General features: G+C 42.8%; 5 protein-coding genes across 20 annotated transcripts; 4 read left to right on the plus strand and 1 right to left on the minus strand.

The window, feature by feature from the left end:
* The first annotated feature begins 222 nt into the window (after nucleotides 1–222).
* On the plus strand, nucleotides 223–58,588 carry ncam1b (neural cell adhesion molecule 1b). Of its 10 annotated transcripts, none has more exons than XM_078098491.1 (21): nucleotides 230–542; nucleotides 24,604–24,678; nucleotides 25,439–25,648; nucleotides 26,966–27,109; nucleotides 28,095–28,232; nucleotides 28,592–28,709; nucleotides 30,559–30,719; nucleotides 31,676–31,818; nucleotides 33,148–33,171; nucleotides 38,582–38,611; nucleotides 41,722–41,872; nucleotides 42,012–42,199; nucleotides 42,525–42,621; nucleotides 43,950–44,120; nucleotides 44,717–44,845; nucleotides 48,577–48,701; nucleotides 49,040–49,220; nucleotides 51,416–51,614; nucleotides 52,894–53,010; nucleotides 53,790–54,900; nucleotides 56,566–58,588. In XM_078098491.1, the coding sequence occupies exons 1-20, from the start codon at nucleotides 491–493 to the stop codon at nucleotides 54,880–54,882; spliced, it is 3,546 nt and encodes a 1,181-aa protein (XP_077954617.1). In that variant the 5' UTR covers nucleotides 230–490; the 3' UTR covers nucleotides 54,883–54,900; nucleotides 56,566–58,588. The 10 variants fall into 10 exon arrangements, with proteins under 10 accessions (XP_077954619.1, XP_040029310.2, XP_077954617.1 ...); XM_040173353.2 differs by having other exon boundaries at nucleotides 53,790–54,866; XM_078098494.1 differs by lacking the exon at nucleotides 53,790–54,900.
* A 1,733-nt stretch (nucleotides 58,589–60,321) lies between these two features.
* zbtb16b (zinc finger and BTB domain containing 16b) lies at nucleotides 60,322–79,497 on the plus strand. Of its 3 annotated transcripts, none has more exons than XM_040183888.2 (8): nucleotides 60,322–60,466; nucleotides 60,766–60,984; nucleotides 62,134–63,407; nucleotides 65,852–65,949; nucleotides 68,200–68,286; nucleotides 74,956–75,126; nucleotides 76,203–76,370; nucleotides 76,985–79,497. In XM_040183888.2, exons 3-8 carry the CDS (start codon nucleotides 62,230–62,232, stop codon nucleotides 77,212–77,214), a joined length of 1,932 nt encoding a protein of 643 aa, XP_040039822.1. In that variant the 5' UTR covers nucleotides 60,322–60,466; nucleotides 60,766–60,984; nucleotides 62,134–62,229; the 3' UTR covers nucleotides 77,215–79,497. The 3 variants fall into 3 exon arrangements, with proteins under 3 accessions (XP_040039822.1, XP_077954624.1, XP_077954625.1); XM_078098498.1 differs by having other exon boundaries at nucleotides 60,325–60,466; nucleotides 60,728–60,984; XM_078098499.1 differs by having other exon boundaries at nucleotides 60,366–60,466; nucleotides 60,822–60,984.
* Nucleotides 79,498–85,174: 5,677 nt separating this feature from the next.
* On the plus strand, nucleotides 85,175–90,390 carry tmprss5 (transmembrane serine protease 5). Its single transcript, XM_040193381.2, has 13 exons — nucleotides 85,175–85,467; nucleotides 86,272–86,410; nucleotides 86,538–86,618; nucleotides 87,089–87,202; nucleotides 87,566–87,701; nucleotides 87,924–88,037; nucleotides 88,123–88,166; nucleotides 88,340–88,502; nucleotides 88,649–88,833; nucleotides 89,168–89,266; nucleotides 89,348–89,490; nucleotides 89,588–89,740; nucleotides 90,234–90,390. The coding sequence occupies exons 1-13, from the start codon at nucleotides 85,465–85,467 to the stop codon at nucleotides 90,240–90,242; spliced, it is 1,383 nt and encodes a 460-aa protein (XP_040049315.2). The 5' UTR covers nucleotides 85,175–85,464; the 3' UTR covers nucleotides 90,243–90,390.
* A 67-nt stretch (nucleotides 90,391–90,457) lies between these two features.
* Nucleotides 90,458–92,440, plus strand: pih1d2 (PIH1 domain containing 2). Of its 2 annotated transcripts, none has more exons than XM_040183769.2 (5): nucleotides 90,458–90,917; nucleotides 91,192–91,318; nucleotides 91,397–91,627; nucleotides 91,767–92,041; nucleotides 92,195–92,440. In XM_040183769.2, the coding sequence occupies exons 1-5, from the start codon at nucleotides 90,735–90,737 to the stop codon at nucleotides 92,336–92,338; spliced, it is 960 nt and encodes a 319-aa protein (XP_040039703.1). In that variant the 5' UTR covers nucleotides 90,458–90,734; the 3' UTR covers nucleotides 92,339–92,440. The 2 variants fall into 2 exon arrangements, with proteins under 2 accessions (XP_040039703.1, XP_040039712.1); XM_040183778.2 differs by having other exon boundaries at nucleotides 91,767–92,002.
* Nucleotides 92,441–93,035: 595 nt separating this feature from the next.
* Nucleotides 93,036–101,283, minus strand: dixdc1a (DIX domain containing 1a). 4 transcript variants are annotated; one of them, XM_040183791.2, is made up of 16 exons: nucleotides 100,791–101,283; nucleotides 100,508–100,689; nucleotides 97,546–97,694; nucleotides 97,296–97,441; nucleotides 96,560–96,649; nucleotides 96,326–96,379; nucleotides 96,193–96,243; nucleotides 95,879–95,983; nucleotides 95,729–95,782; nucleotides 95,545–95,637; nucleotides 95,076–95,153; nucleotides 94,590–94,751; nucleotides 94,386–94,452; nucleotides 94,093–94,201; nucleotides 93,781–93,889; nucleotides 93,036–93,584 (listed from the first exon to the last, which is right to left on the minus strand). In XM_040183791.2, the coding sequence occupies exons 2-16, from the start codon at nucleotides 100,528–100,530 to the stop codon at nucleotides 93,501–93,503; spliced, it is 1,374 nt and encodes a 457-aa protein (XP_040039725.1). In that variant the 5' UTR covers nucleotides 100,531–100,689; nucleotides 100,791–101,283; the 3' UTR covers nucleotides 93,036–93,500. The 4 variants fall into 4 exon arrangements, with proteins under 4 accessions (XP_040039725.1, XP_077954626.1, XP_077954628.1 ...); XM_078098500.1 differs by having other exon boundaries at nucleotides 95,545–95,634; nucleotides 100,791–101,249; XM_078098502.1 differs by lacking the exon at nucleotides 95,076–95,153 and having other exon boundaries at nucleotides 95,545–95,634; nucleotides 100,791–101,249.
* Between the last annotated feature and the right edge of the window lie 10,138 nt (nucleotides 101,284–111,421).

The following is a 111,421-nucleotide window of genomic DNA, read 5'->3' on the forward strand; positions in this document are numbered from 1 at the left end:
TTTTATTAACTCTGATTTATTAACTCTGTATAAAATGTGGACATTAAAGACATTAACCATTTGGTGTTCTCTCAGAAAAACGTTTCTATTAATCACTGAAAACATATCTGTTATGAAATATTCCTTATATATTTGTTTTCGTTAAAACGATTACCGCAGGCGCTCCCCGTTCCCTGCATCCCGCGCACTATTTAACAGGAGGTCCTCGGTCCTCCGCGCAGTAATCCACGTGCGGTGAGGAGGCTCCGCTTGTCAGTCAGACTTTGAACAGCGCGCTGGCGCTCATCATCACTACTAATCTTCGGCCGCCGCTTGTCATCAACGAAGGCAGCTTCTGACAGTCGTCCCCTACCGGCTTTAGAAATATAGATTAAGATGAACAGTTGCTGAGACAGGGCAGGAAACCCGAGGGCAACACTGCGGGGACCGAGCGGAGATAAAGAAAACCCACCTCAGCGGCGCCGTTTAACGCTCTTGTTCGGGAGTTGCGATGGTCCAGTCAAGGGATGTTTTTCTAGCCTTGCTTCTCGTGGGCTGTACAGGTAAGAGAAACCTCACAATCGACATGGAAATGTTAAGGTTTCGTTTTTGGAATATCGCCGCCTTTAAAAAAAATATCGGTCCGTAACGGCCGGCGGGCATCCACGCGCCTCCCGGTGTCCCTCCGCCCGCGGCCCCTCCGTTCAGCAGGTGCAACGGTAAGGCGACTGCGACTCTTGCTAATTAGCTTCCCAACGAGCAGCGGGGATGAGTGAACAAAAAAACAAAAAAAAGTAAAGTAAAGACATCGTGCTGACATTTTCTCCGGACACACGGACACATAATGCATAATAACCCATTTAACTCTTTGCGTGACCAGCGTCCACCCTGCTGATTTAGCGCTATTCTGCATTAAATAAAACATGATGTCCAGAAAGGGAAAACGCCTGTACATTGCGCGGGAATTAATGTGAGCATTTACCGTAACGTCACGTCATGTTTTTGGGGATTTTCAAAAAGCATATTATGTTGTGCCTGTTTTAATGAGCGCGTTGGCGTCTCCCTGCATGGGACGTGTTTGTTGTTGATGGGCAGTGATGCGGGGCTCCTTTTTGGATTTGTGGACGCGCAGGCGCACCCCCCCCCCCCCCCCCCCCCCCGCCCTCCTACAACCCCCCCCGCACCACAGGCTCCAAAGCGCCTTCCCGGGGAAAGTCACGTTCTTCTCTGTTAAAGGTGCATTGCACAAAACGAAACACATGGCATGTTTTTGGAGGTGCATCCTGGAACATGACCCGGTGTTAAGGCACCGACGGGGGTGGGGGGTCGTGACTGGATGCGCGTCCTGCACGTCCACCGAAGGCTCTGTCGTGTGTGTGCGTGTGTGTGTGTGTGTTTGGTCTCTCGTGCCCACTGATGCATAACAAGCACAACTTCTACTCTGAATCATCTGTTATGTAATCTGATGCCACGATAAAGGCTTTGAAATGAGAGCCTCTAAGTTGGTGAAATGTGCCCTTATGTAATTGTATTTGTAGGAGTTTTGTGTCAAATTGCGTTTTTTAATAGCCGTTGCAAGCCCGTTTTTTTGATTAAAATCAGTCATTTGACATGAGAGGCGATTATGGTGGGTGTAGTACTCTCTGCTGGACTCAGGCTCAGGGTTTTCAGAGGACAGCCTTTTTAATCCTGTATGTACAATCCAGTACGTGTAGAGGTGTCCTCGGGCGAGGGAGGGACACGCGGGAAGTCGAGCCTTCACTACATTGTAATGGTAATGCAATTTCACTTTGGCTCATTGGAACATTTAATGTTGAAATGTCCATTTTTTTTTATCAGACCTTTATGATGGGATTCAGTCTCCTCCAAATTTAATTAAAGAACATTCTAATGAATTGGACACATTATTTACGGCCAATTGCCCTTAAACTCTGACAATGACACGGACAATATATTAAATAATAAACTCAACTAAAATTCTCCTTTCCTGTTTAAGGGAAAATATCTTTTTAGATTTTTGCTTTACATGTAATCTTCAACCATCTGAAGCTAATAAATGTGCACTCAAGTTATTCGACTGACTCAAAGGCAAGGCAAGGGAATTGTATTTGGACAACAAGGCAATTCAAAGCGCTTCACATAAAACCATTAAAAACGTCCAAACACAAAGCGAGGAGATTTGAGAACAGCTAAGAACATCGATTGGAACATGAAAAACAATCATTAAAACGATTTAAAAGAAGACAATATTAAAAACTAAAAATAGAATAAAATTTGCAGAGTAGTTTAAAAGCACCAACATTTACAAATGCAGAAATGGTCAATTAAAGGCAGCAGCTAACAGAAACCTCTTTATTCTGTATTTAACAGAGCTGAGGGATCAGCAGATCTGCAGCTTTCTGGGACTGAGTATATGTGGAGCAGAAAAGCTGTTTGTTTCTTACTCTGGGAAAAGAAAGTAGACCAGTCCCAGACGACCTAAGGGGTCGTGGCGGTTTATAAGGCATCAGCGGATCAGAAAATTGCCCTAAACCATGCTTTCTTTTGAAACCAACAGTAGTATTTTGAAGTTGATTCTTTGTTTGACAGTAAGCCAGTGTAAAGACCGGAGAACTGGAATGATGTCATCCACTTTCCCGCTCCTAATTGTGGCACTATTTGTAAATGACAAATTGAAAACTGTAGTGACAGTTTCTTGTCACTATATTAGCCTTTTCTGCTGAAGCCTACTTGTGGTGCATGTACATGCCTGGCAGACTTGAATTGCACAATGTTATTGGGACAGGCAAAATAGGGTTCAGCTGGAATAACCTGAGACATATTCCCTAAATATATAATTATGTACAATATAAGGTCGAAGATGAAACCATTAGTGTTGAATATGGAGATGACAGAGATGAGATGATTCCGACCTTTCAATAGACAGATCTCTTTTTCACATAACTAGGCCACCACTGAAACTGAAATAACAATGTTTTTTATCTACTCCTTTCATTAATATGTCTTCTATTGTAGAGTTTTGCGCTGCACAAATGTTAGAAATAGTATAAACGACAGTTTTGGTGTTTTATGCAGAACAAAGACAAATTGCAAACTGACTTCATAGATGATCTGGCCGAGTTGCTGTGCTCATGGCTGAACTGAGATTTGGAAGGGCTTAACATCTTTCTCTTTCCCTTTCCCTTCTGCTGGCTGCATGCTCAATGGGCCCGTTGAGCCTTTTGACATAGTTATTAATTGATCCTCTTCGAACTGATAACTGCAATGTGGAGGAATTTCGAGACTGCATTTCTGACACAAAATGAAATATAGACACCAGAATCCAAATAAAAATGAAGCGAAGCGAAAACCAGGCCAGCGAAGAGAAGAGTTTCCAATGTCCTCCACCTGTGGGATATGATGAATGAAAGGCAATCTTCATCTCACCACATGACTCTTGCTTCAACGGCACAAGTTGGCACGCTGGTTTACTGCAGGATTGTTTCACTTAGCACGTGTTACATCATCAGTCGGACCACGCGGGAACGATGACGTACGCCGCTTCATCTACAAAGCAGGATGGAATCATGGCTGACTGCAGGGCCGACTTATAAAACCTCCTGACTTCTTCGCGTCTCACTTCACTTCATCCGGAAGGAAATTAACTTTGCCAAAAGCAATGGCTGAAAGTCCAACGGCTCCAACTTGATAGAATGATTGCTTCTGAGCAGTGTGTGCAGACCGTGCACCGCCAGCAGTCCTTCCCAAATACTGTATAGTCGAGAAGTCAAGAGAATGCTCACATTTGAGAAGCTGGGACCAAGCAAATGTTTGGCATCATCTGTTAATCAGTGACTCAAACGATTAACTTATCCTCAACATTATTATCAGTTTAGTTTTCTGTCAAGTGAGTTTGGCCTTTCAACACTACATGGGGTTGTGGCTCTGCGCTTCACTACGCCAATAATGCAACACCTCATCAAGCATTTGATTGAAACCAACCTTTTTATGAAGCAAAGCAGCAGGAGAGGTGGAACTGTCATCTGCCGTTGCTTAGCGTGCCTTCCAATAGGAGCGTCAAGCCACCCCCTGCAACATCATATTAAAGTCCGACAGATGTTTGAAGAAAGGTACATTTGGGATATCCAACCAAAACCCAACCCAACGATATCTGAGAAACAACTGTGAGCCACAAACTGTTTTATCTAGGCCTATTTGGTCAAGTCATTTGAACAAATCCACATGTGCACTCGGCTATCTTAACCGGGGAGTGAGTGAAATAGCGGTTCCCTTTCAACCCGACTACGCTGCAGCGTTAAAGCTCCCATATCTCTTGCACATCATAGTACATGCTCCGTTTTTTTTTCATTCAGCGTTCGCAGGGGGAAGGAAGAGAGAGAGACAGAGACGGTGGTTTTGTTCCAGCCAGGGCCGCTTAACTCTTTTAGTGATAGGGAGAGGATCGGACAGATCCAGGTCTGAGGCAGTTGATGGGAGCTGCTTGGCCTTAGGACTGTATAAAAAGATGACATTACACATGCATGTGACCCTGTGATGCATTGTGGGAGCAGCGTAAACATCCTCTCCCCAGGGTTAGCTCACCCATGAGGCTTAGTGTTTTTTTTTCCTCTTTTTTTGGTGATTACTTCGTTGAGGCCTGAGATATTATATTATACATTAGGGATCATTTTGCAGAAGAGGTTAAACACAGCATGTCGCCCGGCAAACTAGCTTGTTTTTGTATCCTGTTACTATGTACGTGAGTACTTAAACACCTGCTTCACATCGCTTGTTAGCTCAAGATTGGAATCCCACTAACGTCAGACCACGGCGGGTCTGCGTCTGTCAAAACTGAAAACGTGTTAAGATCTTAGAGCAATCAGGAAATTAGAGCAGCGTGTCCTCGTCATCCATCGAATCAAAAAGAGGCTGCCGCTGCGAACACTGGATCCCTGTGGACCTGTAACCCTAGTTTGGGAAAACCTTGAGGCATTATACGGCCTCTCTCCACTTTGAAGCATTTATTCTGTGGGCCAAAAAATCCTTTGGCAGGGGGAATGTTTTTTTTGCTGTTTTTTTGCAGGTATTTTTCGATGACAGCGATGCCATTTTCCTTTCCAATTCTCAGTTGAACCGTCACCTTCATCTGTGTAAATGACGGGTGCACTTGGCGAATTGTTTTAACCTTTTTCTCTCTATGGTCATGCACCTGCAAATGAAGAATGATTCCCCAGTTTCCTTTGGCTTGTAAGAGCTCAAGGCCCCGTCGGTCTCCCCCTGTCTTTTTTGGGTGTGGGAAAAGCAGGGAAAAGCAGGGAAAAGCAGTCATCACAGTGTTGTATCGTTGCCCAGGTTGTCCACGGAAGAGAAAAATGGCTTCCGAAACAAATGCTTACCATGCCAACTCCCGAAAGTGAGCTTCACAGTGTGACCAATTTTAAGCAAACGAGTGCACGTCTCATCTTACCACATTAAAGTTACTTGCTGTTGGCTAGGATTTAGTTCGCAACTTCTTTTAATGGGTGTGAGAGGAAGCAGCCTGTGTGCGCTCTCATGCATCCGTGCACATCATGGTGCATTCATTATTGAAACACTAAAGGAGGCATCGCCATGCACAGAGCTTTCTTCTCATACAGTCACCATAGTGTGTCACCCAGCCCTCCGATGTCATACTCCCCTACCAGCTCAGTCATCGCCTGGCAATTTAGAGAAACGTTTGCTTCATGCATTAATATTACTATAAAAAAAGCTCTTCTTATCTAATTAGATCACACAAGTGTATTGTGAGCACTTTCTATGAAATCATGCACAGGTAACCCTCACACTTTGCCTTCAATGTGTCAACTCTTATCCAAAATCTCCTTATTCACATAAATGGTCCCTTACTTAATATAAAAAAGATGGTGTGTAATAATCACCTTCTTATAAATTAATAATAACTTACGTCCACCGGGATCAGTTTGGTGGCTCATTATTCTAAAGATGATCATATTTTATGAGTACATGTCAGTGTTAGGATTTTAGAGGACTAGAAGGAAAAGGGAAATTCAGAAAATGAAAGCATTGGGAAGGGAATTAACCTCATTTAAGCATCCGTGCATAGTAATCTAAAATTATGTAACCGATATGTCCAAGGATAGAAAGAAACCTGGGCCACATGGCAACATAGCTCCCAATTCTAATTTTGTGGTGGAACTGTGTAGCTCCTGTAGACGCGAGTGCTTGAATCATTATTAACTGTTTCTTTAAATTTGAACTGCTTAGTTTAAATTTGAACATTGGAACAGCTCGACCCATTTGGCACAGTGCAGCCTGCACCCCCTTTGACTTTTTCTATTGGTAAATCCTGTACAGTCCGTGGGTTACTGACCCAAATAACTAATAAATGAGTAATGTTAAGGACACGCTCTCATACCAACATTTGACATACTTCTCTCAATGCTGCACTCTCCAGCTCTGTGTGTGGAGAAACATTGCCGCATTCCTGGTCTTGTAAGAGATGGCTTTGGGACGTTCATATTATTACATGTCTTTTTCCCTTCAAATTGAGGTAGAGGTAACCCTTCACTTACCTCCTTAACTTAATAAACATGACGCCACTGCACACTTTTACCCCAACAGTAGCTTTGCCAGAAAGGTGCTACACACTTGGAGACTCCATCTCTTTTCACAGACAGACAAAGAAGGAAAGAAGGACCCTTCAACAAGCAGAAGGTAATTTTTCACTACGGCCATTGCATTGCTAACATTAACAGGCAATATCACTGTGAGCTGAACGTAGCACAGAATTCCTGAACCCAAAGAGACCGGAGGCATAGCTGGAAGATTGTAGGGGATTAAGAGTCTGTCTCTTATTCAGAGGTCACTGGAGTACCGTAGTTAAGTGGTCAGTGCTGGAGTCCGGCTGCTTGATTAGATTTTTCTCAAATACTGAGGCTGTTTGTATTGTTTGGCCCCATTACCGGTGTGTCTTCTGATTACTGTGTGGTTGCACTCTTGAAACTATATTAAAAGAAATACCAGCCTATCGTTGAACCTTATATTCACCTTTTGTGTGGAACAGTTGACCAGCTGTTAACCCGGTGACAGATTAGTGGGGTCATGAGGATTTGCTCTTCCGTCGTCTGATAAGGCTTACCGCAGTGTCTCCTGTGCTATAGAAGGTCCGGGGGAGTGCTGCAGGTAATTCATTCGCTGTCAGGGTTAGGGCTGTCAAAATTGCTCAAAAAGCATGTTTGCATATTCGCTTTAAAAAAAGACATATATTTGAATATCTAGTTGCGCATTAGGCACGTCAATAACAGGACAAATTTATACTACTTGTATAGGTAATTTATTTAAAGTTTAAACATATTTAAGAACATATTACCATAAGTTTTTTTAAAGTGAATATTACATCATTTTTGAGCAATTTTGCTAACCCTAACCCTAGTGCTGATCAAGAGTTTTGTGCAAGCAATTTAAGGTTGTGATTCTTGTCCCAAATATGGCAGGCTTCATTCAGTTATTGAAACTGAAAGTTTTACAGTACTGACATTGAACGCTCGGCTGTGCTGGTAAACACGGAACCTTTCCTTTTTTTATTTTTTTTTATTAGCCTATCACCAAACCATTTCTGACCCTTTTTATCTGTTTCACTGACGCAACCAGCTGACGGCTTGAAATCCCACGACTATAATCACACTTGTATTCCAACGCAAGTTTTTATTTTATTTTTTACCAAAAAAAACAAACACAGCTCTCCTCTTGGGCACCAGTTCTCTTTTTGCATCTCCGGCCTCCATCTACCATCTGTCCTCCCTGTTCTTGTGCAGCAGTGCCGAAGCCCTCTGCCAGCTGTTACAGACTGTTGTGCTACCTGGCTGGCTAGCAGCTGTATCGTGACCCTGCATGCCGTTTCATGGTGTCATTTGGAAAATGTAGATTCTTATCACATGAAATTATGCCCCTTTTAAAACATATTCAGAATTTTAGCAGTTTTTATCGCAATATTTAGTCCTGTGTAATTATGTAGTGCTTAATGTTGAGATGTGAAACACTGCTAGCTAACCAGTGGGACACGCTTACGTGCACTAACGTGCTCTAAGAGCACGGACAGCAGGACAAAGCAATGAGAAACTCGGATTAAAGCACACACACACACACATTTTCATTCTCTACTCATATAGACATTACACAACTATAGCATTACATAGCACATTGCAGTTTGCTGCCACATGAATGCTTAGGATCTCGTATATGGCTCCTTTTAACAAATTATAAGCTGGTTCTTTGCTTTTTAAATTTAAAGCCAGCATGCTGCATCTCTATATTGGCGACTGAGATTTTATTAAAATAGTGTGCAATAGTGAGTGAGGAGGTCCACGGGGAGGAAGGAGCCCTGCAAGGTTGTAGACTATAGCCCCCGATGTGAATACATAACGGTTGTATTTTAAGAAACACACAATTTTTTGTGGAATCTTTTTGAAGTCATTTCTTTCTGTTTGCCGTCTTGTCTGTGTTGGTTTATTCACCATGTCTCTCACGCCCCTCCCTGGAGGATCTCCTCCCAGTATGAGTCTTCCACGACCTAAAAGCCGCCTTGCTCTCTTAGCCAGCAGAAGCCGGATGTGTCACGATGAGCCCCGTTGTGCATCTTTTCCATGGATGTCACCGAGCGCAAAGGCCGATGACAGGCCCTCTGAACCAAATCAAATTATGTTACAGCGCTGCTCGCAGTATCCAGGCCACCCTAGAGCGACGGGATACCCACGCACCCTTGAACTGTTTCAAAACGTCGCACAACCTTTGGCAACATTTTGAATGATCTAAAAACGTTCCCCATCCATGTTTCGTTACTGGCCTAAAGACATTTACTGATCATTTTGCAGTAACGGTGAAAGTAGATTCACGTTTATGGTTCGCGTTTGTGGTCCAAAGGCACACAGCGCAGGTTTTTTACTTACCGGCAACGTGCGGCCCGCCACACTCTCATTTGTCTCACTACAGTTCATATCAACACAAAATATGTTTTTCCTGGCATGGGCCGGTTGACTGTAACACCCACCACACTCTCACCAGATCCTGTGGGAAACACTGCAATGCAGTAAGCTAGTGTTTTACAATGTACCCGGCCAAAAGCTGCCTTTGATGCTGCTCACACTGAACTCCCTAAAGAGTATTTGGGGTATCTAGTCGTTTTCAAGCTGGAGACATGTTTGAACCATGGTGGAGATTTTGTTGGCAAAATACATTTTGTAAATCTCTATTTTGAGGGACCTATTAGTAAAGAGAGAGAGAAACAACAACTGTGCTGCATGTATGTTGTTAACAAACAGGGCTCATGGCTGTGATCTTATTGGCATACAGAGGATTTGTGTATCTGCTGCTACTGTAGATTCCTTCCCAACAGCCATTAGTGGGGAGACGGGATATGCCTTTAGAGGGCTGTTCTCTGCCGTCTGACAGCACGTGGCTGCTTTCCTCCGCCTGACTGGCTGCAGTAACGCACAGCAGAAACACATTTTGACTGAACAGGGTCGGGACGCAGTTTCACCACTTGATGTAAGCCACCACGCCGCAGCATTAAGGATGTTTGACATCAGCTGCGGCATTCGTGTCATTTGTCGGTCTTACTGCACCGTATTGGAAAATGTGTCCACACAGGGTCCCTGGTTTGTGACATCACGGGGCGTGCCGACAAATAGACATCCACCTACGTGGTGGTATAATGGATCGGGGAATTCTGTTTTGCCTGAGGTTGTAGATATGTATTCACTGTTGGGCCACAATGTGGCCATGCTGTGCAGTGCTGTAGTGGTAAAATTAGAGGTGGGTAAACTCAGAATTTTGTGATCGTACAGACCTTGACGCGATGCAACGCAACACAAAGCGTCGCGACTCTTGTAAGGCTGTCCTGGCTATGTTGCATTATGTTATCAGTAAAAGTCATATACAATCAATGACAATGAATAAATGTGTTAGTAGTTTGTAGTATATTAAAAATGTCAACACAACAAGACAATTGCAGATTAAGAACTATCTACATACGGAGTCTCCTTTTTACAGTAGTGCCCAGAGGGCCTCCTTGTCCTCCACGTCAGGTCCTGCCTTGCACAGAGGAGCCATGAACCCCAGAACACGTGTTCTGGGGTTCATGGCTCCTCTGTGCTTCTCCTCTCTCTATTCGACCTGGTTTTTCTCCTCTCCCTGTGCTCTCTGCATCATTGCCTGTCCTATCACTGCCTGAAAAAATATGTTGAATTTAAGAGTTGAGAGTTAAGAGAACTGACTTGTTTTCTAATCTACTCGTCACCAGGCGTTTTTCTTGTCCTTTTACCGTGCACGACCAGCGAACACAGAGCGCGCGACTACTAGCCACCTTATAGGACCTTCTCGACCGGTCCGCATAATATTGTCTGACATGAAACCGGTCCGTGAGGTAAAAAAGGTTGGGGACCACTGGGCTGATCCACAACGTGTATGTGTTTACATACCTCCTGGATCCTGATTGGTGTCGCTGCTGCAGCCGCAAGGCACTGATTGGATGCTCACAGACCGTAATATAGCGCAGATGAAAATGATTCAGACTACGGCGTTTATATGTTCAACAATAGGAAACGTAGTCTTAGCTGTTTTAAAATTACACCAAGTTTATTTTGGATTATTCTAACGGAAGAATACAAGGCGCAGGGAACTTTGAGGTGCGTAAACGCCACTTAGAGGTGCGTAAACGCTATTTATAGGTGCGTAAACGCTATTCCCAAAATTCTAGAGGTGCGTAAACGGCGTTTACGTGCGTTTACCCTCCACTACAGCCCTGATGCTGTGTACCAGAGGTCCCCCACCACCGGGCCATAAAATGTTTTATTTTGAAAATTTACTGGATTCTCTCCTAATGACGTGCGCTCGTTCCTCTCGACTTATTTCCCAGGCGTCAGTAAGCATTAACATTAACCATTGCCCACTTCTCACTGCACAGGGCAGTTCTGCCCACCAGTGGACAGAGAGTGCGCGACAACACTCCCGACCCTCCCCCTCCCATCCCTCCCCCCGTCGGACAGTTATTTTGTTGTGTTTATCCGCCACACCTCCAACACCGGTCTGTGAAATGTTGTCTAACATGAAGACAAAGGACCAAAGGAGAGTTTGTAACCGTAAACATTAGGAAGAGCATCATGTTGAAATATCGGCTGTGTTTACTTGCACTGAACAACTGGGCTAAGGTGAATCTGTTAGCTGTGAGTGTGATTGTGTGCCTCTGTTTTCACCAGTAACCCAATACCTGCAGAGATTAAGCCACAGTCAGAGTGGGATGTGACACCAGAGGAATCGTTTATTTTCACTGAATCTCTGAGATTTGACTTGCATGTGGTGGCATATGATGGTTTGATTGAACATGGGTAGTAAAACAGCATTTATGCAATTTTGTTAATAGATGGTATAAAAGCAGTCTATCATGTGAAGGTTTTTCATGCAGAATATTTTCCAATTTCCCTGTGACATTTTGGCTCTAGGTTTCTGGTAGAACTTCCTGTGTCCCTCAGAGAAATAATTAATCCGAGTGCCTTGGAACTGTCACAATAAAATCTAGATGGCAAACCAGAATTGAGTAGTAACACGTTCATTCTGCGGTAATACATCTTTAGAACTATTTAGAGTTTCTGTTATGTTCTGTCCACTACTCTCCAAATGTTTTTGGTATCAATTCTTTGTCAATGTCCGTGTCAGACTTTGGCCACAGATGATACAGGTAGGTAGATGACAACTTCTACTTAATTCACCTAATGAATTCGTTCTCCCAGTATAAATACATTATAACTCAAACTTCTATTTTTTATAAATACCCACGTGGACTTTCTTTGATGTATATAAATTTGCAATACTGAATCTCCCAAGTCTATCTTCTCCTGATAAATTTATTCCAGCAGTAGCAGAACATCCTGTGCAGTATGTGCTGCATCGACTCTGCCTCAGACTGGATTTCAAGGGAGGCAAATCTGTAGCAGGCTAATTAGCTGTCTTAACTGGTTGTTATCATATGAAGGTCAAACCAATGAGGTCCAACAATAACCACCAATCACAAATAATGGCATCTTCAACCATCTTGTGCAATTTGATATGCTTATCCGCAGTATATACCTCCATTATAACCTCATTTTCTCTATGACACCTGAAAACCATTTAAGATAGATACAACCCTCAAATCCATCCATGTCCACTGCTAATGCAATTAGTTCAAGTCACTTAGCTAAGACTACCACTTATTGAGTCCTATTGCATGTAGAACAAGCAGGCATAAAGTCTGTCATTACCTCACTCGAATTAATCACAACCATGTTTTTAAGTGCCGAGATTAATGGCAATAGTCTTCCTTCTCCAGAGATTCTAGCCCTGGGGAAAAGAGTAGTCAACTCTCTTGAGGTTATCCTTGTCCCAGTGTCTATTTTTACGGTCCACTCTCTGATTGGCCAACAAGGTGTGAGTGTGTGTGTGTGTGCGTGTGCGTGTAAGCCTTTGTTGTGTCATAAGGTGCGTTGGTGCCATCTGTCGTCCCTCAGAGGAGCCCTTGTGAAGACAGACCACGCCTAGCCAGTCGGTCTCAGGGAAGGCGAAAAAACAACCTTGGGCTGTCATTTCTCATTTGTACTGAGTTTTATATCTGGATCATGAGAGGAATGCAGGATTCCCATTCCGCATCGATGCTTACAATGCAACCAAAACAAAGTGTTTTTGTCTGTATGTGGTACGATCGGGTCTATTTCATCTCGATGGTAAACGATCTCATGAGGATACATTGAATATGCATCCGATCCCCTGACACGACATGCTAACGGTAAACAGGAACAGATTTGCTAAGCAGGTGCAGCAACAGGTTGTTCATGAGTCATTGCTTGTGTAGTCAGAGCCATGAATTTGTTTTCCACCAAAAGTGCGAAATGAGTCACATTCGTGTGACAGACTTGGCTAACTGAGAAAAAACATTAAACAGCATAGTTCTTATGATTCACTGATCATTACTGCCCTCAACCGCCCTCTTGCCCAATCCCCCTCAAATGCAACGACAAAAGTTAATGCTGATGCACAAAATGAAGGGACTGATGGGATTGCATTTCTAGCCTAGCTTGTTATTCTCTGCTAGTTTGCTTGGTTTGAGCTACTTGGGCGGGTGTCAGCAAACGGCCTTCATCCAACTCGCCTTAGCACCACCTCTTTGAGGCGAACTGTTGTTTCTCTCTCCCCAATCAAGATTGTCTCCGTATCTCAATTCATTTGTATCCCCCTGTTTCTTTGAATGCTAGCCCATTGAGGGACTCGCACCTATTTCGGCTGTTTAGTTGGCTTTTTGGCAGTGCCTGTTGGGAAAGGCTTTGTACCTTGCTGTGTTATTGCACTGTGTCGGCACAGTGTGGTATACTGTACACAACAATACCATCTCAAGGTGTCTGGTACGCAATAAGTGTCGATCTGAAAAGGCGAATGGCTCGCTGTTATGGCTTAGCACAATTAGATGTGGCACGGACTAATGCGAGGGGGCCTTGAATAAAACGTAAATGCCAGCAGAGTACTGAGCGTGCCCTTGTCAGAAGGGCAGGAGAATAATTTCCTCGCCATTAAAAGAAAAAACGTCATTCTTTATTCATAAAGAAGATATAAGAGATTTTGGAGCATGACCCTCTGAGCACAAATCTTTAAAGCAATATGCTGCTCAAGTGATAAATGCTGCATGGCCAAATATAGGATTTTGAATCTTACCATTTATGAGGCATTTCAGAGTTATTGGTTTAATTTCAAGCTATTCATGCAATCATCTACTTATTCTCAAATCTTTACCTGGATGAGGTCAGTGCTGTTCACTCACAGTTAACAGTATCGGAAGCCAACAACCACTTGGCTCCCCCCTTCGTTTTACGTGCCCTTTTCTGATGCCAAACTTGCAAGTCACAAGCACAAAGTGCCACACCTTGGCTGACAGGGTACTTTCCATGTTTTAACTTTAAAGTCAGCACCATTGCGTTCTTAATATCTTTCATTTTTTTCTCTTCTTGCGTTTCTTTTTTTTTCTACAGTCTTTGACAACTTAAAAAAATACTACATAAATCAGATTTTATTAGAAGTTTCCCCCCTGTGTTCGTCTGGATTTCCTTTACGTGCTCTGGTGTTCAGCCCCTTAAGACATGCACATTAGATATATTATATCAGTGATCAAAGTGATGGCCTCAGAGCTGCAGTACGTCCCCCCAGGCCCTGCTTTGAGGTTACCCAGCCCTTCTAAATAGTTAGAATGGGTCACATTCAGACGACACAGTGTGACTAATTTCAAATAGTATGAATCAAAGTTTCTTGGCAGAGCATTTATGTGACTCTTGTGTCAAGATCAAAGGATTTTATACTTGTGTGGTCAGCAAGGGGCCGGTTTACCAGAAGAAAGATTAATTAGCCTTCCATGGCAGTTGTCTTGTTAGTTAAATAGCACGAGATCCTGTGCATACAGATTATTTAGGAGTGGGGAATTTACTTAACCACTTACCTAATCGGATGCTTATTTTATTATAATTAATTCCTGTGCATGCTGCTCTGAGTAAACGCTCTGCATGGGCTCTCACTGGCATAGTGCCTGTAATGTAGCCAATGGCTAAGGTTAACAGGCATTGCATTTACTGGAATTTTGACACATTTAACCTCTAATCTTTGGAAGTAAGTATTGGGCAAAGGTGAATTCTAATGCTATCAAAATGAAATATCAAATTTATTTATATCCATCCATCTGCAAACCGTTTATCCTGCACACAGGGTCGCGGGGGGGCTGGAGTCTATCCCAGCCAACTTCAGGCAATAGACAGGATTCACCCTGGACTGGTCGCCAGCCAATCGCAGGGCTCAAATTTATTTCTATATATAAATATAAATATGTGTAGAGAGATAAATTAGGGCTGTTAATAGATTAAAAAAAACAACTAATTAATCGCACAATCTAAAATTCATTAATTGTGATTAATCGCATTTAAAAGTTTGTTTTTCTTCTAAAGTCTAAATCTTACAAGTAAGGAACAATCACTTTAGCGTGCATTTTAGACATTGTTGTTTAATTGTTAATGTTGTTTTAAACACAAAACTACACACACTGGATCACCTTGGGGCCGGAATTTCACCGGGTGGAACATGTTGAACCAGTGACTCTTACTTCTGACCTCATGCAGTCTGCTCTCAACTGTCCATCATTTGACGGCTGTGTTTGAAGTGCCAACAATCTCCCCACATTTAGCTAGGACGTTTTCAAACCACTGTCTGTCAGGGTAACAGTGGTGGACCTCTGCAGACTGTGTGCCGTTTAGTTTTTACTTTTGTGTTTTTTTGGTGTTGCACTACAGTTTAATAAAATCTTAGGGTCAATACAAGGCTTGTTTACAGTGCTAACACAGCCGTACAGCATACACAGTATATAGTCATTTATATACTGACATATTTTATTATAACTATTGAGGACATTTTCATATTAACGAGCTTCATGGTATTAAAAAATATTTGTGAATGTGGGAATGTTTGGGAAGTTTTATTCATTACGTGAAGCAACTCTCTAATTTCTAGACCGCTGTTAACGTTGTTGCTGTTGTTTCATGACCTCTTGGCCTGCGCGATGGCTCTCTGAGCTGTAACACATCTACTTCATGCTGTTATCTGTACTTTATTAAATCAGAAATGTTGTGAGGAATTCACTAAAGGGCACATGCTTTTCAGACTTAGATTTCAGACTTGTTCCCACAGTCTAACGTTAGTCTTTCCTGGTGTCTCGGTCTCTAACTCTGTTTGTATGTGGTTATTGTTGACGTAACTTGGCAGGTGTTAATATGAGATTGTTAGATGGGCGGAACATCGGTATGTGATTGACTGTTGGTGGGTGACGTCCAAATGCTCAGCTGCAGCCAATTCCTCATGCCGGCGGACAAGCGAGGGAGAGGAGGTGGCCACGGCAAACATTGTTCAACGGATGGTCAACCATCCGATGACCGGATTCGGACTTCTGGTTTCTCAACGTGTTTCTCCACGTTCATCCGTCTCAGTTCTGTAACCTTGACGGAGACACACTCATGCCAGCTTTTGATTGCCATTAGTGCTTTAATCCAATTACTATGTTGTCCGCCGTAATCACTAATGGCTGCACACCCACACACACAGTGTCATCCCACACTGCATAATGAGTACTCAAGTGCCGCTCCGCCTCCGCCCCTGGGTTGGTCCGGCTGAATCTGAAATGGTGCATTCCCTCTTATTGATCCTCTTCCTGCTGGAGTCACGGGCAGGCTTATCCGGCTCGTCCCAGCTTGTCCGCCTTCTGAATGGACACACAGAGAGAGCTGTGTGTGTGTGCCAGGCTTCGGGGCTCTGTGTGTAGTCCCAGGCAGCTTGTGGCTGAGTGCTCTTTGTGGCTCCCCCCTGCTCCTGCTCTCCCTCACTCTCCCGGCCCTCCCCTTTTGGCCGCCTTTGTGTTTACAGGAATTATTAGAGATGCATATAAATTCTGCCAAGTTAGTTCAGAATGAATGCATTTTACTTGGCGAAACCTTTTTAAAAGCTCCCGCACAAGTAGCGAGAAGGCGCGGCGCTTTCTTGGATTTTTCGGGGGGATTGTTGTCGTGACTAGCACAAGCAGGGAAGCCACCTGGGAATGACTGTTAATTTTACGTGGTTTTACGTTCGCAGAGATGTTACCACATCCGTCATTGTTCATGCCACAAAGACTCCCTATTCATGTATGTAGTCGGGATTCAAACTGGGGGGAAAAAAGAAGAAGAAGAAGAAGTTGTTCCACTGCGCACAGTATTCAGCCTTCAAGAATCTTTCCATATCACTGATTATGCATGTCTATTTTAGATGAAGTGACACCGTTCTCTCCCTCAGTCCTTGTACAAGTTGTATAGCTCTGCTGGAGCCCTGAGCTGGACCAAATCCCCCTGCTGCTTCTTCTCATGGTAATATGTTAAACATTGAGGTTACAAAACATGTTTATGCTGCATTGTGGTTGTTTTGTGTTCACGTCACTTTCTCAATGATTTCTCCTGGCAAAATAATTCTCTCTGCTGGGATTTTTTTCCGGAAGCTTTTCCACCCCTATATTTGAAGAGTCCCTGCAAGTATGATGTGTGCATTTTCTACTGTCCTTGTTTCCAGCCTTCTAAATACTGACTCATTACAAGAGCACACAGCAAACCATGGTGGCCGTAGACGCTCAGGTTTGTGCCGCCCTGGGCTTTTTTTGTGTGGCGCACAGCTGAGGCCGATGATGAGGGGCACTAGCACTAAATTGCCCAAATGAAGGCAAATTCTGTTGAGCGGAGGAGGAGGATTCGCAGCTAATCTGCAGCAAAGGGAAGGAGTGGTCTTTAGCTCAGAGGGGCTTGCGTCCATTCGAGAGCTCATTTTAACTTCTATTTTGGTCTCAGTTTGAGTCATGATGCTACCTACTAGATGTTATTGCTTCTCTGTTTCCCGTGTATAGATTATAGGTCTGTTTTGTATCAATGATTGATTCTTGTCGGTAGGTTTTGAGACCGGTGCATGCAGGTGCAACTGCGTGGACTGGAAAATATCTTCCGTAATATGAACTCAGGAATCCAATTTTGTTTGGCAACAGACTCAAATGATGCACATCAGACACACCCATCACAATTAAATGCTTAGGATGTGAAGAATCTCCCGTAATCAGGTCAATAAGCAGGTCCTGTCCTATTAACACCAATAAAGTCTTTTCAAATTCAAGCAAATTCAACCAGATTGCATATTCCATTTGTTATGGAGCTTTTTTATATGGGTTATAGTGGAATTCATACATCATGTTTTAAAGTATATTTGTTTGTTTTTGAGGAAGTTCCTTATTGTGACGCACATCAAGGTACAGTGGTACTCAACAAAATAATCCTTCTGGCTCAGGACAAGGGGATAAAAGCGATTTGCCATGAAATATGAAATATAACACCATGAAGTTGTATACATTAATATCACAGCTAAATACCTTTCAAAAGAGTCTGAATCATCTCTACTATGGCAGCTCTGCTTCTGCTGCCTCGTATGTAACTCTACATGTCACAAAGGAAAGCCTGATATTGCAGAATTGAATGCAATTGATAAATTATACTTTTTTATAAAAACTAGTTTAAGTCCATATGAACTACAACCATAAGCCTCCTTTCTAAGTTCCGCGGATGCCGTAGAAAGAACATTTTGGCATAAGATTTTAGTTTTTAATGGTAATAAAAAAATATTATTAAGAAGCAGGCCATGTCTTTGCACTTGGGGTTCTCTTGTGGGGGGACACACACTCATTTCCCTTCAAAAGTAATCCACATAGATTTACTGTAAGCTGCCAGCCATTTGTTGTGCAGTCTTGTGTGATTTAAAAAGTGATGCACAAATGAAATAGCCAAAGTGTCTTAAGCCTGGCTGCTTCAGCCTGGGACTACAGTAAATATATGAGCCACAAATGAATTGTTTAAATTCCCTCTTCTAAATATTGTGGTTTCATCGAATGACATCACACACAGGGGTGAAATCTTGGCTTTTTATTTAGATACAAGATGTGGTTAACTGGTGCCGACACTGGAGCATTTTATCACCATCGGAATAACCACTGGAGGAAATCCTGGTGATCAATTTAGGTTGTGTGCTGTGTTTTAACAACCTCTTCAATGTAAATAGTCCCTACACTGCTACGTCCAATCAGACAGCCGGGAGAGAGGGAGGGGTAGAAGGAGGGGGGAGCAAGAGGGGGAGACAGAGGGAGAGAGAGAGAGAGGAAATATTGGAAGGTTGCAGCTGGTAAACACGTTTCCATGGCAACAGGAAGAAGTGAGTATAACTGTGGTTGAGAGGCATGAGCAGCAAGCAAACACTCACTTGTACTTTAAAAGTAGTCCTGAGTATAAGCACTTTGGGTAAGTATGTCCCTTTCAGCCTGAGGTCTCAGTTTGGTGTTTGTTCTTAATCAAGGTTGATATTTTGTCATTTGCACAGAAATACTTTTATTGTTCATGGAAAATCAATGTGTGTTGTATGTACCAAATATCTGAATAGCATTCATTTTTTGGATTAGGTTACACAGTACGTACCCAATATATTTTCATGAATTATATGTGACATTCTGACATACTTTTGTATCTTTTTGGTTTATAAAACTATTGAACAATTTAATATTAGATTCCAGGTGTGTGAATATTTTTTTTTGTTGCTTTTTTTGCTTCTTAAAGGGTTGGTATTACTTTTCTTTTACGCAGACACATGATAAACTGATTCACTAATGGGAAAAATTATACCAATTACAATACTTATTCCAGTATTGTCACACGACTTTTTTTGGTCTTTGTGGCGAGCGTACCTTTCATTTAAATGGGCAATCAGAGTCTTTGGTTTACTTTAGATTACAGATAACCATCTTTAAACTACGGTTTATGATTGACTGTTGTGTGTGTGTGCACGTGTGTCTCACACTGCCATAGAGAGAATGAGCCAATCCCACACGGCAAGTGGAGCGCGTATAGCGGCTTGGGTGGAGGCTTACTACCAGTAGCACAAGCTGTAGCACCCGAGGTGTTGTCCAACGATAACGACAGAGGCCAGAGGAAAGAGGCCATGCTCTGCATTAATTCTCATCTACTGTATATAGCATTTTTGCGCTTCATATCTTATCAGTAACTTCCAACACAACTGTCAAAAGTCAGTTCATCCCACGGGGAACTTTAAGATAAGATAAAACGCAAGCTAATAAGCCTGAATTCCGGCTACACAAAGCTCTTTAAGGCTCTCTGACTGCTGCCACTAATCACTGCAGCCGAAAGAAATTAATGCACATCATTTTCATTCATGATATCTAACCCCCTCCCACCGTCACCGCAACACACAAACACAGCCACACACGTGCAGCCACATGTGTGTGCAGTGGTAGTACAACAACGCCCCGCGGCTGCACTGGAGAAATCTTGGCGATGAACCTTGAATAGCAATGGTTTAAATTGGAAAGATGTTGCTTTCACATACATGGCTCGGAATTATTTTGCTCCATGTTCCGTGACCTGCATTTGGAAACGGTCAATCAATTCACTAATTTTACACCACCACTAATTATTTTGTGTCTCCACTCAATGTTGGTGTATATTTAATGAGTTTGCTGTAAGACTACGAACACAAGGGTTTTGTTGATGACCTAGAGAGACATGAATTATTGACACTGCAAGCTGCCACCTATCGTCATAATCAGCCTGCATCCAAATATGACATTGCCCACAGCTACAGTAAACATGACATCACAAATAAACTGCTCGGAGCCACGGCCCTTGTGTTGCATTCACATTCGCATCGTGCTTCTCTGTTTGATTGCAGCCAAATGGGACCAACAACTAGATTTATTGCTGCAGTTTTCTCTGTGTTTGTCTCAGCTTTGCGTTAAAGTTTATGCACACCATCATGCTCTGCTCATATGTCATCCGTCAAGTTGAACACATGGCGCCATTGTGATTAAGACTTAATTCGCTGCTCAGATTTTGAGACAGACTGGCATTATTCATCCGTTTGTTGGCAGCTGATGTTTGGGCTTCCAAACATGTTGTGCATGCACGAAATGGCGATGTCTCGAAGGCAGAGATTATTAAATCGAATATTCCTCCTCGCCTTTTCTCAGTATGTGTTTCCTTTTCAGTGTTAAGAATTAAATTATTGATGCGAAATGGAATCCAAAATCACTAAGAGGCCGAGCCATACCTCAACTTTGAATGTTTTTTCAGTGTCCTGAGGCTGATGAAAAATTTGGCTTGGTCTTTTGTTCTTGTCTCTGACATTCTCCTTTGCGTTCTATCTTCACGTTCCTGTTTTCATTTATTGCATCATAGGCGCTCGACAGAGGTTTATTGTGATGGGAAGGAGACGGATTTTATTCCCCCCTCATTCAGTTTATGTAAAAGGTATTTCTTTTAGGGACAAAAAGCAGAGTGTAATTTGCAGATGTGAAATTTAAAATGAAACTTTGAGTGGATTGAAGTTTTTCAATCGGCCATGGTGTTGGCTGTGATTTGAGTAGACCAATTATTGCTTGGGGTACAGAATACTTACAAAAAACTGAATTGTGTGTGTGCGCTGCGTTGTTCTTCTGGTGTGATTTTCTACTCAATAACAAGAAAAACATGTAGCTGGAGAGGGAGAAGGGGATGAAGGGGGGGTTCATCGTTTGGAATGTTCGCTTGCTTGCAGGATATGACAGGTTTTGCTTTGGTGCTTATAATATAGGAAACACCGTGGGAAAGTAGCTTTGTTGAATCTGAAACGTGCTGATTAAACTGAACGGACATTTAAGAGGCTGTAGTTTGTGGATCTGTTGAATCATACTGAGACGGGTTTGAGATATTTGTTAAGGGTTTCGGAAAGCTCTCGAGGGAGGCCTCACTCCTTTGTTCTCGTCCCGGCCGGAAACGAGGATACGAATGAGTCAATTCGTTTAAATTCAAAAATCAAAAAGTATTTAATGACTAAACAACGTAATAGGGATTACAATTACAAAGTGAAATACTAAGCGAACAGTGGAATATTTCGCGAAATAGAGAATCCTCTGAGCAAGTCTAAAGTGACTTATCAGAACGGCTGCAGGGAAGATTCTACCAGTCCTTTCCCCCGCCATGGTCCTTTGAAAACTCTTGAGGTGTGTCTTCCTTGGTGCATTTGAATGTCATTGGCCTCTTCTCCAAAGGGTCACCTCCTCCATTGTCCCTTCCACGTCGAGGTGTGAAGCTGCAGCTGTAACCTGAAACCTCACTGTACTATCTGTCCCTCACATTCCAATGCACTCAATGTAGATACAGTTGGCTTTATGCCCCAATAAGTATATTTAACAAAGCATACATCGTTTAAGTCTTCATCTTATAACTAGTACACTTTAATTACAACAACCCATCATTAATGATCCCCCATTCATCACCCTTCATAAGATTTAAGACAGTTCATGTGGTTCAATTCTCAAGACATTTGCCTCAGTCGGCTGCCTCGCATTAAGTTGTTCATTTATTACCTGACAGGAGAAAAAACTCCCAAAAAAAAACCTTTGGGGATAAAATTGGGAGAAATCCATAAAAGAACGGCAATTGGCATCCGTCCCCAGGTTTTAACATCACATTGTAACAGAATGTTAATGTGTAGAGTGTTTCTACGATTTAAAAGACTATAAACTGTGTTTGACTCACATTGTATTCACTTCATCTAACATGTTAATGTAATAACTAATCTAACATCACACAAACTACAATTCTATCACTAAACATCATTACACGTACTACAAATTCTATGACTAGACATTCACTTCTACTTAAAACCCCAACATATTCAGGCTTCTCTACTTTCATTGACATGGTTAAAGACGGGTTGCTGTATTAAACCGCATTCATTTTAGCAAAGCGGACCTAATAAACCGGCAACTGACTTCATTATACATACAGTGTTATTCCATCCAAAGTAATTGCATTCATTGCAATACTGTTGAAAGCATTCATTGTAGTTATGAGATATTCTGAAGCCTCTCCATATTTATTTTATTGTTTCTGAAAAAAAACTCCAGGAGAACCATAAAAAAAACCTGCCCCACGTCTCACCCTCCTCTTTAACCGCCACTCCACCTCCTTTGGAATTGAAGAATATGACAGAATGGCAGTACATCTGCATGGAGTGAGCTCACGGTACTTATATCATTCTCCCATTTTAGTTTGTTAGAGTCCTTATAATGCCCCTTAAAAACGCTGAAACCACAAAGTAAAGTGGTTCCAGAAACACTAAAATACAACAATTAGACCACGTTTCAACAGTAATAATACATCTGGCACATTTTAAAGGTTTGTTCCTCGCCTGCTGGCTTTGGCTCATTAGGGACCATTACAGATATAAAGCACTTTTCAGACGTTGCATTTCATAATAAGCTTCACAAACAGACTTCACTTGACTTGATTAATCATCATCTCCTTTCTTCCTCGGCAAATGAGTTTCCCGCTCCACCAAATGAATACCAACAGTAGTTCTTTCCTTGTTCCAATTAAAATAAAACCCTTATCCATAAATTAATAATCGTGTGACTTACCTGGCAGTTCTTATGGACATAATATGTGAGAGTTTTTTGATGCCTGGTTTTCATAATCCGTCGCTTTGAACATCAGACGCTGCTGACAAAAAGGAAACAATGTCGCTCATTTAAAGATAGAAACCTACCGAATAGCTGCAATTCATGCTGTCAATAAGAGAGCAGAGAGAGCGAACAGCGGTGATTTTCATAGCCTGAACCCATTTTCCGTTTCTGCCTGATGCTCAACAGGTGGAAACGACTACGCATCCACTTAATGGCTTTGTCTGGTGATGTAGCATGCAGTATTTAGTGAATTCATATTTTGGTGCACTGAACAGGGTTTTCTAGGTCTTAATTCAGCCATGTGTGGCATGCCTAACTCTTTTTCCTATGAATCGTTCCTGTATTTTTATAAAAATGATTACCTCATTAGATGCGAATGTACTAGTAATCAAAAGATAGGTGATAAATTGATCAGTTCCTCCAGGGAGAAACAATCATTAGGTAATCAGTTATTCTTTTAAATATCCTTAAAGCACTGGCTCCAGCTGCGCAAAAGTGAATATTGTATTTGTCAGTTTTCTTAGTCTTTGATGATGAGGTGAAAATTATTGACTTTTGGATTTCCGACCGTAAGTCAAAAAAGGAACACGCGCAATTTAAATGTGTTAACTTAGCTAGCAGTGGTCACTGGCAGATACATTTTTATGCATTTGGAAGCCATTTAGTCACACCTCTTAGTCTCTCCACAGGGCCCCTATGGGAGAGTCTGTAAGGAACAAGTGAAGCTTTGTTCTCATTAAGCTCAGAAGTGTTCCGGGCCATACTTCTCTCTGTGTCAAACAACACAAGTGTGTCGTTTTTTATCCGTTTCTTGATTATATGCAGGCTTTTACTTTTCACACGCCGTATTTTGGGGGGTTTGACAGACAGGTGATTTCCATTTTTTTAAGCATCTTAAAAGTATTTTCTCCCAAAATGCATTGGCAGCACAGCGCTCCTTCTTACTAACTGCTGAGTGTTAACTCAATAATTGCAGTGCTGGAAGGCTGCTGGCAAGAGCAACAGGAAATGCTGTTTTTTGGGGGGGAGTACTGCTCTGCAGGGGGAGCCAGACTTGTCAGTTTGTTGGTTAGCATATGCATTTCTTTCTAGAAGTTTCCTCTACCCACCGTAAAAATACGTACGTGCACAGATATGGTTGTTGCACCCGGCAGGCTGGGACCAAATAAGCTGTTTTAATCTGGGCAAACTGAAGGAAATAAGAAACTCAGCTGGATTCTTTATCGTTTGCACTGCTTTTAATTGACATTAGATACTTGTACCAACTGTTATCTACAATTACAAAACTATACAACATTTACCAATTTGTTTCAGAGCGGCTACAGAACAGCTGCTGTTAAATAATCAAATAGGAATTTAGTCCTGCATCTGCTCAAGAACAAAAGATACCTGATGCAACTCAGTACTAAAGAGCTGATTGCCTGCAGGTGGCTGCTGCTTTTCTTGCTTTTAGATGGCATACATTGATACACATTTCCTTTTAGATTTTGTGATTTTTATGTGTTTATTTTCTTTTGCAGTTTCATTGGATGTGCAGATCACTCCAAGTCACGGTGAGATTAGTGTCGGAGAGTCCAAATTCTTCATGTGTGAAGGTAAGTTTACCAAACTGTGATGACTGTGAACCGAACAGTCCATTTGTTTCCCTTCAAACCTTCATCCAGCATCTTTTTACCACCATTTTTACGTACAAGAGAAGTTGACGGTGATTCATGTCACTTGACAGAGGTCTTTGTTCTCATGAAAATAATATTTTGATCATACGTCAACACACTACAGGAAAAAACATAAATGTACTAGGTATATACATTTATGTTTTATACATATATTTTTTACATATAAGTAATGGAACAATAGTGAGTACTTAACATTACTAACATCTCATCCTCATTGGTAGGATTATGTTGCAAAACCACAGTGCCTTATAAAACCATCTTTGAAAACCATTTAGTGACCCACTTATCGTTGGGTGGGAACTCTCAAAGACATTATCCACTAATTAACACAAACACTTTTGATTTGATTTTGGAGTCAAGGATGCAGACCTCTATCTTTTACTGAATTGTCCTGGTATTCAATGGTATTAATGATGGATCTCTGTTACACGATACGCCCTCTCATTTTTCTCATTTCCAGACAGAACTACGACATGAAATGTTTGAGTTTATATATCATTATTTTAACTACCATGAAATAGATTGTAATTATTTTTATCAAGCTAAAAGAAACAAACCACCGGATTCAGTCCATGCATGAACAACCTGCAGTGTAACATCCAGCAGAAACATCCCTGCTGGGTGATCGTTTCTACTGATGAAAATTTGGGATGTCTGTTTCTTAACATGCTGCTCTCAGCTGTTGGAGTTGCCAAGCACATGAACTGGTTCGGACCAAATGGAGACAGGATAGAACCGAACAGACCCGACATAACAGTAACCCGCAACGATGAGTCATCCTCCACCCTCACTCTGTACAAAGCTGGGGAGGAAAACGCAGGAACGTACAAGTGTGTCGCCACCAACGGGGACCAGCAAGCAGAGTCAACTGTCAAAGTGAAAATCTTCCGTGAGTTTTTTTTCTTTCTTTTTTTCTCAATTCGCACCTGAATGATTGAGTAGTATGAACTGAGAAGAAGCAAAAAAAGAAAAGCTTGTTTATTGAACTCATAGTATTTTATTGACTGCTCAAGGGCAACACATTACTCTTTTTCTTTTCAAGTGAGGATGGATTTTTCATCAGTTCAATAAACGGTCGGAAGACCATTAGAGGGCTGCTTAATGATCCTGTCTGTTGTGCGGTTCTTGTGAGTAATGGCTTTTATTTTCCATGAATGCCAAGCATCAGCAAATGTCCGTCAGAGAAGAAATCCTTTGCCAAACGGAAAGTTTCCTGTTATTTCATTTCCTATTGAGGCTATTATTAGAAGTGGTCACCCATGTAGACGCTGCGTATGTAAATCAATATACAGCAAAATAAGATTGCATTTTTCTGTTTGTAATTTGCATTTGTCTTGGCTCAGTAGATGTTTAGAGAACACTTCACCAAAACACAAACATCTCAATAAAAGTAAGGTTTTATTGAAGATGCATGTGTTTGTAAAGTAGTGCAACTGGATAAATGAAACATGCATTATAAAAAATACTTTCTAAATTAGTTGCACTCACAAACACTCCAAGCAAGCTACTATGTTTTACAGCAACCTCTGCCACCCATAATAAAGGAAAGTATTAGGACGAGTGTGCAGATGTAATGATGCAAAGTGCACCTATTTTGCAGGTTATACGTGTTACAGCTGCTGTTTTATTCACTTTGTATGTGTGTGTGTGTGTGTGTGTGTGTGTGCTTAAGGTTTTACATTAAAACTTTGAAATTTGAAAAAGAAATGCACTGCATAATAACTAAACTAACTAAAAAAGGTCTTCAGATTTGAAGTGTTGTATGGATGCTGTAGATGTATTGCCTGGAAATAGAATTAGTTATTCTGTAACTTTTGCATTTAATTCCACACATTGCAGTGCTCCTCATAAAATGATTGGTGAGTTTTAGAAACTACTGTAAAGTACAAATGCTTTAGTTCTGATGACTTAAAATGAGGAGTCGAGGGGTTTGTTACGCGTGATAATGAGCTTGCAAAGTAATGCCTGAATGAAAAGCCCTTCTCTGTAGATCCAAGGAAATTGGTTGGTTGTAAAATCTTGCAGCATTGGTAATTCATTAAAGAGATGGTGCTTTTTAGGTTTTTCAACATTAAACTACACAAACTCCTGTATCTGTAATATTGAAAAAAATTCTCCCCAGCGGTGAAACCTTGTGAAGAAGATGGAGTTTTGATGATACTCATAATAGATGAGTAAACGGGCTTTATGCATGTTGTTATTCCAGAAAAAGTCACCTTTACGAACGCGCCCTCACCCCAAGAGTTTAACGAAGGAGACAATGCCATCCTCATCTGTGATGTCATCAGTTCGCCTCCACCCACTGTCTTCTGGAAGTACAAAGGAGCTAGAATACAAATGGAAAAAGATGGTAAGCGCTCTGTGGACCCCTCAGACCATATTTCTATTTCATTTGATTACAAAATATTTTGTGTTTCTTGTTGTGTTTAAAAAAAAATGAAAATTCCAATGTTGTTGATGTTAATCAGAAGGTGGTCATACGTGCATACTGTACATGTATGAATACTGTGAATGTGAAATGGCTGAATTTGCAGTGGAGAAGCACCAATTGAGTTCCGGTTTGAGGATAAACTCTTATGACAATAAGCATGAAGCATTTTTAATAACAGTAATCTAATGTGACTGATTTCTTGTCAGTCTGATGGACTGCAAACTAAAAAGCTACAAGCAAATACGACTACAAGCGCTGCGGCTACTACGGCTACATGGATTTATCAGCATTAGAGAGCATTATTGCTTTTAAAGGGAGAAAATGATTTGGGTTTTGAATTTGACAATAGAAGGGATTCTCTGTTTTTCACCTCTGACACTGAGCAATATCATAATATGTCTGATACTGTTGGTATTCCTCACTGGAAAATAATAACACAAGCTCATGTGTGGGTTGAGATAGTATTTTAAATCACGACATGATTAAGTTTGTTCGGTTCATATTTCATCTCCAAGTGGGAGCGCTCTTGTGGGCTATATTTCTCCTCTTGTGGAGGTTGTGAAATGAGAGTTGGGCATGCTCACAGATATGACTTTGACGAAGTGGAAATTGCATGTATTTGTGTCCTAGATAGAGTATTCTTTTGATGTAATTTATCCCTGACAGACAAAAATACTCTCCATTTGTTATTGAACCTGTTGGAAATGCATAAATTCAACATGACATCTATAATGATAATACAGAATATTGTTTTTTAAATCAGCATCTGTTGGGAATTGTTGTCGGCCAAAAGGAGTGCTGTGTTTTGATTACATCACTATGCAACAGTCTGGGCTGCCTAACACCAGCTGTTTATCATCTGATACTGAAACACGCCTGACATTTATGTTCTTCTTTCTTTCAGTTCGCTTTAAGGTATTGCCCAATAACCACCTTCAAATTCGTGGCATAAAGAAGACTGATGAGGGCTCGTATATCTGCGAGGGTCGCCTCATGGCTCGCGGCGAGATTGATCTGCGGGTCATCAAGGTTGTAGTGAACGGTGAGCACACCTCACACTATTTCCTTCTCCTTTTTGTTCCCGTGTGCATGTTTTTGTGTCGCAGGTGTCCCATGACGCTTAAATAAGCTGTATATACTTAGAGGCAACCGGGCTCAGCATCAATGTGAAACCGGTTGCCAGGAGCAACCGTGTATCAAAGATGTTCCATGCTAATGAAGTCTGTTTCCTGCAACTTCTGAGCCAAGCAAATGAGTGTGCCTTAAATAAGTGCTCTGAATTTATCAAAGCTTCTGTCCCTGCCCCCCACACCCCCACCCACACCCCCTCACTGCTGTTTATCTATGCAACTATCTGTCCGTCTAGCAGTACTTTTCATTGTTTATCTCTCTATGTCCCAGTGCTCCCGACCATCCGGGTATGGCAGTCAGAGGTGAATGCAACAGCCGATGTCGGGCAGTCCGCCATGTTAACGTGTGCTGTTGATGGCTATCCTGAACCCATGGTGACATGGACAAGGTAAAACTCGGAGAGACAAGCACATTGCCCGAATAATTTCAACACGTATCTATATATTTTTGGAATTAACCTTTTGTAAGGCCTGACATACCGTCAATATAACATAGTATAGTTAAAAAAGCAGCAAACAATCAACTTTGATCTAATGATAAAGGGATTGTTGTTGCATGCAAGAAATGTGGTGCTTTCACTTTTTAGTCAGTGTTTATTTTTCTTCATTTGGGTGAATTCACATACACAATGCACATTGTCCAGAGCAGGGGTCTTCAACGTTTTTCAGTCCAAGGTCCCCCAAACTGATGGTGAGATGGAGCAGGGATAATTGTACGGAGTTTGGTCCGCCATCTTTTATTTTTGAGCTTCACGCTCCTTAGACGGGAGCATGAACGCGATCCGATTGGCTGGTGCCTGTGCTGTTGCATTTGCATGAAAGGTGCTGTGAGTGAACCGGTGCCCAGCTTGAGAGAGCTCCTATGGGAAGCTGAATGTGTGTCTGAAAGTCTTCTCCACCAGTTTATGGACTAGAGACTCATTTATGTTTATCTTAGAAGCCTGTTAACTTCAAAGGTTGTATGTTAGCACATTATTAAACAGCATTAGCACACTTGTGCCACGTCAGCTACTGAACGTATGCTGCATGTCTACACACGCTTTGGCTTTTTGATGACTATAGCAGTGAATGCAGACCTACCTGACTTTACAGGAACAGTGTTCCTTAATTTCAGGAACGTCTGTCTGGATCTCCTGGTGATCTGGTGGTTTGCTTTTACACTAAGATCTTTAGACGTTAGCTTCTGTCTGGATATTTTAACCTTTTTTATTTACTGCTGAATCAGTTTGACCTTGAAATCATACTGTAGACCCTTCTGTCTGCTTATTTTTTGGCGTCTTTGTTTTCCCAAATAATATGATAGTTTGTATTCGGAGAACACTGTGGGCTCCATGGGAACTCTGACAGCTTCACAGAGGACCGGAAGCGGTTGATGATAAATGAGATCAGTATCGTTTAAAGCAGGCAGCACAAAGGATAAAGGGCTTATTAGAAATGACAAGCTGCATGGGGGAAGCACATGTACTACATATATGAGCAAATGTCATTACATTTTTAAATTACACACACATCAGGAAGACAGTTGGGGAATATGAATATACGTACTGTAACTCACTGGTTTATTCATTGCAATGGGGTACTTAGATACAGGTAATACGAAGTTCATGAAAAGAGTGAAACCTGAAGACGGGAGTGATATCAATAGCCACATTATTCTATTATCCTGTGTGTCTGAATGGGGCCATTGATAGCTTCCTGCTTTGTTAAACTGTCCCTGTTCACCTTGTTTCCTTGCCAGCAGTTCGCTGTGCAGACAGCTTCGATTGGGGGCCACTAAGTGTAAACAGCCGCGGCTTTTAGCATTGTGTTGCCCTTGAACACATTGTTTTATGAATGTGCATCTATACGGCACCTGCCATTTGTTGAAAGCTGTATTGAAACCCGAAACAAATAATTGCAGTCAGTCTAAGGCTTGAGACCATTATCTCTTTTTCTATGGCTGCTAATGGTCAAAGAGATTTTTTCTTAGACCTTACTCTTAACACTGAAAGTTAAAACACTTGCAGAAGTAAAACTTTCAACCCATGTTCAGATTTTCAGCTTCCACCTCAGTTTTCCTTCCAGTACCTCTACCTCAGCCTCTCATCTTTTTTTTCAAGAAGTTTTCAAATTTTGCGGTGTTCTAAAGTTGTTATTTGAAAACAAGCTGTATTTTTCTCTACAGCTTGTGAAATGTTGCAGTTTATACTGGAGTGAATAGATGGATATGGACTGTTTAAACGCTCATGCTTTCTACAGAAACGAAGTGGTTCTCGAGGCAGGAGAGAAGTACAGCTTTAATGAGGACGGCTCAGAAATGACGTTGCTGGATGTTACCAAGCTGGATGAAGGAGAATACACCTGCATTGCCAGGAACAAAGCTGGGGAAAGTGAGAAGGAACTCAGTCTGAGAGTGTTTGGTAAGCAAGAAAGTTTCTCATATATATATATATATATATATATATATATATATATATATATATATATATATATATATATATATATACATATATATATATATGTATATATATATATATATATATATATACATGAACTAAAGCGTTAATAGAAAAGTGTGTGGGAATGAGGTATAAGAATATGTAGGTGGGAGAAGAACAATAGTATGGTTTGTGTCTGTTTTCTAAAGGCTACAACATGAGGTGTTGTTTCAGTGTGGGCTGCGATTGTTTCATGTAAAGATGAAGCTTAAGGATCCAGAGAACTGGCCAAGTGGGATGAGCTTTGCTTTTCTTCCCTTGTGCCCACTCAGGTTGTTGTTGTCTTTTTTCTGTCTTGTAACGCATGACATTTCCCTCACAAGCACGATATTGGTGCATGTAGTCGCATCAATTAAATTCACAATGAATACGCTGGTTCACATTGTTCTCCCAAACAACAAAGGTGGCCTGTAGACCTCAACAGGTAAAAGATTAGCATAAAAATACGGAGGACGGCTTTCAAAGCACGCTGTTTACCTATTAAGCAACATGTACTCCGTTATCTGAAAGATGTTCTGCGCTCCTAAAGTTATTGCAGGAAAGCTGCAATCCAGAGGCCCCTGAAATAATGTTTTACATGTGTATTCTTCTCCGTGTGGTATTCAATAATTCAGATAACAGGAGGTCACCTTCATTTATCTTGGTGAGGAGATTTTAACTTAACATCCTTTACTGTTTTAAAGTCTGTGGATAATTTGGATAATCTGTGGACCTCATCCTCAGTAATATTTACAGCTGCAATTATACACTGTTTTTTTCTCCTGTATTATAAAGGCCCTTTTATTTTAAAAGAGCATTGTACGACATTCAAGATTGTGCGAGTTGTGCCGCTGAACAACCTGTCGCCTTTGTGACAATTTTGTGTTTTATGTTTACAGTCAAACCTAAGATCACCTACATCGTAAACCAGAGCACTTCGGAGATGGAGGAGCAGGTAACTCTGACTTGCGAGGCATCGGGAGATCCAACTCCCACCATCAGCTGGAGCTCCGGTGAGCACGTCTTCACTGAAGGAGAGCAGGTAAGATCATAAAGGCTGTGTGGATGACAGTAGAAGCTCAATGTCTAAATCTCTGGCATTCACTTCTGCTCCTTGAGGGCCGATGTCCTGCAAGCAATTTTCCACCCGAAGTTATTGAACCATAACTGGCACAAATTAGACGGATACACCAGTGTCCCACCTGCATAATAAACATTCTAACCACTTAGTTTTTAAGTAATGAGTACACATGGTGGAAATTACACACTGAAACCACTTGGTATAGTTTAATAAAATGAAAGGATGTGATGACAGGGTCGTATTGTCTTTGAACAGGGCAAATTATGTTAAAAAAAAGCATTTACCTCCATTTTGGATGTTGGGGATATATTTGTAGGCCTTTGAGCCGGCGACAGCTGTGGCCAGAAGGCATCATGTCGTCCATCCGTGTCATTCTCGTGGAGGCGATATCTCAGGAATGCCTCAAGGGAATTTTAAGGCAGATTTGGCACGAACGCAGCGTTTGACTCGAGGGTTGGCGGGGGCACACAATCATGAGGCAGTAATTAAAGTTATTTATAATTTCCAGTTTGACTGATATCAATTCATCTCATGCACGAATTCCTGCATGTTTAAAATAAAAATGAGCTTTCTCACAGTGTATGTTATGTTATTACAACGTGGAATTAAAACCCTCTGAATAGTGACCATCGGCGAGGAGCACAAACCTGCAGAACCCCGGTGTCTCAAGGAGAGGAATTGAATACCTTTTTACCTAAAGAGGTACATTGATCACGCACAGGTGGGGGACGTCTGCCGCTTCTTCGACAAGATTACGGACTGCTCATCATTCCCCGTAAATTAGCAGCTTCTTGTAGACGGCCCAGAGGAGCTCACGTAATTATCTCAGCAATACTCAGCCAGTAATGAGAACCGTACTGATGTCAAGAAAATCCACATCAGAAACCCAATTAAACCATTCCCCAAATAATTATGCAATTTGAGGCAATGGCTAAACTTTATTTGATTCTTATTGTGCAGTATTGTCTGGAATGAGCACTTGAACGATCAAGTGTTTGTTTTGCATTTTCAACCCTGATTGTCATCATTCTGCTCATGCCGGAGATTGAAAAGTTGAATAAAGTATGTTCTATTGACTATCAATATCTATTGATACTCTGCCGCCAACTTTGTGCTCTTGGTAATGTTTTCTGCAATATTCCATGTACAAACCATCAAAAACAATGGATACCTCATCCGCATTCTCGCAGACCTGTTGCCGCCATGGCATGCTTCTTCAAGGTCTATTTGGTAGCTCATAGAGGAATTCTGGAGCCAGTCCATTACATGCACTACATTTTCTTCCTACAGGCACATCTAAACAGGATCTATCAGGTATGAAATCCGCGTCGCACAGAAATGTACCGGAGTAGTGATGCAAAGTATGCTTCCAGATTTGACTAAACCCCTCAGTGAAATTAAATAAATCTCTTTCTATTGAGAATCTCTCAGCTGTTTCTTGAAAACCCCAAGGAATGATCTCATCAGAGTTCATGAAATGGATTCGACTGCTGCATGCTTCCAAAATGTAGTCTGAAAACTTGACACACTGATCTTGTGATAGAAAGTGTGTGGAGCTTATCTCGTGAAATCAGACGGCAATTTGGTTAACAACATAATAAAAGAAAAATGCCATTTCTGTGTCGCTGTTGCCTGATCATTTCAAACGTTACATCACAGCATGAGGTTGCCTGGATCCAAGCCCAGCTCAGTCCGTCTATCATTTGCATAGTACTGTAGTTTGTCTAACGTTCATGTCTGTGTCACTCAAAAGATTTAGGGTAAAAGTGCTCCACCTACAATCTGTTTGACTATCAAAACACACCCTCTAGACAAAAAGGAAAATGGCAGCATTTCAAACAAAAGGGGCCAGTGAAGTGGATTATTCTGCGAGGTGGTTTAACGGGCATTTTTACCATTTTTGAAACCTGCTTACTACTGAAATTCATTGTCACCGACATGATTTCAAGCAGACTACCTAACTGTCAAGCGTAAAGGGCTGAGTGTTTGATATTCAAACATAGGTTTTGAGTGAAGCATCACTTTGAGCGCAAAACACGGCACCACCACATGACGCAAGTCAAGACCGGCCTACACGCTGACGCCGGCGAGGCACACATGAATGCCGCGCCCATCGACAGTTAACACCGCTGTTCTATTATCAAGTACAGATGTCCCATGAGAAGCAGCACACCTGCCAGCCGCTGATGCTCAACGTCCTTTCCAGCTGGTGACGGATCGTCTTCTCTAGCGGTCTTGAAGCTGTCATAAGGCGGCCTGGGTAGCTCTCAGAGCTTTGCATTCCGCCATTTTTTTTCAGAAAAGATTTTGCCCGTTAAGCTATACTGTGTGAAGATAGGAAACAAGTAACACACACACACACACAGGGGCTCTCTTTGCCATTAACAAAGAAACCGGCAAATACAATACACATTTGTCACGGGACAGATGTCATGTGACGCGCAGCTGTGCTGTGGTGGTCGTGTGTTTTGCGCTTTAGTCTGCAGTATGTTTCGTGATCCGTGGCATCTCTTTACAGCTGTCGTCACAGAAATGATTAGCAGCCTTGCTGAATGACCGTAGAGTATAAGGGAGAGTAGATTTCCTACATTCTCCCTAAAACGCTCTGATTCATCAACAAGGGAAATGATTTCCATGGTGGGTGTCTAGTGAGTGCATGAGGGAACGGCTGCTAATTGTTTAATCGTCCTGTTCTGATTGTTCATCCGATGTCCGTCTGTCATGCTGTCTGCCATCATCATAACAGCTGTATTTCATCCAGGGCGGTGTGACAACTGTAACAGCATTCGTTTGGGGTGGACATGCTGAACGGGGGGAAAAAAATGCAGCTGTTCAATTTTTCTAATTTTAAAGGATCTTAAGTGCAGGGATTTCTCAGAAATATGATGATGAAAGATCTTCGTGTTGCTCAGAAAAGCAGTACAGAGCGGTACTGTGCCAGTTTAGATGTGTGTTGATGAGGAATACAGAGAATCCATTTGTGGTTCATTTGAATGGGTTTTCAGTTCCTGGGCTCGCTTGTTGGTCTGCCAGTTGTGTATCTAGGACACGCACTTTGTTAGTAAGCAAAAAAAAGATTACGTTTTCCTCCCATACAGTACTTTACTTTATCACACATACTGTATCTGTAATGTTTAGTTCGTTGTTGGATAACGGATGTCGTGAAGACAAAAATACAATTATTAAAGAAATATTCCTGCCTGTGTGTGAAAGAGTTATACAAACATTACACGTCTCCTTCTTGCTACTAAATGAAAATACTTATTGTAAGTCGCTTTGGATTAAAGCGTCTGCTAAATGACATGTAATGTAATAAAAATAAGTCGTGGTGTTCTGTTGAACAATTCAAAGGTAAAAGATTACTGCCATTCATCTGCCATGACTGATGAAAGGCAGTTGACTAATACTATTTTGGTAAATAAACAATTTTAGCATCTTGCCTCTACAGTAAGATAATTATTTGCTGAATGATCATTTAAATGGGACCATAACTTATTTTCATGGTTTAATACTTTCAAATGTATAAAAGGAAGGATGCCAAGTTGAAAAAAAACAAAAACAAAACATGTACATGTTTAAGTGGTTTTGGCCTGCTTCTGCCATTTATAGCTAGAATAAAGTATTGATCAACGCGAAAAGAAAACATGTATTTGGGATTTATAAGAGTACTCAGACAAAGATGGTTTTATTCAAAGCAAATCACCAAACACATATGCATCCTAAAGTTTACTTAGACTTTAGAGTGTTCTGATGTCTGAAACTTGCGTGGTTGCATTTTTTGCAGCGTTTTCCCTGAAGCCATCTTTTTCTGTGACTTACTAGTCTTTCATTTTCAGTTGGAAATCTCGACCATCTCGTTCATTTGACTTTTTTTTTTTGTGGTCTCAGGTTTTAAAAGATAAAACACGGGGAGAGACAAATTCATTATGAATAACCTCCCACTCAAAATGTCCAGTGTCCGCATTAAATAAACATTGTCCTATACGCGTGAGTAAAGCAGCAGTGCACAATGTGCATGCATAGCGGGAGAGAAAACCAGTAGTACTGTACATTAGAAAAGGAAAGAAACAAAGAACTGGCTCCAAAATTGTTGTGCACTGTGCTTGTTTGTGTAGAGCTGTTTGAAATTCAAATTGACGCTTATCTGGCGATAGTTTCGTTTATATGGCTATTAAAATTAATATTTATATATTTATTTTATAACTTTAATCATCATTTTATGTCGGGTGTACGGTTGTTTCAGTCCTTTGAACGGATTTGCTGCGAGTTACTCAAGATAAGTCTGTTTGTTCAATAAGGGAAAATTTAAATGAAGTATTTATCCATCCTTTGTACACTATCTACATAATGAATGTTTGGCTTATTTAAATACATATTAAACAATTTGCTTGTTGGTGTAATTTTCTAGAAACATCAGTAGCTGGAACAATACAAAAGGAGGTTGTATTGAAAAATGACAAGCACATTAAACGTATATGATTCGTTAATGTATTTAATCGCTGTATTTTTGCAACGATAAAAAAAACTAGTTTCTTGACACATCTGCTATGAAATTCTGCTCTGTCTAACATCCAGATTGCCAATTAGAAGCTAAAGAAGTGAGAAAAGACATGCATGAGTATCTTCTAAGTAATGACTTGCCGTAAGAAAATGTGTAATTAATGTGGTGTGGCAGCGGCTTCGGTGGGGCAGCGCAAACAGAGGAATGCTTTGAGGGCTGCGTGCCGTAGCAGAGAGAGCATTGTCTTCTGCACACAGCAGCACGCCTGCTAGCTTAGTGTGTGTGTGTGTGTGTGTGTGTGTGTGGGGGGGGGGGTGATCACGTAAGGTTTTCCGTGATGCGCCGGCAAAAGGTTAACGACAAAGGACAATGACAATTTGCACAGTCACCAGTTTCAGTCAGGCGTCACCCAGTTAATAACCCCCTCCCATCCCCCCACCTCCTTCAGGCTTCTGTACATTTATGTGTTGTGCGCTTGTGTGTTAGTACGACTGAACACGCCTACATAATTCAGGATGGAAGGAGAGACGACGAGTCCCCCGGGGAGCCTCCATCGTATCCTTCTGAGCTTTCCTTTTTCTCGGCGCCTTCCTCTTTTGCACGTTCGCATTCGCCGCCGTTTCCTCTTCCTTTTTAGTCTTGACACCAACACCTGTCACAGATGTGGCTTGTCAGCTCGTCGGCTCACTTATGGGGGGCGGGTGGGTGGGTGGGCGTCGCTGCAGACGAGGATGATGTTCCAGCCCGATGGGTTGTCTTGTTTTAATTGGACCACGGCTCTTTTCTCGGTGCGCTGTGGTGACACGCAGCCAACTGCTGTTCGCGATGACGCAGCTGCACAGCGTGTTGTACTGTGACAGTGGAGGACTCACAATGCTCTTAGGAGCACGGTGGGGAAAAAACCACACGCACACTACGAGCGTTGCTTTTGCCATCAGTCCAAGAAGTGTTTAATGGTCTCCTTGTTCGTCCGTCATGTTAAGTACTTGAATTCAAAACCCACCAAAGGTTTTTACAAGCCACCGGCATCAATTATGAGAGGGGGGGTTTCTAGTTGTGAATGAATTAACTCTCGACAGTTGCACCTGATGAAATAGCTGTTTTATTCTTCTGCTTGTTGCGCTTCAACACTTATTCGCTATGTGGCTCATCACATCTCATTGTCATGCTTAACGTTTTCTCTTCAGCGTCATGCAATCCGTAGCGCATGCTTTCTGAAAGGCTTTTTGTCTTGTGGGGTTGGGCTTCTCGCTGTCACTGTGATTTAACTTGACGTGGCATGTTGACTGAAACAGTTGTGTTGTATCTGTTTGTTATCCAGAGGTTTGACTTGAAGTATTTCTGCATTCAGGAAAGTGGGAACTAAGACAGAGATGATTGGGCTTATGACGTATTTATCTTTATGTATGAGATTCTATTAACATTGAATTAATAATGATCGCGATCCAGTAATAGTAGCAATTATTTGAAATGATGAACAATTAGACATAAGCGCTGAGCTGCTTTTTTTACTACATGTTGTAATGATGATCATGATATAATTTCACAATAACTCAGCCGTAGTTATTTTTACAATGATGCAGTTTTGGTCAGTTAAACAATCTTTCTAGATTCATACACTGCTAACATTGAGAGCAGATGTAGGCACCAGGAGTCACATGGGGTGTAGGAAAAGGTGCAAAAACATGCTTATTATTGAAAAACACAGCAGGACTTGATGACTACTGTTGTTGGATGTTGGAGATGGTTTTCTTACCTGCACAAATAGACAACTCTAACAGAGCCAAATAACGTTGCATTGTATTTCACATTCTCATTCCTCTAAGCCTCAAAAAGGGATTGTTAGTGGATAACGGCTGTACAGCTTTTACCCAACGGGCCGCGTTGTCCCTTGCTAGCTGTAAAGGATTCATCTTTTCTTAATAAACCAAAAACCTTTTTATCTGTTAGCATCATGGGGAAGCCAATCCAGCTACTTCTTTGAGGATCAGTTCGAACAAAGACACACCAAAAAACTTCTGTCACATAATTACGCTTCACCAGTACAGAAATCCAAACCATACACTTTCTGTAAAAATATACATTCAGCCAAGGGACTGTGGATGTACACAAAACAATACAGACACGCATGCAATGTGCAGCGTCCCAGCTTTTCCTAGATGAGGATTACTTTCTAAGAATTGCTTTGCCTTTTGTTTCTTGTCGTGTCTCTGTCCTCTGCAGGCATCATGGACTCGGCCCGAGCAACACAAGGTATTCTAAATGCATGACTTTTTACCTACACCCAGCAATTTTTATATTAGAGGAGGTACAATTAAGTTCTGGACGAATGCAGATCAAATCTCTTGATCATTTAAGGGTGGGGAAAAATCTAAACTGTGACAAAGATGCCAATTGGGGCGTGTCTGTCCCTATCTCTTTGTTTTACTTTGCAGTGGTCTACTTCAGCCTTTGTTTTCTTACCTTTCAGACCTTTTAGCACACAAACAGATTGCTCATATTTCACTCGATCTGATGGCAATTCGTGATTTATAACTTCAAGATGTATTTCTTACATTAAAAAACATTTTTTTATAGCTTTACTTTGTTGGACCTGAGATGACTGAATATGTTTATCTTTGTGCAGCTGCTCAGTGTCAAAGCTCAGGACTGTTCATGAAAGAAAGTCTTCTGTTCATGAAAACTGGCCAAGATGCATCCTTTATTTTTCCCAAATTGAATTCCATAGCAAATATGTGTACTACATATGCGAGAAAATAGGTGAGAAATAACACTTTGTAATTTCCAATATTAGTGCTGAGTGCACCATAATAAAAGACCGTACAGATTCATCATTTTTTGCTTTCACATGAACAACATCTTTATCTCTCACAAAGCGCGTTGTCGATGATTAGCTCATCACAGCTTCAGGTGCGAGATCAAATACTAGGCTTGCCATTGTTATTTATACTTTTGTGCTATTTGAAAAGAAAGGAATACATATTTTTAGATCATTTGGTTCCTCAAATAGCCTTGCAGTTGCAATTTGCCGGAAGCTCTGGATCAAACAATTTGGTCTTTTCCTAATAGTCTTCTAAAAGTCTACAATTAAAAACGTGTCATTCTCTACTCGCTGCAGCAGGTGCAGAAGACTTTTTTTTCATCAAGCACACACTAACAGTGATGACTAGGTTTGTGTGATTTACACACGGTTGCGATAACATTTTGTGCATCAGCAGTAGGACGCTGTGCGAGGTAGTAACACTTATCCTGAGAAACGAAGCTGTACAAAAATCTCAAACACATTATCCTGCATAAATATAACTTTTGTTTCACAAATGATCTCTCAGCAGCAAATTAGTGATTTCAGGTTGCATCAATTTACCTTTAATATATCAGGCAATGATGGTTCCAACTTTCTGAAACAACAATATGGGGTTTGGCCCACCTGCACTCTGAACTGATCAGAGTGTCTTTTTGCAGGAGGCCCCATTATTGACCCTGCAGGGGAGGAGCAGGAGCACGGGGCAGTATGAGCATGCTGAGCATGATGGCATAGCGGGTAGGCCGCTATGGGTTAGTTCGACCAGCCACGGAATAGTTAGGGGACGGTGCATTTGTATGCGGAACCAGTTAAGATTTGGTACGACATGAGTTTAACGTGTCCTCAGTGGATTCTCAGTCTCAGATTCTCAGTTTCAGCAGTGTCTCTCTCCTCTGGTGGAAATGCTGCAGCGGTTGGAGAGCTCTGCTGACAGTTTGGTCGGATTTATTGGAGGGATTTCTGTCTGAAAGTTGTTTTTGCTTGGTTTTGTTTTTCTTTCATAGAGACACTAAACAGACCATGGTTGTTTGATAAGGAGGCTTTTAAATAGGTGACTACTGTGCTGCATTTAGCATGCAGACCGACAATCCATTGTTAGAAAACATCAATGAATCCCAACGTTAAGATGCAGTGACGATATTATCTCCTCCAGGAGAGGATGTTTGTTATGGGCTACTGTGTAGGTAAACTTGTAGGTAAACATATGTCTTTGTTCTGGTTGCAGAAATTCTACTACTGTATTATTTTAAAAGTGGTAGCATACAATTAAAAAGGACTCAATATGGAAGCGCACTGACTTTCTGACTTGGTGGTGGTACGTGTGTGGAATGTTGCAAAGATGCAGTCCAAAGGCGATGCAACAGGGGTTGAGGGAGAATGCTTTCTGCACAGGGGTCAGAATAAAAGGCTGGTGTGTTATGTAAGCTGGTATCCGCTCTGCATAATGAATGCCCCAGACATGCTTTGTCTATTGAATTTGCATACAAACAAGCAAGGGTTTCTCTCACATGGGTGCCCAGACTGGGCCTTAATTCCATATTTGCAAAAGCATCCGTGTCATTGTTTTGCCTACAGCTTGGACCGAGGCCATAAAGGCAACCAATACTGTAGCACAATCCACAAAAACATCAAAGCTTACAGTATAAAAGAATATTATATTACAAATTAATGTCCCAGATCCCAAAACTAATCTTCAGATTTACTGACTGAATATTTGCTTTGCCTTTGGCGGCATCAATTAAAACATCAGGGCAATTAAGGTTTCCAACCTGCATAATACATTTTTTAATGAGTAATTTCCTGTACGAGAAAATGTTTCTTCTAACCGGAGAAATTAGTTCAGAAACTGTACACCCACAGTTTAATGTAACCTGACGACAGCAACCACAACGACAAAGCGTTTGTTGACCCTGAAGGTCAGGAAGCCACTTGTGGTCGGCTGTTGGTGCATATCAAGTTAATGAAGGTAGGTATCCGCGTAGTGGCGAGGGCATTCACACACCTCGTGAGCCGGCCTTCTTTTGTTATCCGCCCTGGTTTCGATTGCTGTGTGACTTCCTCATCACTGAAAGTGGCACACGTCCTGGATATGGGTCACTCCCTTGAAAGTTTCTTCTTTTACTAAAAACATCTGATTGTGTGCAGTGACTCTACGGCCTCAAGTGTCTCCTACGTAAAAGCGCGGTTGTGGCATGTGAGGTAATGCTCTGCCTTCTAGCGTTGCGCATCAGCATATTTCACAAGTTGGTAAGCCCTCCCTGTGAAAAGCTCTATATGGTTTCTAGTGCTTCTGTCATCTATTATTGATAAACTCCCCTGTTCTGTCAACTGTGTCCTTATGTTTCCACATCTCTACCGAGCAGACTGTGCCTTTGTCATTAGCGTAATGTCTCTTCTGGTCATTAAAGGCAGGCGTTTCTCCATTCTTTCCTTTTCAGGTCACACTTCTTTTTGCAGAAATGAGCAATGTGTAAATTCACATTATGGTAATAGGAAATAAACTAACCTCAATGTTTCTTTTTTTCCTCCCTAAAACAAGCGATTTTCTGCTCCCATTTAGAGCCTGGATGGAAATGTCGTGGTGAGGAGTGACGCCCGCGTGTCCTCCCTCACTCTGAAGTATGTCAAGTACTCAGACGCTGGTCAGTACCTGTGTTCAGCACGCAGTGCCATCGGAGAGGACGATCAGACGGCATTTCTGGAGGTCCGCTGTGAGTATTTTCCTTCTCTCTGTTTCGGCTTTTCAAACTGTGTAACAAAACATTTGAAACACCTGAATTCACTTTTATTTAAACAGCACATTTATCGGGCACTGTTAAACGGCAGAATTACCTGAATGTCTTCCACCAGATGCCCCTAAGATTCACGGTGCAGTGGCAATATATACCTGGGAGGGCAACGCTGTGAATATCAGCTGTGAGGTCAAGGCTCATCCCATCGATGTGTCTATTGTGTGGCTGAGAGATGGACTGCAGCTCCCCAACTCAAACACCACCAACATAAAGATCTTCAGGAGTCCGTCAGCCAGCTACTTGCAGGTACACGCACGCACGCGTGTACGTCACACTACAAATTACAGTTCACAAAGTAAAGGTGCACATCACGCACAAACACACGCATACTTACCCTTTGTGTCATCAAGATTTCATGAGCATAGACTTGAAGTGAGGGGGGTTTTCTTTCAGTCATTGTGGAAAAAAAATAATGTCATTAATAATTCAGCAGTAGGAAAGCTCACAGCAACAAATAAAAATAGGCTTCTCTAATGGACAGACAAAAAGGTCACCTTCCGAGTGTTCGACTCACACAATTTGTTCATTTGTTTGGTACGCTGCCCTTCACATATTTGTTTTTCTCCTCCAGATAACCCCCGAGTCAGAAAACGACTTTGGGAGCTATAACTGCACTGCTTCAAATGAGATCGGCACGGAGTCCAAGGAGTTCCTGCTCATCCAGGCCGGTTAGCTGTGATTCAGTGAATTATGAGGCTTTTGTTGTTGTTTTGTTTTTAATTTAATTGTGCCATTTAAAAACTGATGATATGCAGGGAGTTGTTTTTGTGATCACAAATAAATGAGCCGTAGAAAATGTTATTGTAGTATAATTACAAGGCTTTTCCTAATTTCAGGACCAAATCATCCACCACAATGTAAGATTTCATATGTCAGAGTTTGTTTAGGTGGATAATAGATTTGGATGAAAAGGCAATGTAGCCTACAAAGGATAATTGAACTTCCCTTCTCTCCGGTGGTGTAGAAACTACTGCTTCTCTCAAGATTTATTTACCCTGAAAAGTAAAACACAATTATATTATTGTGCACATCCAAGAGTTTATAGTGTGTATTTTGAATTAAAAGATAATTTGTCAGAATTATAACCTTTCATTCTAACATCAATTCACAAACCAGCCGATACCAAAGATTGTCAATCCGCAAATAACTGATCCGTAGAAATGGAAGCCTCAAGTAAATTAATTGAAAACACAGAATTCTGAATAAATACCAGTACTCTGATATAGTCAATCTCAGTGCAGTTAAAATAGGTCAATTTCTCTCAATCTCTCCAGTAAAAAGTTCAGTGGTAAGCAAACCAATATATATATATATATATATATATATATATATATATATATATATATATATTAATCATTACACTTGAATGTACATTAGTAATCAATCATAAATAAATTAGGTGAACTCCAGTCCAGACAGTTCTTACAAAATGATACAAAATTTGAGAATGCCTAGTAATCCCCAAAATCTTCATCTTTGTTTGTTTTGTTATCTCCTTCAACATCATTACCTTCATGTTGAAACACGACTTTGTACTTATCTGACTGCAGGGGGTTTGAATGCCTCTCCTCCTCTTATAACTGAAAGGTTATCGTATTCAAAATATTAATAAAAAAACATTTTCTTTGTGCATTTGTTATCATTTAATGCTGATTTGAGATTAGCTTGTACTTACTTAAGTCTTTTGATCATTGTCTGAGAAACAGCATCAATGGTAAACTGACTGTACTTGGCGCTTTTTCTAGTCATCCGTCCACTCAAAGCACTTTAACACTTAATCACCCATTCACACACTGATGACAGGAGGTACCACACACAGCAGTAACTCACACACTGTCGTCACAGCTACAGGAGCGATGTGTCTTGCCCAAGGACACATCGACACATGCCCGGGCCTGGGATCAAACCACCAACCCTCTGATTGGAGGACGACCGTGGTCCCCACTCTCCCACATTCAGTCAGTGTTAATCGCCGTACGTTTCCTCCCTTTACCAGAGGTGCCGTCGGCTCCATCCATCGGTGAGGTGAGACCCTTCTCCACCACGGCACAGATCCAGTTTGAGGAACCGGAATCCACTGGAGGTGTGCCGGTCTTGAAATACCGAGTGGAGTGGAGGGCTCAGGGCTGGGGCACCTGGGTGCACCAGGTCTATGAGGTCCAAGACGGTAAGAACACGAGAGAAATCCGCAAAACATGGTTGCGTTTAGGAGAAAAGGTTCTTAAGGCAATGGCAATTAACCAAATGTGTTCTTTAAGGTTTTGTTTTAGATGCGTGAACGTTTTTGTTTCATGGATCGGCTTGAACACTCGCATGAGACATTTTCAGGAATCAGGAAACATTTAATACCATAATATATCAGACTTTGACTTGGCGGTTGGTGCGTAACAGCAGACAGTACGCCAACTCTTTGTGTTGATTGTGTATGATTTCGATAAAAGTAACAAATGAAGGAATATCTTCATATATAACTTATATGGGGAATTCCTATCCTATTCCAAAATGAATCGATACCTGATGGTTGTTTTAAAACAGCTGTCAGTTATTTCTGTTTATGTGTATGCTGTGTTTAGACTTTTGGGACCATCACTAAACAGATTTATCTGTTTTAAACATCTGAGAATTGAGCTAATCAGTGTTTACTCGCCATGGAAATAATAGTGCATTTATTGTTTGAACTGGGTGTGTGTTTGCTTCACCACCGATCGCAACCATGGAGGTGGTCTCAACAGGGATTGCACTGCCTCTGATGTATTGTAACAGGCTACACCAGCGAGGCGACTATAACGGGCCTGAGGCCGGAGACCGGCTACGAGCTGAAGTTGTCAGCCATCAACGGCAAGGGGGAAAGTGAAAGCAGCGCTGCCGAGTTCTTCAAGACGGAGCCTGTCCGTAAGTGGCACGCGTTGCACACGTTGCACACTTTAAAGCGCGCTGGAGAGCTTTTATCACCCACCCGCCAACCCCCCCGTCTCCACAAACACATTACCTGAAGTCAGCTCTTCTAGGGCTCGCAGTGGGAAGTGCTTGTCTATCACAGAGCGGATCTGTAACAACTATGAAGTGTAGTCAGCTGTTGCACTGAAACAAACAAACATATTGAGAGGGTCTGGACAGCGTTACAAAAGCTTCCAACAGTGTGTTGTTTATCAAATTATTATTACCTCTTTAAAGTAAACCCTTTATTTATTTGTTAAGGAGTAAAACTGATAACAGGTTTAAAGGTACTGACTTCATTGTTGTGTTCCTACGTTTAACATCGTCTTGCTATTCTGCTATTAAACTGCAGTGTGATTTCATCATATATTCTGTACTTTGATCCAGTCACACGGTGATTCAAAATCCACAGTTCCATCGTAGTTGATGAAGCTTCTAACATGCTTTCAAGCCATAAATTGGAATATGCAACAAGGAATTATCTCTCAGTGCTCTTAAAAACAAAAACGCCTCATAGTGAATCCTGAACCCATTATTTGTTTTTTAGCACCCTCTGTTGTTTGGGAATGCAGGTTTTTGTACGAAAACTGCTCCTGATTCATTGTTGTCAACACACCGATCAGCTCATCACATGTTCATTTCATGAACGTGATTGTCTATTGTTTTTACTATTTGTACGTCTGTTGTATCCATCAAACAACACTAAAGTGGGCGCTTCCTCTCTGTTTTGGCTCTACGTTTAATTTTCCGTGAGTCTGTGTATTAGGTGATTTAAAGTGTGTTTAATCAGTTAAAACGTGTGAATGAAATAGAGCATCAAGATAAATATTTCCATGATTAGGTTTCTTTTTTCATTTATGATGTAGTGTTATCTCAGCCTCGTTAGGACTCAACTGTCTCTCTTATTTACTGACTTAAAATATTTATTGCTGGTTTTCCAATCGTTAATTGTGCACTAACACTCCAGGCCATATATAATGGTTTGACATACACTGAGTTCATAATTTAAACCTAATTTGAATACGAGCAAGGATCTTTCCTTGAAATAGAGGAAAGATTGTGCCTCGTTCTAAACTTGTATGCTGCAGTTGTTATGAGACATGTTTAGTTTGCCGGTGCGATCTGGCAGGAATGTGTCTCACTGAACTCTCCAGTGAAGTGTCATTAAAGACATTCGGGTCGTCGTTTGTGCAGTCAACTGATTCTGATTGCCTGCTATCTTCTCTTCTATGTCCCTAGACGGCATTTTTAATTTTTTCACTGAAGACACAGGTTTGTTCTGTAAAAAAGATAATAGACTGTTAGTTTTTACTGCCTTAGCTGTGTCTACCCTGCAGGATAACCCCCCCACTCCTACTGATTAGCTGCATTTATAATGTCTTTAAAGCATATCACATTTACCTTTTTCTGTGTCTGTAACTTGTAGCTTTCATCTCACCCATTTGACGGCTGAGTTTTCCAAATATAAATATAGCAATTCCATTTTTAATTTGAACCTTGGGAATTAATTCACACTATGGCGTTATTCAGAATTAACGTCAAATTTTAGAAAAGCTGCACATCTGGCTCCAGCTGTTTGGTTTAATTTGGGAATGTTTACATTTGGATTATGCTTTTCAGCATTGATTAATTCATTTCCTTTCAAATAACAAATCTCCAGAAAACAAGGCTGTTAGTCTTCTGCACTTTTCCCAAAGAGAACCCAACGGAGACATTTGAGCTCAGCTGTCCTTACTGGTTAGAAAAATAGTGTTGTGAATCCACATCTTTCTGTTTTAGTTTGTCTCCAGATCATTTACATTGTTGTTTTTTCTGTCCTGTCCTCTTTCAACCACTCACATGTGTTATTTCATGTTACTGTGCTTTCATGGTTCTGATGGTCGCCCTCCACTCTGCAGAAGGTAACTCTCTGTTGCAGCTTTTTTGAGAGAAGACCCTCTCGTTCTAATCGGAGAATCCCACACTTTAATTGCTTCTATGCAATCATGTTATACGCACCTACTTCAATCCCATTAATCAGTCATGTAGACGTTTGCCTCAGCAGGATAAATGAGAGAGAGCCAGAGCTGTCTTCACAGCAATATATAACAGTCAAGACTGTTTAATATTAGCATCACTCGTATGGTGTTTGTTGCCCGGTACATAAAGGGATGATACTTCTCCTCCTTTTTAGGATGTATTTGTATAAATCTAGTGTGAAATAAAAATAGTTTTCTCTAATTATAGCTGAATTATTATCAGTGTCTACACCAAATACCTGCACGAAACCGCAGCAAGCTCTGGTTCTCGATCAAGAGTTTGTAGTATTCATGCTGAGAGCAATAGCGACCCTGTGCATTGCATCCTCCACATTTTGCATCATGTTTAACGGCAGGTTGCAGTAGAGGCTATGAGAACTAACTCGGACCGCTTTTCTCAAGGGACCCAGCTTTTCAGTATTAACAATAACCATTAAAAACCTCTTTCTTGTTGTCTTTTATTAATTCTTTATCTATGTAGCGTTTTTCCAAGCCAGAGAAAAGATTGTCAAAGAATAATGCAAATCTAGGCAGTTTTTTTTAAAAAATTGTCAAACACTTAGAAATGATTGGAAAGATTTTGATTACAGCTTGCACATTAGTAATAACTTCTGAGTTTGTTTTCACTATGGTTGAATGCACTTATTGTAAGTCAGCTAAATGACATGTATTGTAAAAATGCAGCACAAATGTATACAGCTTGCTCGCTTAAATAAGAATAAGTTCAATTTAAAATGGGGATACAAGAAGAGAAAACAATGGATGATTCCTCTAAGATGGAAAGAGGCGGCATTCTATTGCAATGTTTTTTAATCATATATTTAAATTTACCAGAACTAAATAACTGACATTGTATGTTTCTCAGAAATCAACTTGTAATAAAAAAGTTACCCCCAAGCTTCTGTAAACCAACTTTTAATTAAAAAGCCTTGAATTTCAAGTCTGATTTGAGGCTGAAACTTTTGTTTGAAGTGATCTGCAGGTAATGAGGAGAGGTCTATGCGCTGATCTCATTAAGAGAAATTTAGCATAACTAGAAATATGGAAGATTTTACAGACAGCATTGATATAGCAATTATCAGAGATTGATACATTAACCAGTTGCCTTCCATTTCTATTTGACTTAATTGTTTATTCATTAAGTGTTTAAACAATGGATTTTGGAAATGAGTTTGAGATGCTGAGAATGTAGGTTAGGACATTAAAAGTAAGTTTTATAGCTCAAAAATGTCACGTTCTGATTGTCCTTACAGTTAAACCTATTTATTATGCCGTTAAATCCGTATATTACATCAACATTTCAGTCAATGAGTAATGACCTTGTCCCCTGAGGCGTGTTGTGACACTCTGTGACTGTCGCTCAGCAACAAGGACGCAATCAGATAAGCATGTGGTCGTGTGTCATTTGGTAATTAGTCTTTAGTCTTAGACTTGGGACGCGACATCTATCTGCCGGCAGTTCAGGAAGAGCAAGTGACTTAGAAGGACGACAACAAAGAGGCCGAATTCAAAGTGGTGACTTTTATTTCTAATCAACATTTTTTGTTTTTCAATTTTAAAGGCACTGGTGGACTGATAGCTATTCTCCCAATACAGTAACCCTGCTGGTCTGCACATCTTTTCAGAGAGACATTAAGTAATGCCTAACTTGGTCCTGTGTGCTTGTAGGGAATCCCAATCCTCCTAAACTCGAAGGGGCTCTTCCACCCAAAGGCAACTCTCTCAAAGTCCGCTGGATCAAGCAGGATGACGGCGGCTCGCCCATTCTACATTATCTCGTTCGCTACAAGCCAGTGAGTATTGTGACTAGAGCTGAAGTGATTAGACCTCGCCGACTGCTGCTAATGCTTTGATAATCGATTGTTGATCATTTATGTATTTTTTCAAATGTCACTGCATTGTATTTTTCTCAGCGATGCCTGGAAATCTGATGATGGTCCAATGTTCTGACATCTAAAAAATATGTAAAAGGATTAAGTGAATATAATCAATGAATCCGTCAACCTAAACATTTTGATTACTAGAGCTTCTCCCATGTGACAAATTCAACTTTGAAGACATCTCAGGGGGATTGAAAAGCAACAATTCAAGAAGAGGTTTGTGTACTGTAATCTTCTCTGTGTGTCCCAAGATCCAGGTGTCAGAGTGGAAACCAGAAATCCGGCTGCCCAGCGGCAGCGACTACGTGTTTCTCAGCGGCTTGGAGTGGGACACCGAGTACAGCGTCTACGTGGTGGCAGAGAATCAGAAGGGCAAGTCCCAGCCAGCCACCATGTCCTTCAAGACGTCCACGCAGCCCGAAGCCGTGCCAGGTACCCTCCCTCAGGGCGCTCGCGCTAAACTGGAACTAAACAGCCAGAAAACTGGGGAGCCAAACTCAAAGCTCAAAACCAGAGCGTGACGCTCTATTTTTTACCTTCTACCTCTGAAAGGTGAATGACAACTAAACAAATCTACATGAAATATATGATTTCCTGGATGGCGGTCAGCCAGAAATGATTTTCTGGGAGAATTTCACGCTTGGAGGTATTTGACAGGCCTTGCTAAAGGAGGTTGAGTTTGCGCTCGCAGAACTGGGACAGGCTCTTTCCACGGAGGATGAAATGATTGCCTCTGAATGATTGAAGTTTTCCTTTAGCTTTGTTTACTGCTAATAGCAGCCAGAGTGGATAGTTTGTCCTTGTGTGGAATCAGCCTTTAAATTGATCCTTGATAACCACTGATAACCACTGATAACCACTGATTAACTGCCGCTGAAGCTTTTCCCCATTCGTACCAACAAAAAGCCACGCGGCTCGTCGTCCGATTCCCTTTAGGTGACACTACTAGGTGCTTTGCTGAAACATCACCACAGACCATTATGTCTTCCTCTCACTTCCTCTTTTCTAATTCATTTTCCAATCTAAGGCATTTTCCACTCACCCACCACTCAGTCACCATCGAGTCCACACGCTGTAGTTTTCCCCTTTGTGCTGTGCTTTTGCTTTTGATGTGTTGCTGTATTTTTTTCTTTTCTCCCTCAATACAAGAAGTCAATTTCTTCTTTTTTTTTCTCTCACTTTGACACATTTTCACTTCTTTCTTCCTCTGTTTTCCCCACCCTTCTCCTTTTTCCTCTTTGTTTCCCTTCATTTCCCCCCCTCCCGTCTCTCTGTCTTCTACTCTCTTTCCTTTTCTCTCTTTTATCCCGTCTCTCAATGTTCCTGCTGTTGCCTGGTTCTGGACATTGGTGGGGTGGACCACGTGAACATTTCCGTCTCGCCCTGTGTGCATTATGGTGTGGTCGGGGGTTTGTGCTGCTCCACAGCCAAGCAGGGCTGTTCATCTGTGACGTGCACGTTGGCCTCACTCATCTTGTCCCTCGTCACTGTATTCCTGCTCTCATAGTTTTCGTGGGGGATTCACACCTTAACGGTAGAGGAGAGACTGCCTGTCTCTGTCCCGGGTGTCTCTTTGGACGCTTTCACTCTTTAAAAAAATCCTGACTTTGTCTATGACAGACGTGTCTCTGTTATGGGGGGAGATAAAGGTGCTACGTAGCTTCCGAACAGACCAGACAGACACGCCGAACCAAAGGCAGTGCAGCTCCTCGGCCTCCCACAGATTCACCTTGCTCACCCTTTGAACGGCTGGTCATCAGCGCCACGATTTACAGCAACAGACGTTAAAATGAGGTTGTATTAAAACAAGTAGCACTGAATGAAGGCTGAAAGCCGGGCCTATCCGTTTACACAAATACTACTATCTAGCCTAATCGCTCACAAAATTATGCATATCTACTGTAACTGTTTGTGACATTAACGTTTACATTATTGAAAACAGAAACGCTTAACTGGAAAATGTTTGTAATAACAATATTGGTAAATTTTGACAAGCAGCTTAATATCTGATTCTCAAAAATAAACTGTTTTTTTATGCTGTTTACTAAGACAAAAATATTTCTCTTGCATGTAATTGTATGAAATCAATTAAAAATACCTTTTGTTTTTATACATTTAAATTTGAGGGTGCTTTACTCAGCTGCATTTTATTCCCTAGCAGATCTTGATTAATTATTGGTATCTAAAGAGTTACTTGTATCTATGTATTTTAGAGTTTACTCTAAACGTTTACGTGGAGATAATATCACCAAAGGCACACTCGCCTTTGGTGATATTGAGAAAAGCCTCGCATTTATTTTGTCCATAAGATACGTGTTTCTGGGTAACTAGCAATGCGGCGTGCACTTTGGTTTGCTCTCCTTTCTAATACCAAATAAATTTATATATATATATGTATGTATGCGTTATGATATCAATAATACTGGACACTAGTCATTCTGCACAGTCTACACAAACATCACACTGCATCTAATTCATGCCAAGACCACTAGAAAGTATCATAACAGGTGAGTTGTTTCTGTTACAGTAGCATAGCTGCACCTTTTATTGAGTTGTTTCTTCCTGTTTCTATGAAAGTGTGTCACGCTACAGTTGTTCAGCTGCCCGTCTTCTCTCTTGTCTGACAGATTTGGGGGAAGAGGCAGCGTTCTCAATGAGCATCACACTCTGGGCGGGGATCCTTGTTGTAGCATTTGTACTCCTGCTTCTAGCTGTCGATGTCTCCTGTTATTTTGTCAACAAATGTGGCCTCATCATGTGCCTCTGCGGTAAATCGGGCACAGGGACCAAAGGGCACAACGTGGAGGAGGGAAAAGCAGCCTTCATGTGAGTATCCGTGACAACATACCTTTGGCCTGTTTTGTTGTTTAATCGCTACAATCATTTATTTTTTCACAAATTGGCCACTGATATGTTGCAAATCACATTAATTAATAAATGATTGTGGATCAGGTGATTGTAAGTCATTCGAAATGTGGGATCTTGTAATTAAAATCACTGGGAATAACCACTGAATATAAGCTCTTTCTCTCAACTCTAAATACAATCAGAGTGCATTGGGATCCGAATCAATCGAATCAGCAGCGACAATATCCTGAGATCTGAGACTGTTTTTCAAATACAATGTGTTGACCCTGACTGCATTTAGAAAAGAATCCCCCTGCATGTCCACATAATATTTACAGATACAGATTATATATTATTAACCAGGATGAAATTGAGCTTCGTCGGCAGGCCATACCCATAACTCCAGGTCAGGTGTGGTGCTGGATGTGTAAATACTGTCAGTGTTGGTTTTACAGCACATTCTCAAGTAGCCCAAAAGGTGTTGAACTCAAGTTAAAATGAAAAAATCTCCACGTTTGAAAATAAATTCTTAATGTATATAATTATTGTTAGACTTAAGAAAGTAATTTGATGAATAAAACAAAAGGCGATCCATCTGTGACGTAATTGTATTCCAGGCATAGTCTTTAATCAGGTTTGTGTTCTAAACATTTTGTTTACTTTATCTTCTGTTCCTCCTACAGTCCCCAGAAGGCCTTTCAGGGCTGACATTAAAAAAGACTAAGAATCCTAGCTGAAGGTTTTATGTTTTGACTGATGACACAAGAGCCAACTGGGGAAGGATTTTACATTAAAGAAAAAACATTGTGCCTCTTGAGCAAAATCGACATCTTGTGACTGCAGTGCGTTATGGTCCAGGCGGTATCCGCAGCAACAGCAATCAGAGAAAAGGGCCCATATATGAGATGACGTTTTAAGACTCGAGTATCTCTCTCAGTGGCTGATGGGTTTAAGAGCAATGAACATACACTCTCCTCTGCACAACAAGGCAGTTTAGAATCAATTTGAGTGAGAAGTTGCGTTGTGTGTTGTGTATTGGTTTGTGCTTCATGCAGTACAGCCACATGTACTTGTATCAAACTTGAATAGTCAGGCTGTGACTCTGTTGAAAAGAAAACCCACTCACAGTCTGTGTTGACATAATTACTGTTTACTTGTGTTTGTAACACATCTTCTCCGTGCTCATTGTGGCAAATAGGATAATTGTATGAGAGACTCTGTTGCCATTTAACAAGATATTTTTCTCTATGTGCTGCAGGAAAGACGAGTCCAAGGAGCCAATTGTGGAAGTCCGAACAGAGGACGAGTGCACGGCCAATCACAACGCAGCAGGACCGACGGAACCCAATGAAACCACCCCGCTTACGGAGCCAGAGTGAGTCAACGCTGACGTACAGCACTCAGCCTTTTTTTTTACCGCTCTAGCATTTCAGCTGTTGTACTTTGCACTCCACTTCAAAGAATAATGATCGTATTCAGCAAGACACAATTTGAACCGTCTTTATAAAAGTTCCCAAAGGTCATTCTTGGGTGGAGTCCACTGAAGTGTGTCGCTTTTCTGTCTTCACTCCCTGTCAGAGGGATTCCTGCGCTTTGTGTTTCTTCTCCAGCCTTTGGAGATGTTCTGTCTCATTGTATCAAGGTTGAAGCAATACCAGTTAAAGACACAGAAGGGCTTTTTGTCCTCTTGAGTGGGGTCAACTCATAGGGAGCCATTGGACAACCTCAGCAAGCCGTCTCTCATCAGCAGCCTGGAAACATTAGATGATACAGTATGAGATTGTCACTGGTACTGTTTAACCCTTTATAGGTGGTACTGCGTGGTTCTGTACTTTTTGGCACAAAAAAAAAGCTGATGCTTCTCCTTTCAGTACATTAGTTTGTCAGAGTCAGTGTACTTCACGTCGATGTGTGTGTGGGATGTATCCTTTAATGTCCACTCACAGCATGACGCCCTTCTCTTGCATTGTTTTTCTTTTGCCAGGCTCAATAGTTGCTTCTTTTTTTTTTTTCTCAGTTGCTTTGCCTTATGTACGTGTGAACTTTTAAATCGCACTAATCCCTCTGCATGCTCTCGTCCGAGGCCACCCTTCCTCTGTCACAGTCACCCTGGTGTCTAGTCTGTCTGTCTCTGTTCTCTCCCTGCTCTCTCAGGCTGGCGGCTTACACTGCTGCTCTGGCACTGGACTCCCTCTCCTCCGTAGCCACCAACTCTGACACGGCCACCGCAACAATTGACCCCGCTCAGGACAGCCCCTCTAGCGAGACCACCACCCTCACTTGTAGTCTGTCCGCCCCGGCCGACGACCCCTCGCCCAGCCCCGTCCTGGCTCCGGCCCCGACTCCAGAGTCGAACGCGGCCCTCGCGACTCTCCTCATCTCCAGCTCCGCCATCGAGGCTAAAATGGCCCCGTTACTAGAGCAAAGAAGAAGCGACAACCCGGAAGAACCGGAGAAACTAACCGCTCCTCCTTGTAGCCCCGAACGGACCGTAGCTCAGAAATCCGGGACGCCGATACCGCCGAAGCGCAGGCACTCTCCTAAGCTTGCGGCCCTGAATGCTAAAGGTAGCCCGCCTGTATCGCCACTGGCCTCGTCACCCTCTCCTACACTCGAAGGCAAGAAACGTGCTCCGAGGCCACCCGGCAGCAAGCTTCCCGTGCAGCAGCACGCTGTAGCCTCAGGCACCAAGACGCCAGGGCAAACTGACGCCACTCTAGCAACCGCTGCCCCTCCGAAACCAGACTCCAGTGGGAGGAGCCTGACTGCCTTTGACTTCCCGAATGAACCTGCTGAGCAAACTGACGATAACGCTGCCAAAGCTGTTGCTGCTGCTGCTGCTGCCGCCGCCGGCTCCCCCTCAGCGATCCACGTTGCTCTTAAAGCCCCGGATGCTGAGGTCTCCACCCCTGTGGTTGCACGCGTCCCCTCTCCTTTGCCCGTCACTTATATTTCGTCCAGTGTGAGGGTGCCGGTTTCGAATGATCCCTTCGCATCGGCGTCCGACGGGAACAACTCGCGTGCCGAGGGGCCCGTAGGCGCAGATGTAGTGTTAGAGCTGACAAACGGGACAGAAAGACGCTCTCCGCCTCCCGCGGCGCTCATTAGCTTAGAGAGCCCGCCCTATGCCCCCTCTCTGCCCAATGGAGACGGAGCAGACCTCCCCCCCTCTGGCCCAGTTGTGGAGGCGTCAGAGACTCTGGCCAAGACTGCTCCTCCTGTCAACGATGAGTACGGCTCCCTCTAGAGGTTTATCTGTGTTTGTGTGAGTGTGTGCTTGTAACTTGTATGCCCATTCATTCACCACCGCATCTTGCCATTGACCACACAATATGACATACTGTAATGGTAAACTGTGGTAACTATTAGCAGGATGTTGTGGATCGTGATAGACGAGTGATTTGATGGTTCCGTATTTTGATGCTTGTGTGTGTAACAGTCTCTGCTTTTCCTCAATTCCTCACGTAAGTAAGACATGCAGCTTGTTACACGAGTGTGAAGCAATGTTACATGTCTGTCTCCTAACCGAGGAACTGTAAAAGTCACATAGACAGGATTACTAGCCCAGCAACCGTTCAGCATTGAATGCTGTCAGATCAAAGCTGGCGGCGTGCCGCAACACTCTGACGGGCGCTTTAGTTCAACAGCTCCACGAGCCCGATCCCCCCCAAGCAGACGTCTCCCCGACGCGCTAATCGGCACTGACAATCCAACGTGCGGACGGGAGAAAGCAAGCAGGGCTTGAACTTTTTCTCTGTCAAGCTCACTTTCATTTGTTACACAACTATCTCGCTTTTGGTCTTTACAAATGTGTATAAATAGGTTCCAAGCGGAGACGGGCTGAAAGTGTGCAGCGTTGTGATTTGAATGGTTGGTTCTGAACTGCTACCATTCAGGCGTCCTGCGTTACCGCGGCAGCTGCAACGTTAAATACGCAGAGAGAAATGAAAAGCACATGTTGTTCCACCGCCTTACAAGCACTGTATCAAATTCATTCATTATCAAAGAAAAGTTTACTGTGACATTGCAAATCAACCACATTTTTGTAATTAATCCTTTCGAGAACAACAGCAATCTGTCTTTGGACGCTGTAAACTACGCAGTACACTTCTCTAATAAGTTCTGATTTATATGGGTGGAGCATCGCTGTCCCAATAGTCATAAATTCTGGCTTCAACTGAAAAGTCGAATCACTGATGCAGCCGGCCAAGAGAACAGAAAATGTTCTCTTCCTTGATTAAATTTCTTTTCCACCTGAGTGGTGCTGCTTCCACCTCTCGTGCACCAGATGGCAACATCGCACAAGCGTTCCGGCCTTTTCCTTAACGCTCCCGTCCTGTCTGCTCTAAGCAGTAACAAATACATCTACAGTGCATCTGAATGATAGAAAGTGTGAATTTAACAGATGAAATCCAACAATCTTTCATTTTTCATGTCTGAAAGGGGCTTTTGGTTTGAGGCAATAACTGGATGCCTCTCAGTGTTGCACTAAATTGATCTCTGCTAAAAACAACCGAGTTCAGACGGCGTGTTTCCTCCTCTGAATTACAGCAGAGAGCAGAGGAGCTGCGTGAAGGATCTTTATCCTGTGCTTCACTGCTATAAGATGAACAAACACAGGGTTCCTATGCTGTGCCATCATAGTCTCTTTGATGTACAAGTAATGAGTAGTTTGTATTTGCTAAACACTGCTTTGGATCAGGACGGTTAGTCGATGATACGATTATGTCGTTACCTGTTTCCTTAAATTGATCTGACTGTCAATGTGGTGAAGGAATATGTAAGAAGACCTCTACAAGCATTGTCTTCTTACATATTGGGTGAAGTTGTCATTGAGAATATATGTTTGCTGAGGCTTTTGTTTGTCCACCCACAGATGACCAGACTTCTAATGTTGCACCCCTCCGCCCCCCCCTTTCTTCCATTGCAGGAGTTTTTCCGATGATAAAGGCAAGCTGCAGGAGGCAGACTTATCGAACGCCGTGACGGAGATCTCTGCCCAACGCAACAGTGTCATACAGACAAATACCACTGAGAGCAAAGCATGATGGGAAGGGGGGAAAGCCCCAGCCAGATACCAAACATTTTGCAGCAGCAAACGAGCGAGAAACACTGCAGAGTTTTGATTTCCAGTGCCCTTAACAACATACTCAAAACGGCACACGCGTGTTGATTGGTTAGAGCGCACTTTGACAGTAATTTCAGTTCTGGTTTCATTCCTGAAATGTTTACTACACCCAAGAGGTTTATCTTTATCATCACAAGAGATTTATTTTATTTTTTTATTGTTGTTTTATTTAACCCGTCAGGACGTTTAAAGACAATCTCTTATTCCAAGGATGGCTTAGTAAATGTGTGACGTTCGACTGTACTTTCCGTTCCGAGCATTTGGTTTGCAGTTACGCACAAGTTTTGGATTATTATGGGAAATGTAAAAAAGTAAACGATAAAAAAGAACCTGTCTATATATATAGAAACGATTCTTCTTATTTTCATGTTCTCCTGTTTAAATGTAAACATTGCATTTATTTTATTTTGGCCTCCTGAGTGGCAAGCTTGTCTCATTTAGCTTGTTCTGCATGTCTGACCTGCAAGTGGCTGTAGAGTTTTGTTTACAAGATTTATAGTTTCACTTTGTCTCCTACAGGGATTTTTCATCTCTCACAGATACGCTAGCGTTGATTAAACAGACTTCGATGTTTGGACTATAACCATATTTGCTATGGTTATAAAAGATACAGGTTTAACCCACAGCCGGCTGCAGGAGGGGAAAAGATTAAGAGAGAATCCCGCAACACATCAACCGTGTGTATTATGGGATCAAATATGGTCCATTTCATGGTATAATATAATCGGTCTGTTTCTGCCTTTACCACAGCGATGCTATTTGTTAACAAAATGTACTGGATAACAAACGTCCTCTGAAAGAACAAACTGCCAGTGGAACTGTTGATTCTCAGTCGTGGGTTGAAGAACGGTGAATCTCACAATCTTGAGCTAAATGTACGACTCTTATTTGTCTGGGAGGAGGCGACGGCTGCCGTTTCCTCCTCATATCAAAGCAGACCGAAGGTCTTGCTTTGTACTTTGAGTTGTGCTTTTAAAGCAAAAAAAATGAATAAAAGTTCTAAAAAAGCATTTTGTACTATTTAAAAGCTACTAACCCATTATTTTCCATTTCCTGCCTGCAAGCTTGTGCGCTGTGCCCGTGTGTCATTAGATTGTCTTGTCATCCGTCTGTATGATAATCTGCATAGCTTTGTCGTGAGAGATTTAGCCTTTTCTTTTAATTTAATATATTGTATAAATAGAAGAAAAGTACGATACATGGACTAATGTGGTCATTATAACACGTGTGGTGTATGAAACTGTCGGTCTGGTCACAGCACTATATATTGCCAGCTATAGTGAAGGAAGATGTTTTGAGCCTTGGCATGAATTGAGTCAGTACTTTATAACGTACCCATGTTTGTTTCCCATGGGGGGGAAATAACTCTCATCCCAATTCAACGAGTGTTACAGTTGGGGGCTTGTTCTGCCATTATTACACATTGTTTTTATTTACCCCCCCCCCCAGCTGTTACTCAAGGGTTCTTGTAATGTGGTCTTTGATTTTTTTTTTCTAGTTTGTCTTTTTGTACAAAAAAAAATCCCTCAAGAGAGCAACTTCTCAAGAGGTTCAGGGTGAACATTGACAGGAAGCAGGGGGTGGGGGGGGGGGGGGTCACCGGCTGGAACAGGAGATTACATTTTGGGAGAAAAGCTTGTATTGAGACGCGAATGCAGGTGTGACCAGCTTCGCTCACCTGTCCACTGATGTTGCCTGACCGTCTTGCTCCCTGGTCACCGGGCGCTCATTCTGGTTCCATCAGGTCAAACTCAGATAATATCTGTTGTGTACAGTCTGAGAGTTAACTCGTTTGCAAAATAAAAAAAATGGTTTCCGAATCAAATGTTGTCATTGTCTACTTTGTTTTTAAATACTAGATGTGATATATATAATAACTAGACATGCACGCGTGTGTAGGGACGCGCTTTGAACACTAGGTGGCGGTAGTGGCTCAGCCTCCGCGCGCTTTGTGTTTTCGCCGTGTCATGGACACAGAGGACTATTTACAGACAGGTTATGTTAGGTAGATAAATATCCTTGTTGAAATAGATGGAGGAAATAAACACGTGTTACGTGCTGCGTGTTTTTTTGTTTGTTTTTGCTGAAGTAAAGTTAATAGTTCCGGGCAAAGATCACAAAATACTGAGTAGCAGTGAGTCGTTGATATGTTCAGCTGTTCAACGTCTAACGTGACATGATCCTCCAAACCTCTGCGATGTCAACACAGTGTCCGCACCGACTGTCCCACCGACTGTCCCCTCTTACCCAATTTACCATCTCTGGGAAATGGACCGATTTGATATTTAAACCCGATCTGCATTCAACAGCTTCAGTTTTAGTGTTTGTTCCAGAACAACACACTGGTTCCCTGCCAATAGTCCCGTTCTGTGATGCATCCCTGATGGAGGGACGAGGAGCTGAGGCGATCAGTCACAGTCGTGACGTCGACCCGAGCAGGTTTAGTCTTTTCTTTTCTTTTCTTTTTTGCAGCCAGTCAAGTCAGCAGAGAGCACGCGAGAAGGATTCAGGAAGTCGGCTTCTTTGGCCTCCATAGTAAGGGGGGGGAGGGACGAGGGAGCGGATTAGAAATGCAACAGGAGCTCTATTAAGTTGCAGTGATTTTAAAAGGCTTAAATGTTTACTGCGGAGATCATGTTAGATCATTGAGGAAAACACAAGCAATACACCATTAGGGCTGTAAAATGTTCCCTACTTTCCTTACTTCATTAAAAATGATATGTGATATTAGTGCAATAGTTGAGCACAATACACCAATTGTAATTAGATAACTGTTACCCAAATGAAGTATTATCAGCCCCTGTTGACAAAGTAGTTGTTATGCAGAAGCAATGGAAGGAAGTAAGGAGCCAATTTGAATCATTTTGAATAATCTATCGTTTAATCAATACACATCATTTTATTTGATAAAAACCATGTACACAAACCCTGTTCAAAGTAAACTACAGCATGTAAATAAGTGCAGTATGAAAGGACCATTGTATGGTTGTGCTTGAGTATTTCAAAATGTGTTGAATGTTTCCTAGTTGCCATTCACTGCTGTGTTCTACACTTTAGAACCTACACATGGAGGGTATTATAGGCTCACTGCACTAGTTCAGCCTCAATTAACGTTCCGGCTTTAAAGTCAACATTAAAGTAATACAAAAAAATAGTAATAATTGTATCATCCACAGGGACTCTTTTCCTGTTGTACCATTCTAACCCTTGTGTTAAGAGAATAGATTGGAGGGAAATAATTCAACGGTTAACAAATACTTGAAGAGTGTTGGCTGAAGGGGGGATGGGTGTATTATTGTGGACTGACATTCTTGACCTCAGTTGACCGCATGGGTCAGCGCCTTAGAGCACTGGGTCACCAGAGTGCCGCATAGTGTTTTTAAAATATACCCGAGCAAACATCTGTTGAAATGTCAAAAATGACAACAATTGCAGAAGCAGCGTTCAGCGTGATTTGCAACATCTCAATAATCTCCAAACGGACACATGATTGAGTTATGTCCCTCTTGCTCCCCTTCCCCCACTTGCTCAACAATGCTTGCACACCAAAGAACCCCTCCCACATTTTTCCCTGACTTTAAAGACAACAAGTGAGTTCTCCCAATGTCTAAACATTTTCATTCCCTGCTTTCTCCACACAGCAGAAGAAATGCAGGCAGAATTTCTCTTCTTCACCCTTGTGTAACTTTGTACCCAAATGAAGGTAAGCAACACAACATATTAAGAATGATGAGTTACGGATTTGATGAAAAAAAAACATTTGTATTGAGGCAGAACACGAAAATAGGGGTTTCTTGTTGTAAATCATAAACACAATGCATCTTCTAAAATCTGTACTCAGAGAAGTTTGCTGTCTTTGTTTGTTATTGATTGTTACCTAAAAGATGGGAAATTGTAAATAATGTATTTAGAGTTCTCCGTTTTCCAAACTAAATTAAAAAAAAATCTTTTTGTTTGGTTGCAGCTATTTTCACGGTGCTTTCTTTGCTTTTCTCAACAAAGACGCAGCAAGTCAAGCGCCTCTCAGCGTGCGTCTGAAGGTCCGTTTTATTTTGAAGGCCTCACTCGGAAGTGCTGACGTCGCTGCTGTCTGCTGGTTGGCGCGTCGCGGCTGGCTGCTGATTTGCTTCCTCGGAGCAGCACTGAGTTTGGAGCGGGTACTGTGAAATGTGTAACCATGATGCTGCCTGGCTGATCAGCGGAGGACGCTAGGAGACAGAGGTAAGGACAGCCGCGGGGACAGGCGACACTTTTACTATTCCGACTCATCACGTTCCGCGACTGAGCTCCCATGAACTGTACTTTCCAATCTTTGACTTATTTCTGGAATGAATATCCTGAATAATGTCAGTTTCTTTCTTTTTCACCGGGTCGTTATAATATCGTTTGGCAGCAGATTTGACAAGTTTCACCGCAGCTCGATCCAACATTTTACAAACTTGAGCTCACTCGGCATCGCAGACTGTCCGTTTTATTTTTTTGGGGGGGGGGGGTAAACAAGGGTTCTTCTATTGCAACGGAGCGCTCGCGCTTCCCCTCAATCATCGCGCTGACAGTAAAATAAATAAATAAAAAAAACACTCGCGCGCGCGCCGAGGGTTAATTTGTCGCAATGTGTTTGAATAATAAAGGTGGATATGTGCGCGTGCACCTGATGCGCTCCGGTGTTGCGGTTAGTTGAGGATGCGGCAGCCTGACAGCATCACTCTCAGTGCTGCTCAGTGGTCCGACAACAACCCCCCCAACAGAGTCCTACAGCATCACTCACGCTCCCAGTTGGGCTCTTTATACCGACTGAACACGTCGTCGTGCTTCCATCATTTCCATACTTCTGCAACTTATTTCGGGATTTTTTGTTGTTATCGTGATCGCCTTTAACGCGTCCAATCACGAGCGCGCGCAGCGTAAATGAACTAATCGGCCCTTCGAGGCGAGCGTTAAATAGCGGGCCTACCTGTTGAGGGCGCGTGCGCGTGTGCGCGAGGAGCTTGATAAATTGAGCCGTCTCCTCTCGGCGTGCAGACGTTATTACAGAGAGGTGACCGCTCTCAAAGAGACCTCAGAATAATCACCTGCAATGGAAACTGTTGCTCTGCGCCTATCGACCTGTTGTCTGCTTCTGGTTCTTAATTAAAATACATAAACATGGAGCGTGCACTAAAATAAAATAAAAAACGAAGAGAGAATACGGTTTTGTTTTGAACGAAAATTTAAAACAGTATTTTTCAATAAATATTATTCCTCAAAAATATTTATATTGATCATGGATGAAAGTGGGCTCTGGTGCTTTGCATCACATTGAAAGTGAGACTTCCTTCTAACGGTCCTCCACCCTTCCTTATCTCCTTCCCTCCTCCACCCCAACCACAGAGCTGCAACTAGCTGAAGGCAAGCGAAGGAGGCAGGACTCCCCACACCTCATGCGTGGGCTGGGCAAAGGTCCGAGTGGATACGGGTCTGACAAACATGGGGGTGCTCCAGCTCCACAATCCCACCCACCCGGGCACGCTTCTGCAGCGCGCCAATCAGATGCGTCTGACCGGCACCTTGTGTGATGTCATCATCACGGTGGACGGCCAGGAGTTCCCGGCGCACCGCACCGTCCTGGCCTGCACGAGCAAAATGTTCGAAATATTGTTCCACCGCAGCAGCTTACGCTACGCCCTGGACTTCCTGTCCCCCAAGACCTTCCAGCAGATCCTGGAGTACGCCTACACCGCCTCGCTGCAGGCCACGGCCGAGGACCTGGATGACCTGTTGTACGCCGCCGAGATCCTGGAGATCGAGTACCTGGAGGAGCAGTGCCTGAAGGTGCTGGAGACCATCCAGGCGGAGGAGAGCGAGGAGGTGGCGGCGAAGACTCACGGCGCCGGAGACCACAGCGACTACAGCAGGGCGAGGCACTGGAGGCACATGCTGATGTCCAAGAAGCATTCCATACAGGATGGACACAACCGCGTCACTCCCACCGCTCTGCACCACCTGGCGCTCTACCACATGACGGAGGGAAGCTCTCCTGGCCCGGAGCCCAAGGCGGCTCCTGAATTGAGCCCCAAGTTGGACGCGGAGGAAGACATGGAGAGCTCCCAGCAGCCTCGGCGTGGCCGTTCAGAGTTATCCCAAGCCTCCATCCTGGATCCCGGCAGAAGTATCAAATCAGAGAGCATGCAGGTGGACGACGGCAACGGCTGCGAGGGCCGGTCCTCCAGCGCCGGGGAGGGCAGCTGCGTGTCCGACCAGCCCAGGGACGAGGGCCCGGGGACGCCGCTGAGAGGCAGCGTGATCACCAGCGCTCGGGAGCTGCACATAGGCCCAGAAGACGGAGGACCAGCGGCGGGTAACCCCCTCGACTGCTTCCCCGGGATCTCCGAGAAACACCTGGCGTCCGTGTACTCCGTGCCCGCCAACCACACAGGGGAGGGGATGCTGCCGGTGTCCGTTTCGGCGGCCCCGTCCCTGGGCGTGCCGCTGGACCCCAGGGCCTACGGGGGCCTCCTGCAGCAAGGCCTGCTGCACCGGGAGCTCCTCAGCAGGCTGGGCCAGTTTGCAGCAGGGATGAGGCACGAGGGGCCGGCTCAAGGCCAGCAGTGCTGTGGCGAGTGTGGGCTTCAGCTGCACAGCAGGCAGGCCATGGAGCAGCACAGGTAACGTGCGAAAGACGCATTTCTTTCTACACTTCATTTTGAATCCACTTTCAAACGTCTTTTTTTTTCGTGTTTCCCACAGGTGACAATAACTTGCCAAATCCAAAAGAAAGAGGGCATTGTCATATTGTCAGGGACATTTTTCATGGCACTTCTACACTCAATATTTCTACAAACAAACATCTGTCGCGTGTAAAATAAAGGTTTTGAGGGATGTGCAGGTGCAGGCGAGCTTGCGCAGCCAGATGAATGTGAGCTGATTATTCTTTTGGGAAAAGGACTGTTTCTTGGTCTGCAAGATCCCCCCTACCCCCCCCCCCCCCACAGTATGTTAAAAATACTATGAGGGTCAAAAGCTGGAAGGAGCAACAGCAATTATGTTAATTCATTCTCAGGGACACCTGCTCTCGTGTCTTAACAGTGAGGCAACTCGGGGGAAGTATTGAATTGGGTCTTTGATGTAAAAAAGCCTTATCGCGGGATTACGCTGTTATCTACGTCGCTTTATTTTCCTAAATTCCATTAGATTATTTGTGCAGGAGCGCGCCCCACACAACAACAGGCTGCCTCCCGGGCTGTTTGATATGCATTCCTTTGCTTCAGTAGAGAGGAGCCTCTCAGCAGGGACCAGACTGGACGCTTCAGCTCGATGATGGATAACTTCTGCTTCGCAACCTGCTCTGCCGTGTTTAGTTCATTCCTTCTTTATTCACGAGCCTGTCAGCTCCCATTCTGTCATTGTCCTCAAAAAGTTACCGACTAGCACAGTGACGACTCTCATTAACTTAATTGCGGATGCGTCTTAATTGTGCGGGCTTGGCAGTGTTTGACTCATCACTAATCATTAGAAACAAGGAAATCTGTGAGCCGAAAGTCTCTAATTTTTGCATTTAGCTCATGATTAGGATCACGCCCCCCTCCCCCCTGTCCTCCGCGCCCGTGGCTGACATTTCAGCCTCGTGCCGCGTTGAAGCCGCCCGGTGAAACGGAGCATCCTGTGGGATATTTAGTGATGCGCAGTGCTTACTCATGGAGACAGCCGCATGTCCGCAGGTAGGAGGAGGTGCGTCGGTGACACTGCTTAAGGATGAAATGAAGTTTTTGTAGGTCTGTAAACAGGTCACTGAGCAAACACCTGGTGTGCAGATCGACATTTGGAACTTTGGTTGTGAAAGGTTCTCCGTTGACAGTTTTACAGACACTAGCAGATAATTGACAGATTTGGTTTTGGATGCTCGCTTAAGTCGACCTTGTAGAGTAAAGGAATAGAAACCAAAGGTAGAAATCTGCATTACTTTTGAAAGAGGATGCCTTCACAATGACAGGTTACGGTTATATGGAGATCTAGCACCTGTTTTTTTTAAATAATTACTTCATTTATAGGGATTGAAATAATAGCATTATAGTCCAAACTTATTTGTCAGAGACCTTTGTGTTGTTACTTTGTGGACGCAGGAGATGAGACGACAGAGGTGGGAGATGAAATGCGATAAACCTGTTGAGCCGAAGCCGACCTGCGTGTATGTAACGTGTGGTTCCATGGTTAACCTTTCAAACCACTGCACTTCCATCACGCTCCGTATTTCTTTACTTCACATCATTAAATGTGCAGAGAAAGAAAAATGAATTATACATATCACAGTTACATGGTGGAAACCTCAGACTACTGGGGCATCATGAAACCGTGAATAATAAAACAACACTGACGCTCTTTTACTTTGTCATCTTTCAGGGAGATCTTTCAAAATGAGAGAAGAAAAAAGAAAAAGAAAAACCCTGTTAGTGATCCTGATGATGTAGCTCCAAAAATATCCCTTTTCCATAACAGGATAATGTTGATTTCAAGCGTGCTAAGTTGTATCTCGAGACTCATTTATTTTGACCACTGAGTTGATTTAATGGTGGAGTCTTTGCAGGCTGTTAGCAGGGTGATGTAAGGACAACAGTACAGATGCCTCGCACGCACGCATGTGTGTGATATGATATGATAGGTTTTGCTGCCGGCAGAGCTTCAGCGAATCATCCTCTTTTCTCCTTTTCATTGCGGTTACAGGAGAAGTGTGTGTTTGTGCGCGTGCGTGTGTTCTTGTGTGTATGCCCACTGTCTTGCAGTGCTCGCGGGTGGAGGCACGCGTATGTCTGCACTCTGAAATTAGCAAGATATCCTATTGTCTGTGTTCTTTTTGCATTCATGCGTTGTGATTCACAACTCCAAGGGCCTCTCACACTAATGATGTTGCATTCAGCCAGGGATTCTTGACGGAATTAAAACATGCTCCTCTTGTTACGAGGACAATGATGCTTCTGGGTTAGGGAGACCTTACAGAAGAAGAAAAAAAAAGGCGCAGAACCGAGCTACTTTTTATTATCACGAGTGCGTACTCGCTCTGTTCTCGTCCCAGTCCTCTTAACACGCTCGCATTTGTGTGTTTGTCTTTCCACAGGAGGCTGCACAACGAGGAGAAGGGCCACGGCTGTGAATACTGTGGCAAACACTTCCAGGACAGCATGCGGCTGAGGATGCACATGCTGTCTCACACAGGTACTTAGTAACTGTTGCACTCTCATCTCAGAGTATTCGGTGCCCACGAAGCCCCTCGATCGTGCGTCCTTTCGAATGCACCTGTTCATGCTACCGTTCCGCCCCCCCCCTCCACCCCTCTCCCCCCACCAGTCAGTGCTGCTCCGAATGCTTGGATCATGCCTTCCTTTCCATGCTTACGTCCACGTAGCTCTCTCACCCTCTCCTCTCCGTCGCTCTCTAGTCTCTCCCTCCGTTTGAATCGTTTCCGTGTATTTCTTTCTTTTCTTTTTCTTTTTTTTGGAGACTCTGGCGGCACGCCAGCTCTGCCCCTTCTGAGTGATGACATCATCAGCTGCCGGCAGGCCTGGGTGTTCTGCCAGTGTTCCGAAGCGTGTGTGATGGCTCGCTCGCAGATGTGTGTCCAGGAACACACTGTACCCAAATGCAGACTTAATCAGACCTGACTGCTCTCCCAGCTACTTTATCCAAAATAGAGAAAGAGGAGCAGAGGGGGGAGTGGAGGGAGGGGGGGGAGGTGGGTGGAAATGGGGGGGGGGGGGCTAAAAATGAGACTAAAACAGAAACATAAACCTCAGTCAGAATATGTGTATAGACAAGGCGAGGTCCCTGTCCTCTCCAACATGACATACTGCTGACAGATGACAGAGAATCTGCTTCTTTGAACTCCACCTGAGTCGTCCCTTCATAGCCTCTGCATAACCCTAAACACACACACACATTGTGTTGAAATACTAGCAGATCTTTGATTTTCAATTCACAGTGACACCAACAACAGCAGCACCTTTAACCTCATTTGAATTTCTGTATAAACTCTCCGCATACCGATGTGTCAACCTGTAATACTACAAAAAAAAAGAGATGTGGATCTCATTTCTTTGTCACTGTGTATTTCGGTATAGCAGCCTTAGATCCCGCTGGTTGCTAAGGAGCGAGTGCTCCACTGCTCTAATGGGCTGATTTGGTATTCAGCTCGATGCTGGCTCTTATTTTGGTATGCCAGACAAAGTGTTTTGATGGAGGACGATTGCAGCCGCGTCTGGAGACAGTTTGATGGTTTATGGATGAGAGCACACTCCGTGCCTTTGACTGCACAAGACAATGCACTATGTTCTCTTCTTCCCTTATCACACAATCTCACACAACACAACACACCACACTGGACGGCGTCACACAACATCAGCGTCTGCAACGCTGCTCTCGTGTTGCTCCTATATAACCACTTTCCACCAAGTTTTATTTTTGTACAGTGTAACAAAACAGAGGGATCACAAAACAGTCACCAGTTTGTTTTTGAGAAAAATGGGGTTGTTAGAAATGAACAGATTGGGTCTTTTTGCTTATTTGTGAGCGGCACTGGGAAAGAGTGGCATGGTGTCTGCTTGAAGAGGCATCGTGAGAGTTGAAAGAGGACCACATTTAGGCTGTGTGGCGCTCAGAGTTCCCCAAAGCTTGTGGGTGTTTTAATGAGTCATTTTAACTTCATTTAAAGCCAGCTGAGCAGAAAATAGATCAGTGAATGAGCCCTGGGCCAGTATGGATCTGCAACCGATTTACATCTCTGTGAGAGCCAACCCACATCCAAACAGCTGTGTGTGCAGCGCGCGTGTGTGTGTGTGTGTGTACGTGTCTGTCTGTGCAGGTGTGAAGTAAGTGCAGAACAAGCATCGAACATTTCTGGAAGCAGTATACATACTCGTCTCTTTCATGCCTTCATCAGAATAGACAAGGGCGTTCCAAAGGTGAACTGGGAACTGTAGTTACAGTGCATGCGATGGGATTATTTATTTCTTCTTGATAAAGGGATGTGCTGCAGGCTGTGGAGAGAACACCCAGTCCTTCTGTGGCCTCTCAGGCAGACAGTCTGCTCACTGTTCAGAGACTGATAACAGGCCACGGTAAATAAAACTCCAGCGCCGCTCTTTCTTTCTTTTTTTTTTGTCAAGAAGAAGGGCCGTTGCACCCTGTCTGGTGCTTTTGTTTGTCCTGCGTTGTGTTTTTTTACGGCGCTTTCCTCCGCGCCATTGTGCTCGGTGCGTTGGCTTCCTCGTGTCAACACCTGAAAAGCACAAGTGTGTGACAAGCGAGGCTCTCTGGTGACTTTTGAAACGAGGGCTCCTTTGTTCCCGTCTTGTCGCTTTTCCCACAGTTCCCTTTTTAAATGCTAAATTAACTGACATGCTCTACAATTACAAACACACATTACTGTCTGATGGAGATACCTTAATGTGGATGTGATTCTACCTACAGCTCCTGCGGAGGCGCTGGTGTGTGATCAGTGCGGAGCCACGTTCTCCTCAGAGGAGGCTCTGGAAGCCCACAGGCAAACGCACACAGGTAATTGTACAAATGTGCATGAACTACCCGGCACGCACAGACACACACACACACTCACACACATTTTGTCTGACCTGGAAGGCACGCATTGAACTGTTGAGTAATCCGTGACTACGGGGATTGCGATCGCGGGGCTAAACTTGCCTGTCATGCTAGCTCGGTTCAACCGTTCCCCGTCACGATGCTCCATAATTCATCAACGTGGAGGTGGGCGGCGCTCTCACATGTCACCCTGTGATAGCTGTTGGCATCCAAACCCACTGGCATGCCACTTTGCCACGGCCGCAGCTTTACAGCACCAACATTACAGTGTCAGAGTCACAGATATGTCATCCTCACCTCGTGCCTGCAGAGTTATTTACCCCACACTCAACAACGAGACAAACACCTTCTGTTTTTCAATAAGCTTAAGAAAATGTTTGTTTCACGAGCGTTTTGTTCATTGAATGACTGGCATTGACCGTGGAGACTTGAGGAACTGGTTGCTTTCATCTGTTAAATCAATTCTTAAAACAGATATTATCAGACTTCTTCATTATTGGAAGCAAGCCAGCTACAGTATTCTGCTTTGTGGGGAGAATAAAAGGGAAACAATGACATAAGGCCATATGTAAACATGGAAAAATACCTGTATAAACTATTACATGTCCAGAAAAATAAGAGTAGACTTTTTTTAATCAGACAATTAGCATTTATATTATTATCAAGAGATCATTATTATACGTTTTGTATATTCTTCTTTCTACTTCTTGTGCCACATTATTATGATTGATCTCTTTCATGTTTATTACTCCATCTGTTATAAAATAATGTTACGGTTTGGTTGCTTACATTTAAGCAGTTTTTGGTCGTTTTTTATTTTCTGCTTTAAGCTTTAAAAGAAATCAGAGTATGTACACATTGAATGACTTACATACAAGATATTTCATAGGGCTTATTTATTTTCTTTTTGGGAATATTAGTTGATTAACAGATTAGCGAAGTGACAGAAAATGATACATTTTGAGAATTGATTAACCGCTTAAAACAAACATTTATTGTCAATATTTGCAAGTAAAAGTATTTTTTTGAGACCGAAAAAGAAATCCCTCAGGTTTTCATTTACCCTTTAAGTATTTTCTAACATCTAAATGATCAAAATATGCATTAGTAATGACATTTGATAATGATAAACGTTTAGTTACAGCCCTTAGGGTGGACCAAAAAAAAATCTATCTATGTATCTATTGTCTGTCAACACATTGATGATGATCAGTCAAATATGAACCCATGCGAGTCTCCAAGTACGCAGTGACGTGAAGTGGGATTTTACTCTTGAATAACATCCCATTACCCTAAAGTGAGAAAGAATCACTTGCTTGACTCTCTGACTGTGAAAAATAAGTGTGTGTAGTTGTCAGACGATGCAAAAGCCTCACGGTGTCTGAATCCACACCTTTTCTGCTACTGTGAGAGAAAGGCGATAACCCTCGCAGGAGCATTGCCGTGTAACTGTAACTGCAGGTGGCACACACAGTATCAATACTTAATGCCCGTGGACATGGAGGGGTGTTAACGATGCCCAAAAGATTCTGCCCTCGCCTGCCCAAATTGTAAACATGCAGGGCCTGGTTTCAGCTTGGCGCTGTACCCAGATCAGGGTACAGGAGGGCATCGCTCCCCCCTGTTCCGACGTGGTCTCCGCTCTCTCTACTGCGACCCGTTAGACGCACTCTCATTGTTGCTCGTCGTTCTTCGTCCTTGTGTTGTAGCCCACGCTAACACGAGTTACAGGTAATTAAATCCGCTGCGTTGAGGATTTGGCCCAGGATCTCTCTTTCTGCCCTTTCGTGCCGCCTGGGCTTAAATTTGCCTTGTGGCGTAACCGGTGAGCCACACGAGTTCCCTCTCATCAGATTAACACGTATCAGACCTCAGCGTCTTCAAAACCGCTGTCCAACCTCCTCCGGGAAGGGAAATAACGCTACTTTTAAAGGAACTTACTTTGATGCAATTTGGGAACGCTGGCTGCCAGCGAAAGTCTCTTTAGCTGTTTCGATATGTCAGAGGTGACTGGCCGTGGCTTGCTGGAGTTAGAGATCAAAGAGGGGGGTGGAGGATCTGTGGGGGCGGAGTGGACTGTGGGAAGGGACGGGGGTGGGGGGCATGTGGGGACTTCCTGAGGGCAGGAGGAACGCTGCTGGTGTTGGATGCCAGCACTAAGAGGAAAACAACATCATGTGCTGCTATTTACTCCTCAGCACAGCACTGTCATAGTCTCCTCTGACCTACTTGTCGGTGCCCAAAATAAAAGAATGGATCCGTCTCCGAATTGCTCTCACAACAAAGGGGTTTGTTTCATCAGAGCAATTCAAGGGCTCTGGGGCACGGAGTTCTCAATTTTGGAAAAACCCAAGTAGCTTATCTGCAGCACGCACACAAACTGACTGTATACAGTGTGCTTCAGGCCATACTGGCAGACCATTTTACCACCTTGCCTTCAAGGCAAAGGCCATGAGAGTGCTGCCTTTGTGTACTCACAGCAGCTGCACTGTTTCCAGACATAACAGGCTGCCTCATCAAGTGAATAATATTACCTTCTGTCCAAGCCCTGATTAAACAGTCCTGTAGCTCATTCAGATACAGCGCCGGCTCTATAACGCAGACCTTTTAGCTCCCCTAATTGTGTGTCTGTCATCATATTACACCCTCCTGTTAATGCCTAGTTGTAATTCATACAAGCCTCAAACTGGTTTGAACTGTGCTGTCTTTGGCCATTGCGTCCTAAAATTAATTTCCACTAACTAAGACCCGGGATTCCTCGTCGTCATCTCCCATTGACTGAAATATAGTAGATTGAAAAGATATTGTAAACATTCTCGGCATCGAGGCAAATGAAACCCGCGTGCGACCTCACAGATCCGATCCACGGAATGGTGGTTAAACACGAGGAACGTATCACTTGTTGCATTAATTATTGAGTCGGTTGTTCCTCGCTCGGGTAGATTAGCAGTCTGCCGATGAGCGCCCGAGGTTGTTTAAGGTACTGTAGTGTTTGTGTATGTGCTGCTCGAGGAGCTGTCTGCATGAACACATACAGCGGCGTGTCGTGTTACGTCTAGCACGTAATGCAGCCTGCATAACTGTGGATGTTTAACTGGGTGATATCTGTGATCTCATTGTGTACACTGAGCAGCATTCTCTAGCTAGAGGACACGATCAGCCAAGATGTAAAATCTGTGTGTAATTCCCTTTTTTATGGCAGCAGAATATTTGCTGTTTAGTTTGAAATTAAATGTCATTCTCCATTTCCCCAAACAAATACACTTAATAGATAAAATTACGCTCTACGATCTCTTTAAATACTTCCATTTAACTGATGTGTTTTGTTCCCAAATATTCTTAGCAAATTTAAAAGGCAAATTATACACAAATCAATCAGTTGATTGGTCGGCTCGGGACACTGATGTTTAGATTATCACAGAAGAAATTATACAGATCTGCGGTCGTCACTGAATACAATCTCTTGTTCAATTTGCGGTGGGTTTACTCTCAGATTCTCAGGGTGGGAAAACTTTTGTTTGCCGCTTGAATGGAAACAGGCTGCGCTTATTTGTGAATGAAGGGATTAGCTTGAACACTTCACCCCAACAAGGAGCATGATCCTATCTGGTTGCCTAGACACATGGTTTTGTTTCTCCGGCAGCGTGAGAGTGGGCTCGCTCCCACCTCGGTTGGGGCTGAATAAGTGGCAGATGTATGAAGGCAGACCCTGTTAAGTCACATGAGCACACATATGGTCTTAGTGGAGATGTGCTGAAATGGCGTTGCAACCTCCAACTGCCCTGAATCGCCAACCTAATTGTGCAAGACGAGCAGCTCAGTAACATGATGAGCAGAGTAAATGTTTATATGTTCTGCCTCACATCAGATGTGCCTGAAAGCCCAGCATTATTCCCACTGTTAAGGCTCCCACCCAGTAAACACAATGCTCAGTCAACTCTTTGAGGAATACCATTGATTACGTGGTATTTACCCCATTGAGGGCCAAGGGTCAGGGGTCATCCTGTGCCTTAAAAACCAAATCCCGAGCCCATTGTCTGGTTAAGGGTGAGAAAGCAGAGGGCAGTGACGGCCAACTTTAGGGCTTATTCCCTCATAAAGAAGCTCCTCTGCACTTATTAGCCAAGCTTACTGGAAAACTCTACAACTGCAAATCCTTTTTCTTTGAAAAGTTTACAGGAATGGCAAAGCAAAACACATACAAACACTTGCCTCCGAACGTTTTTTTGTTTTGTTTACACGTCAAGATATTATTTGTTATATTTATTTTCAGCGTCGGTTGCGCAGAATCAAACTGAAAAGCGACTGCTGAGCTGTTGTCAGTGTGTGACAACCTGAGATCAAAAGGGAGATTCTTGTGACAGAATATTTGTCATATTTGTGAACTGAAGTTTCAGTATATTTGGCGACAGAAGGATCAGGATTTACATCTGTGAGAGTCTGCGAGTGTGTCAGGAGCAACGGTTTAACCTGCACAAAGAAACTGGCGCGTTGGACTTCCAGAGCTGAAAGAACAAAGTACACCAGCAGAAAAACACATTTTAAATATGGGATTAGTTAATGAGTAGAGGGTTTGATTAATGCAGCTTTGACGTAACCATACGGTGGTTAATATGCCATTTAGCTCCGTTCTGCTCAGCCTTCATCTGAGCCACGCTGGAGCAAAAAGCCCTCCCCCTGCTGGCTGCACACAACATTACAGGACAAACTGGTGAGAGTGGATCCAACTCTCAGGTCACGCAGAGCCTCTATTCTGTGCCTATTGAAATGCTTTTATCCATTTTTGGATCGATCATTATCCAGGCTCCACTGTTGCACAGTGAACTGGCATTAGTTAGACAGAAAGGGAAGCTGGTTGGACAGTGAAAGGGTTTCCTGTACGGTCAGCGAATAAGGGGAGTGGAGAGGGCGCAGAGGCGTTGAGAAACAGGGGAGGGGGTCTTTTGTCTTCGACTAAAATATTGTGATCCGTGGGTGAGAAAGGTCTTTGGTCATTAGGCGCCGGCGTAAGGACAGGGATTGTGGGAGCTGTGCGAGGAGCCTATGACTAATGGGCCTGGTCAATGAGGGCCCGGACCTCATTGTGTGCCCTTTGTGTCGAGAGTCCACAGGCTAAAGCCTCTGAACAGGTGCGGTTCATTCCACCGGATCGCCTCCCCGCAGGATTGTTTGCATCAGGGAATGTCTTTCATCTCGGCGTCTTTCGGGTTAATGATTCCCGAATGATCCGTTCTATTGGTGCCATTTTGTGGTGAAGATTTTAATTCTAGGTTTAAAAAGAAGCCCTGTAATTTCAAAGATGAGGCATTGTTCCTCTACGCCGAACTATACTTCTCCGTGAAACGTGAAATCTATAAAAGCCTCTCGCTTTGTTTGACCCAAATATGCGATACGTGTATTAGTAAACAATAAACAATGAACGTTCCTGATTCATCCTTGAAAATGTGAATTTGCTTGATTTGTTTCCTTTTCTTTCAGGCTCGCCTGTTAACTTGATTGAACCTAAAGCAAGTGTCTGACACTCTTCCCTCTTAGTATGAGTGTGCTGTATCCCTTTCCCCGCGTTAATTCCAATTTAATTGCCAGTTGCCTCAAGGCACTTCAATAACAGTAACAAATGATTTGATTTAGTGGACCTCATCAGACTGCATTTTAAATGCGACACAGCAACCCCACTTGAATTCCAATGAAGTGCTGGCACAGTCCTCTGTTTACTAATGATCCTCCGCTGGAGATGTCTGATTGAATCCGAGTCAGGAGCAATGGGACCTGCTAGCATTGTAAATGATCTGCAACCTGAGCAGACGGAGAAATAAGGACCTCATAATCTCACATTAGAGCCTCACTCTCCAGGACATGCACATTACGTCCAATGCGGCTGATCAAGCGGTCCCCTCGGTCTCCGCCGCATGTATGAATTTGCATCGGCGTGAATGCCTGCAAACGGAATCCGCGTGCCGCCCGGCGCGTAGATCAAGTGTCGACTGTGTGACAGCCCGTGGATCTTCTTCACGTGGCCATTTTGACTGGAGCTGCGCCCTGCCAGCGAACACCCTCTCTGTATTCCTCCCCACACACGGTGCAACAGGAAAGCAGCCCCAAAGAGATGCCAGGTCACACACAGGATTAAACTGGATTGTGTTTTTTTTCTTCTTCCTGCAGTCCTGCCTTTAATGGCTTGATATCACTACTTAACATTCCACACAGAGCGCACGGAGTAGGCATCATTTAGGGTGGAGCCACTATCAGCTGCTCTTTGAGCGCAGAGACGGAGGACTTCACAGGCTGGAGCTGACTCCTGATGGGGAATGGGGGGAATAATTACACATCTAACGCACCAGGAAGAAGCCATTGATTGTGTGATTGGCATGCTGTGCATTGTGTGGGAAATTCTTGTAGAAAACAATGACTTTCATGGTTTAAAATAGAAGGTACAAAGACCCCGCAGTTGAAAGTGCCTGTGGGCTTTTAGGGGAGTTAGTTTAGGTAGAGGCACTTGCTCCTTTGAAAGAAGCTTTTCCCTCTGAGGACGCACACAAAGTTGAAGTGACCCAGTTTCCCCACTTAGGGCCCTGTCTGTGTATGGTACTGAAATAACTGCGTGTCTGTGTCTTGTGCGTTCTCCAGGGACTGACATGGCGGTGTTCTGTCTGCTGTGTGCGAAGCGCTTCCAGACCCAGAAGGCCCTGCAGCAGCACATGGAGGTCCACGCAGGCATGCACAGCTACATCTGCAGCCACTGCGAGCGGCCTTTCCCCAGCCACACCACCCTCAAAAGACACTTGCGCTCGCACACGGGTAAGAAACGGATCGTTTCCACTGTAATCGAAGCCTGTAGTTTTGTTTCCTGTCCTGAAACATCAGCCTGTGGCGTCAGATGCGCGCATATTTACATAAAAGAGACAAAGACAGCTGTATTTATTTATGTATATGGGTTGATTTCCTTGGGTAACTATAAGGTTTATGATAATTTGCACGCATCTTCTCCCACCCTCCTTTTCACTTCTCTTTAAGATGAGTCACCTCTCTGATGACAGCACTGTACCGTTATGGCCGGTGCATATTTTGGGAAATTTCATCCTGTTTATATTTTGGCTTCTTAAACAGCCTTCAGGCTTCCGCAATTCACGGCTGTCAGCTCCAGTGCGGTTCACCCAAAACGATAGGAGAGGAAACCCAAATAAATATTGAAGGAAAAGCAAATGAAAATGACTCGTCTATGTGTTCTACCAAGGGTGAGTTTTACTGCCGCGGGAGACTGCGAGATATTTACTGAAAAAGATGTCCCCCTTTCTTCTTTTACCTTAAATAACACTCCCAGCTGTCAGGATGGCTTGACGTCTAGACAGGACAAATACATAATTGATGTGAAGAGACAGAAGTGAAGGGAGTTTTGGCCATGGCAGCGTATCCTGTTTGTATGGCATTCTGCTTGGAAGTAACATTTTGTAAATGTCATCTGCTCCACAGTGGGGCCGGGGGATTGGGGAGAATCGGCCTGTAATGAGGAGAGCAATGTATCCTCTGACTTGGCTGTTGCTGTGGACACTGAGATAATGAGGCACATAGGTCATCGGAGATGAGTCAAACCCTCAGCCTGGGAGAGAAATAGATTAGCTACAGTATAGAGAACAGAGCAGTACAGGCCTGCCGGACTTTTATTAGCTATTAGCGCGCAGCCGAGGGGAGTGTCCTCGTGTCATAACGTTAACATCGTCTGAAAGCACATTTCCCCGGCTTGATGTGCACGTGCAGAAAGGTCCTTTTGACTGGTCGACCTTACGCAGCACGAAGCAGGCAGTGCCGAGGACGGTGCCTTTTAATGTGTCTGACGATAACGCGCTGCGTTGGTGTGGCGGCTGCTGTGTTTTCAGGCGATCACCCGTTTGAGTGTGAATTCTGCGGGAGCTGTTTCAGAGACGACGGCACGCTGAGGGGCCATAAACGCATCCACACAGGAGAGAAGCCTTACGAGTGCAACGGCTGTGGGAAGAGGTTCAGCCTCAAACACCAGCTAGAAACGCACTACCGCGTCCATACGGGTGAGTCCACAGGCAAAGACGCACTCCAACGCGCAGGGCAGCGAGGTCTTTGGCTTTTTTTAATCGACAAATGGGGGTCGTTTGCTTCCGTTCTTTAATAGGTCACAATTTAAAAGGATTTTGTCAACAAGTCCCTTAAGTGGAATTTCTTTGTTATTTTACAGACAAATGTTGTTTGTGTCACTTATTTTGTCCTCATTTTGGTGAAAGCATATCTATAAAAACTCAAATAATACTTTCCCACAAACAATGTCTGAGTCAAAAGATTTAAGTGGAATTGTCTTAAATCACATACAGAATACGAAAACAGAACCACTCATATATACCATGAAGATGTGCAACAGGCTATTTCATTTCGGCTAACCTGCCACCTGATTCCTCGCTGAGGTCAGAGGTCAAACCTCTGTCGTACCTGCGCTGGATGACTCTGACTCTCCAATAGCTAATTAGCAAACCGATACAGGTCTAAAGCGTAGAGCACGAACACACACAAACGCCGCCGACGCCTCCCTTCAAGTACAGTGCGCCGAAAACGGAGGTGAGTCCCGTTTCACCTGGCAGCCGCTCCGGCGCCAGGGTCGACGAGGTTAACGCTCCGTCGTTGAATCTTTCAGGTGAGAAGCCATTCGAGTGTAAGCTGTGTCACCAACGTTCCAGAGACTACTCGGCCATGATCAAGCACCTGCGCACGCACAACGGGGCGTCTCCGTACCAGTGCACCGTCTGCCAGGACTTCTGCCCCAGCCTGGCCTCCATGCAGAAGCACATAAAGGGCCACAAGCCGGAGGACGTGCCGGCGGACTGGAGGATAGAAAAGACTTACCTGTACGTCTGTTACGTCTGAGCGGGACTTAGACCCCCCCACCCTTACCCCTCCTCCCCCCCACCCCCCTCGCCCCGCACACGCTGTCACTGTTGGGGGGGAAAACCTCGTAACATTTTTTTTCATGCTGAAAGATTACGTGTCTCTCTATGGGTTTAAAAAAAAAAACACTGTCCGACAGTTTTTGGATAAACTGAAGAAAATACATGGTGGTAAGTTTCTACCTGAGAACTGAGACATGCGAGCAGGAATGAAACTGCGTGGACACGCGCTAGGGCTGTGACTGCAGTTTCATTATCAATTAGATTATTTTTACTACTAAGTGATAAATCGTTTGGAATGAAAAATGTCACAGTAGTCACATTTTGGTGACATCTTCAAATAACCGCTGTTATGTTGTCCGACCAACTGTCCACTCTGAGGAGATCCAGTTTACAATGATATTAAACGGTGAAAAGCAGCAAATAATGAATTTTTAGCATTTTCCCCAAGAAATTACTTAAACTCTAAATTTCTTAGGCTATTATTTCAGCCCTCGTGCACGTAAGCAGACACACACTCTCCCTCCAACTAACAACCGTATCTGTAATGGATCCACTGTGGTTACAATGAAAGCACCAATGGCTGTGACTGCTGACCTGTATATGTAGCGGGAGCTTTTTGATCGATTGATTGATTGATTGCCAAACCGTCAGGCAACCTTAGAATCTTCCCTGAAGGGGCAGTAGATGAAAATGATTCCATGAAGGCTTCATTGGCTGAAATTTGCAACATTATCTCGCTTAAATTCCTGTGAGTTCTTTTCAGTTTTATTTCCTGCTGCTGGGTTTTATTTTGCAGTTGTTTTTTATGTTGCATGTACTTGAACGGCCGCCACCTTTTGACCTCATGAGCTTTCTCTCTGACTGCCTTCTCTTTCTTGCGGTGGGTTTTATTTTTTCCAGATAGCTTGCTGACATTTGAGTTTCCTTTGCAATGCAACAGGTTTTGTTATTTATATCCTGTTTATTCATTACCAAATATGCGTTGGTTTTAATCACAGTCTGTGTCATCTTTTAGGATCTTCAAGAAAGAGTTTTTCCTCTCTCAACTTTTAGACCCACTGCAAATTATTCAGTCATCGGTAGTTTTCATTTTTAACAAATACATCATTATTTCAATGGACACGCAGCGAATAAAAAAAACACCCTCTTTTATGTGTACGTTTTTATCACTAGCTATATATAGATGTCTTATACGATTACTGAATCTGAATTTCCGAGGAGAAAACTAAAGAGAACACGAGAGGAAATTGTTTTTTATACAAAACCTGAAAAGAAAATTCTGAAATTGAATCACTATGAGCAGGTTTCTGTCAGTTGTAGTGTAGCTGTAATGTACAACCTGTCATGGTATGTTATTCCCTAATGTGAGCCTAACACGGGCCTTATAGATTTAAACATGTTGTATTTTTGTATTACAGTAATTTGCTATCTGTTTACATTTGGTATGATTTGAGAAACATCTTAATGTTTGTGTGTGTTTTATAAGTCTGATCCGATTAAGATCCCTCCCTCGTGCCTCTTTTATAACTTAGAGCATTGATGTGCTTGAGTACATGGGTCTGTGCTACTGGTTGTTGTTTCTGGGTGTTTGTTTATTGTTACTTAATTAAAGATAGACCGCCATGTGGATCCACTCTGTCTGAACATCACAACTGGAAGAAACAAACATACTGTGATTGTTACTCAGAGACAAGTGTGCGACTTTTCACATCATCAAACAGGTCCCTTCAGAGTGACGATGGACTGAGATTTCTGGATGAAAACAGTGTGTATCGCCGAGCTCGGCATCGGTGGGCATTAATAATGCCCTCTTAAGTAGCCAACAACACTCAGTGCCATGAAAACACACATTCACTGTATCTATTCTACATGAACATGCACTATAAATGGATTTCCTTGGTGGACCAAAAGAAACAGAGCACTTTTGTTTTGAAAAAGGGTTTATTCTTTGATCTTTCTATGTTGTGATAATGCAAAATGTCCTTTGATTTGATGTGTCCTAGAAGGATGTAATTAGCATTGTTTAGATTATGTCGATGTCTGTCTACCTCAGGGCCAGATCAAAGCTCGACCTGGTATCCAATCAGGGTTGTTCCTCTTGCCATGTGTGCAGTAAAGTCCCTCTTCATTACAGCTTTGTAACACAGTGTGTGAAAGTGTTTTTCTCAGTGTGGATTCAGGCACAACTCTGTATGCGTCAGTGTTCGGTGGCATGGTTTAAAAAAAAAAAAAAGAATAAAACTATTTACTATTTTGTGCACCTTGTCTAATTTGCCCACTTTTTTTTGCTGTCGTCATGGTTCCAGAAACCTTCGTCAACACAACCTGTCACGTGCCAAAGGTCCTCAATCAATTATTCTTAATCTGGATGTTATTTATAAAAAGCAGATCACGTTATACCAATTCTGTCATACATTCTACTGTAAACGATTTGTTTGGAAATAGTTTGTATCTATTACTTTTAGCAATGAACATTTTCATCAATTAGTCATAGTTTTAACAAAATCTATTTCCTTTTAAGACCTGTTTTAAGATTCCATGCAGTTTAATACCTCATTAAGACAGCCATGTCCTTTTAAATGCCATTTTTCATTATGGATTACATTATGTCTTTTTATGGCATTAAGTACTATAACAGGGATTTATCTATAACCTAACCTATAATATAATTTAGTAGTTTGTCATTATTTTTACTACATTTACTGGAATGCTATTGAATGGGATTATTACTAACTATTATAACAATTTTTTGACGTATTACATTTCCCATGAAAACCACATTTTAAATACATACGTTCTCAAATGAATGTACATAATTACAAATGCATTTAAAATTAACATCCAAAAATAGTAATTTAATAAATACTTAATAAGTAAGTTTATGAACTGATTTTTTCATTTAGTACGGTATTCAATTTTTCATTCCTCCATACCAGGAATGCATTGACCCAATCTAGAACCCTGTGGCACACGCCCCCTGTCATCACCTGCCAATCACAGCTGAGTCGTGGTTGAAGCGTTGCAGCCAAGCTGCTGGAAACACGTCCACACGGTGTGAAGCCACCCAAAGAGTTGCTTCAGTGTTAACAGTTTAGCAAATCAGACACTGATGGCTCAACGATGTGTATTACATATTTTTGTCAACCCAAAACATGTTGTACTTGGCAGAAAGAAGTATTTTTTAGGGGGTTTTAGGTTTTTTTTCCATTTATTATACATACATTTTTTAAGGAAAAGTCATACTAAAGTATGTAAAAAAGCAATTAAATGGCACGGTATTATGAGTATTTGAAAAAAAAAAAACGTTGTTTTTTATGACTCAAAACCCTCCCCCCGCCCTTTCTGTGGAGAATGAGTCTTTCGGAAAAAGCCTCAAGTGGATATTTTTAAATCATTGATCGTACTTCTTAAGACCCATTAGACATTCTGGTTTTGCCATTAGCCAGTAATCACTGATCTGACTCTCCACAGTCTCTGTGGTCCTAACTGAATATTTCACCATTACAGCTTTGGCCTTGTCAATTATCATTGGAATTAAAGGCAATGCTGCTGATCCCTCTTGACGGTGTATTTGCTTCTGACATAAACCTTCACAGTCTCAAGCTGTTTATGGTGTTAATGTGTCAGCTGGGCAACTGGCAAACAGCCAGAGTCACTCCTGGCTCTGTGGTGACCTCTGATGGCACTCTGCCACAACCACAGCTGGCCTGTGCTTTATCCCAGATGTGAAAGGTGCTAATAATCAGTCCAATAGGTCTGCCACTGCGTCCTGCACGACACTGCGCAGGCAAAACCTCTTATTGTTTATAAGTACTACCAGCATTTACGGCCACATTCCGGGCTGCAGTGTTTTCTCTTTACAAAAATGTGTGAATTTTTTCAGCTAACTTAATTTTGCAGATATGTATCTGACTTCTGCTACATAAAATGATGTTTGCCATGTATATTTTACTATTAATGTTACTCTCAGATTTGACAAGATACAGCGCTAAGTGTTATTGTTGCGAGGAGATTCTTTCTTTTTTAAAGGTCAGAAGCCTTTTCACTTGAACCGTCTTCAGCTGCATGCGTCAGCAAATGCAGCTCAAGAAGAAGAGCTTCTTAAGACTCGACAGAATGTCAGCAAGTTTTGGCAAAACAATGACTCAGAAAGTGCTGCATTGATGTAAAGCACAGTATCGACCTACTTCATTCATTCAAACAGAAATTTCAGAAAAGGCTCAATGTTTGTTTCCTTTAATAAAAACAGTTTTTTGTAGTAAAAACCAAATTCATTTTCCCCATCGATTGTCTATTCAGGTCTTGTGGGGGTTGAAGAGGCGGACACACACTCACACACACACACACACACTTCATTGTTAATATCACAATACCGTCGCAACTAATGTGAGTATTTCTCCGTCCACCTTCTTCCCCCGCCGGATCGCCGCTGCTGTTTTTTACAGGGGAGAGACAGAATTGACCTGATAACCTGATGCAGCTGAGGCCAATTACGCCTCCACCTGGCGCAGTTCCCTGAGCAACCCCTCCACCCTGCCCCCTCTGCAGGTGAGCCAAACCACGCCGCCACAGATTCTTTTATGGACGTCATTTCAATATTTGGTTATTAAGTAGGTACTTGTGAGTGAGTAGTAGGCACAGTGTCTGTGAGTGGGGTTATTTGCCTCGATTTACAGACTTAAAAGCAGTTGGAAAAAGTGTTTGGATAGTTCAACCGTCTAGACGGGAGCATCCTTTCGACCTTCCAAAAGAGTTCATTTCCTTTCAAAGAAAAGGACTTTAGCATGACAGTACATGTGTCGTTTTAACTCTGTAACCCCTCCACCTTCAATCTCCACCCCGCCTTCAGCGCAAGGCGACACTCGGCGGTGGAGCAGATTGAGTGGGAGCCACGCCTAATGTTATCTCCTCTGTTTAATTAGAGTGAGCATGGTGGGCAGCTAAACCAAACCACATTACCCACCATCTGGTCAGGAGCCGCTGTGCACATAAACCCACCCTCACTCTCATTAGGCTCTACGAGACAAGACACAAACACATACATGACAGCTATTCATTCATCCTGCCACGATCGATATGGACACAACTGCACACCAGTTAGCCACTATGATGAAGCAGCACAATGGCATCTTCAGACTGGTTGCCGATGTATTTTTGTCTATTTACAAAATACTGCTCCATATAATTTCCCAAAACTAAAAAGAAAAATGTTCTTTTCATTATTTATTATTTGTGACCCTCAACATATTACAGAATGGATATTATTTATCCATTTTGTAGCCATGATCATGGATTTGCTGAAATAATACATGGAGCTACAATTTTTTTAAATGTCTCTTCATCATGTTTCCTTTCACCGCATCATAAAAGTCCTTCATCTGCCACAAGAGTGCAGTATGCTACCAAAGATAACATCCAGCAAGGACCAACCAATCAGAGCATTACTGAAGCGTGGAGGAGGGAGTCTGGCAATGTGTGTGTGTGTGTGTGTGTGTGTGTGTGTGTGTGTGTGTGTGTGTGTGTGTGTGTGTGTGAGGTTTACAGTTGACTTGTGTCATGACACTGCACACATGCACAGCCAACAACCTCAGCCATGCTTCGGCACATTCAAATGTCTGTTGTGTAATCTTTGAAAAAGATATTCATATAATACGAAAAGCTCCAAATAATAGTTGTAAATAATCGTCCCCTCTGCTTTGGTTTGGATATGTCCAAGGATGGAGGATTAAATCTGACTCAAGCCCCCAGGACGAAGCGCCGAGCGTTAAAGCTGATTTTACATGGTGGCCAAATGGTGGAATTAAGATTTCTGTGTCATTCACGCATCAGAGGGACCAAAAATACTTTTTCTCCCCCATAGACTGACTTTGGGAAAGACATGTGTGTAACTCATGGACCAACTTCTTTTAAGTGGAAATAACTTCCTGGAATAAACACATGTTATTTGAATCATTGGGTCCAAAAAGGTTTTAAAATGCACTAGTATCTGAATCCAGCTGGATCCCTTTTTAATCTGATTGTAGAGTCTGAGGAGACCGGACTAAGGGCTGGAACGCAGGAAAAGGAAGGCAGGTTTAAAGGAAATGCTACACTGCACGTTCTCTATGGGCCTGTGTAACAAAAAAGACCTGTCAAGCAATCATACAATGATACATTTCAGCATTTTCTTTCAACTTCGATGTTAACGTTATTAACAGAGGGTATTCCAACCCTTAATGGCAGCCTCTGCTGAGAGTTCATGGCCAACAGCATCAAAAGCCCAACTTTCCTGATAGCTCAGACATCAACGAGTCAGTCGTGAATCCTTTAGTGGGCGGGACTTTGGCATTAAGCACGTCCCTCTTTTCAGCTCGCTTAAAGCTGAATGCGGGATATCCAATCAAGTTCGCTGATCTGATTTTGAAGGTTCGGACACTTAGAGGCAAATACACGACTGGCTGAGATAAGAGCGAAGCTGATATAATCCTACTGCACGTAAGAGGGAGAGTGATTCACCCTCTGAGCAGAGAGAAATCCAAATCCAACCTGGGCTGCAGCCAGCCTCTCCACGGGGGGCTGTGTTACACGAATACGTGACGTCCACACTGGGCCTCTGCCACTCTGGCACACCGTGCTGGTATACTGTTGCTGTTATTGAAAAGTGTGTTGCAATCAGTTGGTTAACGTCAAATAATGGCATATGGTATATATTTTGTGTCAGTGTCTAGTTACTTCTCCAGTCAATTACATCATTAAGATAATGAAGAAAAGGGCCTAAATTGTTGTGAAGTGAAGTATGTTTGAACCCTTCGAGTACTATTCACCAGCAAATAGGATCAAGAAGCACAAAAAAGAAGGAACACGCAATATTCATACCATTTAAAGAGAATCCAAATTGCTATTATTAAAAGTATTTGGCTGAGGCAATTTTTTATATTCCTTACTTTGTATTAGGCCACAAAACAAGAACCCATGAGTAACAAATAATCACAGTGGAAGAACTGATCAGATACATGATTATCCCCGGATGGTAATGGATTCATACACGGCCAGATATTTTCTAACAAACTGAATGGCAGCTCTTTAAATCACTGTTAACTGGCTGTCAGAGAAAACTAATTTCGCCAGAAGAGGGAGACATCAAATCCCTTTGAAAATGAATTAACAGCGTCTATGTTCCCTTTTCTCTTTGTTTGCCTCTTACAAGAAACAATTAAGCCCAATGCTAATATTATCCAACATTATTAACCTCACAACCCTGGTGATATGAATTTTGGCTGTTGCTCCATCATTTGTAATTTGAGTGCTAATTTTTCTGTGCTTGACAGCCAAATAATTCGATATGGCTCCTGTTAGATGAGACAAATAGATCTGAACCATTTGTTGGATTCGGATTCGACATTTGGACAAGGAGGAATTTTCTATCTGGCATCTGTTCCGTTCACCTGGACTCAAGTATGAGGGACTGACTAATCCCTCGCATGCAGGAGATTAATTTACAAATTTGTATTATGTATTTATTTACTGTTAAGGATCGTATGAATAATTTATTTTCAACAAAAAAATGTTTTCTCTGAGAGGTCATTTATATGTCTAACAACTTCATCACTATTTTCAAACAGCACATCTGAGTTGATAATTATTCTCATTATTCTTAGAGTTAATTGGTCAATTTTAAAGCTCCTTCAGCTACCTTTACTGCTATACCTAAAACATTAATATTGATAGAAACAGACATGCGAGGAGAAAGCCTCATCTGTCATCAGGCAGACTTTATGACTTCATTTTGTTTTTGAGTGTTGAGGGACGATCGTTTTGGATTCCAAATGACGGGGATTGACATGATATGAGGCTTTTCAACAATCTGCAATAATGACCTTTTCTCTGAGTCCACCAACTGTCAGGCAATAACATCTTTTGGCACAGGTAAAAAGTGTTACCTAGCAACACCTGGTGTTCTGTCAATAGTCAGCTTGGAGGTATCTCTGGAGATGCTCCCCCCCTACAAAGACCCGGTTCAGCTTGCTTCGACGGGCCCCATGACCCCCCCGGACAAACAACAGCCTCATTCTCTGCACTGCTGCTGACCTCATTGTCTCTTTGTGAAGGGAAAATCCAGAGTTGCATTCTGTTAAATGGCAAATGGTGCATCAACGGCAAGCAGGACGGACCTCTCTGCCTCCAGCAGAGGCACACAGATGATCACGGATACCACTTCCTTTTCCTCAGGACTGTACCCAAGGAAAACATGGTAAGAAAGACAAAATATTCAACACAACCGGCTCCATCCGTGTGCAACCCGGACAACAACACCTCTGTCACATTCTCACCCGCACCATCCCGGATCACAAGAGCGGCTGCAGTTTCACATGTAGCTTTCACTTCAGAACTGGTTCACACGTGTTTCTGTCGCATTTTAAAACGACGTTCATATGCATCAAATGACCCACGCCGCGCAGCTGTTGAGAATATCTTAAGTGCTCGCACTTTATGCAATTCATGCCAAATAGTTATCCAGAAATCCATGTTTAGCTACACTCAAGTGCCATAGCAACGCAAAAGAGCAGATGCTGAGCCATTCATTCAGATGGATTTTGTACTGTAAATGTATAATATCTAGTCTGAATCTGTGAAGAGCTCTCATGCGTTGGCTGTAATAATATATGTCGCTTAAAGAAATAGCTTCTTCAGCTTTGGAGAGTAAGCCCAATACAAACACACAGCTTAAAATCCAAATGTGTCGTAGGAGTCTGTAAAACAGACTTCAAATTGCTGATTACACTTTGCACACTAAAGAGATGTATAAACAAACACACCCACACACACACACACACACACACACACACCTGGGCACATCTACTGCTCTGCTCTGAGTGATGGTTGATATTCAAGATTCCAGTATTATTAATTCAATCTGTCAGAGCCTGATAGGTGCACTGCTCTTTAGGAGCAGATGGTCAGCAGGCAGTTGTTGTGACAAGCAAACTCGCCAAGATTTTAACAAACAGGAACAAGCTGCAAATAAGGTCTGACGTGCTGACTGTACTTCTTATAGAGTCTTGATGAAGACCCATTGTCAGTGATTGAGAACCCGGCGGCTCATCGCCATCCTTTTCATTCAGAGAAAACAGCGGGAGTTGCAGCTACGCAGGGAGTCTGGGGCCGCCTGCGAGGGATTCACTGCACGAGTCACGGTAAGCTTCCGTGGCGCACCACTCGGTGGGCCTACAAGTAAGACGGCAGTCTTGAGTCACCGATGCAGTTAAAATATTTTCCTAACTGGGATCCGGAGGCAGTGACTCCAGTTAACTGTTGCTTCAGCTCACAGGCTGGTGAAGCTGCTGGCAGCAGTGTGTGCGGTCGGACTACTGGGAGGCTTAGCTGTAGGTGTCTGGTTTCTAGGTGAGTCATCGTTGAGACAGAATCAGTAAATTAGCACCGTATATTAGCACGTGTGAACAGCTGAAACGAAATGTGCAAAAGTCTATTTATATGATCTAGTTATAGTTACACTGACCTTTCCAGCTCACAGCAGAGCACTGATGACACTGGACTTTTGGGGAAAATATAAAATCAGCTTTTGTAAGGCTTTTTTTTATTGGGCTATTACTGTGAAGAACTTTCCTCATTGCTTGTTTTATCTGGATAACACAAAAAAATGAAATAAGATAAAAATGTCTTCAGAAGCACATTTACCTGTTTGAGAAGCTTTCTGGAACAGTCAAAAATACAAGACCAGTCATTCTTTTAGTGAGCTTCTTTTCTAGTCACCGGATCTTCCCCCCTAATTCCTAATTTAGATAATCTGGTAACATTTAATAGAATCAAACACATAATTGAAAGACTTTAATTACATCTTTATCTACATGTAGTGAAACTACTACTGAGGCCTTCCTACTCCCAAAGTCCAGCGGGACTTGGGGACACAAAGGAGACGTCTTTCTGCAATGTGTCAGAAGATATCTTTATCTCTGACCCCAGGAAAGGTCTGTGTTTCCTCATCTCTCTCTTTGTTAGAAGACCAGCATTTGTTCCACCGATTTATGAATTAGCAGTGCATGCGTGTGTGGTTGCATATTATTATTACGGTTCATCGCAGTGACTCATGGTGCATCTTTAGAGGGATTTTCAGCAGAAACAGTAGCAAATGCAACAGCAGCTTTTTGTTGCCCTTGTTGACTCCTGAGAGATGCCCATTGACTGACATGTTGACATTGCACATAATGATTTGTTTCTATTGACCACATTAGCATAGATGCTCGGGTTTTGCCTAATCTTGTGCCACTCGTAGAAGACGCTTGTTTACTGAGAGCTCGTCTCTGGAGGGATTTTCAATCAATCAGGTTCAGTGTTTTACAGGATCAGCCCAGAGAACTCCCTCCTGGAGATTCAGCTGGGGAACCTGCCCACCTGGCTACCAGTGTGCTACGAGAGGTGGAACTCTTCACTGGGAACAATGGTCTGCAGACAGCTCGGTTCTCTGAGGTAGGCGTTGCTGCTGGGATCACTTCCTGCGTCGGCCCTGGACACAGCATGAGACTGGAGGATCCGCTCGCTGTCTTTTAGTCTGTTCTTAGCATGTTTTACCCGGGTTGAAGGCTCAGTTTAGTTATGATCTGTCTACACATAAGTTGCCATCTTCCTTTTCACGTTGTGAGCCTGAATGATCTTAACACTTACTGTCTGCATTTTGCATATTTTCTCCAGACTGACCAAGCATAAAGGAGTGAATCTTACTGATATTGGGCCAAACTATAATGATGGCTTCATACAAATTACCTCAGGACACCAGAGCAATCTGGAAAATATGTGGCAAGTCAGGTGAGGCACTTTGGCCGACATCAACCTCGTGATGCAGAGAAAACAATTTTGCATCATTAGTTACACAACTTTGTTTTTCCTTTAGGGGGAACTGTATCACAGGGAAAGTTATCGCCTTGCAATGTTTTGGTGAGCATTCAAACTTTTCGTTCGACATTGGAACAAAAACCGAGCCCGATAGCTCTATAAAACACACTTCACAAAAAAGCTTCATATCAGCGGCAGACAGAGAGAATGATCCCACTTGCTACAGCACTCTCTGACCAATCCAACTGCTTTTTGATGAATGGATCTCTGACTAGAGTGTGGGACACGAGCAAAGTTGCCCAGGATAATCGGGGGAGTCGAAGCCACGCTGGGCAGGTGGCCCTGGCAGGTCAGCCTCTACTACAGCAACCGTCACACCTGCGGAGGCTCCATCATCACCAGTCAATGGGTAGTTACAGCTGCCCATTGTGTGCACAAGTAAGACAGCTGACCTTACTAGCACTTAGAGGTCTGGGGCTACGTTGGAAAGAGAATAATCAGCCATTAATAGCTGCACCAAAGTGGACACACAACAAGTCTCTCTCATAAGTGTCTACCTTGGCTTCTCTTTTCTCAAATGTCAGCTACAGGCTACCTCAGGTATCCAGCTGGGTGGTCTACGCGGGTATCGTCACCCGTAGCTCGGCTAAAATGGCTCAGCACAGAGGATACGCTGTGGAGAAGATCATTTACAACAAGAACTACAACCACAGGAGCCACGACAGTGATATAGCCCTGATGAAACTGCGGACCCCGCTGAATTTCTCAGGTAAGCGCGGGAGGCTCATTGCAAGCTTTTGCAGACAAACGAGACAGGAGCCGCCCAATGACACAACATCAACCCCTAAGATGTGTATTGAGTTCAGGAGGTGAATTGGCTGTGAGGACACAACTCACAAGTCTGTGGCAGTTGATTTCCATACAGGCTTATTACACAAATTGCTAGAAAACACACATTGCTAATTAGACCCAAAAGACACAGCTATAAGAGAGGAAAGTATGATATATATATGTTCTAATAACAATAGAAATTATATAAATACAAAAACAGAGTCATCCATTCCTGTATCCAAGATGTTTATATTAATATTCCCTTTAACTAGACACAATTCGGCCCATCTGCTTGCCTCAGTACAACTATGATCTTCCAGGAGGGACCCAGTGCTGGATCTCTGGATGGGGATACACACAGCCTGATGGTGGTAAGAAGCTACTCGACTGCAAGTCTAATTCACACATGATGACAGAGTTTGCCAGCGTTCATTTCATATCTTCTCGATCAGTTCACTCCCCTGACACTCTGAAAGAAGCCCCAGTTCCCATAATAAGCACAAAGAAGTGCAACAGCTCCTGCATGTACAATGGAGAGATCACACCGCGGATGCTTTGTGCAGGATACACAGAAGGGAAAGTGGACGCATGCCAGGTCAGAGATGGGTTTTTGAAAAACTACCTTGCAGGGTGTTATAAAGATCCTCTCTCAAACCATTTGTTGGTGATGGTGTTGGTGCCTACTTCTCCAGGGCGACAGCGGTGGTCCTCTGGTTTGCCAGGAGGAAAATGTGTGGAGGCTGGTAGGGGTCGTCAGCTGGGGGACAGGCTGTGCTGAACCCAACCATCCAGGAGTTTACACCAAAGTAGCTGAATTCTTGGGCTGGATCTATGACATGATTGAGGTAGACAAAACTTTTTACTAATTTTAAACTTAGCATATGATGATATTAAACAACATATGATCATCTGGCAAAATATGATGCATTATGGGTAAGACTAGAGTAAGACGGCAACTAAACACTATTTTCTCACTGATTAATCTAGTTATAGTTTTATTCATTCATTGATTAGTCCAAAACATTTTTAAGTTTTACGTTGCAGTTATAATAACAAGTAACAGTCCCGTTTGTTTAAACGGAAGGCGGTCATTCTTCTGTGCCATCAGTAGCCTTAATGCTTCTGTTCCTCTGATTAAATGCAGAATATATTACAAATGATGTGGTGTTTTTATAAAAGAAGAGGACGTTTCTCACTTCACTGCAGACAAATGTTTGTTACATTTCATACACAGCCATGATTATCACTAGCAACAGCAAGGATTTGAAAAACGTAGCCTACAATAGATTATAAGCACATGTTTTGCACTGCTTGCTAATACGTTTTTTCTTCATGCAGAATTACTGAGGAGGCGCCATGAAGAACAACACGATGCTACGTTTGAAACTTGATATTTTTACGTTATATGTCCGTTAAATGATGAGACTGGCTGAAGACATCAATATGCATTTTTCTGTTATACTGTTCATGTATTTAATATATATAATCGCTCTTATGAAACTGTGTCCCGTGTTTTTTTTTCTTGAGTGGCGGATCTACCAGTTGGTGCGTCTCATCAAGTTTCCATAGCAACTGACAAACATAAGACAAGCTAGCGACAGCTGCTAGTTAGCTAGCGTTTACAAAGCGGACAGATGTTTTAGAGTCTATTTCAAGAAAAACATCTGTTTGGAACACTGCAGACAAGCTGTTTTTTTCTAACACCTACTCACTAGCATCAACTAACGTTACTTAGCTAACGTTGCCTAGTTAACGTTAGTTAACTAAAGTCAGCTAACGTTACCTATAACGTCATAACGTTACCGTAGTTCATTAACGGGAGTAGCTCGTCACCTCACGATGTCGTCTACTGGAAGTACACCGGATGTTTTTCAGCAGGTGAACCAGTTCTGGTCGATCCTGGATGATCTTTCTCAAAGTGACCCTGCTGCATACGATGAGTTCATCAAGAAGCAGATGAAGGAAGGAGCTGAGTTTTGTTCACCTCCTGAACTCGACTCATGTTTATGCACTGAAATACTGGTAAGTTAGCTTTAAATAAGCACATCTTTCTTCTCCTGATAAACATTTCAATTAAAGAAGGGAGTCTCACATTAGCTGCGTGGAGATCTTATTTGTCTCAGAACCTGGTAAAGACTCAATAACGATGAGCAAACCAAATATTTTCACTAACCACAGTTTAAATCCACTAGTAAAAAAAAAAAAGCTTCATCTAGCAGAGTTGTCAGAGCCGTGTACGTTTATAGCGTAGAGATTGGGTGTGTTTTGACAGGCGGCACATCTGTGTCCTCGACAGGAGCCGAAGAAAGGGTCACTGTTCATCAACATATGCCGCTGGAAACGCGTTCCCGCGCCTCGAGATCCCAGCATGGCTTTGCCAGCGTGTGCAGGAAAACTGGAAACTGACACAGATGAACGTCAAGGTAAATGATAAAGCTGTGCAGCGTTACAAGCTGTTACATCAGAGAGAAAAAAAATGCTTTCTTATCCTCCCTCTGCAGGTTGGTACTCTGTGTTGGATGTGGCATTAAACCCTGCAGTGCTACAGGAAAGTAAGAAGGACAAAAGAGAAGTGCATACACTGGCCGTGGGCTTTGCCCGGCAGCAGCATGGGATGAGTTTATCGCAGCATTACACTGTCGTCAACTGCAGCCCAAAAAGCAGCCCAGAGGACGTGCGCCGCCGACTCGGGTATGAGCAGTGGTCCAACACGTCGAGCCAACCGGACATAGGTAGAGCAATATGTCTCACACATCAATAACCTGCTACAAGCCCGTTATGATAGAACTATTTCCCCTTTGGCCACCTTAGTTGTATCATCTTTCACCTTCGACCAGTTTTTTTATGACCCATAATGGTTTTTTTTCATAGCTACTCAGGACCCTTCTGCCCTTCTTCAGCAAATCTCCTCTCTACGGTCTGAGAATCAACACAAGGAGCCAGCAGGTCAAATCATCTCCAGACCTGCAGAGCACAAAAAGACTAATTTGATCCAGGTCATCTCAACTACATTTGTGCAGCCTGAGAAGCCAAAGTATCAACTTGAGGTGAAGACCAATATAGTCGGAAGTGCTCACAGCATGGAGCTGACAGTGGATCTGCCAAAGGTACGCTCCATGTCAGAGTGCCAGCTGAGAATCTCCAAGGTTAGTGGTTATTCACTCACCTCGGGACGCTTACAATAAACCACTTTAGAATCCAGTATGTGTCATTCCGTTGTTGAATTTAATAAAAAATACATAAAGCTCTTTCTACATTTACGAGCCAGACAGTGTGCTGAGTGTATTTTTGTCTTACAGGACGACGTCCTACTTGAGGTGGAGGACGTCTACCATTTGCTTTTGGAATTCCCCAAAACCGTGATTGAAGACACTGCAACTGCCATTTTTAACAAGAAAACACGAAGGCTTACTTTAAAAGTGGATGTTGTTTTAACTAATTGACTATAGGGAGAGACAAATAAACACAGAAGTTACTTGTTGTGCTGGAAATAAGCCAAAGAAACTGCGATTGTAAGGCTAAATTAAATTCTGGCCCTGACAATATCTTGGATTCTTGAGTGAACGTCTCTCCGCCATGTTGGATTTTTTAAGGGGGTTAGAGTTAGTATTGTAATCTTACATTTAACAAGATTGATTTCTCGTTAAAAATGCAATCATAACACGTTTATTTTACATCGTTAGACTTTACGGGGTGCAGGTCCCCTTTCACTTTGAATAGGGTGACGTCATCAGGTGCCAGTCCGTATTTATTTAGTATGTATCACTACGAATTTGTATCTTCAAGATTTTTGTTTACATTTTTACTAACAGGTTTTGGAGATCAGGCTGCAAAGTGAAAAACAAAACAAAAACCTGCTGCTATGCAACGAAAAAGACTCGCGAACGTTAAAGTGATTTTCTTCCGCATCCAAATGATGTTTTTACTGAAACAAATATCCCTCTGTGTCCCTTAGTGCTGTGTGGGTTGATCTGCAACAGCAAATGTAATTCTTAACCCCAAAAAATAATTGACATAAATAAAAAAACTGTGGGTTGTGTTTATAAATGTGTGGGTGTATGAGTGGAGGTGTTAATGGCTAGGAGCTGATGTACAATGTCATTACCGTAAGCCCGGGGAGTAATTGACAACAAAATGATCCATGGGATAATTCATGTTTATTAAAACATCAACATTGATGAAGAGCAACATCACTGTTTGGCAATCCGGAACGTGGGACAAAAGTCACAAAACACTTATGTCAAGGTTTGAATACTATCAGCGATAAAAGCCTTTTAGAGAAAAACTTGTTATTTATTGTAAATTGCAATTTCTACATTGTCAGTTTCCAGTGTGGCACTGCTTACTATTAATTGGTAGCTCCACAAATTCATTTAGAGAAAACAATTCCCTTAAAAAAGTAGTAGGCTTACACAAATGTCAGGTGAAATTACTTTTACATGAAACATTCACTTTGAAAACATGGTTTCGTAGGAAAACGGTGTAAATCGATTGGTCCCAGTTATTGGCATCATGCTTTTCTATCATGGCCTCACGAGTATTTTCTGTGAAATCCTGGTCCAGTGAGAACTGAGGTTTGTAGCGGTGATCTGTGGTATTTGGGCTCTACCTCCTCTCTCCATGGTCCTCCTCCACCCACGCTACAATCTTCCCTTCCCAGCCAGGCACGACTGCTCCGTCTTGGAATACCTGAACATTCAACATCCAAAAGCATCTGAGAACCACTTTCATCTATAACGTACAAAGGTCCGGACAGACAATGAAAAGGACTACTTGGCCCTCCTGCAGTGCTACTATTAGCACGGCTTACTCCAAAACAGACATTTTATATTTGAAAGCTGAAGTTGTAAAATTAGTAGTGGTTAATTTTGACTTTCACTTCTACCTCTTCTTTCACTGTGCCAAACTCCGGGTCGAGGGCCTTGAAGTGGTATCTGAAACTGCCGTGTCTGTCCACAGCAACTTTGAAGTCTCGCAGCGTCACCTCGCCCAGCCTGTGAGAGCACACCATCAGCCATGACAGATGCACACATACACCCACCCAGACATTAAGCCTATTCTAAAATAAACATCTAACCAGCACAGATATTCAAGCTATACGAAGCTTGCGCGATTTAAAATCAAGCCATGTGTGCTCTGCATGCAGCTCTAACCAGAACAGCAATAACACTGCTGTATAAAGTGTCTTTATTTTCACCTTTTTGGGATGTTAATCAGAAACGGAGTGAGCGAGCGATCGGTGAAGTAGAGCACTTTAGTGCACACGGTGGTGTCTAGGCCCGGGCTGCTGAGCGAGTGCGCCATTTCTGGAAATAATCACAGGAAACAACAAATACAGTTGTTCACAACCTGCCAGTGCAAACTGGCTGTGGCCACAGAGCCAATAATGCCCCTCCATACGTAGCAAGTGTAAAATCACAGCACAGTTTGATTCAACAACCAGAGTTGAGATGACGAATCCTAAACCAACAAGGGTTTTGTTTGTCTCACTTGAGCTCTGGGGCCAGGAGTCACGGTCCGCCGAGTTGGCTCTGCGTCCCGGGGATTTAAATTCCTCCTGGAGGGAGACACAATTACTCACGGAAACCAATATGATGTGCATTTCTCACTCATCAGGTGACAGATGAGCTGCCACCTATTAAGATTACTTCACATAAATGACACGCGTGTGTTTGCGCGAGTGAGAGTGCGTACTCCTCTGTCCTGTCTGCGCTGGCTGTCCAAAGTGAGTAATCGGTCCATGAGACTGGCCACGCCTTGCTCCAAGGTGTCCAGGGTGTGATGCTGGGGGTCATGGCCAGAGAAGCTGTCCCTCAGACTGCGCAGTGCCTCCCTGACCAGCTGCAGCTCTTCCCCCTGACACAAACAGCTTCTATAAACACACTCCCCTTTTTCACATTGAGAGGCAAGAACTACGGAGGCCCAGTTCACCAAGAAAACAATAAATGTCAGTTACTGTCTCGGTGTCTTCTGATGATCTATTTTATTGTTCTGATTTGGTATATTTTTGACATGTTTTTAATCAATTTTACTTTTCTTTATTTTCATGCAAAACTATAAAATATTTGTTTTCCTCTTCCGACCATGAGTTTATTTCCATACAACAATCCATCAAAACAGACTAAATGAACAGCAATGGATGGTATTGATCAATGATTAATATAAAACAAGCTTACGTACTGGGGCACTATGTTGGAATACTGCAGGAGACATTGAAGTCACTGAGTTATTGTAACCAGCACTTTCAGTCCTGAATGACTGCAAAATAAAACACAATACAGTTAAATGTGTAAATTAGGCAGATTATGCTGGTGTTGTTCTATAAAATCATTATTATCAACAAATGCCATGTTCATTTTCTTATTAAAAACTTTTCTCATTAAAATGTTTTTCATTTAAATTAATCTTCTATTCCTTTATCTTATATTGCTGTAATTGTTTTTTTCGTGTCTTGTTGATGTGTTTTGTCAGCTGATTCACTTCTCGTATTTAACTTAATTAATTAGTAAGTAGTTTAAATTGAATTTGCTTCTTTGAGTAGTGAACCTTATAACCTTTCTTTTGAAAATGTTCTACGGATAAATTATTTAAATACAACATTCACACACAATACATTGTTTAAAGACTTGAAATGCATCATGATCCTTACCCGTCCAAGGTTGACATCATGTGCTTTATGTTGAGCATCATCAAGCTTTTGCTGCTGCTGCTGCAGTATTCTGTCCTTCCTTCCGAGCTGCTGCTGTTGTCACAAGAAAGACGTGAAATAAATGTGCATATCCATTTATCTACCCAAAGATTGCCTGATGTTGAAACAAAATAAAAGACGATACCTCATATTCAGTTAGTAGTTTGTTCCCTTCACTCAACCTGTGTTTAAGCTCCGCCTGCAAACAGACATATCGGCCTATGATGTACATCTATCATAGGTCAGTCAAGTCAAATATGTTATTGTGTCATAGGGAAATAATCACTTGTCTCACATTTTCCACTTCCAGCTGATCCTTAGCCATGTTGGACCTCAGTAGTTCCTGTTTTATTTGCAGCACAGCATCTTCCTGCACGCCCAGGCGCTGCTGTAAAGCATCCTAGTAAGAAAGAGGGGGAGATCAATCACCTGCATACAAATACATGAACAGCATTCCTCTAAACTTCATCACCTGTATAAAGAATTAAGAACACAAAAGAAGAAAACACACATAAAGTCCCATCATTCTGGGAGAGTAGAATAGATTGGTTTAAATCCCTTAATCCGTTTCAATCCACGCGCAATGGGAGACATATTGAACAGGTTTACCTTGATGGCCTGAAGGTGGCGTGCCTCCTGTTTGTTTCGCAGGAGTTCCCTCTAAGAGCCACACAAATTGACAGAGGGATTAGAGGAGGGGGTTCTTTGCTACATTAAACGTAACTACAGTTAACAACTGCACCTTGAGATCGAGGGCTTCCTCCGTGCTTTGGTCCAGGCGACCGCGGAACAGAACCTTCAAAGGGAGAAGGTGTGAGCAGCGTGGTTGTAGTATATAGAAAAATGTCAGAGCGTATGAGAAGGCAGCAGACAGCCACTCTGGGAGGGGCAACAGAAGTGGCGGCACTGACACTTCACCCAGAATAACGACAAAGTGTTAGTTTGGCGAGTTTAGCGCGAGAGCAGATACTGTTACCAGCTGCTGTTCAGCGTTAGCCCGGGTATCTCCGAAGCTCACAGACCCGTCCTGGTCCTCTTCGGGGAGGGAGCCATGGAGTAGCAAGGCCTGAGGACAAAATACACACATACATGTATAGACCCATAGAGTAAAAGCCTATGACGGGTCATAATTAAATAAACATGGAAGAGAAGCCTGGTTCATTTGTGTGTATTTATAAATACAGCTGTTTGGGATTGTTATACTTGGCTACACAATAAGGTTTCCATTTTAGCTGATACAGCTGGTAAATTACACTTATCTAAACTGCGTCAAATTGAAATAATATTGAATAGCCTGCATGAGTACACACATACTTCAGCTTCTTACCTGCTCTTACCCCCGGATACAATACAGAGCTACATATACAAAATCATTCTGATGACATGATTGACTTGATAATAAGAATAATCAAAATTCAGTTTTTTGTTTTTAAGTTTTGTTATTTTCCTCTTCTGTAAATACTAATTAGTAATAGCATAGCGATTTTTTTCAAATATTAATACTGGTAATATTGATTTAACAATGGAATAAAATATATTAGACTGTCAGTCTGACCAGCTGATCTGGAGATTATAAATATTAAACCTCTAAAAGAATGTAAGTGTTATGTTACCTTCCTCGGCCACATCTGCACTATCTATACTTTCTGTCAATGTGCTTGTATTAAAATCCAGTGGTTCATTATTTTAATTGTTTAATCTCCGGGCCTCACCTGTAGGCGGAACACCATCCTCCTCGCCTCCTGCATCTCCTTCTCCAGCTGCTCCTGGTGGGCATCCAGCTGCTCCTCCCAGGACTTCTCTTCCTCCTGCACATGGTGCCCGAGGGAGGGACACAAGCCACACAGAGACACAACCTCTGGAAGGAGATTCAGGGGGAGAAGAAGCAAAGAAGTTTTTTTTCCCTTTTCTTTGTATAAATGAATTGCATGCTCCATAACAGTCAATGTGCAGCACACCAACCTGTGACAGATTTCTTCTCTGTCAGCCCAGATGTGTCATCCCCCTGGTCCTCAGACTGATTGTGCAGTGTTTCTTCTTTAGGGGTGTCAGCAGACTGGGTGATAACATACTCCTCTTTGGGGGAGTGAGCTGGGCTGGCTGAGCTAAGGCTGTAACAGATGGTGGGTACAGGCAGGAATGAGGACGTGTGTATGTGTGTGTATGTGTGTGCTTGCATCCTTGCCAAATGGCAATAAATAAACCTAGTAACATAAAATTAAGATGTGCAATTTTAAAAACTCCCCAAAGAGCGTACAAAATCTGAATTCATCACGCCGGGGCAAAGTATATTCAACAATAGCTGTATTTAAACACACAGGGTCTACAATGAACACTGCATCACTGACAATTACTGAAAACACATGACAGAAACAGGATTTAGACCTGTTCAGAAGATACACAGGAGAACCACAAATGCATACAACTCTTTCTCCCAAAGGAAATTCCTCACATACTTTGCTCCCACTTTTGCAATAATTTCAAAACATAATGCTCCCATGATTTTGGAGTGGATGTGTTGCTTGTTTTATCTCAAGAGCATCTCCGGACGCCCGAGGTGGAGCCCAGTTGTCATCTTCACTCTGCAGTGTTTGTAGAAATTAGATACAGCTACTTTGACCTGTGACCTATGGCTTTATGCATGGTTTAAAATTAAAAAAGAAAGGCTTTCTTTTTCTGTGGCTGCCTGGGAAAACAGCAACCAGCCCGTTTCTGCGGAAACGGATCTGTGCCCTATGCTAGAGAAGGAAGAGAGACTCATCCCAGTTCATCACCCTGCTCCTCAGGCCCAAATCACTAAGAGGGAAAATAGCTGTTGACTTTACTGTGGGAAAAAACACAGTTTGGAAAACAAAGAATGTCCTGAGGGATTGCATTTGCTCAGTTAAACATGCTATTCACATATATTTGCAGTGAGATTTAGATTATATCGGATGGAATTTTCAGCTTCTCCAATGGCATTAGCACAAGTAAACACCATAACGGACAGTAAACCAACGCTTGAATTTTCCCCTCTATAGAGTTCATGTTGCCTCTTGGTGGAGTAACTCCAGTTCTGTCTCCCAGCTCCCCGAAAATTATACAAACAATATCCTGCAGCCATTCTAGCAGCTTTTTGAGGCACAATGTGCACAATGCTTTAAATGGCAATGCTAATGTACCACAAATGGAAACCCTCTAAGTTTACCCTGTTGTGATGCTAATACCGAAACCCAAAGTACAGCTTAGGCTGGAAGGTTTTTCAGGTATTTTTCCATAAATCCAATGGACCAGTTTGGACCAGTCACAATTTGACCCGATGATGACACTACAATGAAAGGTAAGGGAAGTTATTTCAATTCACCCTGAATGGAAAACATTGTTTAATGATTAAACTAAAACCATTAATGAAAATACATCCAATCATTTTTTAGATATTTCAAGAAAAACAGAAAAGTCAACCTTGTGGTGCAACTATGAAGTTATTTTGATTCATCATCTGGGGACCATTGCTATTTACTGTATACCACATTTAATGGCAATTTATTAGTTGTTGAAATAGTTTTGTCTGAATCTACAGTATGTGGTGAGAAAGCTATTTAATTAGAATAATTTATTCCCATAAAACCTACACCAAACTGAGCTATCATCTTGCAAAGAGCAATTTCACCAGGTCACATAAACACATGAACTGAGTGTCTTATCAGGTGATTATCTCAAAGCGTTTCGGGAAAGGGGATCATAGCAGCTGCCTTCGACTAATCTTGTCACTGCAGACAATGACATTATTAAGGTGCCCTCTATCGTTGTCTCAGTGAGAGAGCAGTTCAATAAACTAACAAATTAATTTTAGAGGCTCCCTGCTGTCAAAAGAACATACAGATCAGGAACATATGGGTTAAACCAGAGATTAAGCAGTGCGATTTGCGAGAGATGAGCTTCCATGCAACAGATTAACATTGTTTGATCAGTGGAAAGTGGATCGGTGGAAAGTTATGAGGACATTTATTATAGTATGTGTTTAATTGCAGATTTGTTATTTAGTGTTTTTATTATTATTTTTATTTCTTATGCAGGATCATACTTCTGCTTCTCTACTCTTCAGAGGGAAATGTTGTCATTTTTACTTGACTATATATTTTTTTTTATTACATTACAACTCTACTCCTGACTCTACATGCAACTTGTTTTCTCCTTATTTCTGCTCACAGTTATCATGCCGTGACCCCTCAGATTTATTCTGAAGAAGTAAGACTGAACTGCTTACAAAGTGTCTAAAACTATCCCCATGTGGACCAGCTACAATTGTAAAATGATGGTTACCTATTAAAGCATTTCTACCAATAACCTTGTAATTAGACCTACAAAAAATCACTTGAAAGTACACCCATAGTGGTCCCACATTAAGTTATTGACATTTAACGCAATAACTAGTTAGGGGTTAATGAATTGATTATAGTAGTTGATTGTTAGCCGTACCAAATCTAGATAAGGATTTTTAAAGTATGTTTACAGTCCAAAAGGGAGCTTTATTTCCATGTGGGATAAAACAATCTTGTATTTGTTTTAATATAATTTGAAATGTACCATCTTCTTCCAAAGCATGGAAGAGAAGAGCCGGTAATGGAAGCTACACAGTGGTTGCTAGGCGATATCAGCTCAGCTCAGAGAGGCAGGGACACACCCACATCTACTGCATTGTAAACACTGAACAATAGCCTGCAAAGTTACGGTATCCAAGTCATATTCTTATAGGAATATGCATTTCTAACATTAGACTGAGACCACCATGCCGTGCAGCTAAGATGATCGAGATGATGTCTTATCTCCTGTATTTATATCTCGGCTACTAATGCACTCAATAGACAGAACACAGCAGGCTGGACTGACAGAATGGTGCTATTTTAATTACAAAATTTGAAAAAACAGCTACACAAAAACTTACCATTTCATCTGTTTGGCTCCCATGCTGGTGTTTACGACCTCAACCCCCCCATATAGTGGCAGCTTTGCATCTGGGTGATGCTGTGCAGCTCATCCAGGACCATAGCCCAAACACAATGCCACAGACAGCGGGGAAGGGAGCAGCCCTGCAAGCAGCAGCCGGAGGCGTCTCCACGTCGCACACTGTGCACAATCACAAATAACAGCACGTTGCAATCCTGTCCAGAAGCATATTCCTGAAACATTAAGCTCTGAATCCTAATCAAGAAGATTATAAATCATACCAAGGCTCAGTCCTAGCTGGCAGCGAGAGAGCGAGGGAGAGAGAGAGAGAGAGAGAGAGAGAGAGAGAGAGAGAGAGAGAGAGAGAGAGAGAGGGAGGATTGGTGCTCAGCAGCTCCAGTGGCTGAAGTCTGCCTGGTTCCTCATTGCACTCGCCTTGTGCTTGAGCTCACCAGCTTCCATTCACGAACACAATGTTTTTTGTTCCCCTGCGGACAATAACTGATGCAGCTCTGGTGCATCCTTTTCGCCCTTTTTTCCCTCCGCCGATGTTTTTGCATTTATTCCCTCTCCCCTCCCTCCCCTTTTCTCTTCTGCTCGGACGCACCGGCTTTGAAGCAATCCTTCCTTTTCTCCAGCGAGCGTGGATGTCTGGCTGTGTTTACCCTCCCCCTCTCTTCCTCATTCCTCCTCCCTTCTTTCCCCACCGCTCTCTCCACAAGAAGGAGGAGAAGGGAGATATTTTTTGCTGCTCCCTCCTTTCCCTTTTTGTGTGCTGTTGTGTCACCGCAGCTAAAACCGGAACCAGCATGTGGATCGATGCATCTATGTTTGTTTTATTTGTCAAAAAGTCTCAGCCTTGAATAAAAACAAAATGCCTTCCAAAACATGTGAAACAGTAATTATATATTGACACAGGAAGGGTAGCAAACAGAACTGGTATTTATAGAATGCACGCATGAGCCTACAATTACTGCAGTTTATATTTAAGTTATTACTGTGTATTGTGTGTCATTGTTACTGCCTTTGAAATTGGTCTCTCAGAAGCAACTTGCAGTTCTTCCCAGGAGAGACAATGACATTTTCTTACATTCTGTCTGAGCACCATTGAGATCTATGCTTTAAAGAACTATATGCTTTTCAATGGCGCAATATTACAGGGCCATGGAAATGTAGAGCATCAGACGCAGTGGTAGTTTTATTCAAAAGATGAGAGGACACAAAAAGTCTTTCTATGGGTTATATGTCCACCCTATTTTTTGTCAGTGGTGAAATAGAGTATAAAACACTTTATCATATCAAAAACATAATCAATACAGGCTGTATAATTGTCAATTATATCAACATATTTATTGAAAGGAGGATTAAATAGCTAAATCCAGAGGAGCCCTATCCAACACTCAAGACAAACGGCTAAGCTTGTCTCTCCAAAGAATAAGTGGCAGGAATATTGGGCAGACGGAGCTGCTACTAAAATTGTATAAAGGCTTCAAAATCTAACTGTTTCTTTTCGCCCTCATTTTAATTCTTAAAATGTCGGACAGCCAGATGAAAAATATTTGGGAGACAAGATGTGACTGAGGGAATTGAGGGTAAATGAACGCTTTTTGGACAGAAAATATTCTATTCATGCATGGAATATATACAATAATTTACTTTGTTGGTCAAAATGTGAGGCATACACCTGGTATCCAGTGTAAACCACAAGCAATCAAGCATGCAATCGGCCAAATCGTAAAGCAAATCAGTTGCTAAAATAGAACAAATTGTTGCATTGTCACCATGGATTCTGATTGGAAATTGTGCAATCCATGAAACAAGATTTACCTGTCTTTTTATTTTAGTGACCTTCAAACAGATGAACATGAAGGAAAATGGGCCGATTAGATTTTGATGCATAGAATCACATCCAATTTTTTTGTCAAATACAATTTACGAAGGAAATCTGCGGTTGTTTATGTTTGTTGTTGGGAGATAACAGAAGAGAGGGGAAGATGATTCAAATCACTGTGCCATTATTATAAATCAACCTTTGTCCAAACATATTTGTGCATTAAATAGTTGCCATGATGAAAATTATAATTTAGTTCTAAAATGTTTGGAAAAATGAAACATCTTTCTGAACCATACTTTTGTTGTCAGTTAATTAGGGTCCTCGCTACGACTAGTAGGAGAGGAACCTATTGTATTTCAAGGAATTATTATTATTATTCTCTAACCGACGATTGCCTTTTTGAGGCCTTTATCATATTCAAAAAGTTGTTAAATTTGGCATGCATATCAGAACTGGTGAAAAATTTGATAATTTTGGGGTCTCGCATTATCAAAAAAATGTCCCTATAGCCCCCCCTATAGTACCACACTGGGCCAGTTTTTTCCCCTGATGGCCGATTGACTTGAAATTTGGCGCTCTTGGACATGCTCTACAAAAAAGTACACCATGGTATGCAAATGCGGCAAACTTGATTTTACGCCATTTTGAATTTTGTTAAAAACACATTTTTGGCCATTTCTCCTCAGGAAACATTTATTAGCCAAAATATGTCAAACATACAAGGAATTTGTCTTGGTGGTTAGTGGCGGTTAGTGCGCGACAGTAGACAGACAAGACAACAGTGCACAGGTAATAAAATAAAGTAATAAAATAAAACGCTGTGTTAGATTGAGACGAAATTTTCTGTGGATCATTATTGGTTCAATACCCCCCCTCCCAAATCCATAAAACTCGTGCTGATATCTAATTGTTTTGAGAAGATATGGGCTAATGGGCTTCGCAAGGGGTGTGGTTTAATCTGGCAAGAATCATAACTTCCAAATGATTTGGCCTGCCTTTACCAAACTTGTAACACATGAGAAAAGTAAACCCCTGAACACTACCTAGTTTTTGAGAATATTTGAAGACTAGGGGGCGCTGAAATTAATTGTTCAAAATCTGCCTTTTTGGCCTATTTTTGGCCTATTGTCATGATTTGTAGTCAAGAGTTGTAGAAGTCCGAACTCCTGTCAGGGGTTGAACACGATTATTTTCAAATTCGCGCAATGTGATCTTGAGACCTAAAAATGCATTCTTCTGGCAAAATGCTTTTGTTTTGCTGGCAATTTTGTAGACAGCAAGATATGTGGCAAACACAAGTTTTCTACCTGCCCTTGTTGCAAATCATAATCTTGGTAATCAATCATTCTTTTGAATATTTCTTGAATAATTTAATAACATTTTTAAAGATTTGTAAATATTTGTAATGATTTTTTGTAATGATTTTTTTCACCAGCCATTAACCCACTGGTTCCCAATGAAGATCATTTATTTTATTTTGCTGGCGATTTTGTACAAAGCAAGATATGCGGCAAATACAAGTTGTCGTCCTCCCCTTCTTACATATCAATGTTTGTAATCAATCATTCTTTTAAACATTTCTTGAATATTTTTAATTATTATTATTATTTTTTAATCTATTTTATATATTTTTAAATTGGAATGCACGTTTGGAAACAGGTTTTCTACCTGCCCTTGTTGCAAATCATAATCTTGGTAATCAATCATTCTTTTGAATATTTCTCGAATAATTTCTAAACATTTTTAAAGATATGTAAATATTTGTAAATATTTTTGTAATGGTTTTTTTCGCCAGCCATTAACCCACTGGTTCCCTATAAAGATCACCTCTTTTGTTTTGCTGACGATCCTCCCTTCGTCCTCCCCCTTGTGCACATATCAATCTTTGTAATCAATCATCCTTTTGAACATTTCTTGAATATTTTAAAAATATTTTTTGGAATGTTTTTCTTTAACCAGCCATTAACCCACTGGTTCCCTATAAAGATCACCTCTTACATATCATACTCTTTGTACTGACTCATTCTTTTGAACATTTCTTGAATATTTTTAAATTATTTTTAAATACTTTTTGGACTTCTTTCACCAGCCATTGCTCATAAAAGGCATACTCATAAAAAACTCAGAAAATACCTAAGACCTTAATAATGTTAAAGATGAAGTTTTCAAAGAGGCATCCCTCGTGTCGCTCCTTATGGTTAACAAAGAGTGACTTTTGGATGCTTTGTCCGACAGCCGCAGGAGTTCTCCGGGCAGTGCCACAGCCAGTTCCCCCACATGCGTCGTAGCGAGGACCCATCCATTGCAGCTTTTTTAAAAGTGTTGTAATTAATGAAAATAAATTATGAAACTCTATTTTTAGAAATCCTGGATCCAACTCGAAGGACAAATTCTCTTATCTGTCAAACAACATTTAATACATCTAAATTACATTGCTCACTTACAATAAAACCTGTTATTAAAATGCATTCAAAAGTAATCAATGGGATTAGCGAGAGGTATTTAGCTGCAGTAACAATAGAAGTTCTCAGCAAATTCAGCCCACTTAACTTAATTATGCTGATGGTGTTCTTTCTATGGGAACAGCTGTTGAAATCTTGCTTAGACATTGATTCAATCACTGATAAATGGTCTCCTCTGCCACTGTCATTAGTTTTTTGCGATTGAATATAACCTCAAATCCAGAGTATCACACAATCATCAAACCCACTCGAGAAGCAAAACTTGGCCCTCAAATTTGCACCACTGTGAGCCAAATGTCAGCCTCACACTGTTTGCAAAACAATGCACACAATGATTTGCAAAACACTAAAAACAGTTCTATAGATCACACACAGAAATATTTTAAGATGTCACTTCCTTGCAATTCCAAAGCAGTGATTGTCAAATTACCACACCCATTTGCCAATTGGTTAAACACAGCTGTCAGTATATTGTGTTATATTATGTTATATAATATTAGAAATATAAAGTATGATGCTATATGTTTTATATCAGGCCTATTTTATTATGTGAGAATATGAGGTTAGAAATATGATGTCATGAACAGAGTAGGTGGAGGCAGGACGCAAACACAGAGTTCAAAACCAAAATACTTTAATGGTCAAAATTCCAAAAAGAAAAATTCCAAAGGGGGCAAAAACACAGACGGGAACCAGGACCACTTCAGGCTTGAACATTCAGTAATCAACAATGACACTCAAGAGACACACATGGCTTAAATACACTGGGAAGGTGCAGGTGATTGGACACAGGTGGAAACAATCATTACACGGCCGACAATCACAGGACAAGGCAGGAAGTGAAGTACCCAGGGACACGAGAGGCAGAAAACTACAAAATAAAACAGGACATGAACCCAAACCGTGATATATGAAGTATGATAATATGTTTGTAATATTGGCATGGCATCACTGTAATACTGGCATGGCATCACTAAAACTATAAAGGGGGACACATCTGTTGATCTTGCATGCTACATATGTTGAAAAATTAAACTGACAACCCATTTTCCAATGACGGCTAAATGAAACAGTCGCACTACGTTCACACGTTATAGCCATTGCATCAAACTGGCTCTGGTAGGCTACCCAAACATCGGCCGTATGAGCAAGAACAGGCCATAGCCGCAAACACAGAAATCCCTCTACAATCATTTCCAAAGATTTGCATTAGCCAAAGAAGAAAATGGATGAGATGAAAAAGATACATCCCTTAGACACTGTGCCCTGCTACTCGCCAGTGAATAAAGTTGTAAAAAGCCCACAGTGGGCTTTTTTGTTCTGCAGTACTGCTGCATTACAGGGTATGATATTTGCAAATAAATGAGGAGGTGGATTCATGCCGCTGCATTGAACTCTGAAGCCGGTACATGCCTCTCGACTTGAAGGTGAAAACGAGTCTTCTTTGGCCTGAACTTGGCGGGCGGGTTGGGGCTCTTTAGCGCTGTGAAGCGGAGGGTGGAGGGGGGCGGTCTCCATTTTCTTTCTCTCTTTGTCCTGCATTTTGCGCCTCATTTTATCCATCTCTGTCTGCCGGTCCGTCCCCCAAAAATGCCTCTTTTTTTTAAAATTCCAGCCAGATGTTCTCAAGCAGGGTTCTTTTGTCCTGAAAATCTGATCACCCTAGGTGATGGTATCCTCCATCTGTCGGATCTTGGTGATCAGGATTTGATCGCCCTTGGTGATGATATCCTCCATCTGTCTGATCTTCGAGATCAGGCACAACTCAGTGAACTTACTGCTGGTGACCATCTCTTGGTGTGTCTTATCTTGGCTCTCCCTCTCCTTTAGCAGGATGTTTTCTGCTTCCAACTCATTCAGTTCCTGTTTCTTTCCTCCAGATCTTGAAATGTTTGCTGCCATGTCTCATTGCTGACCTTGAGTTCAGCAGTTTTGACAGAGAGTTGTTCTTCTGTCTCTGTGAGCTTCGTAACCAAACACTGCTCGATAAGATACTGATTCTGGGTCTTTTGCTCTGAAAGAATGGTTTTGTGCTCGCACAGCATCCGATCATAAGCAAGCTCTTATATCACATATTGGCCTTCACAGTCTCAATGTAGGCATTGAGGTCGCTGACTTGCCTTTTCAGGGTGTGCACTTCATTGTTCCACGTGAAAGTGAACGTGAAAGTACGATATTCACGTTGTATCCAGTCGCAGGAGTCCCGAGCAGTGAAGCGCCAGCTCTGCCTCTCTGGTTGTTTCAGCGGTACATGGTGTCAGGGTTGGGGGTGGAAGGCAGGACTCAAACGCAGACTTTTCCAAAACAAAAGACTTTAATAATCAAAAGGTCCAAAATCCAAAAGGCCAAGGGGCAAAAACACACAGGCAAGAACCTACGGAGGCGAAAGACAAGAACAGGACATGCGTGGCAAAAGACAATGACGCGACAAGTGACACAGGAGAGACACTGCTTAAATACACAAGGGAGGTGCAGGTGATTGGACACAAGTGGAAACTATTAGACAATCACAGGGGACAACGGGACAAGGCAGGAAGTGAAGTTACCCGGGGACACAAGTGGCAGAAAACTACAAAATATAACATGAAGTGAACCACACCGTGACAGTACCCCCCCCTTAAGGGCCGACTTCCAGGCGGCTCACACTAGAGCGAAACAAGGGGTGGGGGGGAGGGAAACCAGAGACAATGGTCGGGCCACCCAGGAAACTCTGGCGGGCGGCCCGGCGGGCGGCCAGGCGACCGGGGAGCCTCTGGGGGTCGGCCTGGCGGATAGGCACACTGCCGGGGAGCCTCCGGTGGTCGGCCCGGCGGACGGTCATTTGGCCGGCTCCGGAACGTCTCTGGCATGGCAGGCTCGGGGACACGGGAACCCTCCGGGGGGGTCGGCGGCGGCTCGAGTTCGGGGACACGGAACACGTCCGCAGTAGTCGGCGGCGGCTCCAGCTCGGGGACACGGAACACGTCCGCAGTAGTCGGCGGCGGCTCCAGCTCGGGGACACGGAACACGTCCGCAGTAGTCGGCGGCGGCTCCAGCTCGGGGACACGGAACACGTCCGCAGTAGTCGGCGGCGGCTCCAGCTCGGGGACACGGAACACGTCCGCAGTAGTCGGTGGCTCGGGGACACGGAACACCTCCGCAGTCGGCGGCTCAGCCCCCCCCATAACCCACCCCATAGCCCCCCCCTTAAGGGCCGGATCCCAGACGGCCCTCAAATTACCAACGGGAGGGCGGGAGGGAGGGAATCTGAGTCTCGGAGCGGGGACTGGGGGCGTCGGGGCCATGAGTCTCGGAGCGGGGACTGGGGGCGTCGGGGCCATGAGTCTCGGAGCGGGGACTGGGGGCGTCGGGGCCATGAGTCTCGGAGCGGGGACTGGGGGCGTCGGGGCCATGAGTCTCGGAGCGGGGACTGGGGGCGTCGGGGCCATGAGTCTCGGAGCGGGGACTGGGGGCGTCGGGGCCATGAGTCTCGGAGCGGGGACTGGGGGCGTCGGGGCCATGAGTCTCGGAGCGGGGACTGGGGGCGTCGGGGCCATGAGTCTCGGAGCGGGGACTGGGGGCGTCGGGGCCATGAGTCTCGGAGCGGGGACTGGGGGCGTCGGGGCCATGAGTCTCGGAGCGGGGACTGGGGGCGTCGGGGCCATGAGTCTCGGAGCGGGGACTGGGGGCGTCGGGGCCATGAGTCTCGGAGCGGGGACTGGGGGCGTCGGGGCCATGAGTCTCGGAGCGGGGACTGGGGGCGTCGGGGCCATGATTCTCGGAGCGGGGACTGGGGGCGTCGGGGCCATGATTCTCGGAGCGGGGACTGGGGGCGTCGGGGCCATGATTCTCGGAGCGGGGACTGGGGGCGTCGGGGCCATGATTCTCGGAGCGGGGACTGGGGGCGTCGGGGCCATGATTCTCGGAGCGGGGACTGGGGGCGTCGGGGCCATGATTCTCGGAGCGGGGACTGGGGGCGTCGGGGCCATGATTCTCGGAGCGGGGACTGGGGGCGTCGGGGCCATGATTCTCGGAGCGGGGACTGGCAGAGTCGGGGTCGGAGCCGAGAGTCTCGGAGCGGGGACTGGCCGAGTCGGGGTCGGAGGACAGAGTCGGGGAACGGGAGAGCGCTGCGGCGGCCCAGCGGGAACGGGAGAGCGCTGCGGCGGCCCAGATCACCCTGGGACCAAAAACAAAATTCGTTTTCGGGTCTGCTGAGTCCCTTGGTCGCGTCATTCTGTCAGGGTTGGGGGTGGAAGGCAGGACTCAAACGCAGACTTTTCCAAAACAAAAGACTTTAATAATCAAAAGGTCCAAAATCCAAAAGGCCAAGGGGCAAAAACACACAGGCAAGAACCTACGGAGGCGAAAGACAAGAACAGGACATGCGTGGCAAAAGACAATGACGCGACAAGTGACACAGGAGACACACGGCTTAAATACACAAGGGAGGTGCAGGTGATTGGACACAGGTGGAAACTATTAGACAATCACAGGGGACAACGGGACAAGGCAGGAAGTGAAGTTACCCGGGGACACAAGTGGCAGAAAACTACAAAATATAACATGAAGTGAACCACACCGTGACACAAGGTGAATAACCCTTGTGCAGTCTTTAAAAAGACTCACTGTCGCTAATTAATTCTCTGGAGAAAAAATTCGAACTGCGAGCTCTAAAGTCAGAAAGGCAATGAAGAAATTCATCTGATTCCGTATGCAAATTAATGGAATGAAGCCGATTCTGATTCTGATTCTGAATCCTAGTGGAATAGTACGCATCACACTCATGAGGGGCGATGCATTCCGCTGTTTTGTTGTAATCTTTTATGTATATGCATATCAGGGCTGTCAATAGAAATAAAAAAAATCACAAACCAGGGACACGGTGGTGGTCCTCTGCAGGGTAGATGTTGAGGTGCATGTAGCCTAGCAGCTGACAACATGTTCGGGCACTAGCGGCCCTAAAGTCGTCTGTTTGCCACTCATTCCCCTTCGGTTTGGCTCACTACTCGCAGTATTTGAATCATTTCTGTCACAGGAATTGAACGTATTGTACATCTTTTCCGTTGGTCATTCTGTACACATTCCAGTCTGTCCATTCCGGGAGAGAGATCCCTCCTCTGACGTTCTCCCTAAGGTTTCTTTCCTTTTCTCTATTAAAACGTTTTCATTTTTTTGGGTAGTTTTTCCTGTGCCAATGTGAGGGTTTTGGGACTGAGGATGTCGCGTCTGTACAGACTGTAAAGCCCTCCGAGGCCAATTTGTAATTTGCAATTTTGGGATATACAAAACTAAAATTAATTGAATTGAATATAATAGTTTGACACAGGGAGGAATTCCTCTGCACAGTTCTTCTGTTTGTTTTACTTACAATACAAAAATCTCTCTCCTTCTTCCACTACCGTCTCGCTCTCTCTGATTCATTTGAGTTTGGTAGGTGGCGGTTCGCCGTGGCATCTCATTGACAGTCGTTTGTCTGGCGTTCCAAAAAGCGACACTTGATCCGCACTCCACAAGACGCCGCCAAGCTATCTTTTGTTTTTTTATTGACCTGAGTGGGGTTTTTATCTTTCTAAATATCTTATACTTTCTTGGGTTTGATTTTGTCAGCTGAGCATGTTGTTTTGTTTGTCTCAGACTGCGACTTAATTTTTCTTATTGTTCCTATTGCCACTAGTCAGAGGAGTAACCTGCTGCCACAAGACTACCAATAGATAGTCTATTTATTTTATATTAATAAATACTACTTGTAAGGTTATGTTTTGCTCAATTTAGGTTCTTTTTTGTTCAGTTTTCAATGAATAGTGCAATTGAAACTGAAATTCACAACACAAATATTTTCCTAATTAACATGGAACCCGACCACCGCTCCTGTCTATAACTCTACTGTAATATATTATTTTAAGCAAAAGCTTGACTGAAACATTAAAAAAGTAACCCATCCACCTGTACGTACCGCATTCACTGTATGTGTCGTCCACATGCACTTTTTAGGTTTATGTTTGCACGGGAAGGACAGTACCAAATACCTATTTCGTTTTTCTCTGTGCGCTTACTTTAAATCCAGAGTAGTGATTCATAGACCTCATGAATAGTTCTCATCTCAGAGGCAGACAGGCACCAGCACGAGCTCTACCTGCAGTAAGCGGGAAAAGTGAACATCTCTATGGCATAGATGCCAACTTACACGGTTTCGCGGTGTGACACACGCTTTTGCGTGTTTTCACGCCGCGCATCCAATTTCTCATCAAAATAAAAAATCTGTTTTGAGCCAAAGTTGGCAGCTCTGTACTCTAATTGCTGAGAAGTAGAATTGCTAAAAGTATTTATGGTTTTCAACAGCAGTGTGTAACTGGTACAAACAGAATAAAGTCATATACAACGTCTGTGTGTGTGTGTGTGTGTGTGTGTGTGTGTGTGTGTGTGTGTGTGTGTGTGTGTGTGTGTGTGTGTGTGTGTGTCATATGATAACCAAATATGGTTTTGATAAATTAGTGTACAGTTTTTACAAGAGTGAGGATCTGAGGTGTTTTGTGAATTCAGTTTGTGGGTGTGCTAATTGTATTTTCTGTTTTGAAAAACAAAACAAACCATAAAAATCGTGCTTAGAGTTTTTTATTGATTGTTTTGCACTACC

The sequence above is a fragment of the Gasterosteus aculeatus genome, chromosome 1 (genome assembly GCF_964276395.1).
Source record: "Gasterosteus aculeatus chromosome 1, fGasAcu3.hap1.1, whole genome shotgun sequence".
NCBI lineage: Eukaryota > Metazoa > Chordata > Actinopteri > Perciformes > Gasterosteidae > Gasterosteus > Gasterosteus aculeatus.

Excerpts from the sequence above, each read along its gene's own strand:
- ncam1b (XM_040173353.2), top strand. The coding sequence starts at position 491 with ATGGTCCAGTCAAGGGATGTTTTTCTAGCCTTGCTTCTCGTGGGCTGT. Across the intron at positions 24,679-25,438 it reads CAAATTCTTCATGTGTGAAG|CTGTTGGAGTTGCCAAGCAC; the intron begins GTAAGTTTACCA and ends TGCTGCTCTCAG. Across the intron at positions 31,819-33,147 it reads TCTTCACTGAAGGAGAGCAG|GCACATCTAAACAGGATCTA; the intron begins GTAAGATCATAA and ends TTCTTCCTACAG.
- zbtb16b (XM_040183888.2), top strand. The coding sequence starts at position 62,230 with ATGGGGGTGCTCCAGCTCCACAATCCCACCCACCCGGGCACGCTTCTG. Across the intron at positions 68,287-74,955 it reads CCACAGGCAAACGCACACAG|GGACTGACATGGCGGTGTTC; the intron begins GTAATTGTACAA and ends TGCGTTCTCCAG. Across the intron at positions 75,127-76,202 it reads ACACTTGCGCTCGCACACGG|GCGATCACCCGTTTGAGTGT; the intron begins GTAAGAAACGGA and ends CTGTGTTTTCAG.
- tmprss5 (XM_040193381.2), top strand. Across the intron at positions 87,203-87,565 it reads TATCTCTGACCCCAGGAAAG|TGTTTTACAGGATCAGCCCA; the intron begins GTCTGTGTTTCC and ends AATCAGGTTCAG. Across the intron at positions 88,503-88,648 it reads GCTGCCCATTGTGTGCACAA|CTACAGGCTACCTCAGGTAT; the intron begins GTAAGACAGCTG and ends CTCAAATGTCAG.
- pih1d2 (XM_040183769.2), top strand. The coding sequence starts at position 90,735 with ATGTCGTCTACTGGAAGTACACCGGATGTTTTTCAGCAGGTGAACCAG. Across the intron at positions 90,918-91,191 it reads GTTTATGCACTGAAATACTG|GAGCCGAAGAAAGGGTCACT; the intron begins GTAAGTTAGCTT and ends TGTCCTCGACAG. Across the intron at positions 91,628-91,766 it reads GTCGAGCCAACCGGACATAG|CTACTCAGGACCCTTCTGCC; the intron begins GTAGAGCAATAT and ends TTTTTTTCATAG.
- dixdc1a (XM_040183791.2), bottom strand. The coding sequence starts at position 100,530 with ATGGGAGCCAAACAGATGAAATG. Across the intron at positions 96,244-96,325 it reads AGGAAGCCCTCGATCTCAAG|AGGGAACTCCTGCGAAACAA; the intron begins GTGCAGTTGTTA and ends TGTGGCTCTTAG. Across the intron at positions 95,154-95,544 it reads ATGATGTCAACCTTGGACGG|TCATTCAGGACTGAAAGTGC; the intron begins GTAAGGATCATG and ends TTTATTTTGCAG.